This window comes from Triturus cristatus, chromosome 2_2, assembly GCF_964204655.1.
Source record: "Triturus cristatus chromosome 2_2, aTriCri1.1, whole genome shotgun sequence".
Lineage (NCBI taxonomy): Eukaryota > Metazoa > Chordata > Amphibia > Caudata > Salamandridae > Triturus > Triturus cristatus.
The window spans coordinates 107,262,485-107,406,663 of record NC_140582.1 but is presented as its reverse complement, the minus strand read 5'-3'; the positions used below and the strand labels follow the sequence as shown (position 1 = coordinate 107,406,663).

Sequence of the window (144,179 nt, the reverse complement as noted above, 5' to 3'; positions counted from 1 at the left end):
TTCCCAAGGGAACCAAGGGAAAGGTTCTCAGCCACCCCCACCCCCGAAGCAGACCGGGGCCCCGACAGGTAACCCTGTTCAAAGAGGGCCCCTCCGATGTTACAAGTGTAACAACCTGGGGCACATTTCCGTGGATCCCAAGTGCCCCCTGTATGGCAAACCAGCACCCTCTGGTGCTCCACCCCCCAAGCAGGTGAATAGTGTAGCCTTGGGGAGGGAGATAGATGTCCAAGGGGCGGGGGATCCCGTACAGATGACCCTAGTCTCATTAGGAGACAGTGAGATGGTCGCTGAGGCCCAGCTGCCCCCCAATACTCAAAAGTATGGGCAGTGGGTGACCATAAATGGCAAGAGGGTGGGAGCTCTTAGAGATACAGGAGCCAGTGTGACTGCTGTCAAGCAACACCTGGTGTCTCAAGAGCAGGTTGTCCCGCACGCATTCTGCCGTGTTGTCAACGCTGACAACACAGAGAGTCAGTGTCCAATGGCTCAGGTTCCCTTTGAGTGGGGGGGGGTCTCTGGTACTCTGCAAGTGGCTGTGAGAGAGGCCATGCCTGTTGATTGTCTCCTAGGTAACGATTTGGAGAGCTCCCCTTGGGAAAAGGTGGAGAAGACGACTCACCTGCGGATGGTGGGCTTGCCTGATTGGGCGTGTGTGACCACCCGGTCGATGGCAGCCGGTAGGGGTGTTGAAGGAACCCTGGAGCCTGAGGGAGAGGCCCAGGAACCGGCCTTAGAGAGAGGGCAAGGGAGGCACGGGAATCCGGCTCCTGACGTTCCCACGGCCCAGGAGGAAGCAGACCTTGAGGGGGACGCCCTGGAGCCTACCGGGGAACAGATAGCCGAACTGGGGGACCTGCCTGAGCTGACCCATTGGCAGCAAGAAGGAGGCCCCACCAGGGAGGAATTCTGCAGGGAGCAGAAAGAGTGCCCCTCTCTAGAGGGTATGCGGCAGCAGGCTGCAGCCCAGGCCAATGGTGATCAGTCCGGAACTCACTTGATCTACTGGGAGAACGACCTCCTATACTCCGAGCCTAAGGTTGCTGAACCTGGGTCAGCCCGTGCGCTGGTGGTACCCCAGAAGTTCAGAGCCTTCCTACTGGGGCTGGCTCACGACGTACCGTTAGCCGGACATTTGGGGCAGGACAAGACCTTTGAAAGGCTTGTCACCCACTTTTATTGGCCCCAAATGCGCAGGAGTTCTGACACTCACTGCAGGACATGCCAGACTTGCCAGGCCAGTGGCAAGAGTGGAAGGAAGCTGAGAGCTCCACTCCAACCTTTCCCTGTGGTCAGTACCCCATTCCAGCGAGTGGGGATTGACATTGTGGGGCCACTGGACCCCAAGACAGCCATGGGCAACAGGTTTATCCTGGTCTTGGTGGACCATGCCACCCGGTACCCTGAAGCCATCCCTCTGAGGACAGTGACGGCCCCCGTGGTGGGACGGGCACTGATGGGAATTTTCTCCCGAGTAGGATTCCCTCTAGAGGTGGTGTCTGACAGGGGGACCAACTTCATATCGAAATATATGAAGTCCCTTTGGCAAGAGTGTGGTGTAACCTACAAGTTCACCACACCTTACCATCCCCAAGGAAACGGGTTGGTTGAGCGCTTCAACCGAACCCTGAAGGGCATGATTATGGGTCTCGAGGAACCCATGAGGCGTAAGTGGGACATCCTCTTACCATGCCTTCTCTTTGCGTACCGCGAGGTGCCACAAAAGTCTCTAGGGTTCAGTCCCTTTGAGCTTTTGTATGGCCACCCAGTACGAGGACCTCTTAGTCTGGTCAAGGAAGGCTGGGAGCAATCTCCCAGGAAACCTCCCCAGAATGTATACAGTTACATGCTGGCTTTCCGGAACCAGACTAGGCGTTTCAGGCAACTTGCTGAGGCAAACCTGGAAGCCAGCCAGGAGGAAATGAAGCGGTGGTACGACCAGAATGCCACTCTGGTTGAGCTTCAACCTGGCCAAAAAGTGTGGGTCCTGGCCCCTGTGGAGCCTTGTGCACTCCAGGACAAGTGGACAGGACCCTTTGAGATTGTGGAGCGCAAGAGTTCTGTCACCTACTTGGTGGACTTGCGGTCTCCTAGGAACCCCTTAAGGGTCCTACATGTCAATCGACTGAAGCCCCACTTGGAGAGGTCCGAAGTGGGCATGCTCTTGGCCACCGATGATGGGATGGAAGAGGAGTCCGAGCCTCTTCCTGACCTCTTGGTAGCCTCGGAGCGAGACGGGTCAGTGGATGGAGTTAACCTCTCACCCACCCTGACCCCTGAGCAACAGGGGGACTGCCGCCAGCTGCTGGGGCAGTTTCCCGACCTGTTCTCCCTGGTTCCCGGTATCACAAATTGGTGCGTCCATGATGTGGATACGGGAGACAGCTTACCTGTGAAGCACAAGGCCTACCGGGTAACTGACAGGGTCAGGGCCTGCATCAAAGAGGAGGTCTCGAAGATGCTTGCTCTAGGGGTGGTTGAGTCCTCCAGCAGTCCTTGGGCCAGCCCAGTGGTCTTGGTCCCAAAGGCTGCAGCGCCGGGTGCCACGCCCGAACTCCGGTTCTGTGTGGACTACCGAGGACTCAACTCAGTCACGAAGACTGACGCGCACCCCATCCCCAGAGCTGATGAGCTCATCGATCGGTTAGGGGCTGCACGGTACCTCAGCACGTTTGACTTAACGTCTGGGTACTGGCAGATCGCCTTGACTGATGGGGCCAAAGAGAGGTCCGCATTCTCTACGCCAGATGGGCATTACCAGTTCCGGGTGATGCCCTTTGGGATGAAGAATGCCCCTGCCACCTTCCAGAGGTTGGTCAACCAGGTGTTGGCTGGGCTGGCCGAGTTCAGCGCCGCCTACCTGGATGACATCGCAGTGTTCAGCGGCACATGGGAAGGACACCTGCAACATCTCTGGGAAGTGTTGATGGCGCTGCGCAAGGCAGGCCTCACGATCAAGGCAAGCAAGTGTCAGATCGGGCAGGGTTCAGTGGTGTACTTGGGACACCAAGTGGGGAGCGGCCAGGTGGCGCCCCTCCAACCCAAAGTTGAAACCATCCTGGCTTGGGAGCCCCCAAAGACCCAGACGGAGGTGAGGGCCTTCTTAGGACTCACCGGGTACTACAGGAGGTTTGTCAAGGGGTATGGCAGCATCGTTGCCCCCTTGACAGAGCTGACTTCGAAGAAGCAGCCCAGAAAAGTGATATGGACTGACACCTGTCAGAAAGCCTTCGACACCCTGAAAACTGCCATGTGCACGGCGCCCGTGCTCTTGGCTCCTGACTTCTCCAAAGAGTTCCTGGTGCAGACGGATGCATCAGAGCATGGTGTAGGGGCTGTTCTCTCACAGATCACTGAGGAGGGCTTTGACCAACCCGTAGCCTTTATTAGCAGGAGGCTACTTCCCCGGGAACAAAGGTGGAGTGCGATAGAACGAGAAGCATTTGCTGTGGTCTGGGCGCTGAAGAAGCTAAGACCCTACTTGTTTGGGTCTCACTTCCGGGTTCAGACCGACCACAGGCCCCTCAGATGGTTGATGCAAATGAGGGGTGAGAACCCAAAACTGTTGAGGTGGTCCATCTCCCTACAGGGTATGGACTTTACGGTGGAGCATCGCCCTGGCACAGATCACGCCAATGCTGACGGTCTGTCCAGGTTTTTCCGCCTTAGTGATGCAGAACTCCCTGGGGTAGGGTAGTTCTCCCCACTTTTCAGCTGGAGGGGACACGTGTTAGACCTGGCACCATTGGCGTGGGTCACCCTTCCATTTTTGTCTGTGCCTCAATGTGTTTTTGTGTTGGTGTTAGCTGCTCAGGGCACTGTGCCACTGCCATCCAGTGCCACAGTGCAAGTGCTCCCTATGGTAAAATGTATTATGTGAATTGACTTCCACGTTTGGTTTATTTGGTTTACTATCAGCCCCTAGTAGAGTGCACCAGGGGTGCCAAGGGCTTGTATATCCAAATGCTGCGAGTGGGCTTGCAGCACGGGTTGTGCCACCCACCGAAGCAGCGGGGTAAAATGTGTCTAGGGTCTGCCACTGCAGAACCTGCGCGCGGTCTGGTACCGTCGCGCTGACTGAGCAAGTGTCCCCACTTACCAGTCCCTAAACCTTCCCTTAACTACATGTTAGTCACCCCTCTGGTAGGCCTGAGCGCAGGGTGCATTGTAGGTATAAGGTAGGACATGCCCTGATGTGTGTGGCATGTCTTAATAGTGAATTACAGCCATTTTCGTTTTTCACTATTGAAGGCTACCTGCTCTCCAAAGGCCAGAATGGGCTGCTGGGATCGCTACACGCTGTGACCCCAGAGAGCAGGGTAGAAGGTCATGTTTAGTATGCCTGAACTCGGGATAATAAAGTACATCTTTCAGTAAAGGTTATTTTAATATCCTGGGTTTGCAAATGCTACTTTTAGAAAGTTAGCCTTTGCGTGCCTAACCATCTCAGTCCGCCTCTGCTGTGTGTGTGTGTTCTGCCTAGCAACAGTACAGGAGCAGGGCTGGGGGATTCCAGGAGACAGGTTGGCTGCCAGGTGGTGGGTAGAGAGATTACACCAGGATGGGTGGGAGGAGTGCACCCTGACTCTTGAATAGACCTGTGCTCTGCCACCACAAAGCCGGCGCCGCCCCCTGTGGAGCGGCTGATGTCTCTGCCCTGCTGCTGAAAGGAACAAGCCGAGTCACCACCACAGAGTGCTCCAAAACTGGACTGAGCCAGGCCCAGGCCCCCTGGCGCTAAAGAACAAAAGAATCCCTGTATAAAAGTAGGAGCCTGGCTCCTAAGAAATCAGATCCAGATTGAACCACGAAGGAACTCTGCCTGACTAGAAGGACCTGGAAGAAGCTGAAGGAGGAGTAACTTTCCCTGACCTAAGGGACTGGCCTGCAGTAGGTGCCTTGCTAAGGAAGGAGAGGAAAAAGACTGAAAGAGACTTTTGCACTTTGTTCTTCAACTATCTCCAAGGGCTTGGAAGAAGAGCTTGCCCCCTGAACTGAACCCCAGGACCAGTGGGTTCACCGTGTCTCCGCTCGTCTGAGAATTCGAGCCGTGTGCTTTCTCCCGCCGGAGTGCCCTGCGCACCTTCGCATCCCTCCTAGGGCCGTGACACCCAGAAGCCTGGCCGCCTCCACTCGCCGAGAGCCCCGCTCTACCTGAGTCGCTCTGGACCCACGAGTCTGGCCGTCCCGCTTCCCTGTCACCTGCCTGCTACTGGAGCGCGCTTGGTGCCCTTTCGCCCTCCCGCCGGATTTCTAGTGGGGAAGTGAAATCCAGCCTCGGACGGCCACCCGTACGTCGTAACGTATCCGGCCGCCCCGCTTCACCTCCCAGCCTGAGTCTGACCGTGCCGCCCTCCGCAGTGACCTCCCGCACAGTCCGTGTCGGAGGCCCTGGGCCGCACCTGTCTACCGAAAGCCGCCCGCTGAATTCTTGATCCGGAAGACCCACGAGGTGCAGAACCTGCATCTCTCCTGAAGACTCGTCCAAGCACACCGCACGTTCCCAGGTACAGTGAACTCTCTATCGGACTCGGGGTCCGCAACGTTCTGATTTCCCCGTATCACTGTACCCTGGGTGCACTGCGCATCATCGTGACTGGACCGACTCAACCGAGCCCTGTGAAGCGCTCGTGATCGAATAAGTTACCAAAGACAATAACAGTGCCTAATTATCATCTTGTGGCTTCCATTTCGCAACCGTTATTGATGGTCTTGTACATGCCTGCGTAACAAAGAATCTTTTATATAAAGCATCCGTATTTTTGATACAACTTACGCCTGGTGTCCGTTTGTGGGGGATCATTGTGGTTTACTGTGTGTGATCATAAATGCTTAACTGACTAGCGCCCTGAAGTTTAGCCCTGACTGCTCGCGCCACACTACCTATAGGGTGAGCAGGGGTTGTTCTGAGGGGGTAACTCTCTCGCCCTGAATAGAAGAAGGGACCACTGCTTGTCACAAGTACCTACCTGTGCCAACTAGGGGTTCCCCATTCTGTCATTACCGCAAAGTAGTACACAATCAAGTTCAACGCAGGCGCAAACTCAGCAGATCAGTGTGCAGCCGCCGCAAAAAAAACAGCAGCAGCAGCCGCCGCAACAAGAACAGCAGCAGCAGCCGCCGCAACAAGAACAGCAGCAGCAGCCGCCGCAACAAGAACAGCAGCAGCAGCCGCCGCAACAAGAACAGCAGCAGCAGCCGCCGCAACAAGAACAGCAGCAGCAGCCGCCGCAACCAGAACAGCAGCAGCCGCCGCAACCAGAACAGCAGCAGCCGCCGCAACCAGAACAGCAGCAGCCGCCACAACAGCCCACCATAGTAGTTGTTGCTCCTGACGTAGGGGCATTTCAGGAAATCGAGCTTCCTGCAGACAAAGCGGAGCGAAGTCAAACCACTGTTTCAGAACATCTATTGTCTTCCAGACCACCAGCAAGGAAAAGGAGGCTTAGTCCATCATCTTCTTCTTCAAGCCCCGCTTCTGATGATCGTGATGACACTTGGGTCCCACCAGCTCGGTCTGAGAGTGAAGTACGCCACAAGACATTGCTTCTGAAAAGGAAGGTCCCAGAAAAACTTAGAGTTATGGAGGTAGATGTAGAAGAGGGGGGTGATGATGTTGATGAAGACGAGCCAGTCATCACGCACATTACTCCCGCCCCAAAGGGATTGGAGACCGACATTCTAACCCTATCCAGAAAGGCTGCTACTGAGCGGGATGTAGCACGGATCTCACCAACACAGGTTACACCACCACCACCTCCAGCTGCCATATTTTCCAAGGCCCGGCAGGGACCTACATCCAGCTCAACCACCTCAGTAGGAAGTGATAGTAAAAGTCACAGTGTAGGTGGACAGGGTCACATATTTTCAAGCACCCCCTCACGTTCATCTGGTGTTGAAAGTGGCACATCCAGCAGTGCCAGAAAGTTCTCCTCCCCAGTTTGGGACTTCTTTTCTGTTAGCGCCAAGGAGGAGAACGTTGCTATATGCGCAATTTGTCGGCAAGGTGTTCGGCGTGGTAAGCTTGGTACAAACTATGGTACCGGAGGACAAGCAAGTCATCTCAGAATACACCACACTATTGTGTGGGAGGATCACCTACTTAAGTTAAAAGAAAGTAGGAAAACTAAACCCTTTGAAGTTGGTCAGGAATCAGGGAGCGATATTATTGTGGTGGCAGGTGAAGAACAGGGAGGCATTTCTAGCCCTGTCTCCAGTAGTGCAGTCACTGCAGTGGTAACGCCCACATCCTCCTCAGTAACATCAGAGTGGCACCGCAGTAAGAGCCATACTCAGAGTGTGGGTGAGACACCAAGGCGACCGGCGAGTACCTCAATGAGACAATCTGTGTCGTTGAGCCTTAGTGGGTTAATGGCACCACTAAGGAAAGTAAGCCAGCCTACCATTGACAGCATGTTTAGGTTGGAGGGGCAGTTCCAACGCAACCACCCAACGGCACGATTGTACAATGCGAAGCTGGCTAAAATGTTAGCGCTGGACCTTCTTCCTTTTTCACTTGTGGAAGGGGTGGGTTTCCTTGAATTTGTGTCTGCCATCTGCCCGAAATGGAAAGTTCCAAGCCGGTCCTATTTCGCAAGAATTGCTGTTCCGGCACTACATCATGATGTGCTGGAATTGGTTGGACAAGCTTTGCAGAAGAGTGCTGTGCACAATATCCACCTGACAACAGACATGTGGACCAGTTGCCAAGCCACAGATTACATGTGTATCACTGCACACTGGATCTCTTTTGTGGGGGTTAAAGATCAACTATCTGCATGAGGTGTTGTTGACACAGCTGCGATTTTTGAAGGTACTCGGAAATATGCAACTGTAGCCATGTTCGCCATGGAGAAATCTCATACGGCTGAAAACATTTTAGAAGAGTTTCGCACCAAGGTTTTGGAATGGCTGCGGCCCAGAGGGCTTCGTATTGGTTTTGTTGCCACAGACAATGGCAGTAATGTACTTAAGGCCATGGAACTTGGTTCCTATTTCAGGGTTCCGTGTTTGGCACACTGCATAAACATTATAGTGCAAGACTTTCTGAAAAAAGAACCCATAGTAAGCAATTTACTGTCCATCTGCCGAAGAATATGCAGTCATTTCAGCCATTCTTTTAAAGCTCGGAAGCAGCTGAGGATCCTCCAACGTGAGCGTAGGGTGCCAGTCAAGGCACTCATCCAGGAGGTGGCAACACGTTGGAACTCAACGTATTACATGCTTGATCGTCTGTACGAACAGCACAGGTCACTCAATGATTATGTCTGGTACAGAAGCAGTGATGCTAGTGTTAAAGGCATGACCCTTCAGAGGGAGCAATGGACCCTAATTCAATGCCTGACTGAGATGCTGTCTCCTTTTGAGGTCTTCACACATGAAGTCAGCAAGGAGGACTGTACAATGGGCCAAGCTATCCCATTGTTGCAAATGCTAGAGCATGAGCTGAATAATGTGTCTGAATCCTACAAAGGTGTAGAGGACAGAAGGCAAGCCCATGACTTGGTGGAGAGCTTATCCAGGCGCTTATCAGAAAATGTAAGGATACAAAATAAAATTTTGTCACAAGAACATTACATTTGTGCCACAATTCTGGATCCACGTGCAAAATTAGGACTATTCCGTTCTTTTTCCGACACTGATGTTGCCCGCTACAAAAGTTGTATAGCTGAAGCAGCCATCAAGTTTGAAAACGAAGGGCTGCTAATTAAAAGCCCGCCACATCAACCCACAACAAGTACTGATACTGAAGCAGGCCATGCAGAATCAAGTGCAACTTCGTCGGCTGAGGGCAGTGCGGTTGGCTCACAATCGCAACACTCACCATCACCATCGACTACAAAAACAATAACTGGATCATTCGGCCGAGTACAATCATTATCAGATTGGTATGTAAAGATGGGCCTTAAGCACAGTGCTGATGCACAGAAAAAACAGCACAAAAGCTTACCAGCAGCAACCCTGAACATTGAGCGGATGGTCCAGGCCTATCTGGACGACCCAACAGAGGTGTACGTTGATCAAAACCCAGTGCAGTATTGGCATAGGAAAAGGTCTGAATGGCCACAGCTCAGCAGGCTGGCGATAAGCTATCTGGCTTGCCCTGTCGCAAGTGTCTCTTCCGAACGTGTTTTCAGTGCTGCAGGTTCCATTGTAACCTTGAGAAGGACCAGTCTATCTCCCAAAAACGTGGAGAGGTTAACAATGATCAAAATGAATCAGCACTTCATACCACCGAATTACACAATGCATGAATCAACAGAGGAAGATGAGGACAGCGGCTCAGGTGACGGAAGTATTGTGTCAGATGATTACCTACTACTGGAAGATCCCCCAGAGTTTGAGGACGAGCTATACTTCCCTGACAATTAGGCTCGCACTTACTGTCTTCCTCCCTTTTTTCCCCCTATGTTTGTGTCTGTTGTTCCGGTTATAAACTTGTGAATCGCAACCAATGCATTATCACCGTCTTCTAATCTTCTAATTTAAGATACAAGTTTCAGGTGTCTGCCATTTGACACTACAGTCCTCAGAATCCAGCTCCTCCGCTCGATCATACTGCATCTCCTGGTCAATTCCATTTCCCTCATGAATGATGATTGGATGATGGTAACAACAAATTCAAACTTTCCTCGTCCTTCCAAAACAAGTGGACCATGAATCTGATGACTTCTATAGCTATCCTCCTTCAGAGCCGAGAGAGACTGGCCATTAACTGAATATAAGATGCAACAGGTAATGATTGATGCCATGCATTGTCCGCAGAAAAGCAGACTGAGTGATGTAGATTTTGTTGTGTGTGTTGCGCATGAATGAATTGATGTAATTGTGCACTGCCACTAATCAACATTCTACAGAACACACTAATTTTCCTCTTCTGGCAAACAAGAAATGTGTACTTCTCCTGCATCTTGGTGATACATTGCTTTTAATTCAATACAGGAAGGGGACTCACTCAATCTGCGCAATGCAAATGACTGTGACTTAACAGCACCGTCCGTCATGATGATGGCGAAAGAGACGGCCCGTTAACTTAAGATGAGAAGGAACAGGTAATAAATGATGATAATTAATGGCATGCATTGGACACCTGACTCTGAGCTATTGGTCTTTGTGTTTGCGTTGTTTGTTGTGCACAAAGTGATGTCAAAGTGTACTAGTGGTAATCTATCTTTCTGTACACAATAAAGAATGACTCAAGTCAGTAATATTTATATTTCTACTCTTGTTGTGTTATAAAAATTACACTTGTACTGCAGGCCGATCTTCAGTCAGTAGAAGTATCAGAGCTGATGATGAAGTCAGGAGGATGTTTCATGAGTGGCATAAAACGGAAAAGCCTAAAGGTAAACACGTGAACAACAACCACAGCACACCCAAATGTCTGTGTAGAAGTTCAATAGAGTGTAGCGGTGGGATGACTGCAGTGCATTGATTTTACTAACTTTAACTGTAAAATGCTATGTCTGGAATGGATAATGTGCTTTGCGTTTGTCCAACTCTTTGAGAGAAAAAAAAAAGGACTCTAAAGTGTTAACGTAGGATGTGCTAATGGTAAGCACTGTGGGCCTGATCTCTCCTGTTACTGTTGAAGGTCTATGCTGGAAACAGACTACAGTAGAGATGATGCATATGCATACATGCCACCTCGGAAAGTGTTCTTGTTGCACTACACCATCACTTGTGCATTTGTTTTCACTTTCTTTCTGAATATCCCCTTTGGTTTTCAATCTAAAATTACAGGCCGGGCCTTGTCCAAAACTTTGTAAAACATTACAATGCATATTAATTACCTTACCAATCAATCACCTTTTTATTCCAGCCGGGCAGTGGCGAGTGGTGAGGCGACACACCCAAGATTGATGGACGAGAGGAGCAAGAGGAATGCCGAGATGCAAAAAACCAGTCCACATTTTTGACCAGGATAAGACAGTAACAGTATCCACTTTTCACTTCTTTTAAATAATTTGATTAATATCTTGTATACATTCTTTACAACAGTGTGTTCTTGGAGTTGTTATTATCAATCATCATTACGTTTGCTCTGTGTTTACGATTCTTCACTACCAATATTTAAAATTTCTATTTGCTATCTGTTAAAGTATTAAGGCCGGAACAGAACAAGAAATAGAAGTGTATGTAATCCGGGTCTCATCATGCATGCATTTCCTTTTTTATACCTTAACATATGGAATGGATATGGTATGGTACTCTTCAATGATTGTCGTTTTTTTGTCTATGTATGCATACTGTTTTTCTATGTCAAACCTTTCCCAAAATCCCCCTTCCCATCCAATCAACGGACCCTAACCCTCTTCCCCCGGGCTGTGTGACTTATTGTCGAGGTGTAACTAAATTAAATGTACACCAATACTTAATCACACACTTGCTGGGGCGGATGTGGTGAAAGCAACACTACTTCAATTTCAATGCAGAGCGATGATCTTCTTCTGCTTGCCCACCCATGAGTAGGATATTTCACAGGTTATTTTATTTAACAAAGGAACATATACCTCAGCATGAATTGCCGGCATTGATTGGATTTGTTTGTTGTCATTCCTCATATACAGCACTAACTGTTAGACTGTAGGCATAGCCAAGTCGACAAAACTATAGTTTGTAACTCTGTCTAGTAGGCTATCCTCATAATAACCAGCATTCAGTTTTTTTGTCAAATATTTGAGCATATAATTGTTGCTCGGTAAATTCTGTGATGTACTTCATTCAACTACTCCTCTAACAGTCTCTCAAAGGCGATTGACTATCTCCTTTTCTTTTTTTGGAAATGCTGCCACCCTGCCAGTGTATACTACTACTACTATACTACCACCACCACCCCAATCATGGCATGTATGAAAAAGGAAACCATCTTCACCATGCAGCCAGTGCTGTGCCACAGTTGGACATAAACATCAAGCACCGGTAAGAGAGAAGTTTGGGGGAGGCAGAATCAATAATGGACATGTTGTCAATGATGTCAGTTTCAAACACCACTCCAAAGAATGCATAGTAGGACCAGTCAATGAGTGAGGTGTGTCGCATCTATCTGTTTGTGTCTTATACAGTCAGCAAATTATTGAAATCAAACACACGCTATGGGCGGCCATGCACCAGCAAAGAAACAGTGTGATGTAAAACAGTTACCCCACCTACAAAACATTAACAACATTGCATGTAACATAGAAAAATATATTTAATTGACCCTAACAAATAAACTAAACCCACAAAAGCTAACCCACCCACCTCCCTAACCCCAACGACTGTCCATAGAAATAGAGAACGCCCAAACGAGTGAAGAACGAACAGGAATTAAAAAAGGGGCAGTGACAGTGACTAACTGGTGGGGCGGGACTGGAGGAGGACACGAATCTGGTCCTCTAAATGGGCGACGCGGCGTCTAAGGCCGCGGCAGTTGCAGCCACAGTGGGGGGGGCACCGGAGATGGCACGGTGGCGGCGGGCAGCCGCCCGGCGGTGGCGCCGTACCGCTGGAGGGCGGTGGCTGGGGCCCGGGGCAATGGAGGAGCCTTCAGTAGCTGCAGCAGCCTCCTCCTCCTCCTCGGCTAGGACCACCAGCCGCCGGTATTCCTGCTGGATTGCCTCCAGCTTCCGGCGCCGTGCCTTGGCGGCCAACTCCTTACGGTTGACTTTCGGAGTTGCTGTGTATCAAAAAGAAAAAAACAAGACAATTGTAAAATATAGTCTTAATAAAACAGTAGGACAAGGTAATTATTTATACACATAGTGGCATGGTAGAGTAGCACTATAAAATAAAGCACAGTAGTACATAACATTTTAAATGTCGCCCGTCCTTCTTCCTTCCACCTGTCTTACAATTTTTAGTTGAACAGTGCACCAGGTGCTCTTCTCCATAAAACTTTCACAGCGGAGTTGAAATCAGATAGATGAGGACATTGGTTACTCAATACTCCGGCTCCTAGTCCTATACCAATTAAAGGGAATTCTAGTCTTCTAGTTCACTCTTCAAACGTCCCCAAGAACTCATACTTACTTACGACATCGGATAGCGGGTGGACTTTGTCCGCCCGCCATCCGACTGCTAAAAAGGGTGGGGGTCCCGTGGGGACAATTAATTAGGATGATGCGCCCGGCACAGTGGCGGGCGCACCCTGTTATTTTAAATTTAAATTCTGGTTGGCTTTGCTGAAAGCAATGCTAAAATGTTGTGCTGCTTTTCCAAGCACAACATGACGGGCCTCGCACGGAGCCTGTCACATTTTGCTTTGAAAGTCGGGGGGGTACCATAGCATCGGTAGGTACCCTCCATGGGGGCCCCCAAGCATACTCTGCAATGTGTGCATGCCTTTCCGTGGCGGACGGTAATGCCGCCACGCAAAGGCATTCCAAAATGCAGATTATATGGCTGCCGGTGTGGTGAGAGAGACACCACCACCATATTGAACCCTTTTCCGCCTAGACATGTCTGAATATTTTCTACAGGGATGGCGGGAGGTTTGCCCCTGCTGTGACGGCAGTGAATTCCAGCCAGCCCGGCGGGGGCAATACGCCCACCATCCTAATGGGGCCCTAATTCACAACTGTACAGTATACATATACATACAGTACACCTTTGCAGTGAGTGTGCTGTCAAGTTCAACAATAGTTAAAGATTATGAATCTAACTTACCACCGCCTGCCACTGGTGCTGCCACTCCCCCTCCGTTGCTATCTGCAACTGCCGCATCCTCGCCCTCTGCGTCGCCTTCGCTGGCCCCAGCAATGGTGGTCGGTAGTGCGCCTAGAAAACATTACACATTTATTAGGCAACATATACACCTCCCCCCTATTGATCAGTAGCAAGGTTGAAAAATGAGTTAATACTAACATAAATCACTAGTACAAATCAGGTAGTAGTAGAGTAGACACTAAGTTATATGATCATTGTAGCATTTGCTTGATTAGCCCTAGCCATGCACATGTGACGTTACCTTTACCTTGCAGCTTCTTAAGACACCTTTGAGCCCACATGACCTGCCTCACACTGCTACTGTCTAGTCTACGCGCTGCGTACAGGCGGTCAACAAACATTAACAAGCCACTTTTTTAGGAAGAACTGGTGTACTACTGTTACTGTTAGTCCATATTGCTTATCCATAGATGCTACACTTTTTGGCACGGCTGAGAAATGCTTGCAAGTTGCAATATACTAACGCACACCATTTCTTTTTTCGCATTACAGACGCAAGATTCGCTTCTATGAACCAGAGCTTCTGAACGATGCACCAACTACCAGTACTAGGTTCTTCTGAGGTGAGGGGTCCCTTCACTCACATCTTCATTTATAAATGTATATAAACTAAATTGCTATGGGATGGTGGTGCTGCCTTCCACCACTTCAGTTATCATGATTTAATTCCCAACTGTATAAGTGTAACAATGTATATTGTTTTAATGTTATTGATTTGCCGGTTGGTGCTGCTAAGAAAACAGTGTACAGACCTTCTCAAATTGAAATAAAAATTTTAAACTTACATAGACTTTGTGGTATTTGGTGTGGAGTGGACTAACTTACACGAGTGAGCAAATTAAAGTAAGGGTGTGCATGTGAATTGCTTCCACGACAGAGGTTGGGTGTGTTAATGTTCTGGGTTGTCTACTTGTTTGTTATCTTGGGGGGAGGGTTCCGAGACCTAATAGGTATGACAAGACAGTACTATAGTCAAGCAGTGGAATTGTGGTGGGTGCGGAATTTCTGATTGAGGTGTGCAAGGAAGGTCCAACCTACCATCACCAACATCCTATTTTCTGGTGCAAATGTATGTGCAAGATCCCTACAACAGTTGTATGTCCTATAGGGTATCATATCAAAATATTAAGAAATCTGGTAGGGCTGTTGCTGTGAATTTTCAAAGCCTAAACATCAACAAGAGTAAAAAGTAGTACAAGACAACGACCCAACGGGTTGTACGAGCTACTGGTGAATATGAGTTTTATATTACAACCTTTCACAAAGAGTGGCACTGGCCAACTGGGCAAGACTAGCTACTACAGTACAGACAGACAGACTGATAGTATGTAGTAGTACTCAGTCATCATAGCGGAGGCAGGGATAAGCTTTTTGAAACCGTACAGATCGAAGGATAATTGGTGGTAAAAAAATAGCATTTGGAAACACACTATAGTTCGGGAGAAATGGGGCAGTAAAAGTTATGGAATAAGAAATATTATTAAAAACAAGAAGACTTACTGGGGCCAGCAGAGGAGCCCTCAGCGGTGTCCTCCTGGTGGTGTTCCTGTCCCGCCGACTGCCCAGTCCCTGCCCGTCTGCCCCTGGGTGCTGATGAACAGGAAAGATATAAGAAAGAGACAAACATTGATGGATGGTGTCAACTTAAGCAAATACAATATTTTTCAACAACGGTCAAAAAACACTTATGTAAACAATTGCAATAACTACATTGACCGATCTCATCTGGTCAACATGTAATATCGGGGGATTCGCAGTTCGACTACTTAAGTTACTATTTATCAACAGTAATCCATTCTTCCATTCTGATTCCAGAAAACTAAGTTACAAGTAAGCCTAAGTATTAGTACAACGTACCACCCAACCTAGCCCACCTATTCCAGGCATGCCAATTGTACATTAAGTATGCATTTCCACTGTATTCCTCAACAATGTGTATGATCCAATCATGGAGGACACATGAACATGACTACATTTTTTGTATACACCAAATTTTGGTTTGATTGATGCTGATCTGCTACTGCTAAGTAACTGCAAAGCCTACCTCCACTCATTGAACAAACTAGAAAGGTTATAAAGACTGGCGTACTAGCAGCACGTCACGTAACTGAGTGAGGGGGGCATCACGCATACCACTAACCAATTAGAAGCTCATACAAAGTACCTAAACCTATGTATCAATCCGCCCCTATCTATTAGTGACAGGACAAAGTAAGGAGTGGACGTGAGTCACTGTAGCATTACGTAACTTAATTTCTCTAAAATAAACTCGTAAAGAATCACGCTAAGCAAGCGCAAACGCAAAGCTGCAAACAAGTAAGATTAGTAGTAGCGCAGAAGAGCACCTGTGTCATAATCACAGAAGACTTTTAAACGTTATTAACCTGGAATGTATTGCAAGCAGCAACATTCTAGCTGGTTGGAAGGAAAAAAAGATATTCGCAATATATAACATAGAGCAGAAGAACAGACACAAAGTTGTAATAATTAAATAGGTACTCACCAAGCCCCGGGACCTCCACTCCTAGCAGGTCCAGCAGGTCCTGCTCACGGTCCAGGATGTCGGACCACCGGTGCGTCAGCTGTGCCTGGGTGCGCCGGACCCCAGAGATGCGCAACACTGCCCGGCGCACCTTCCCCCACCGCTGCCGACGCTCCCGGAGGCCGTACCCGGACCCAGGCCTGCCACCTGCTGCCAGGGTTGAGGGGAGGTGGCGCTGCACAAAGAAAATTAGTGCAGCCAACTCCGCCTCCCCAAATAAGGCCCGTGCATGTACCCCTTGTGGGCGCCGCCTTCCGCAAGGAAGGCGGTCGCGGCTCTGGCTGCGCCGGCGAACAGCCCTGCCCTTGGACATGGTTCTGGGGACGGGGCGGGAAAGAAAAGGTAAAATAAATAAAGGAGTAAAGGAAATAAATAGCGGGCAATACAAAGAGAAAAAGTAGCTAAAAAACAAAAAAAAAGTACACAAAAACCAAAAAAATAGAGGCAGGAAAATAGTTAGAGAAATAATAAGTAATAAAGATCCAAAAAAAGTGGCTATAAACAAAGGATTGAAAAGATTTAGGGAGGATTGAAAATCAGGCCCCAGAACCATGCAATAGAGTGGAAAACAAGATGGCCGCGCCCGTTGCGACCACGTGCGCAAGTTTGCGCGATATTTTCTCCCTGAGCAAGCAAAAAGCAACGCGATCAAGTAAAAGCGATCGCGAACAGGAAATATCGACCGCGAACATGCATTGCGGAAGTAAACAACGCCAGAGGGCGGGACAAGTGAAAACAAGATGGCCGCGCCCGTGAGCGACCGCATGGGTAAGTTGGCGACCCGCGAACACGCAAAAAATACCGCGAACAGGCGGCAAAAAAACTTCCGCATCTTCGCGATATTTCCGGCGTGTATGCGGAGATTTTCTGCATTCTCGCGATAATTTGCGGAAGTTAATTCCGCAAATTCCGCCCACCCCTAGGAATTTCTGTTTTTGGGTGTGCGTTAAAGAAATACCTTTGTTGTGTGTGCCTGGTGTGTTGGTGTGCACCCTGCAGACCTTGTTTTGCCCAGTGATTTTCGTTTTTGCATTTTATTGCATTAAAAAGGCAAAGCAGTGTGGTTTTGCATGCATGCTTTGCCTGGCTTCTTTTATAGGCCTTTTGTCATTTCATTGTTTCCCAGGCCTCCTGCTTGTTGCTTGTGATTTGTGAGTGTCCATGTGGCTGGTGGCCTTTTCTGGTGGGAGTTATTAGTGTGCTGCTTTTGCCATATAGGCCTTCATGGTGTTCCTATTGGCTTACTGCTTCCATCCATCCCCTTTGCCAGCAGCAGCTCCCTTCGATTACATTTGTATTTTGGTTGTTCTTATTCTTTCCTATCCTTCCTGAGAGTGTAGTGTGTACACAGTACACAGTAAGTAGTATACCATAGCCCTTGTTGCCAAAGTCTCACAAAAGGTTACACTATATCTTTTATTTGTTTGTTTGTACTAGTAGTAATTGAACCACAACAACAAATGCAACATTTCACTGATGTTCTTCTCCTGGCTTATTTGCTTTTAGGTGCATAAAAAGACAGAGGAGGAGGTAACTATCAACATCATCCATTGTACTGCCAGACAGAAGTTCCTGCTGCGCACCACATCACGTCCACGTGTGACCACAGACATCTCTGCAACTTGTGCACCTGCGTCCTGCCTGACATCTGAAGAAGATGGCCCCAAAGAAAGGTACCAGGTTCTCCAGTACCAAGAAAGTTGCTGGTGAGAAAAAGAAGGAACAGAAAAAGGAAGAGGCACTAACCACGACTGGTGTGTCGGCCAATGTGTTTTTTGGGACCGAAAAATTTACACCTGCAGCAGCGTTGTCCGGGAACCAAGCTGGGAGCAGCACCTCACACCAGCGGGCCAACCCCACCAACCTAGGCCCAAGCCCATGAGTGTCGCAGAGGTAGCCAGTCTACTAACGAGCAGCGATGTTGAAATGTCATTATCGCAAAGTAGTACACAATCAACGCATGCGGAAACTCAGCAGATAAGTGTTCAGCAGCAGGCACAGCCGCAAGAGCAGCAGCCACAAGAACAGCAGCAGCCACAAGAACAGCAGCAGCCGCAAGAACAGCAGCCGCCACAAGAACAGCAGCAGCCACAACAACAGCCACAACAACAGCCCACAATAGTAGTTGTTCCTCCTGAAGTAGGGGCATTTCAGGAAATCGAGCTTCCTGCAGACAAAGTGGAGCAAACCACTGTTTCAGAAGATCCATTGTCTTCCAGACCCCGAGCAAGGAAAAGGAGGGTTAGTCCATCATCTTCTTTTTCAAGCCCCGCTTCTGATGATCTTGATGCCACTTGGAAGCCACCAGCTCAGTCTGAGAGTGATGCACGCCACAAGACAAGGCTAGTGAAAAGGAAGGTTCCAGAAAGCCTTAGAGTTATGGAGGTAGATGTACAAGATGGGGATGATGATGACGAGCCAGTCATCACGGACATCACTCCCAGCCCAAAGGAGATGGAGACCAACATTATTACCCTATCCAAAATGGCTGCAAGGGATGTAGCACGGATACCACCAACACAGGTAACACCACCACGACCTCCAGCTTCCATATTTTCATTTGCAAAGGAACGGCAGGGACCTACATCCAGCTCAACCACCACCTCAGTAGGTAATGGTAGAAGTCACAGTGTAGCTGCATAGAGTCACATTCCAAGGACACCCTCCAGTTCATCTGTATTGAAAGTGGCACATCCAGCAGCACCAGAAAGTTCTCCTCCCCAGTTTGGGACTTCTTTTCGGTTAGCAGTAAGGAGGAGAACATTGCTATATGCTCAATTTGTCGACATGCTGTTAGGCGGGGTAGGCTTGGTACAAGCTATGGTACCGGAGGCCAAACAAGTCATCTCAAAATACACCACACTATAGTGTGGGAGGCTCACCTACTTCGCTTTGAACAAAGTAAAACTCAACCCATTGTTGTTGGGCATGAAGAATCAGGGGAAGATATTATCACGGTGGAAGGTGAGCAAGAGGGAGACATTTCTAGCCCTGTCCCCAGTAGTGTAATGGTACCGCCCACATCCTCAGCAACATCTTAGTGGCACCGCAGTAAGAGCCAGAGTCAGGCTGAGACACCAAGGCGACCGAGTAGTACTGCAATGAAACAAAGTGCGTCGTTGAGCCTAACTGGGTTAAAGAAAACAACTGCACCACAAAGGAAAATAATCCAGCCTACCATTGACAGCATGCTTAGGTTGGAGGGGCAGTACCAACCCAACCACCCAACAGCACGGTTGTACAATGCGAAGCTGGCTAAAATGTTAGCGCTGGACCTTCTCCCTTTTTCATTTGTGGAAGGGGTGGGTTTCCTTGAATTTGTGTCGACCATCTGCCCTAAATGGAAGGTTCCCAGCCGGTCCTATTTCGCAAGAGTTGCTGTTCCAGTACTACATCATGATGTGCTGGAATTGGTTGGGCAAGCTTTGCAGCAGAGTGCTGTTCACAATATCCACCTGACAACAGACTTGTGGACCAGTTGCCAAGCCACTGGTTACATGTGCATCACTGCACACTGGGTCTCTTTTGTGGGGGTTAGAGATAAGCTATCTGAAGTAGGTGCTGTTGACACAGCTGAGATTTTTAAAGCTACTCTGAAACATGCAACTGTCTCCATGTTCGCCATAGAGAAATCTCATACTGCTGTAAACATATTGGAAGAGTTTCACAGCAAGGTTTTTGAATGGCTGCGCCCAAGAGGGCTTAAGATTGGTTTTGTTTCCACAGATAATGGCAGTAATGCACTTAAGGCCATGGAGCTTGGTTCCTATTTCAGGGTTCCTTGTTTGGCGCACTGCATTAACATTATAGTTGAAGACTTTCTGAAAAAAGAAGCCATAGTCAGCAACCTACTGACCACCTGCCGAAGAATATGCACTCATTTCAGACATTCTTTTGAAGCTCGGAAGCAGCTGAGGATCATTCAACGTGACTATAGAATGCCAGTAAAAGCACTCATCCAGGAGGTGGCAACACGTTGGAACTCAACTTATTGCATGCTTGACCGTCTGTACAGGCCAATCAATGAATATGCCATGCAAAGAGGGGATGCTACTGTGAAAGGCATGACCCTTCAGATGGACCAATGGTGCCTAGTTAAATGCCTGACCGAGATGCTTCTTCCTTTCGAGGTCTTCACACGTGAAGTCAGCAAGGAGGACTGTACTATGGGCCAAGCTATCCCATTGTTGCAAATGCTAGATCATCAGCTGAAGGAGGTGTCTGAAGCATACAAAGGTGTAGAGGAAAGAAAAGAAGCATACGAGTTGGTGGAGAGCTTAGCCCATCGCCTAGCTGACAATACAAGGGTGCAAAATAAGATTTTGTCACAAAAACTATACATTTGTGCCACAATTCTGGATCCAAAGACAAAATGGGCACTGAAGACATTAATTCCTTTTTCAGAAATGGATGTTGCCCGGTACAAAACTTGGAAAGCTGAGTCAGCGAGTAAGTTGGAAAATGAACGGCTGCTAATTAAAAACCCGCTAGATAAACCCACAACAAGTACTGCAGCAGGGCATCCAGCGTCAAGTTCAACTTCGGAGCCTGAGAGCAGTGCTCAGAACACTCACCAACACTATCGACAACAGCAAGAACTGGATCATTAGGCCCAGTAAAATCATTAAACGATTGGTATTTACAGCAAGGCATTGGTAAGTCCAGTGCTGATGCAACAAGAAAAGAGCCCAAAAAAAGTTTAGCACCCCTGAACATTGAGTGGATGGTCCAGGCCTATCTGGATGACCCAACAGAGGTATACATTGATCAAAACCCATTGTGGTATTGGTATGGGAAAAGGGGCCAATGGCCACCGCTCAGCAGGCTGGCGATAAACTATCTGGCTTGCCCTGTCGAACGTGTTTTCAGTGCTGCTGGTTCCATTGTAACAGTGAGAAGGACCAGTCTCTTGCCCAAAAACGTGGAGAGGTTAACCATGATCAAAATGAATCAGCACTTTATACCTCCGAATTACACAATACATGAATCAAGGGAGGAAGATGAGGACATCGGCTCAGGTGACAGAAGTGGTGTGTTAGATGATGATTACCTACTTCTGGTTGAACCCCCAGAGTTTGAGGACGAGCTATACTTCCCTGACAATTAGGCTTGCACTTCTTACTGTCTTCCTCCCTTATTTTCTTTTATTTGTGTGTCTGTCTTTCGGGTTAGAAACTTCGAATCACAACAAATCCATCACCACCATCTTCTACTCGTTTTATTGATATATACGAGTTTCGGCTGTCTGCATTTCACAGTACACTCCTCCGAATCCTGCTCCTCCATCCTCCTGAATCTCCCTAAATTCATTGCCCTCAAGAAGACAGATGATGATTGGATGATGCAAAATAGAAGAAAAAAGAAAATCTTTCCTAGTCCCTCCAAAAGAAGTGGAACATGATTGATGATGACTACTATAGCTATCCTCCTTTCTGATCCGAGAGAGACTGCCCATTAACTGAAGATGAGAAGGAACAGGTAATGAATGATGCCATGCATTGGACGCCGACTGAGTGATTTTGTTGTTGTTTGTTGTGTATGAAGTTACTTCATTGTGTACTATATTTAACAATCTACACACTAAAAGTAATTCAAGGCAATTTTTCCCTTCTTGAATTTTTAATAACAAATTTGTACTTCTACTGCAGGCCGATACATTGCATTTTGAATATAGGAAGGGGACTCAATCTGTACACTGCACACTGAGTAGCACAAAACCATGATGATGATGGCGAGAGAGACGGCCCCTTCACTTAAGATGAGAAGCAACAGGTAATGACTGGCATGCATTGAACACCGACTCTGAGTGATTGGTGTTTGTGTTTTTGTTGTGCATGAAGTGAAGATCAAAGTGTACTAGTATTTACTCTACACACTAACAGTGACTCTAGTCAATATTTCCACTCTTGTTGTTTAATAACAAAATTGTACTTCTACTGCAGGCCAATCCATTGCATTTTTGAATATGGAATCTGGACTCACTCGGTGCACTGCAGACTGAGTTGGACAACACCATCATGATGACCACAGTGACATAGTATCTTCACAGTCACTCACTACTAGGATCGGAGATGATTGATGGAATAAGTCAGTGCGTTTCATGAGTGGCATTAAAGGTAAACAAGTAAACAACAACCACAGCAGACCTAAATGTCTGTGTAGCGGTGGAGTCGAGTGTAGTGTGGTGGTATGACTGCGGTGCATTGATTTAGTCACTTAAATTGTAAAATGCTATGTTGCTGGATATGTGCTTTGTCCAACTCTTTCAAAAAATGTACGCTAAATGGAGGATGTGCAAAGGGTGCCATCACCGTGGGTCTGCTCTGTCCTGTTGGTGTTGTAGGTTAATGCTGGAAACAGACTAGAGTAGAGATGATGCATCTATGCCGCCTCGGAAAGTGTTCTTGTTGCACTACACCATAACTTGTGCATTTTAATCAACTTGGTTTCTCAATATCCCTTTTGTTTTTCCATCTACAATTACAGGCTGGGCCTTACCCTGTGCTATACTTGGGAAAACACTTACCTTATCAATGAATCTACATCTGCCAGGCAGGCAGTGGCATCACCCAAGATTGATGGACGGTGCATCCATGGAAGGGAGGACCAAGAGGAATGCCGAGATTCAACTCCCCATTTGACCAGGAAAACACAGTAACAGTATCAACTTTCATCATCTTTTAAATAATTCGATTCATTTTTTTGTCTACAATCATTACAACAGTGTGTTCTTGTTGTTATTATTATCATTAGGTTTGCTCTCTATTTATAATTCATTCCTACAGATATTTTAAAATTTCCTTTGCTATCTGTAAAAGTAATCCCGGTAACACTGAACACAAACTGTATGTAATCTGGGTCTCCTTATCATCATCATGCATACATTTCCTTTTTCTCCCTTAACATATTGATATGGATATGGTAGTCTACAAAGATTCTGTTGTTTGTTGTTTGTCCATGCGTACTGTTTTTCTTTCTCAAACCTTTCCCCAAACCCCCTTCCCAACCATTCAACAAACCCTAACCCTCTTCCCCCGAGCTGTGTGACTTATTGAGGTGTGACTAAATTAAATGCACACCAATAATTTATCACACGTTTGCTGGGGCATATGTGGCAAAAGCAACAGTACTTCAATTTCAAGGCAGGGCGGGGATCTTCTTCTGCTTGCCCACCCATGAGCAATATATTTGTGAGGTAATTTTTTTTCCAAAGTAACCTAATACATCAGCATTAATTGCCGGCATCAATTGGATTAATGGATTTGTTGTCATCCTCCTACACAGCACTAACAGTTACGCTTGTGTCCAGTGTACTGTAGGCCTAGTCAAGTGACTCAACAAAACTAGAGTTTATAACTCTGTGTAATAGGGCCGGCTATCCCCACCACCATTATGTTTTGTTGTATTTTTGCATATTATTGTTTGGCAGTAAGTTCTGCACTTTACTTCATTCTACTACTCCTCGAAGAGTTTCTCTCAGGCTCCTGACTATCTCATTTTCTTTTTTTGCAAATGCTACTGCCAGTGTCTACTACTACTACTACCACCACAACCATTGCATGTTAGGAAAGAAAACCATCATCACCATGCAGCCATCGCTGTGCCTAAGTTAAACATCAAGTAAAGATAGGAGAAGTTTGGGGGAGGCATAATTAATAATGGACATGTTTTCATTAATTCAATTTCACACACCCCTTTGAGTCCAGTTTCAGAATGCATAGAATAGAAGAGACTGACAGTACTAGTAGGACAAGTCACTCAGTGAGGGGGTGCCGCATCTAACTGTTTGTGTCTTACAAAGTCAGCCAATTATTTAAATCAAACACTGGCTGTGGGCGGCCCCGCACCAGCAAAGAAACAGTATGATGTAAAACAGTAACCCCACCCAGAAAACATTAACAACATCGTATGTAAAGAAGAAATATATTATTTAATCCCCTAACAAAAATAAACTATGTTAAAAAAATCCCACAACACTTGACCCACACCTCTCCCTAGCCCCAACCATTGCCTGTGAACAAAAAGTCCAACATAATGTTCAATTGTCCAAAGAAAAGAGAAAACCCAACGCCTGATTCCCACCCACCAACAGAATAAATAGAAAAGGAGCAATGAACAGGGTCTTATGTTCCGCGGGCTCGACTCTGGAGGAAACGTACTTGATCCTCTAGGCGGGCAACACGGCACTTCAATGCGTGGCAGTTGCATCCACAGGGGGGGCAGCAGTGATGTTAAAGGAGGGGCGGCGGCGGGCGGCTGCCAGACGGTGGTGCCGTACCACTGGAGAGCGGTGGCTGGGGCCCGGGGCATTGGAGGAGGCTGCAGCTGCTGCCGCCTCCTCGTCCTCCTCTTCAAGAACCACCAGCCGACGGTATTCACGCTGTATGGTCTCCAGCTACCGGCGCCGGGCCTTTGCTGCCAACTCTTTCCTGTCAGGTTTCCCCTTGGAAGGAGTAGCTATATATCAAGAAGAAAAAACAAGACTATTGTAAAATATACTCTTAGCAAAGCAGAAAGACAAATTAATTCTACACATAGTGGCACGTAGCACCAGCAAGCACAGTACATAACATTTGTGGTATGTATCTATCCTCGCACTTTCTTGGACTTTAACATTTGTGGGAGTTTCAGGCATTCAACCAACCATGCATCTGATTCCTATCAGCCACCTATGCATGCATGTATCCCACTTATCCTTCTCTGCCAGTCATAAATATTAAATCTTGCCCGTCCTTCTTCCTTCCACTCTTCTTTCCCATTTCGTTCAACCCATCCATCAAGGTAATCTGATCTGACTTTTAGTCTTCTCCATAAAACTTTCACAGCTGAGTTGAAATTAGATAGAAGAGGCCATTGGTTACTCAACACTGCCACCGCTAATGCTTTTACTAATGCTAAGTAAAGGGTATATTCAACCGATCACAACAGCTTCTTACCTAGTAAGTCTCAACTGTACAGTATACAGTACACCCTTGCAGTGAGTGTAATGTCAATAAGTAAGGATTAGGAATTTAACTTACCACCGCCCGCCACTGCTGCTGGCTCACCCCCTGCAGCTCCTCCTGCAACTGCCGCATCCTCTCCTCCATCAGCAGCCGCCCCGCCTTCGCCGCTGGCCCCGGCACTGGTGGTTGGTAGTGCACCTTGAAAAAACATTACACATTTTTTAGGTGTCATATACACCTTCCCCTATTTTTCACTAGCAAGATTGAAAAATGAGTTAATAGTAATACATACATATACAACATACATCACTAGTACAAATCAGGTAGTAGTAGAGTAGACACTAGTAGTTATATGGTCCCTAGGGTCATTCTAGTCTTTGCTTAGCTAGCCCGAGCCATGCAACCATTTTACCTTTGTGTCTTTTATTTTTGCACACGCGTCGTTACCTTGTAGCTTGTTGTATAAAGACTCATTTGAGCCCACATGAGCTCATACTGCTACTGTCTAAGCGCTGCGTACAAGGTCAAACAAAACAAGCCACTTTGTTATGGAGTTCTGGTGTTAGTCCGTATTGCTTATCTATAAAAATGCTACACTTTTTGGCACAACTGAAAAATGCTTGCAATATACTAACACTCACCATTTTTCTCATAACAGACGGAAGATTCCCTTCTACGAACCAGAGCTTTGCAGAGCTTATGATGTAACCAGTACTAGGTTCTTTTAAGGTGAGGGGTCCACAGAATTCGCTCAGAGATCTTCATTTATAATTTTATATAAACTATGGGGCATATTATCAAGCCAGGCGATACAATTATCGCCGCTTTAGCGGCAGAAAACCGCCGCTAAAACGGCGATAATGGGCTTGATAATATGCTCAATGGATTTTGAATTGAAGCCCATGTTAGATGTCCTTCACATCTAACATGGGCTTCAATTGGAATTCCATCGAGCATATTATCAAGCCCATTATCACCGTTTTAGCGGCAGTTTTCTGCCGCTAAAGCAGCGATAATTTTATCGCCTGTCTTGATAATATGCCCCAATATTCCTACCAAGGGGTTGGTGGTGCTTCCCCCACTGTTCAGTTATCATGATTTCGCATTTTTTTTTCGTTCTATGGACTTGCAGTTGTTGTAAGTGTAACTAAGTGTAAAAATGTTTATAGTTTTAATCTTATGCATTTTGCTGTTGGTGCTGCATTATAGAACAATGTGCAGAGCTTGTCAGTTGCAAATAAAACTTTTGAACTTACATAGACTCGGTGGTATTTGGTGTGGATGGACTTACACGAGTGAGCGAGCAAAAGGAAGGGTGTGCATGTGCATTGCTTCCACGACTGAGAGGTCGGGAGTGTTATGTTCTGGGTTGTCTACTCATTGGGTATCTTGGGGGGGCTCGAAGAGCTAATAATAATATAACACTACTATAACTAGTCGGATAGGGGATTGTGGTGCGTTCTGTTCTGATTGAGGTGTGAGGAAGGTCCAACCTCCCATCACAAACATCCTATTTTCTTGTGCAAAGTTCTGTATGTGCAAAATCCCTACAACAGTAGTAGTATGTCCTATCCAATCAAAATAGTAAAATCTGGTTGGGCATTTTGTTGGTGGGAATTGTTGAAAAACATCAAGAATAATAAAGCCTCAAGATTAAGAAGACTAGAAGGAGTACAAGAGGACAACCCAAAGGACTGGACTCAATGGCTAGAGCTACTGGTGAATCTGAGTTTTATTTAAAACCTTTTAAATAAAGAGTGGCCAACTGGGCAAGCTTAGCTACAGACAGACTAATAGTAGTAGTACAGAGAGTCACAGCAGAGTCAGTTAGAGGCAGGGATAACAAGAATTTAGAAACAGATAGTCTAGATCGAAGGATAATTGTTGGTAAAAAATAACATTAGGAAACTGGAACAATAGTCTGGAAAAAATATGGTGCAGTAAAAGTTAGTGAATAAGAATTATTAATATTAAAAACAGGAAGACTTACTGGGGCCAGCAGAAGAGCCCTCGTTCTGTTCCTCCTGTCCTTGGTGTTGAACTGCTCCCACCGACTCTGACCCCGTCTTCTTGCCCCTGGGTGCTGATCATGAAAGATATAAGAAAGAGACAAACATTGATGATTGGTGTGAAACAAATAAAATATTTTTAAAAGACGGTCAAAAAAACATTTATGCAAACAACAATTGCAATAAAATTAACCTATCTAATCTGGTCGACAAGTAGTATCGGGGGATTCGTGGACCGAATAGTTATTATTTATCAACATTAATCCAGTGTTCCATTCTGATTCCAGAATACTAGCTAAGTCTAAGTAGTACGTACCACCTGACCTAGCCCACCTATTCCAGGCGTGCCAATTGTACATTAAGTAAGCATTTTCGCTTCTTTTAGTCCTCAAAAATGCATAAATGGAGGACACATGCCTACATTTTTGCATACACCAAATTGTTGGTTGGTTGATGCTGATGTTCTGCTAGTGCTAAGTCTATTACCACTCACTGAACATACTACAAAAGGTTCTACTAATGACTGGGGTAAGCACTAGCAGCACTCAGCAGCACGTGACGTAACAGAGGGGGCGTCACGCAGACCACTAAAAGATTACAAACTCATAATAAGTAACGAAACCTAAAAATCAATCCACCCCAATCTCTTAGTGACAGGACAAAGGAAGGACTAGAGTCACTCTAGCATTACCTACCTTAAGTTCTCTTAAATAAACTCTTACATAATCACGCAAAACGAGCGCAAATGAAACGTTGCAAATAACAAGGTTAGTAGCGCAGAGCACCTGTGTCATAACAATCGCAGAAGACTTTTAAGCGTAATTTACCTGTAATGTAAGCAGCAGCATTTTAGCTGGTCAGAAAAAAATATATTCGCAATATATAACACAGAGCAGAAGAACAGACACAAAGTAGTAATAATTAAATAGCTAATTACCAAGACCCGGGACATCCACTCCTAGCAGGTCCAGCAGGTCCTGCTCCTGGTCCAGGATATCGGACCACCGGTGCATGAACTGGTTCTGGCTGCGCCGGACACCAGAGCAGCGAAACACTGTCCGGCGCACCTTTCCCCATCGCTGCCGACGCTCCCGGAGCCCGTACCTGGACCTAGGCCTGCCGCCTGCTGCCAGAGTTAAGGGGAGGTGGCGCTGCACAAAAAAAATCAGTGCGGTCAACTCCACCTCCCCAAATAAGGCCTGTGCCTGCACCCCTTCTGGGTGCCGCTTTCCGCAAGGAAGGCGGTCCCGGCTCTGGCTGCGATGATGAGCCCTGCTGTGGCCCTTTGCCATGGTTCTGGGGTAGGCGGGGGCGAAAAAGAAAAGGTAAAAATTAAAAAAGTAAGTAATAGAAAATGAGTGAAAAAGTAGTTAAAAACACACAAAAAGTAGACAAAAACTAAAAATATAGAATCAGGAAAATAGAGAGAGACATAACTAAAAAAGATCAACATTTTTTTTTCAGAAACAAAGTATTGAAAAGATAGAGGGAGGATTGAAAAGCAGGCCCCAGAACCATAGCAATAGAGTGAAAAACAAGATGGCTGCGCCCATTGCAACCGCATGGGCAAGTTTGCACGATATTTCCCCCCGAGCACGCAGAAAGCGGCGCGAACACGTAATACGCGTTCCCGACCAGGAAATACTTATCGTCAACGGGCCATGAACAATGATACTATGATCCAGCACACCATAGAAATTATGTACAATACGATTTAATAAATTCCAACAAAAGTTAGTCCAATAAGCAGGTTTCGTTCTAAAATCCTTTATTCAATTTTTCTTCTTTAAAATCTGCGTAGCCAACGCGTTTCTTCCTTACGGACTTCTTCAGGGCTACAAATAATCATAAACATACATATAAGTAAGGTGCTCTGTGTTTAAACAGCGTCATATATACAATCTTATTTACAAATTTAAAAGGAACCTTATGTTTCAATATACATTATTATACATGATTTACAAAGAGCATAAACACATTCTTTAGAACCTGCTGAAGACAGAATATATCATTTGAGCTGGATTGGTTCTTACCAAAAAACATGATTTTCAAAAGGTTTGAAAAAATCCTATTTCAAAAAGTATCTTTGAGAACTATATTGTCTAGTTTTAACCTCTTCAGTGCCCATGACGAGCTGGACTCGTCATGGGCCGCGGTAGCGCTGTGCCCATGACGAGTCCAGCTCGTCATAGACCCCGCCCGCTAATGCAACGGCCGGCACAGGGCGGGGAAAGGGGCGGGCACTGAAGGGGTTAAAAGGTTTCTAAATATTGATTCTTATGTCTTATTGACGGAATGGGGAATTTTTCTTACCAAAATTCTTATTTCCCAGAAGTGTTCTTTATATGTTCCCACCGTTCATTGGTCAATTTACGTTCTTTCTTTTATGGACCAAATTGGTTTATGATCTAAAGATACAATAAGTAGCAGCATGACATGACCATATATATGTATTCAACAATGCCTCATTTTTATTCTGTTTATCAAAGCCTCCTCTTTTATGTCTATAAAAAGGAAAAAACAAAAACCCGATCCATTAATCATTTGTCAATTTCGAGATCAAAAACTAAACGTACCGTATTACGTGTCCTTTTGTAGTTTTATCAGTATAGCATATCCCATCTAAGGGCAGATTCAATAACTATCAGGGAGGAGTCAAAACAAAGCGTACCGTATTACGTGTCCTTTTGTGGTATTCTCTGTCTGACATATCCCATGTAAGGGCAGATTCAATATCTATCATAGAGGAGTATGGGAGAAAATCAGTATGCTAAGACCATATCACATATTTGAAAGAATGCTCATAGCGATATAATTTCTAATGGTGCTCAACTATGTACCAAAGTTCTGTTTATATCAATCATGTTCTACTTGTTGGAGTTAATGCCAATTCTGCTTTAAAGTTCATATACTAAACTCTGTGTATTCAAAAACAAACACGGTGTGTCTGTATTAGCTATACCTCATCTCTATTATATTCATAGACATAAGGTATACTCGAATTAAAATTATGACTGTAGGCACACTGTCCAAGGCAACCCATTAGGATTTTGACTTAGAGTATGCTAGTTGATCAATAATGGGCAAGTTGTAAGGGGTTCTATATTAACGTATTTAAGACTTCCAGATTTCAGAATAGATTTTACCAGCGCATAGTCCTTATACGAGTAAGACTAGCGCAAAAATCAAATTTAACTTAAGCTTAGTTACATATTCTATAAAGAACAAAAAGAGTTCCCTATTAAAACTTACTTCACAATTCCCAGTTTCAAAAGCAGTCCTTCTCGGCCATGGTCCATGTGTTAATGTGACTAGCGCGAGGTTCAGCCTTAAATAGTTCCCCCATGTAACACCTGTATTCACTTAAGACCTTAGATGAGGCCGATTGTATGTAAAACCGAGCCGCCATATTGGACGGTGTTAGCTTCCAAATAACTTGGTGTAAACGGAAGAGCGTTTGATATGAACTATTTAGATTTGAAGTATGAAAACGGCAAAAAATGTCATTTCATGCTGATCCTTAATGTAGCGGTACAAAAGGGGGTGGTGATGGACGGAGCATCAGAACCAATCAAACACTCACACCCAGTCAACAGATCCGGGTTTGATCCATCACCGTTCTTTAGCCCACTCTGCCACCCCAGTTCCGACATGGATATATGCAAATCAGTCTGACACTGTGCCTCATGGGAACAGTCCAGCCCGAACGGCCAAGCCATGCCTTCCCTGGACCGGAAACAAGCATCCTAGGACCAGTTTCTGGCATTTCAGCCGTCTTGAGCCAGGTTTGCTTGAATCCAGTGGCAAAGTGAGCAAGGGACTCACGTCTGAACATACCCTGCCAACTTATGGCGAACAAAGCGGTACAAAAGGGGGTGGTGATGGACGGAGCATCAGAACCAATCAAACACTCACACCCAGTCAACAGATCCGGGTTTGATCCATCACCGTTCTTTAGCCCACTCTGCCACCCCAGTTCCGACATGGCCATATGCAAATCAGTCTGACCCTGTGCCTCATGGGAACAGTCCAGCCCGAACTGCCTTAATGTAGTAGCCATGCAAAGCATTTATTGCAAGGTTGCATTAAAAAAAAGTCCGAGTTCTAAGTTCGATTCATATATGTTTTTCTTATATTAGATTTAACGGTGGCGACTTCAAACAATAAACTATTCCACCTTAAAAGTATTTTTTTAAGAAACTAAAGGCAGGGCAAATACTCATGTAGGCCGATTAGATGAGGCCGATTGTATGTAAAACCAAGCCGCCATATTGGACGGTGTTAGCTTCCAAATAACTTGGTGTAAACGGAAGAGCGTTTGATATGAACTATTTAGATTTAAAGTATAAAAACGGCAAAAAAGGTCATTTCATGCTGATCCTTAATGTAGTAGCCACGCAAAGCATTTATTGCAAGGTTGCATTAAAAAAAGTCAGAGTTCTAAGTTCGATTCATATATGTTTTTCTTATATTAGATTTAACAGTGGCGACTTCAAACAATAAACTATTCCACCTTAAAGTATTTTTTTTAAGAAACCAAAGGCAGGGCAAATACTCATGTAGGTCATTCCTAATGTGTGTGTGCATAAGCCGAATCTATATGTAAAACGGAGACGCCATGTTGTAATGTGTTGGGAGCTCTCAAGGGCTAAGTATAAGCAAAGCTCAAAAGGATTCCAACATATATATGCCTAATGTATAAACAAGAGGAAAACGATCTTTAGAGTAATTCATATAAAAGAAAAGAACTTGATACGGTAATCATACGTATCGTTTTTTATATCGCTTTTTTAAGCTCGCTGAGTAAGAACATATTCCAAAAAGTATCAGAGTTTACAGGCGTCATCTTTAAATATAGAGAGATCCCAGGTACGGGACAAGTGAAATCAAAATGGCCGCACCCATTAGCGACCGCATGGGCAAGTTGGCGACACATTTTCAATGCAATCACGCAAAAAACATCGCGAACAGGCGGGAGAAGCACTTCCGCGTCTCCGTGATATTTCTGCGTGTTTGTGGAGATTTTTTACGTTTTCTCGAAGATTTGCATAACGCGATTACGCAAATTCCACACACCTCTAATTTATGGGTGTGTCATTGGGGCTCAAAAAGGAATTCCAGGGTTAATGTTTGGGTTTGGGGTGCAAAGGTTAGTTTGGGTATGCACTCACTGAAGTGGGATTAGTGATATTAATGTCTCCGCTATGCAACCCCTACTCTACAGTTGAAATGTGCCTAGTATTGGTATGCATTGGAATGGAATGCAATGTTATGGCATGCGTTGCAACTACGCATGTGCCTTTGGCACAAGAGTGGTACGCCTGCTGTGCATGGGCGCACAGCGGCTGCCATTGAGAAGTGCTGGAGGGGGGCACCTGGACATTTGTGAGGTAGTAAACACTGGAAAGAACACTGGATGGGGCTTGGACGAAGGAATATGTGTGTGAGCGGGTGTTGTAAGAATTTTTATGAGGGAAGTTTTACCTCGAAGCCAGGTCCTATGTCTTCGTAGCTCCTGCTCTCCTGCGTCTGCTTCCAGGAAAAGGAAGTAGGCAGCCAGGCTCCCTCCTCTGAGTCAATCCGACGCTGAGATGCGGCAGTGGGATTGGTAATTGGCAACGGGACAAGTCATGCAGCCAGGGGACGGAGGGGTGGGCATGTTCTCCATGCAGGTTGTAATGCAGCCTGCATTGCGAACAGGGAAGGGTGCATGACTGCTTTGGGCGGACTGAGTGGGCCGGCCAAACAGTCATTGCGCACGTGAGTGGGTATGCCAATCTGCCCAATTCCCTGCTCCGTGTTTTGAGCAGTCCTACCCACCCTCCCACCCCCTGAGGATACATAAAATGATTACATCAGTCAGTTATGACTTGTTTTTCCCTTTTGAAATTGTTTTTTTGGCTTCTTTGAGCCTGCGCTCCCCACTTCCCACCGCTGCTGCCCCTGCGACCCCACTCTCCTGTCCTCGCCCATTCCCGCCTCCCAGTTGATCACTCCTCCCCCTCCCCTTCTAAATGGCAGCCACTGCATGGCTGCGCGTAGCGGGTGCGGCGCTGGCACACCAAAGGTGTGCCTAAGGTAAGCCCGTCTGTGCCCGTCCGTGACCTGACCGCAACCAGAGCCAGGAACCTTGGATCTCGAGCCACCCACTGCTACAGCCCAGTCACCCTCCATGCACTCATCCCCGGAAAACTCAGAGACTGCCAACAGGCCTTGCCAAACGGGACCCATGGCCAGTTCTCCTGCCTCCATTGCCGCCAGACCTTAAACACCACCCTGGCCTCCAACACAGCCAACGCCAGCACCGGTGACACCCTAAGATGGATCCTCATCAATGTGCGCTCTGTGCACAAACACCCCGTGGCCCTACTCACCGCCAAAGACGAGATCTGGGCCCTCCTAGACCAAGCCCACTCTGCAGGCCTCATCCTGCTCGACCTTTCATCTTCCTTCAACACCGTCTCCCACCGCACACTAGTTGCCAGACTACATGATGCCAGCACACAAGGAACAGCCCTAGACTGGATCCGATCAGTCCTCACCGGAAGAAGCCAAAGGATCAGACTGTCACCCTTCCTCTCCAATCCTACGTAAATCACCTGCGGAGTCCCACAGGGGTCATCTCTGAGCCAGACCCTCTTCAACATCTATATGGCCCCCCTCCCCGCCATCGTCTGACAACACGGCCTCAACATCGTATCCTACGCTGATGACACCCAGCTCATCCTCTCCCTCACCAGAGACCCCACTACCACCAGACTCAACTTCCAGAAGGGTATGCAAGATGTCGAAGTCTGGATGACCGACAGCTGCCTGGAGTTCAACGCCGAATAGACAGAAGTCCTTGTCCTTGGAACCACCCCTTCAGCATGGGACAACACCTGGTGGCCAACCGCCCTTGGAAGCCCACCTACCCCCTTGGACCACGCAAAAAACCTCAGCTTCGTACTTGACTCATCCCTCACCATGAACCTACAGGTCAATGCTGTCACCTCCAGCTGCTTCAACACCCTCCACATCCTCTGCAAGACCTTCAAATGGATCCCCCCAGAGTCAAGGAAGACAGTCACCCATGCACTCATCACCAGCAGACTGGACTATGGAAACACACTCAACTCCGGCATTAACAAGTCCCTACTCTGCAAACTCCAGACATTACAGCACACTGCCGCCAGATTCGTCCTCTGCATCCCCCGGCACAAACACATCAGCCAACACTTACGAAGACTCCACTGGCCCCCCGTGGAGAAAAGAGTCACCTTCTAAGTCCTCACTCACGCCAACAAATGCCTACAGTACAACAGACCCAAATACCTCAACAACAGAATATACTTCCACGTACCCAAAAGAGACCTTCAATCTTCCAACCTCGCACTGGCCGAAAGTAACCCTGGACATCCACAGAACCAGGGCAGGCAGAAGATCCTTCTCCCACATTGCAGCCAAGACCTGGACCAAGCTACTGGCAGACATCAGACGCGCCCCCTCCCTGAACACCTTCAGGAAGACCCTCAAGACATGGCTCTTCGGCTAACAGATCTGCAGACCCCCCCCCGCCGCGCCTTGAGAGCCTCACGGGTGAGTAGCATGCTTACAATTCCCCTAATTGATTGATTGATTGAGTTATCTTCATGTGATGATTGTTCCTCTTCTGCACTGCTTGAGGCAGTGGGGCAACGCTCTTCCTCCATTGCAGAAGTGCCGCCACTGGGGTTCGTCATCTATGTGTGATAGGCCTGAGTGACTTGCCCCCCGGCCCTCCTGCGCTACTTGTTCCACCTTCTCCTTACCTGGACATTGACACCGTGGAGCAATCCACTGCACTCTCTCTAAATCTGTGACTCAGCCAGCAGGAGCCTCAGACAGGTGTGATTTCACTAGACTGGGTACAGCAGTCGCAACCTAGTGTGCTGGTGGACCTCCCGATGCAGTTGATGCAGCAGGGTCCCTTAGGCGTGAAGTTGCAGCGCTCATGCCACACAAGTTCGGCGTAGCACAGGGGCCTCACCCTCCACCCCATATGTCCAGTCCAACATCATGGGGCCTGTGATGCAGGAAGACGGCACACAGTGTTGGTAATCCCCTTCGTGCACCCCGGGGTAGTGGTGGATCATAGTATGGGATGCAGACCTCACTACGTTGGTGCGCAGGAGCGCCTCTACCATTAACAGGTCCAAGGGTCGCAAGGCGGTCTTCTCACACAGGTCAGCAACGTGTCTCCATGCAACATGCCAGACTTCACCACCAGGCACTGGCGATTTTCACCACGGCTCATCGACTCCACAGCTCCTCCACATCCCACTCCAGGCTCCAGATGCTGGTCCAGCAAGGCATCCAGGCTCCAGACGCAGGTCCAGCGAGTCATCCAGGCTCCAGACGTGGGTCCAGCAAGGCATCCAGGCTCCAGACGCAGGTCCAGCGAGGCATCAAGGCTCCAGACGCAGGTTCAGCGAGGCATCAAGGCTCTGGGTGCAAGTCCAGCGAGGCATCCATGCTCCAGGAAGCAGGTTCAGTGAGGCATCCAGGCTCCAGGCGCGGGTCAAGCGAGGCATCCAGGCTCCAGGCGCAGGTCCAACGAGCCATCAAGGCTCTCATCCTGGTCATCCTGGATGTTGGCTGGCTTGCAGGGGTTGTTGATGTGTGCTGCACTTGGCCCGGCTGATCCATTCTGCATTTTATTGATTATTATGCCTATTTTATATTGGAGGTTGACTGATAGGCTATTTTTTGCATTAGAGACAAAAAAAAAACTCAAGTTGGGCTGACTAACGTGAGGTTTTTTGCCGCTAATGGGCCTATCGGTAGTTATCGCCAGCTAACGCCGGATTTCCTATCGCCATCGCGCTGAAGTTAGCGGCAGTTTTCACCGCCATTCCCTGATAATATCTCCATGTAGCGACGGCTTGGTAATACACAGCTAACATGGCGATAGTTTTCGGGTTAGGTGGTGATAAAAAAACTGCAGCTAACTGGCGTTTGCGATAGGTATCACCGGTCCTTGAGAATATCCCCTATAGTGTGGGTACTAATAAATACAGAAACCTGGAAAGAAAATGTAGCAGTCTGATATAGGTGACGATGCTGCATGAAATGTAAGCATCTGAAAAGTTTAACAACAAAATTAACATTTATTTAAGATAGATATTGAAAATATTATACATTCTAAAAGGCTCAGACTAACTGCTTACAACATGATAAAAAAGTCCTCTTTTAAATTCTTTATTCCATGGTCTATAGCTGGATAGAATTTCAGATGTCTAGGGCCAGGTGGAGATTATCTCAGTGCTTGTGAAGTTAGGACATTTTGCCATACTGAAGGTATACAAAGTTTACTAATTTTACCCACCTGGCTCTCCACATCTCTGGATTTCCTGTTGCAGGATGTCACTTGGGTGGAATATCCTGCACAAGGAAATCCTGCAACTCTACAAGGAAATCCTGCAACTCTTGCTGCAATCACTCCCTGAGCAGATCTGAGGTTCACTGAGGTAGGTCTCCCAAGAGTGGAATAGAGTGAGGGGAGGAAGTACACAGCACTCAGCATCAGACAGGGGACAGATCAGGTTGTGGGGCTGCTGCAGAAGGGCATAGGTCTTGAGTTGGTAGCATTTGGCACTTTTGTGCCAGGCACTCACAGAACAGGACACAGGGGACAACTTGAGAAATTTACCCTGGGTTTTAACATGGAATATGGAAAGGAGGATAACCATAATGTAGCTGCAGTCAAACCACTGCCAACTCCAACGGTTTCACTCTGCAAGACGATAGCAAATTAAGCTGCCTTTAAACACATTTTGAAACCACTCATAGTGGGGCATATTCTCAAGAACGTGTGATAACTACCGCAAAATTAGCTTAACGCAACTCGCATTCTATCACGGGAAAATAACACTGTGTTAACGTGGTATTCCCAACACGGCGGTACCATGCGATAGCCTCGCGATAACGCGTCAAATGAACGCGTTAAAATCAACTCGACGCCGCAAAAACACAAAACACAAACGCGAAAATAGTAGCGATGATACCAATCGTGATACAAAAATCAGCGAAAAACAGGCCTACAATTCCCACGCGTCATGCGGGAAAATGCACTATAAAAGTAGAAAAAAAACATACAAACAAAAGGCAAACAACAACGAAGCACAATGGAGGTAGCCGGAGCAAGTTCAGAGGACAACCAGAGCCCCACAAGCCCCCCGGAGGGCCAGCCTGGGACCTCGGGGTCAGGGAAGGGCAAAGACAAGAAGATTAGGAAGAAGCGGTTCAGTCCGCAGGAAAACAGGATCCTGATAACGTAGGTGGTGGAACACAATCAACTACAGTTCGTCATCTCCACTGTGTCGCTGGCAACTAAAAATGGGATATGGCATACCATCGTGGACAAGGTGAATGCAGTCGGAGTGCTGAAGAGGACAATGCAAGAGGTCAAGAGGCGCTGGAATGATGTGAAGCGCAAAAACAAGCAGAAACTCGCAAACAACCGGAAGGCAGCAATGCAGACTGGAGGTGGGAGTTCAGCGCCACAGGAGGAGCTGGGTGAGATGGAGGAAATGGTGTCCACAGTCATCAGTGGAGAGACGGTGGCAGGAGTTGGGGGCCCGGACTGCTCAACATGACCGGACACAACAGCAACAGGGTGAGTAACGACCAGGGACTGGAGGACGGGGGAGATGGGCACAATGTCACACATGCACAATTAAGCATAGCACATCTGTGGACAAACCATGCCTCAGACCCCCAACTTCCACCAAGAGACCAATGCACCCAAGTATACAACATCTCAGCGCTATATAAGCACAGAAGCCAGAGGCACACCGCATGTAAGGGATAAGGGGCAGCTAAATCAGAACTGCAGGGGCAACACCCCCAAAATGCGGCACACACACATTACATGCAGAGCACATCAACATTGACAACGAACCGCAACACGTCCACAACAGAACAGAGGACCCAACTGGTGCCGCATGTGCGTAGAAACTGGCCAATCACATTTGGCATTGTAGGGAAATTTGAGTTGACAATGTACAAGTACAAACACACATCCGTGATGTTGTCGGAATGTCCACTGTCCTGCATCAAATAGGCAGCTCCCCCCAAACAGTCACAATGTACACTGTCATACATTCTTAATGTAAACATGTACAATGCATCAACATACATGTGAACACAATGTTAAACTGCATCTCCACTTCACATTGCAGGGGGAAATCCAACACCTCCTGCAGAGCAGGCTGAACCTCTCTTCTCTGATGACGAAGAGGACCACCACACATTCAACACCGACGCCCTCCAACAGCTCGTGGAGAGCGTCCGCAGCCCACTTCCAGGAGCAGGGCAGCCCAGCTGCTACGAGGAGAACCCACCCCTTGCACAGAACACACAGCAGGCAGCACCTACCACAATGGCTGCCTCCCAGGACCCTCACGACGAACACATGGCCTTCCAATGCTGTGTGTTGGGGTGCCAGGAGATGCTGTCTGAACAGGTTAAGGTGGGGTACGACCGCATGGCAGTCAAACTAGACAACATACGTGGGTGTCTAAGTCCCATCAGGGACCACTCACAGTCCCTAACGGACACCCACAGTCCGCTCCATGCTCTCCAACGAACCATGGCTGACATCGCTAGAGTCCTGACTCTGTGACTAGAACGACTGTCTAGTCAGAGTGCCTCCAGCGATCTCGCACAGGAGTTGGGACACGTGCAGAGGATCATGGAGAACATGGAGCGGACGCAGACGGAAAGAGTGGCTGCCACGGCTGCATACCAGCGAGAGGTAGCTGGGTCCCTAAATACCCTAAAGACCCTCCTCATGGCATTGCTGCCACAAGGCCTGGCGCTGATGCATGCTGCTGCTACCACTCCATCCACAACTCCGCCCCCTGAAGTGTCAGTGCCACAGTGCGGCAGATATTCCACCTCCAGCCCCTGAGGTGTCACTGCCACACAGTGCTGGGGACAGAACACTCCCACCCACATGTGAGGCACATGAAAGAGCAGAGTATGAAGATGTGGATGAATCTGCCTTGGTGGTAAGAAGGAAGCGTTAGCATTCATCTCCGCCATATGGCCTGTTTCTGCTTGGTTCTGCCTTCTGCATCATCACCTCCCACTGTCCCCCGATGCACTCTGCGACACTCACCTTGTACCTCGACATGGACTGCCATTTTCTGTTTGGTCACCTGATCTATTTCTGCCTTCTGCATGCACCATTTGATCATGTGGTTCATGCTTTCCACCATGCTATTCACCCCGGAACAATAAAGGGCTGCTTTCATGTGCTTTGTGAATAAATCCTCTAAAAATTCCTGCATTTGGTGTGAAGTAAATTGTACCCCATTGTCTGTTAACTTATTGGTGTCTCTGGGATTCCATCTTCGAAAAAAAAATCTTTCAAAAATGTTATGAGAGTTTCATTGTGATGTAGTGAACATATTTTGTCACAACAAATCTTATGTGGTAGTCTACTAATACCAATTTGAACCATTCACTGATTGATTTGTAGCCTAACGATCCAATTATATCGACAGCGAATTGAGTTCATGGTTTATTTGGAATCATAACTGGAGAGAGAGGGGATTTACGGCCACTCAATATTTTGTCACTGTGAGCACAATCTCTACAGTTGTTAACTAAATCTTCATCCATAGTGTCCATGTGAGGCCTCCAATAGTAATTAATTATTTTGTTTTTTATTAGACTACATGCCAAGTGCCCCTCGTAGGCACCATTTGCTATTTTTCACTCATTATTCGGGGAAAGCAAACACAAGGAGATGATGGACGGAGCGGGGAAACGTTTTAGACACTCACCCCCAGTCACAGAACCGGGTTGAATCCATCATCATTCTGTAGCTCACCTTGCCACCTCAGTTCAGACCCAGCTATATGTAAATCAGTTTTGACCCTGTGCCCCATGGGAACAGTCCAGCCCGAACTGCCAAGTCAGGTCTTCCCTGAACCAGAAACAAGCATCCTGGGACTGGTTTTGGGGTAACACCGCCCATCAGTCAGGCTAGCTTTAATCCAGTGGCAAAGTGAGCAAGGAACCCACGTCTGGGCATACCCTACCAAATTAGGGAAAACAAGCCAATCACAAGGAGATGATGGACAGAGTGCTGAAACTTTTCTGACACTCACCTCCAGTCACAGATCTGGGTTGAATCCATCATACTCCTTTAGCTCTTTTTGCAACCGCAGTTCAGACCCAGCTATATACAAATCAGTTTTGAATTGCCAAGCCAAGTCTTCCTTGAAGCAGAAACAAGCATCCTGGGACCGGTTTCAGGATAACAGCCCCCATCATCCAGGCTAGCTTTAATACAGTGGCAAGCCTGAGCAAGGGACCCATGTCTGTGCATACCCTGCCAAATTTGAACGAACAAAGCAAACACATGTGAGAGAATGGACGGAGCACTGAAACTTTTCAGACACTCACCCCAAGTCACAGATCTGGGTTAAATCCATCAGCATTCTTTAGCTCACTTTGCCACCTCAGTTCAAACCCAGCTATATGCAAATCATTCTTGACCCTGTGCCTTATGGGAACAGTCCAGCCCGAACTGCCAAGTCAGGTCTTCCCTCTACTGGAAACAAGCATCCTGGGACCGGTTTCGGGGTAACACCCTCCATCAGCCAGGCTAGCTTTAATCCAGTGGCAAAGTGAGCAAGGTACCCACAGTCTGGGCATACCCTGCCAACTTAGGGCTGAAGGAAGTGATCGAACTAAGGTCACCCGGGTCACTCACGACCTCCTCTAGCCTTCCAAGAAATGAAGAGTCGATGACGCAGTAGAGAACACAAACTAACTAGTTTATTAGTAAATACACTGCAATGGAGTCCAGTCTGACTAGCCCTATGGCATGTCTGTCGATGGACTGATTCTAAGAAGCATAAAGGTACATTATGTATGTTGCAGAGCCCACAAAGAACCGCCTATTATGGAAAAATGCAGCTTGGGCAAATACTGAACAAAAGGGAGGCACAGTAGGATGAGCTAAGAGCCTGAGACCGAGCACACACTATCTCTCTGGCAAGGTCATACAGTCTGTGCTTGCAGCTGGAATAGTGGGAGCACCTTCTATCTCAGAGAAAGGTATGCATTAACAAGCAACTTTCTCATGTTTCAGTGAGGCCTAACCTTGGAGATGCAAATGCATCCCAGCAGCTTTCTGCTGAGGCAAGCAACATGAGACAAAAATCTTGATCTTAGTTACAGAACAAGATGGCGCCTTGAAAGATGGCACTATGGATGTTAACTTAACACGGAATAGAGTTTGAGCATAGCAAAGGGAGCACTTAGATTCTGTGCATTACGGAAATAACACTTCAAATCTAACTGACCCTCCTTTTAGCATTCATGCTAAGCTTTATTGGTGCCATCAGGTAAGGGTCCTTACAATTCTAAAAGAAAAGGGGGAAAAGAAATGCTCAAAAATAGGCAACATTTAGTTACTCATTTGGGGGCATATTATCAAGGACGGCGTTAAAAGTTATCGCCGGTTTAGCGGCAGAAAACTGCCGCTAAAGCGGCGATATTGGCTTGACAATATGCCCATGAGAATTCCAATAGAAGTCCATGTTCTGGTGTGAACATGGGCTTCTATTGGAATTCTCCATGGCATATTATCAAGCCCATTATTGCAGCTTTAGCGGCAGTTTTCTGCCGCTAAACCGACGATAATTGTAACGGTGTCCATTGATAATATGCCCCTTGGCTTCTAGCAAAGGCTGAATGTCCATACAGTATATAACAGACACCGTTCAAAGTTAGACAGGCAGGAAGGCAGTGTATGCACAGACTATGGGGCATATTAACAAGGGCCATACCTCTGCTTTTTTGGCTTTAAAAGTCAAAAAAGCGGAGATAAGATCATCGCCCTATCTACAAGGGGATGCTAACATGCATTAGCACATGTTAGCACCCGTTTTCCCGATGCCTCACTTCGCATCTCTAATGAGGTGCAAAGTGGGCGTCACTGGGCGTACTCCTGACGGACTACCTTGTAAATTATCGCTACATACACATCGCGACATTTACAAGGTGGCCCTCAGGATTTTAGCAGACATTAGTTTTGGACGAAAACCGCGGTTTTCGCCAAAAACTAATGTCTGCTAAATTCCTGACTTAGCTATACTTACCATTGGGGGTGGATTATGCTGATACGACCACAGGGCCGTATCAGCAAGGTTATCACCATTTTCCATGGAACATCTGCTGGAAAACCAGCGTTGTTCCATGGAAAACAGTGATATCCCCTCTATCGCTAGAATTTTTATCGCCTCGGTGATACGCATTGTTAATAACGCGCCAACCGGGCGAAAAATTCCAGCGATATACGACGATAAATAAAAAAGCGCTAATCGTGCTCTGCGATATTTATCGGCATCTATTGCTAATATGCCCCTACATGGCAAAATTATGCCAGCTATGGCAACTAGGAAAATGATAATCCTTCAATCGCAAGACGCGAATAGGCCCCAAAACCACCCGTGAGTGACCACGTGCCATTTTCTTGATGTATGTCAGATGCAAGCCTATCCCTTCAATATCTTTCTGAAGCATAGTCCTATATTTTGTATCATATGGATATCCTTGCTTTGGGGTCAGGGTACTTACACAGCAGGCAAACAAATTGGGAGACAGTGGGGTATAATGACAAGAACGCGTGATAACTACCGCATGAGTAGCATAAAGCAACTTTCAATACCGCAGCCCATCGCTGGAAAATAACCCCGTCTCAACAAGGAATTCACAACACGGCGGTACCATGCGATAGACACCAGATAACGTGCAAAATGTCCGCGTCAAAATCAACGCATCGCCGCAAAATTGCGATACACGAACGCAAAAAAAATGCGATGAGGATAATCGCGGTACATAAAACAGCGAAGACCAGCCACAGGCCTGCAAATCCCACGCGTCTGGCAGGAAAATGCACTATAAAAGCAACAGAAAACAATTCAAACTGCGTAGCAACATGGATGCACCCAGAACGAGTGCAGAGGACAAGCAGAACACCACAAGCCCCACGGAGGACCAGCCAGGAACCCTGCCTTCGGGTAAGGGCAAGGACAAGAGGAAGTGGAAGACGGGGTTCAGTCCGCAGGAAGACTGGACCATCGTCACGGAGGTGACCCAACACCATCAACAACTGTTCAGCACCTCCACTGCGGCACTGGCAACCAAAACCGAAATATGGCAGGCCATCATCACCAACATCAATGCAGTCGGAGTGTCGAGGAGGTCACTGGAGGAGGTCAAGAGGCGCTGGCATGATCTGAAAAGGCAGACCAAACATAAGCTTGCCGCCAACAGGGAGGCAGCAACGGTGACTGGAGGTGGGCCTCCAGCGACACAGGAGGAGCTCGATGAGCTGGAGAAAATGGTGGCCACAGTCAGCAGTGAGGAGAGGGTGGCAGGATTGGGGCATGGACACAGCACGATACGACCTGCTCCAATAGCAACAGGGTGAGTAACCACCAGAGATGGAGGGCGGGGGAGATGGGCACAATGGCACTCATGCACAAGTATGCGTAGCACACTGCACATCCACAATGACCACGGAACATGTCCCTGATTGGCTTCACACACTGCTTGCATACATAGAAATGCCAACTAGGCCCCCATCCACAATGTGCACAGAGGGTGCCCCCCCTATCAACAATATCACACCCGACCCATGCAAATGTGCTGAATCCAGTAAAGCAGCGGCTCTGTGACCCACAATGACTATGCAAGTAACACTGCATGTCCGACAGCATGGCAGCTGCCATAACAAATTACATGGCCCACGAATCGACATGGAGGTAGCCCAGTGCTGATCACATCTGTAAAGGAGCAGGTAACACTCTGACATGTCCATGTGCACCCCCAACCCATGCCCTACAAAACACGCAGCAGACGAACAATGCACCAGGCCACAAAATCTGTCCAAGAGCACATATGACCCAAGTCCAAAGCAAATCATGTCCCGAAAAGTACACAATTCAAAGGCACCCCGTCTCAAAGAGAGAAGGCTACACGTAATCAGAGCTGCAGGGGCAACTCCACCACAATGCAGCACACACACATAGCAATCACATAACATCAGCAATGACGCCAATGTGGCACAAAGTGCAACACCAGCACCACAGGACAGAGCTCACAACAGGTTACGTTCGTGTGTAGTGACTGGCCACTCACATTTGGCATTGCCTGACACTGTGTGATGACAATGTACGGGTACTACCACACATCCGTCATGTAGTCGAAAAACACACTGACTGCCATTAAATAGCCAGCTCCCCCAAAACATTCATAATGTACATTGGCATGCAGTCAGAATGTAAACATCTGAAAATCTGCAACATACATGTGAAACTCTGTTAACCTGCATCTCCCCTTTACCTTGCAGAGGGACAAACAACACCTCCTGCAGAGCACACCACACCTCCCATCAGCGATGAGGAGGAGGACAACCTGCACATATTTCAAGAGACCCTCCAACGGATAATGGACAGCCTCAGCACCCCACCCCCAGGAGCAGGGCAGGCCAGCTGCCACGAGGTGACCCCACCACCTGCACAGACCGCACAGCAGGAAACACACACCACCACAGCTGTCTCCCAGGACCCCCCGACCAATACATTGAATTCCAATGGCATGTGTTGGGTTGCCAGGTGGAGTTAACTGATCAGCTGCGGGTGGGTTTCGAGCTTGTGGCAGCCAAACTTGATGCCATCAGCGACCACATACAGTCCCTATTGAACACCCCCTGTACGCACCATGCTCCGCCACAGACCTTGACTGACCTCGCTGGTGCCATGAATCGAATACAAGAACTGTGTGGTCATACATGCATCAGCAATGACAGCACAGAGTTGGCACAGCTGCAGAGGTCAATGGAGACCATGGAACAGATGCATGCTGGAAGGATGTCTGCCACGGCTGGACACCAGAGAGTAGTAGCTGGGAACTTCAATGCCCTGCAGTACTTCATCTTGCCATTGCTGCCACTGAGCCTTTCCCAGATGACTGCAGCGGGAACATCGACACACACAGCTCCGACCCCTGATGTGTCCGTGGCACACAGTGATGCTGCCCCATCACCTTCGCAGTCTGATTTGTCCGTGGTACACAGAGATGCAGCCATCACCCCGCCACACACACCGGACACACTGGACACACCGGACACAGAACCCGTATCAGGGGAGTGAGTAGGGAATGTGAACTACTGTGTGAGGAAGGAGACAGTAGCATCCATCACCGCCATATAGCCTGTCCCTGCCTGGTCATGACCAATGCATCATTCCCTGGGAAATACCTCCTACTGCCCCTCGGAACACTCAGCGACATTTACCCGGACCCCGACACGGACTGCCATTTCGTCCCCACTGAACAATTACACAGCAATCCCTCTGCGGACTGCACACTCCCTTTTCCTAATCACTGTGCAATCCCCAAACGACTCTGGTTGGCCCACCACTGGGCTTCCATGTGATGTGGGGATGGCTGGCCATGTACAGCTCCAGTTCCCGCAATCACCTGAATGTGAATAAAACATTCTGAATCACACAGATGTGTCATTACTATGTTCACTCACGTATTGAGGTATGTCTGGATGTAGGGACAATGATTGCACATGAAGGTGCACCCTGGTAACTGACATCTATGCGCATGTGTATCCCTGAGACACATGGCCAATTGGATGACTGCGAAGATGAGTACTAGCTGTGTCCCCATTGCACATCAACAACAATCTCACAACCCCAAACATAGGCACACGTCCATATATTGAATAGGGCTGTGTGTAGGACTGACCCAAATAAAAGCATGCCTGGAGTGGTGTCCTACACCACATGTGACACCAGAAGTTCACGTCACATACCTACTCACACACATCTGTGTGGACACATTCTGTTGTGATATATGACATTGCTCCACAAGGTCAGAGGTTGGACACCATGCTCACATTGCTGTAGTCACGTAAGTGCACATGTCGTCCAGCACCTATCCAATAACACTGTCTGGCTCACAGAGGTGGAGCTTGCCAAAGGGACACCCCCCATTGCACATGCATCAGTCAGTTCCTAACTGTGTAGGGACGATGCTAATTGTGGCACACGAGTGGAGAATCCAAACAACACACCTCATAGTCAGACACCAGTGGAGTTGCATAGACTTTATTGGCATGTGCGTGTCAGTACGGATGAGGCAATGGCCACAACAGGCAGGGACATGCTTAAGACACTTACACGCAGCATGGGTACATTTCAAGGTTCATGATATGTTGGGGCTAAAATTGGCAACATTCATCACAGATGGCAACGCTCTCAGCCCACCGTGCCTTGCTGGATGAGTCATGTTTTTTTTTGCGTCTGCCCATTGCCCCGTGTGAGGGGGCACGACTCACTGCCCATGGGATCTGCATACTGCTCTGCCTCAGGAGTGCACCGATTGTCTGATCTGCTGATGGTGATCAGGTGTGAGGGTCCGACAGGTTCACATGTTGTGCTACATTGCCATGTGTGTGCTCTCACCCAGCAGTGTGTCCGAATTGGCAACGTTGCCAAACGATGCTGTGCTGCACCGGGCATGGTCCTGCATCACCTCGCACATGTGTGTGTACACAGGCATTGTTTCACACACATGCATCCGAGCCCGGATGAAGGCAGACGTGTCCTCTGTTGTGGTGGAATATGTGGGCATTCCCCACGATGCAACAGGTTGTTGGGACATGTGCTGTGGGTGCCAATCGGATGTGGCTGCAGGAACGTAGTTACTCATCCATGTATGCCCGTGCAGCTTCCGTCGTTGTCGTGTTCAAGGAACACCAGGGTGAGCCAATCAATTAGGTGGTCTGGGCAGGTGTGCTCCGCCCAAGCAGTTTCACCGATCCGCAACACAGCCCAATAGGGGAGCGCCTCGATCAGTGCACAAGAGGAATTATGCAATCTCCCAAGCACAACTACCAATAAATACGCAGTAGGTCAGGGCATCCCATGCACGGCTGTCTCAGTTACACTCCTGATCGTGATCCAACAGGGGGCACAGACACAGGTTATAGTCCAATTCATCAATAGTTGTGTTGGATAGGCAGAAGTCCATGGGACACTCGAATGTGCATGTTCGGCAGTGGAACCAGGGCTGGACGCATGTGACCTAGGCAATGTGGAAGCTGAGCCAGTAACTGATCCGCAGCACTGCCAGTAATGGCAGCATACGTGCACGGTACTGTTCCACATGACGGAGCTCTGCATGTGCCCGGTGTGGTCTGCCATTGCGTTGGTGCGTCTCGTGGAACCGGCACTCTTCTGAACTGCAGCAGTTGTGTGGAGGATATGCCACAGCTCTGAGCAATGATTAGAATGTGTGTGCAATGTTGGGGAGAGTGGCTTTCTGTTTCCGTGTGTGTCAAGGTCATCCCATGCTGGAGTACCACAGGCAGGGGCTTCTGTGTGTGGGGTGTGGATGAGTCAGATAGTTCATTTGCGGAATGTGTGGTGTGGGAGTCATCCCCGTCTGCCATGGCATCTCTCCCAGGGTTTTCCAGGCGCGTTCTGGTCCAAGGTAAGAGGTGCAGGTCTCCTCCTGCCTTCTGCATTGTAACAATGGAGCTTTCATGCCTGATGTTTGTCTGACTACTACTTGCGTTTTTGGAATGTGATGTGGCTTTGGCACTCAGATTGGGACACGGCCTTGGGCTCATGGTGTACGGATGGCGATACACACACACATGTATGTTGACATGTGGAGCCAGGTGGCCGAGAGGCCTTGCGCTGCTTGTGCACTCTCACTCCATCTCTTTCCCTCGCTCTCTCCCTCTCTTTCATTTGGTGGGCTTCAGGAACACCTTCTTCTCTTGGGTTTGGTCTTCCAGGCTGTGTGCTACGGATTGTCCAGTGAGGGGCCGCTAGGACTCATCCTAAGGGTTGGCTCTGCTTTTGTTTGTATGGTGTTTTGTGTTGGTTGATTGCATTGCTGTTTGACTGTGTCTACATTGTCTGGCCACGCAGGTCTGTTCACTTTCCTGCTTGTGCGACATCAGGTAAAATATTTGTATTGGGATTCGCGGTGTTGGTGTGCAGTTTCTTAGTCCGGGGTTGGGGGTGGTCCCAGGTAGGGGGGGATGTTGCGGGCCTGGGTGTGGTGCCGGTGGTTGTTGTGGCCCTCGTGAGTCTCGTCCGACTTAACACCAGGTCGGAGCATGTGTAGATTTCCTGGTGCTAACACGCCTTATCGCCAGATTTGTGTTCTTATCGCAGATCTGTCTGGTCGTTGTGAATGTTGAGGAGTGGTGCTGTCGTGGCTTTTGGCACGGGAACGCCTACTCTGCATCTCATTAGCGATATTTGTGGGGGTCCTCTGTGGCGATGTTTTTTGCGGCTGCTATCGCATGTAAACTGGTGATGATGGCTGTTAGCACCAGCTTGTGAATGGGGTGGTAAATTTATCACGACTACAATTAAGTGCCGTTAATTTGGCGATAGTTCCTTGTGAATATGGCCCAGTGTACGCAGAAGCAGCATGGAAAAATAATATCAGCAAGTACGACTAAATCAAGAAGTATCTTCCAACCCCATGTCACGAACAAAATCCAAACCCACCCTGATAATGTCGATGGGCCATATTATCAAGAACGGTGATAACATTATTGCCGCTTTAGCGGCAGGAAACTGCCGCTAAAGCGGCGATAAGGGGCTTGATAATATGCCCTTGTGAATTCCAATAGAAGCCCAGGTTCTGGTGTGAAGGACATCAAACCTGGGCTTCTATTGGAATTCACAAGGGCCTATTATCAAGCTCCTTATCGCCGCTTTAGCGGTAGTTTCCTGCCGCTAAAGCGGCGATAATTTTATCGCCTTTCTTGATAATATGGCCCCATGTACCTGTTCCTTTGTGCATTTCAGCTGATAGAAAAACAATTTCAAAATAGGACAATCTATGCATGGCCTTATGCTGGGACTATTCACAAAAACATGTTCAGGCAGTGAGGGTGGTCCATCAACATCATTCTAGTCTACCCATCCTTTCATCTCTTTTTCAATTCCATCAGTTGACAGAAGGGAGGGGCAGTAACATAGCTGACTTCAAGGTGACACATCTTTTAATCATGACATTTTTGGCGAACAATGCTAATTTATAGCCGGTTAGATGTGCACTGATAAGGTTCTGTGTCTCTGTTTATTCAAGGGCATGTTCACAGCATGGTGTACCATAACTGTAAGATCAGTGGCTAAAACAAGTCCAATCAATTGTCTTATGGAGACGGCCACCGTCATGACCGCCCCCTATACAGCTCGGGAGGGCTCTTGCGGTAGCATCAAAGACAGAACGCGCACAATGAGCCATCTTGTGTACTTACAACCACAGAAGTCAAAGAAAGCGCAGTTTGTTAGTTGCCCAAAAAACAGTTTCAGGCATTCAGGGTAAAGGCTCATGCACCCATGCACCCCATTTAATGTGTTAGGTCGCCAAGGAGCTAATCTCTTACCCCCATTCAACAGTAGGTGACCTAAGTTAGACCTGACACCATTGGCGTGGATCTCCCTTCCATTTTTTGCTGTTGCCTCATGTGTTTTTGCTGGTTTTAGATGCTTTGGGCTCTGTGCCACTGCTAATCAGTGCCACAGTGCAAGTGATCCCTATTGTAAATTGATGTATGGATTAGTGACTCCATGATTGGATCATTTGATTTACTGGTCAGACCCTAGTACAGTGCACCATGGGTGCCCAGGGCTTGTAAATCAAATGCTGCTAGTGGGCTTGCAGCACTGGTTGTGCTTCCCACAGAAGCAGCCTGTAAAGTGTGTCTCAGGCCTGCCATTGCAGAGCCCATGTGCAGTCTGGTACTGCCATGTTGACTGGCCAAGTGCACCCACTTGCCAGTCCCTAAACCTTCCCTTTTCTTCATATCAGACACCCCTAAGGTAGGCCCAAGGGCAGGGTGCATTGTAAGTAAAAGGTAGGACATGCCCTGATGTGTGTGGAATGTCCTAATAGTGAATTACAGCCATTTTCATTTTTAACTATTGCAAGGCTACCTGTTCCCATAGGCCAGAATTGGCAGTTTGATTATAACACCTTATAATCCTAATTGACCCAGGGAACCTGGTAGAAATTCAAGTTCAGTATGCCTGAACTCAGAATGACAAAATACAAGTGAAGTTGGTTTTAACATTCTGGGCCATATTATCAAGGAACGGCGATAACATTATCGTCGTGTTAGCGGCAGGAAACTGCTGCTAAAGAGGCGATAATGGGCTTGATAATATGCCCTTGTGAATTCCCATAGAAACCCAGGTTCACACCAGAAGAAGAAGACGTTATTTTGTTTCATTGCACAGGATATTCATCACATCATGGCGTTACGGGTCGCATCGCCACGGAAGCGCAGTAAGAAACCAATGCATCACCTCCCCATGCAGAGAAGAACCAACGCATCACCGTCCCCTACGCAGCAGTAGGAAACCGACGCATCACCGTTCTTGCGTGTAAGCAACCGACGCATCACCTTCCCTGCAACACTTTCATTGTATAGCGTTACGCATCCAAAGGTACATTGAACTTAAAGTGTTGCATCTACCATCTAAAGATAACTAAGCTATTTCTACCATCCTAAGGTACAGTATTGTGGATTTTTGTCGTTTGTGGTCTTGTGTTAAGTCTTTATAAAAATACTTCTTTTAATAATACAACCTGTGTGGTGTCCATCTGTAGTGTTGTCACTGGATTACTGTATGTGTTCACAAATGCTTTACACACTGCCTATGAGATAATCCTGTAGGCTCGTGCCAAGCTACCAAGGGGGTGGAGCAGGGGCCATTTTATGAGTGTATCCCCTTACCCTGACTTGACGCAAGGGCCCTATTTTGCCAAAGGTACCTACCTCTGCCAACTAGGGACCCCCAAATCTAACAAGTAGGAAACTTCTTGTTGACAATACTTACCCCTTCAAAAAGCATACTCCTTGGCCATTCAAAGCTACATGCAATAACTGTTTGTTAGAAATGGTGGTATCTAGTTGGCAGAGGTAGGTACCTTTGTCCAAATAGGGACTCTTCTGTTGAGTCAGGGTAAGGGGGATACACGCTTTCGATAACCCCCGCTCACCCCCTTGGTAACTTGGCATGAGCAGACTGGCTTATCACAAAGGCAATGTGTAAAGTATTTGTACCAACACTCACAGTAACACAGTGAAAACACCACAAAAGGACACCACACCAAATGCACATCCTCGGTCTCCGTCACACTCAAACCAGACCGTCAATCCACAAACAGGCAGAGGCACACAAAAATGTTGAACAAGAAAATAGCCTCTTTCTAAAAGTGCTATTTTCAAACAGAGACTTTAAAACCATCCTTACTAAAAGATGTGCTAACAAATTCTGGATTCAGGGATACCAGCCCCCAATTTTCTATTTTATCCCTATTGGAGGATATGCTGGTAAATTGTTTCCCCATTCTGTCCTATGGGCAAGATAGCCTTTCAATAGTAAAAAAACGAAATTGGCAGTATTTCACTATCAGGACATGTTACTCACACCAGTACAAGTCCTACTTTTCACTTACATTGTACCCTGCCCGGGGGGGGGGGGGGGGAGTACTTTGGACCCACCTTAGGGTGTACTATGTACAAACTGCGTGCAGGCACTGCGGCAGCTTCTCCAGGCTACTTATGAGGGTGACAGGGTGACACAATCCATGCTGCAAGCCCACTAATAGCAATTGATTTACCAGCCCTGGCACACTCAGTGCACTTCACTAGGGATCTACTGGTTAAACAAATATGGCAATCAGGGAGAACCAAGCACAATATAAATTTTCACAGGGAGCACTTGCACTGCGACACTGATCAGCAGCAGCAAAGTGCCCAAAGCATTTAAGCCAGCAAAAATGAAATCCAGCACAGCATCAAAAACATTGGAGGTAGAGGCAAAAAGTCAGGGAAAACCACGCCAAGGATGCCAGGTCTAACACTATTTAACTGTACTTTCCCTACAACTTTGCTGAGTGTCTGAAACGATGAGCAAGTAACTACCCTTTTTAAAAATGTTTATGGATGCTGTGTCTTTCTGCATAGTCCTAAGAAGCGCAGCGGAGCCTATGACTCCTACCAGTCGATATGAATCTGGACAAAGACCTAGGGGCATATTCACAAGGAGCTATTGCTAAATTAACAGCACTTTATCGCAGCCAAAGTCGTGATAAATTTACCTCCCCATTCACAAGCTGGTGCTAACAGCCCACAGCACCAGTTTACCCGCGATAGCAGCCGCAAAAATCATCCCCACAGAGGACCCCGCAACTATCGCAAATGAGATGCGTCCTGCGCACATCAAAGGACAGAGAGAGAGAGAGAGTAAGAGAGAAGAAGAGAGGGAGAGAGAGAGAGAGTGAGAGAGAGAGTGAGAGAGAAGAAGAGAGGGAGAGAGAGAGAGAGAAAGAGAGAGAGAGAAGAAGAGATGGAGAGAGAGAGGGAGAAGAAGAGAGGGAGATAGAGAGAGAGCAGCAGAGAGGGAGACAGAGAGAGAGTGCCACCCCTGCGTACCCACGCCACACTGCTCACCTGCTGCCACCGGTGTATCTCCAACCACGTGTCGGTTTGTATCGCAGTTCACCAGGTCACACATCTGTGTCAGAGCCATCAGCTGAAACAGAGTCCAGATACATGACTGGCACAGTACACACACCTGCACAAGACAACATCCCCTGCCCGCCCATGTGCACCCAGACAGAGGCACCCCAACCCCTCCCGCCGCCCATCGGAGCATGCCGGCCCATGCACACGCAGGCCTCACTGCTCACCTTCCACCACCGGCGCGTAGACAAGAGGTCCCAACACATGCCGCTGCAAGCCACAAGCCCGGGGCCTGCGGACATGGCACCCTCAGCACCATGCAGCCACGCTCAGCAGGCCAACAGGTCTCACGTTTGTGCTGGGTCTTGATTACTCCATGGCAGAGGACATACAAGTGCACCTGGCACCATCGCAGGCTGCACACTCACTCAGCCCAATGGGTGCCACTAACTCTGGGATCCCGGAAGTGATGCCACGTGGCAGTAGGCCCGCGCTGCCCGCTGGTTCTAGCCTACACTGCGGTCCAGCAGGGCACACTAAACCTGAGCTGTCCGGACTGCTGGGACGGGGCATCATCGCAGGCTGCACACCCGCTCAGCAGCTTAAGGTGCCACTGACTCAGTGTACCCAAAGTCACCGTCCTATGTCGGGGTGCCTGTGCCATCTGCAAGGCCTCGGATGCCACTAACCCTGTGCAACCCCAGTCTGCGCCACGTGGCGGTAGGCCTGTGCCTTCTGCCAGGCCTCGGATGCCACTAACCCTGTGCAATCCCAGTCTGCACCACGTGGTGGTAGGCCCGTGCCGTCCGCCAGGCCTCAGATGCCACCAACCCTGTGAGCAATAACTCATGGGCCCTTTATGAATGAGAAGCGTGGAGCGGCTGACATCCAGTCACCACCAGAAGAGGAAATGTGACGTCGTCGGCCCCTTATGTTGGCGGAGTCACATAGCCAGTGACGCCAGTGCCGGATGGGTGTGGTGTGTGTGTAAACCTGCCCTCAGGAAGTGGCTGTGACATGCTGACGACTAGACCAGTGACCTGCACACCACCAACGAGTACACCTGCGACAAGTAGCAATGATGGCCCAGCCTCGGTGCATCATCGGTGTAGTCTGGCCTGCCATACGCCGGACCAGCGCAGGGCTTATCACAATGACTCGTGGGCTCGGGGCGCGGTCCAGTCCATGTCCGGACAAGGAAGTGACTGATGCGTGTGTCCCTGTTGTAGCGTTCACGGGACCAGGTACACAAAATGCAATGTCTCTCCCTCTGAGTCGCATTCCACAGGATGAACATCATTGACGCAAGGGAAGGCACTGTCCCCACATTCATCCACACATCCATACCTGTATGATGTTAGACATGACACAGCAGTGCGTCACTAGATGTTTATTTGCACATCCAGTGCAGTCATGCAGCTGGAGTGGTACAGGGCAATGCTGAGCACACTACACAATATGGGCCCGTGGAGGGCCAGCCAGAGTCCATCCGGGGATGACATGTACAGCGGAAGAGGAAGGGTACAGTCCGCAGTCTGTCCGCCGTGTCATTGGTACAGGATGTGGCAGTCCATGTCGCTTTCTAAGGTGAGTGCATCGGAGTGTATCGGGGGTCAGTGGAAGGTCATGAGGCCATGTGTGGCACCAAGCAGAAACAGGCCAGGTGGCGGAAATGAATGCTAGTGCCTCCTGATCACAAACCCATCCATGTCATTGTCCCCGGATGTGTGCTCTGCCCCACCTGTGGGTGTTGCAGTACCGGCTGCGGCACTGTGTGCCACTGACACATCAGGGGCCGGAGGGGGGTTGTCGGCAGCACTGTGTAGATACGCCTGCCGAACTGGGAGACACTGACACACCAGGGAGCAAGGATGTGGATGGTGTGGGGGCAGGAGCATTCATCAGCGCCACACCTTGTGGCGGCAATGCCATGATGGAGGTCTACAGGGCTTGATAGATCCCAGCCACATTTTGATGATGTGCAGAGTGGGTGTTCATGTGCCAAAAGCCACAACATCACACCTCAATATTCTCAACGACCAGCCAGATCTGCGATAAGAACACAAAACAGGCGATAAGGCGTGTAAGCACCAGGTAATCTACACCTGCTCTGAAATGGTGTAAAGTCAGATGGCTGCCTGCATCACAAAAGGGAGCACAGCCCAGAGCCACACCGGAAGAGCAACAGATGCCATGGAGCCACCCATCATGCGGCCCGGACACCCAAGAGGGAACAAAACACCCAACAACACCACTTCCAGGACCACCCCTCCCTGGCACCCCCCTACCAAAGACATGCCACATCAGCTACACCTAAACATGTGCACAAAATTACGTGTGACTTTGCACGATCACAACTGGTGACATGCATGTGTCGACACAGAAATTAGCAGCACACATTCCCTTTCGAAGCAACAAATGAAACTTTATTAAAATTAACACTGAAATGAAATGAGGACACCTGGACGCTCACCTCGGGACAATCCGTAGGTCATAGCCTGCAAGACAAAAAACATGATGAGAAGGTGTGTCCTGTGCACATCAAAGGACAGAGAGAGAGAGAGTAAGAGAGAAGAAGAGAGGGAGAGAGAGAGAGTGAGAGAGAGAATGAGAGAGAAGAAGAGAAGGAGAGAGAGATAGAGAGAGAGAGAGAGAGAGAGAGAGAGAGAGAGAGAGAGAGAGAGAGAGAGAGAAGAATAGAGTGGGAGAGAGAGAGAGAGAAGAAGAGATGGAGAGAGAGAGAGAAGAAGAGAGGGAGAGAGAGAGTGCCACCCCTGTGCACCCAGGCCACACTGGTCACCTGCTGCCACCGGTGTATCTTCAACCACATGCTGGTTTGTATCGCAGTTCACCAGGTCACACATCAGAGTCAGAGCCATCAGCTGAAACAGAGTCCAGATACATGACTCGCACAGTACACACAACTGCACAAGACAACATCACCTGCCCGCCCATGTGCACCCAGACAGAGGCACCCCAACCCCTCCCGCCGCCCATCGGAGCATGCCGGCCCATGCACACCCAGGCCTCACTGCTCACCTTCCACCACCGGCGCGTAGGCAAGAGGTCCCACCACATGCCGCTGCAAGCCACAAGCCCGGGGCCTGCGGACATGGCACCCTCAGCACCATGAAGCCACGCTCAGCAGGCCAACAGGTCTCAAGTTTGTGCTGGGTCTTGATTACTCCATGGCAGAGGACATACCAGTGCACCTGGCACCATCGCAGGCTGCACACCCACTCAGCCCAATGGGTGCCACTAACTCTGGGATCCCGGAAGGGATGTCACGTGGCAGTAGGCCCGCGCTGCCCGCTGGTTCTGGCCTACACTGCGGTCCAGCAGGGCACACTAAACCTGAGCTGTCCAGACTTGCGGGACGGGGCATCATCGCAGGCTGCACACCCGCTCAGCAGCTTAAGGTGCCACTGACTCAGTGTACCCAAAGTCACCGTCCCATGTCGGGGTGCCTGTGCCGTATGCAAGGCCTCGGATGCCACTAACCCTGTGCAACCCCAGTCTGCGCCACGTGGCAGTAGGCCTGTGCCATCTGCCAGGCCTCGGATGCCACTAACCCTGTGCAATCCCAGACCGCACCACGTGGCGGTAGGCCCATGCCGTCCGCCAGGCCTCAGATGCCACCAACCATGTGAGCAACAACTCATGGGCCCTTTATGAATGAGAAGTGTGGAGCGGCTGTCATCCAGTCACCACCAGAAGAGGCAAATGTGACGTCGTCGGCCCCTTATGTTGGCGGAGTCACATAGCCAGTGATGCCAGTGCCGGATGGGTGTGGTGTGTGTGCAAACCTGCCCTCAGGGACTGGCTGTGACATGCTGACGACTAGACCAGTGACCTGCACACCACCAACGAGTATGCCTGCGACAAGTAGCAATGATGGCCCCCCCTCGGTGCGTCATCGGAGTGGTCTGGCCTGCCGTACGCCGGACCAGCGCAGGGATTACCACAATGACTCGTGGGCTCGGGCGTGGTCCAGTCCATGTCCGGACAAGGAAGTGACTGATTAACAACTCGTTATATAATTGTAAACTATTGCCCCGTAAGCTTTTTTCGTTTGTTGAAACTGAAACACCGTACTCTGTGTTTTCTTATTTAGCCGTGAACAAGTCGTGTGTATTAGACTACAGAGACGACGAAACACGTGTTGGCTAAAGAGGCTAAAGAACACTCGGATTAAAAGACAGAAAAACGAAAAGACTTCGCTTGTGTTTTTATACTATGAATAATATGGGAAATTGACCTTAATCATAAAATAACGTGTGCTAGGGTGTTTAATGTATGCATTTTTGTTGCTTTTGCCACAAATCCTTTGGGGGAGGCTGGTGGTTCTCCCTCACCTTTTTAGCACCGTTCGTAATTAGTAAGTGACAGCGAATACTGGAAGTGTGAATACTTGTGGCGCCTATTCCCTATTATATATACCGCCGAATTCTGTTGAAAGTAAGGAAGTGACTGATGCATGTGTCCCTGTTGTAGTGTTCACGGGACCAGGTACACAAAATGCAATGTCTCTCCCTCTGAGTCGCATCCCACAGGATGAACATCATTGACGCAAGGGAAGGCACTGTCCCCACATTCATCCACACATCCATACTTGTATGATGTAAGACATGACACAGCAGTGCGTCACTAGATGTTTATTTGCGCATCCAGTGCAGTCATGCAGCTGGAGTGGTACAGGGCAATGCTGAGTACACTACACAATATGGGCCAGTGGAGGCCCAGCCAGAGTCCATCCGGGGATGACATGTACAGCGGAAGATGAAGGGTACAGTCTGCAGTCTGTCCGCCGTGTCATTGGTCGTCGTACAGGATGTGGCAGTCCATGTCGCTGTCCAAGGTGAGTGCATCGGAGTGTATCGGGGGTCAGTGGAAGGTCATGAGGCCATGTGCGGCACCAAGCAGAAATAGGCCAGGTGGCGGAAATAAATGCTAGTGCCCCCTGATCACAAACCCATCCATGTCATTGTCCCCGGATGTGTGCTCTGCCCCACCTGTGGGTGTTGCAGTACCGGCTGCGGCACTGTGTGCCACTGACACATCAGGGGCCGGAGGGGGATTGTCGGCAGCACTGTGTAGATACGCCTGCCACACTGGGAGGCACTGACACACCAGGGAGCGAGGATGTGGATGGTGTGGGGGCAGCAGCATTCATCAGCGCCACGCCTTGTGGCGGCAATGCCATGATGGAGGTCTGCAGGGCTTGATGGATCCCAGCTACATTTTGATGATGTGCAGTGGTGGCTGCCATCCTTTACACCTCCATCCGCACCATGTCCTCCATGAGCTTTTGCATGTTTGCCAGCTCACAGCTGGCATCACTTGAGCCACTCTGAGCGGACAGCTGTTCTTCTCTCTGCGCCATGCCTGCAGCGATGTCAGTCAGGGCTCGTTGGAGACCATGGGGCGGACATAGACACCCAAGGATGACGTGTAGTTTGGCAGCCATGAGTTCGAACCCCACCTGCACCTGCTCAGCCATCTCCCTCTGGCCCTCCAGCACACGACGTTGGAAGGCCATTTGTTGTTCCTGGAGGACTTGGGTGGGTGCTGGGGCTGTGGGTGCCTCCTGCTGGGTGTATTGGGTGGTGGGTGGGGTCTCATCAATGTAGCTGGGCTGCCTTGATCCTGGAGGTGAGTGGCCGATTAGGAAAATGACTGGCTGGGACTGCTCTGCAGGAGGTGTTGACGGTGTTCCTGCAATGTGAAGGGGAGATGGTGTATTACTATGTGTCCACATGTATGTAGCCGAATGGTACATGTTGACATTCAGACAGCATGGCATTGTACATTTTGACAGTCTGTCGATCAGGGCCATGACCCAGAGTCATTGTAGGTGTGCACTGTGCTCTGCTTGATTGTGCATGTGTGCCATTGTGGCCATCTCCACCCATTCCCCCTGTACCTGGTGGTCACTCACCCTGTTGCGGTTGTGTTGTGTCCTATTGAGTGGTGTCTGGACCCCCGACTCCGGCCACAGTATCCACACTGATGACTGTCGACAATAGCTCCTCTATGTCATCCAGCACGAGCTGTAGCTCTGGGCCCCCACCTCCAGTCTGCGTTGCTGCCATCTGGTTGGCGGAGTGTTTCTCCTTGGTCTTCCGCTTGATATCATTCCATCGCCTCTTGACCTCGTCCATTGTCCGCTTGTGCTCTTACAATTTAACAGTCATCTCCTCACAATCACCTTTCTCAACCAAATCCTGTATCATACACAACAAGGCTCGCTGTCCCGCCCATTGTATCCGACAATAAGGGATACAAGGCAATGTAACATTGCCTATTATATCCAAACCAGAGATATCTATAGCAATCCCACCACTGCATCACCCGTTGCCCACAAAATGAACGGCGCATCTGCAAAACTCAAAGGGTGGGGGGCAAACACTGTGTACTGCTTACATTAAGACCCAGCATCAGACATTCACCTACTGAAAGGCAATAATAGTAAGATACCAAACCCATCATAGTCTCACCACGATTAGACATGAGCGCAAACGGAAAACCCATGGTAAAAAGGACCAATAATCAGAGCAAGAGGGCGCAAAGCATATATTACAACTAATGTGTCTGAAACACCCACCAAAACACTTATGACACTGTGCTATGTTAAATAGGTAACAGAAAGAGGCAATATAGGCCAAATACTTCCAAATGTCTAAAACACAGGGGCAGATCTATATCGGAGATGCGCCACTTTTACGCCGCCGTTGCGTCACTTTTGTGACGCAGCGGCGGTGTAAACCCTGCGCCACGTTGCGCCATATTTACATCGTGACGCATCTATGGAGATGCGTCACGATGTAAAGCCCTGCGCCACGTAAAACCTGCGTCAGGTTTCACGTGGGCGTGTCGACAGAGGGGGGGGCGTTCCGTCGCAGGAACGCCCCTGAAAAGTGACTCAGTCAAATCTATAAGATTTGACTGAGTCACTTTCCCAACGCTGATGCGCCAAAACCCTGCGCCTGCTTGAAGCAGGCGTAAGGCTTGACGCACCATGTTAGGGATAGGGTAGGTTGGAACAGTGCTGGAGTTGCGTCGCGCTTGCGACGCAACTGAAGCACTGCGCCAACCTTACGCCATCGGATGCATCACGCATCTGTTTATTCCTGCGCCATGATGCGCCGCATTGTGTGACGCAAACTTGCGTGACGCATCATTCCTGGCGCATCCTTGCTGATTTGCAGGGATGCGCCAGGCAACATAAATCTGCCCCCAAGTCGCTATTGCAAAAAACACAGTAAAAACGAATCTGCAAACAATCAAATCTCCCTTTTAAGACACAAATCCTGCCCACTAAAATATAGAAACACCTTTACTCTCTCATCTTTCCCCTGGCGGCAGCAACTGAAATAGCTTGTTCCCTCTTTTCTGCATGTCCCACTCAGATCACATACGTTCCTCTATTTGCATCCAGTCTCTATCCTCAAATCCACATACCTGTGTCCCAGTACTCACTGATATTGGGGGGATGAAAAACCACAGTGGAAATAGCAGCAGAAATAACAGACATTATCATCACCACTGGCCATGCCACAAGTATACGTGTTAGCAGTGACGGCCCGTGTAGGGCGTTTTACCGGGGCGGTGATGTGGCGCAGAGGAGGGGCAGGGTTGCAAAATGCGGCATACGGCCGAATTCAGGTAAGTTACGAAAAAAATTAATAAAACGAATTTCGTTGCGCACGCTGCATAGCCAAATGCGATGCAGCGCGTGCAACGAAATTCGTTTTATTAATTTTTTTCGTAACTTACCTGAAATCGGCCGTTTGTCGCATTTTGCAACCCCCCACCCTGCCCCTCCTCTGTGCCACGTCACCGCCCCGGTAAAACGCCCTACACGGGCCGTCACTGCGTGTTAGCAAGGAAAAAAAACGCAGAGGCAATATGCGAGTCAGGGGTACTAACAGTTATAATGGCCACAAATGGCGGGGACAAAGGAAAGCAAAATGTGCCATAGCCTACACAGTCTGGGCAACATGGCAGGAGCAGAAACAGCAGAAATAGAAACAACAGCTCAACCATACTCTCACCAAGCATATTATACACAAGGTACCACATAAAGGAAGAGAAACCTATTTTCTATGGAAAATGAGACATAAAAGACAGTCAGGACTCTGAAAGTGCTTGTGAAATATAATGTAAGGGTGTGTTCAACATACAGCTAGATCTATTTTTAATAATTGCAAATTCTCCCATGAAGAGAAATAAATGTAGAGGACAAATGAAAACTTTACAAAGCCTGTTAGTCAAAAAAAGGGGCAGATTTATGTTCCCTGGCGCATCCCTGCAAATCAGCATGGATGCGCTAGGGAAGATGCGTCACGAAAGTTTACCCTTGCGCCACATTAGATGCGCCGCATTTACAATGCAGGGCATCGTGGCGCAAGGATAAACAGATGCGTGACGCATCTGATGGTGGAAGGTTGGCGCATTGCTGGAGTTGCGTCGCATGCGTGATGCAGCTCCAGCAAGGCTCGGGGGTGCCCTATCGTTACAATGCTGCGCCAATCCTTACGCCTGCTTCAAACAGGCGCAGGGTTTTGACGCAGCATGGCCGGAAAAGTGACTGAGTGAAATCTTGTAGATTTCACTCAGCCACTTTTCGGAGGCGTTCCTGCGCCGGAACGCCCCCCCCCGTGCAGGTACGCCCACATGTGGCGCAAGCTTTACAACATGACGCATCTCCCTAGATGCGTCACGTTGTAAATGGGGCGCAACATGGCGCAGGGTTAACGCCGCCGCTGCGTCACAAAAGTGATGCAACGGCGGCGTAAAAGTGGCGCAAGTCCGTTATAAATCTGCCCCAATATACTTAGGGCCATATTATCAAGAACGGGAGATAACATTATCGCCACTTTAGCAGCAGGAAACTGCCGCTAAAGCGGTGATAAGGGGCTTGATAATATGCCCTATACAATTCCAATAGAAGCCCAGGTTCTGGTGTGAAGGACATCAAACCCGGGCTTTTATTGGAATTCTATAGGGCATATTATGAAGCCCCTTATCGCCGCTTTAGCGGTAGTTTCCTGCCGCTAAAGTGGAATAATGTTATTGCCCGATAATTTATTGATAATATGGCCCCTAGACTTCTAGCAGCTAATTCTGTCCTCATTCCGCACTTCGTATCACAGCAGCCTCTCTGTGCTTGTGCTCAAAAGCTTCACAATTCCACCCACCTCTTTCCCTGTCTGCAGAACTTGAGGGAGAAAAAGGCTGTATACTCTGGAATGAGTCCTAGAAAAATCCCCACAACACATCTAGCAACCTATTCCAACATAAAGGTATTAATCATTTGGAAACAGAGAATACATATTGTTGGACTTGGCCCTTATTGTCCTAAAATTTTTCGCTTTTCCCCCTAGCCTTTTTACTGACATGGTGTGTCTGAACTGAAAATAATAAATGTTGTGCAATGGTGTACGCACCATTATTTCCACCATTGTAGAAATGCACCTTTGTAAAATGTCACTTTTAAAATGGACGCCATTTCTGTCTGCTTGTGCCGCCTGCCTGAGGTGGGTTGGCAGTCTAGTGTTTGAAGTGACAAGGTGCTCTACACTCTCCCCACAGTGACAGTTGAGGCTGGAACTGCCAGAGACCTTCTAGAAGCTTCCAGCCCTTTCTGGTAGGTGGGAGGATGGGTGTATATGTAGAGCAGTAGAGATGCCATGTGCTCAGACTGAGGGTGGACTTGACTGAAGGGGACACTCTGCCAGGAGGTACCGCCGCAAGGGCCTGTGTGCTGGCCCCTGTGCCCATCTGTACCACTCTGCTATCCACAGGGCCACTGAGAGACTCTGCTGGAGTGGAGACTGCTCTGCTAGCAGGATTGCCATCGTAATGGAGGATGACTGTTGCCAGGAACTGCTGCTTAATTTTTGGGTGAGCTGCCCTGCTGCTTGCTGATCTTGCCCTGCATTAACTGTCTCCTGGCCCCTAGCGCCTCGTAAGCGCTACATTTCAAGTGACTGGGCTCCTCCTGCTGTCTAGCGCCTTGTGAGGGCTGCAGCGCTATTCCAGCCCCCAAGGACTTTTCTGCTTCTTAGCGCCTTGTGGGCACTATTGTCTACATTGCCAGAGAAGAGGAGCACTGTCTGTTGTCCCTGGAGCTGTTGGGCCTCTCTAGTGCCTGGTGAGTGCTGCCTCCAGCACCTGCCCAAGAGAAGGAGGTGTGTGGGACCTGCTGCGCATGCTGCCAGGGAGAGCTGGTTATTTTCAATACAGCGCTGTGCTGCTAAAGCACTATGTGGCACATCTCTGCTAATCAGCAGAGATGCGCCAGAGGAGTTGCGATGCATCTGCCCACCCGTGCGTCACCCCTGATGCGTCGCATTTACAATGTGGCGCACCGTGGCACTCGGATGGGAAGATGCGTAGCGCATCCCCCGTCGGAAAGGCAGCGCATTGCTGGAGTTGCGTCGCAAGCGCGACGCAGCTCCAGCAAGGGTCGGGGGTGCCCTATCTCTTACATGCTGCGTCAATCCTTACGCCTGCTTCAAGCAGGCGCAGGGTTTTGACGCAGCATGGCCTTAAAAGTGACTGAGTGAAATCTTGTAGATTTCACTCAGCCACTTTTAGGAGGCGTTCCTGCACCGGAACGCCCCCCCCCTGCGCCGGAACGCCTACATGTGGCGCAGGGCTTTACAACATGACGCATCTCCCAGATGCGTCACATTGTAAATACCCCGCATCATGGCGCGGGCTTTGCACCGCCGCTGCATCACAAAAGTGACGCAACGGCGGCGTAAAAGAGGCGCAAGGGGCTTGTAAATATGCCCCTATATATCCAATTTCTCGCATTTTTGCTGCAGCTTGATTCTGTGGGACCCTGACGGCATTCCTGGGACCTAGCGCCTCGTGGGCACTACTGTCTTGTGTGGGACTTGGGATCCTCACCAGCTCCCTAGCACCTTGAAGGCACTATTTCCTTGTTTGCCAGAGGAGGAGCTGAAGCGTGCACTGCTGAGCTGCCACAGCGCTACTTTATTCTGGGGGACCCTGGACTTGGGAGGACTCTAGCGCCTCGTGAGCGCTACAGCTGTGCCCCAGAAGGAGGTGAGGAGCGTGGGCGCTACTTTCCTGTCTGCTGTATTTCAAACCCCCTCCCCCAAGGAGAAGGCCTGTGGGACTCCCCACGTTATTGCCAGAGAGAGCCCTGCAGCCACCAAAGAAGTGGGAGCAGTGCATGCTCCATTCCGGCTGCCCCCATCGCTTGCCAGCAGGAAGGGGCCTATCGGGGCACAGTGCCGGTGCGCAGAGATTGTGCAAGGACTCCAGAGAGCCCGGTGAGTAGGGCTCAGTCCCAGCTTGGTGGGGGCGGTGTCGGGGCACATTGTCAGTGCTTGCATCCCCCCGGTGCTCCTCAGAGGGCACCGTGGGGCCCGTGCTAACCTTACAGCAGAAACGTCTGACAGCGGGCAGCTGCAACCTTGGGGAGCACTGTGAATTTCAGGGGTCCCGGAGTTGGGCTCCCAGCTGTGCAGTGGTGCCAGTGCTTGTTTCTGGGCCTGACTCCCAGCTGCCCTGCGAGTGAGAAGGCAGCTGCAACGTATTGGGGGGCATTGTACTCCTCAGGAGAAGAGAGAGAGGAGTGAAAGACACTCCTGCCCTGTCCCAGTGCTTTGCGCACTTTGCTTTTGCTGTTTTTGCAGCCAGCCCTGACTTTGCGGGACATAGGGCATTGAGCCCCGGAGGGAGGCCAGTTGGCCTGGGGCCAGTTTCAGAGTGTTGTGCCCCCGATTGGGGTGAACTGTGTGTATGCTGGCGAGGCCTATTGCCCCATATGATTTATTGCATAATATTGTTGCATAATGCATTTGCACCTAGGATGATACCGAATGCTTTTCCCTCCGGTTTGCAGTGCTGATTTGATGCCTGACGTCTTGGTTATGTTCGCAGGCCCACTGGAATTCATGCAATGCTAGTTTCATTCTAAGCCTTATGGGTCCTGATGCATAATGTGAGTTTTCATGCCTGCTGTTATATGCCTAATGGTTCCTGCCTACTTTGTTTATGCCCACAGGTGGATGCCTGATGTTTTCCCCTTACAGCTTTCCTGCCTCAGGGGTTATTCATATCGTTTATGCATATGGTGATGCCATGATGTTTCATTGCAGGTGTTCCGGCCTAATGCCTAATGTTACGCCCTGATGTGTTTTTGTTGCAGGATTTGAGGCTGATGGACTTATCGTTAGGCCTGGGCGGCAAATTCCGTTCCGTTCGCGGAATTTGCGGAATTTGGGTAATTTCGCGTTCCGCGGAGAACGCGAAATTGTCCGAAAATCTGCGTTCCGCGACTTCGCGAAATTTTTTGCTTGTTCGCGTTCTCAATATGCGTGTTCGCGAGATATTTCACCCCGAGCAAGCAAACAGCGATCGCGAACAGGAAAAAAGTATCGCGAACAAGCAATTCCGCGTGTTCCCGGAATTTCTGCGTGTTCGCGGAGATTTTTTACCGTTTCGCGGAGATTTGCGTAACACGATTACGCAAATTCCGCCCACCCCTACTTATCGTCACTTTCTTTGTATGTCGCAATGGTTCTGGCAGGGGCCCGATTGGCCCTGCCATGTATATACTCTCCCCTGTAAATATTGACCTGGCGCGGGTTGGCGCAGTATAGAGATTACTGAAATTACCTTGTGTTTCTACAATACAAAAGTTATTCTTACACAATCTTGTGTAGCGTCTCTTTTTGGAGTGTGCCATGTGTGTCACCTGTGTGTACTGTGTGGATGCTTTGCACATTTCCTCCGGAGTTTGGCCCACCCGCTCTGCACCACGCTACCCGTTTCCAACACATATTATAATAATCAAGAAGAAAAATGTGTGCTTTGCATTTTGCACTCTACGTTATGAAGTGCAGTAAGCTTTGTTTAAGCTAACTGCAAACTGATGAAAGTAAGCCACAAACTTTTCATGAAGACGGGAGGAACAGGGAGAAAATTCCATTTCTTATCTCAAGGCCGAAGGCTGCAGTAAGCCTGCCAAAACCGACTGAATCACGAACTTTGTATTTCAATTTTGAAAAACCCTTTTATTCAGCATAAATACATGCTGCCTGGAATGCTTAAAACACCTTTTCCAAATAAAATACTCGTTACAGTGCGAGTTCAATCCCAAATTAAACACACTCACTCAAATCAATGATTAATTAATTACTTGAGCATTCCTTACACTACCCATCAGACTAAAAGCATCAGCATCTGAGCAGGGCTCAGTAATTAATTTTTACTTGCATGCCACAAAATGCAACTTCATGTCTGTAGCTCAAAACAGCTTTTTGTCATCTTGCAATGTCCATAGCTAAATGCACCATCGGCGCACGCCTGCTTTTCTCTCTTTTTTTTATTTCTTTATTATTACATCATGCTCTTTAACTGTCTTATTTATCCTTCTCCCCATTACACATTCCTTACTCCTTTCTCAAACCACTCATCCTATGCAAAAACAAACATATATATATATTATTACTATATTAATTTTTTTTTACTTTGTTCAAAAATAGGCGCCGTCTGATCTTCTTCCAAAGGGCATTTACAAAGCAACAACGACAACAAGAGAACAAATTAAGCTCATACCAGGCATTTTCAAGAAGGTGCCCAGATTCATTATTTTACCTGGCAAAGGAATTGCAAGTACCTTTTCCCAAAAGACAGTCTTCAGATCGTACCAAAAACAAACTGATGGTGCACCATATTGACAAATGGATTCAAGCTCTTTCCAAAGACGATCCTCAGACCGTGTCAAGCACATGAAACCACAAGTCAGTCCTCAGACTGCACCAAGACAAGACAGTCCACAGACTGCACCAAGACAAGATAGGCTCTAGCGCCAGGCCTTTTCAAGAATAAGCCAAATCAACAAGTGGCCTGGCAGAACACTCAAAAATGCTCCGTATCACAAGGGTCTGCAGACCCACCAAATTAACCAAGATGGCGCCGCACTTACCAAAAATCAAGATGAACTCACCTGGTGTACACAAGTCAAACAAGATAATTTTCCACTGTCGACTCTTCGGACCAAACAGTCAGATGCAAGGGTTTCGCCATTTAAGGACCCCAGCTGAGATGACCACTAGACGAGGAGCCGCTTGATCAGACAGGCGGGGCAACCGCGTGAACCAAGATCTATCATATGGGGATCCCCGATCCACCCAGACGCAACCCCGACCCCACAGCCTGACGACGGGCAGAATGGGTCACCTGGTGGAGTCCCTGGGCCCGATTCACAGAACTAACTTAAGACAAAATCCTAAACTTACTACCATTTTGGTATTCACAGAAGGCACTTACTCATTTTGGTATTCACAGAAGACACTTACTCATTTCGGTATTCACAGAAGTTAGGAGTCCTAAGTTTAGGACTCCTAAATGCCTTCTGTGAATACCGAAAGTCTTAAAATTAGGATTTTTCTCAGTTTAGTAGTAGTATAGTTAGGACTCCTAACTTTAGGATTCCTAAATGCCTTCTGTGAATACCGAAAGTCTTAAAATAAGGATTTTTCTCAATTTAGTAGTCCTAAGTCTACACTTAGGACTACTAAATTGAGAAAAATCCTAATTTTAAGACTTTCGGTATTCACAGAAGGCATTTAGGAGTCCTAAAGTTATGAGTTCTAACTATACTACTACTAAACTGAGAAAAATCCTAATTTTAAGACTTTCGGTATTCACAGAAGGCATTTAGGAGTCCTAAAGTTAGGAGTCCTAAACTTAGGACTACTAAATTGAGAAAAATCCTAATTTTAAGACTTTCGGTATTCACAGAAGGCATTTAGGAGTCCTAAAGTTAGGAGTCCTAACTATACTACTACTAAACTGTGAAAAATCCTAATTTTAAGACTTTCGGTATTCACAGAAGGCATTTAGGAGTCCTAAAGTTAGGACTCCTAACTTCTGTGAATACCGAAATGAGTAAGTGCCTTCTGTGAATATCAAAATGAGTAAGTGCCTTCTGTGAATACCAAAATGATAGTAAGTTTAGGATTTTGTCTTAAGTTAGTTCTGTGAATCGGGCCCGTTGTTCGGGTGCCAACTAAAGGAAGTGACCCAACTAGAGTCAAACGGGTCATCATTCTTTAGCTCACTTTGCCACATCTGTTCAGAACCAGCTATATGCAAATCAGTCTCGACCTAGGGCCTAATGAGAACCATCCAGCCTGAACTGCCAAGCCAAGTCTTCCCTGAAAAAGAAATAAGCATCCTAGACCAGGTTCAGAGTAACAATGGCCATCAACAAGATGAGCTTTACTCCCATGACAAAGTAAGCAAGGGACCCAAGTCTGGGCATACCCTTACAACTTAGGGTGAACAAAGCAAACACAAGGAGATGATGGACGGAGCACTGAAACTTTTCAGACCCTAACACCAGTCACAAATCTGGTTTGAATCCATCATCATTTTTTAGCTCACTTTGCCACCTCAGTTCAGACCCAGCTATATTCAAATCAGTCTAGACTCTGTGCCTTATGGGAACGGAACAGACCAGCCCGAACAGCCAAGCCAGGTCTTGCCTGAACTGGAAACAAGCATCCTGGGTCCAATTTCATGATAACACCCTACATCAGCCAAGCTAGCTTTAATCCAGTGGCAAAGTGAGCAGGGGTCCCACGTCTGGGCATACCCTGCCAACTTAGGGTGAACAAAGCAAGCACAAGGAAATGATAGACTGAACACTGAAACTTTTCAGACACTCACCCAAAATCACAGATCTGGGTTGAATAAAGCATAATTCTTTAGCTCACTATGCCACCTCAGCTCAGACCCAGCTATATGCAAATCAGCCTTGACCCTGTGCCTCATGGGAACAGTCCAACCCGAACTGCTAAGTCAGGTCATCCAAGAACCAGAAACAAACATCCTGGGAGAAATTTAGGTATAACATCTCCCATCAACCAGGCTAGCATTATTTCAACAGCAAAATGAGCAAGGAAACCACATCCGGGCATACCTTGCCAACTTAGGGCGAACAAAGCAAACACAAGGAGATGATTTACAGATCGCTGAAACTTTTCAGACACTCAGCCAATGTCAGAGATCTGGGTTAAATCCATCATTATTCATTTAGCTCACTTCACCACCTCATTTCAGACCCAACAATATGCAAATCGGTCTTTACTCTGTGCCTCATGGGAACAGTCCAGCCAGAGCTGCCAAGCCAGGTCTTCCCTGAACTGGAAACGAGCATCCTGGGACCGATTTTACGGTAACACCACACATCAGCCAGGTTAGGATTAATCCAGTGACAAATTGAGCAAGGACTCATGTCTGGGCACACCCTGCCAACTTAGGGCGAACAAAACAAACACAAGGAGATGATGGACTCAGAGCTGAAACTTTTCAGACACTCACCCCCAGTCACAGATCTGGGTGAATCCTTCATCCTTCTTTAGCACTCTTCGCCATCTCAGCTCAGACCCAACTATATGCAAATCAGTCTTGACCCTGTGTCTCATGGGAACAGTCCAACACAAACTGCCAAGCCAAATCTATCCTGAACCGGAAACAAGCATCCAGAAACTGATTGCAAGGTAGTATCCTCCATCAGCCAGGCTAGCTTTAATCCAGAGGCAAACTGAGGAAGGGACACATGTCTGGGCATACCCTGCCAACTTAGGGAGAACAAAGCAAACACAAGGAGATGATAGACAGAACACTGAAACTTTTCAGACACTAACCCCCAGTCAAAGATCTGGGTTGAATCCATCATCAATCTATAGCTCACTTTGCCACCTCAGATCAGGCCCAGCTATGTGCAAATTAGTTTTGACCCTGTGCCTCATGGGAACAGTCCAGCCCGAACTGCCAAGCAAAGCCTTTCATGAACAGAAAACAAGCATCCTGGGACCTGTTTGGGGGTAACGCCCCCCCCCCCCTCAGTCAGGCTATCTTTAATATAGTGGCAAAGTGAGCAAGGGACTTATGTCTGGGCTTACCCTGCCAACTTAGGGCAAACAAAGCAAACACAAGGAGATGTTGGATGGAGTGCTGAAACTTTTCAGATGCTCACCCCTAGTCACAGATCTGGGCTGAATCCATCATCAGACTTGGCTAACTTTGCCAGCTCAGTTCAGACCCAACTATATGTAAATCAGCCTTGACTCTGTGTCTCAAGAGAACAGTCCAGCCAAAACTGCAAAGCCAGGTCTTCCCACATCCGAAACACGCATCCTGGGACCGATTCTGGGATAACAACCCCCCCTTAGCCAAGCTAGAACTAATCCAGTAGCAAACTGAGCAAGGGACCCACATCTGGGCATGCCCTACTGACTTAGAGCGAACAAAGCAAACACAGGAGAAGAAGAGCAGAGCAGTGAATCTTTTCAGACACTCACCTCCAGTCACAGATCTAGGTTGAATCCACCATCCTTCTTTTGCTCTCTTTACCACCTCATTTCAGACCCAGCTATATGCAAATTAGTCTTGACTATGTGCCTTGTGGGAACATTCCAGCCCATACTACCAAGCCTGGTCTTCTCTGAACAGAAAACAAACATCTTGGGATTGATTTTGGGGTAACACCCAACATCAGCCAGGTTAGACTTAATCCAAAGCCAAATTCAGCAAGGGACTCAAGTCTGGGCATACCCTGCCAACTTAGGGCAAACAAAACAAACACAAGGAGATGATGGACGGAGCACTGAAACTTTTCAGACCCTAGCACCAGTCACAAATCTGGTTTGAATCCATCATCATTCTTTAGCTCACTTGCCACCTCAGTTCAGACCCAGCTATATTCAAATCAGTCTAGACTCTGTGCCTTATGGGAACGGAACAGACCAGCCCGAACAGCCAAGCCAGGTCTTGCCTGAACTGGAAACAAGCATCCTGGGTCCAATTTCATGATAACACCCTACATCAGCCAAGCTAGCTTTAATCCAGTGGCAAAGTGAGCAGGGGTCCCACGTCTGGGCATACCCTGCCAACTTAGGGTGAACAAAGCAAGCACAAGGAAATGATAGACTGAACACTGAAACTTTTCAGACACTCACCCAAAATCACAGATCTGGGTTGAATAAAGCATAATTCTTTAGCTCACTATGCCACCTCAGCTCAGACCCAGCTATATGCAAATCAGCCTTGACCCTGTGCCTCATGGGAACAGTCCAACCCGAACTGCTAAGTCAGGTCATCCAAGAACCAGAAACAAACATCCTGGGAGAAATTTAGGTATAACATCTCCCATCAACCAGGCTAGCATTATTTCAACAGCAAAATGAGCAAGGAAACCACACCCGGGCATACCTTGCCAACTTAGGGCGAACAAAGCAAACACAAGGAGATGATGTACAGATCGCTGAAACTTTTCAGACACTCAGCCAATGTCAGAGATCTGGGTTAAATCCATCATTATTCATTTAGCTCACTTCACCACCTCATTTCAGACCCAACAATATGCAAATCGGTCTTTACTCTGTGCCTCATGGGAACAGTCCAGCCAGAGCTGCCAAGCCAGGTCTTCCCTGAACTGGAAACGAGCATCCTGGGACCGATTTTAGGGTAACACCACACATCAGCCAGGTTAGGATTAATCCAGTGACAAATTGAGCAAGGGACTCATGTCTGGGCACACCCTGCCAACTTAGGGCGAACAAAACAAACACAAGGAGATGATGGACTCAGAGCTGAAACTTTTCAGACACTCACCCCCAGACACAGATCTGGGTGAATCCTTCATCCTTCTTTAGCACTCTTCGCCATCTCAGCTCAGACCCAACTATATGCAAATCAGTCTTGACCCTGTGTCTCATGGGAACAGTCCAACACAAACTGCCAAGCCAAATCTATCCTGAACCGGAAACAAGCATCCAGAAACTGATTGCAAGGTAGTATCTTCCATCAGCCAGGCTAGCTTTAATCCAGAGGCAAACTGAGGAAGGGACACATGTCTGGGCATACCCTGCCAACTTAGGGAGAACAAAGCAAACACAAGGAGATGATAGACAGAACACTGAAACTTTTCAGACACTAACCCCCAGTCAAAGATCTGGGTTGAATCCATCATCAATCTATAGCTCACTTTGCCACCTCAGATCAGGCCCAGCTATATGCAAATTAGTTTTGACCCTGTGCCTCATGGGAACAGTCCAGCCCGAACTGCCAAGCAAAGCCTTTCATGAACAGAAAACAAGCATCCTGGGACCTGTTTGGGGGTAACGCCCCCCCCCCCCTCAGTCAGGCTATCTTTAATATAGTGGCAAAGTGAGCAAGGGACTTATGTCTGGGCTTACCCTGCCAACTTAGGGCAAACAAAGCAAACACAAGGAGATGTTGGATGGAGTGCTGAAACTTTTCAGATGCTCACCCCTAGTCACAGATCTGGGCTGAATCCATCATCAGACTTGGCTAACTTTGCCAGCTCAGTTCAGACCCAACTATATGTAAATCAGCCTTGACTCTGTGTCTCAAGAGAACAGTCCAGCCAAAACTGCAAAGCCAGGTCTTCCCACATCCGAAACACGCATCCTGGGACCGATTCTGGGATAACAACCCCCCCTTAGCCAAGCTAGAACTAATCCAGTAGCAAACTGAGCAAGGGACCCACATCTGGGCATGCCCTACTGACTTAGAGCGAACAAAGCAAACACAGGAGAAGAAGAGCAGAGCAGTGAATCTTTTCAGACACTCACCTCCAGTCACAGATCTAGGTTGAATCCACCATCCTTCTTTTGCTCTCTTTACCACCTCATTTCAGACCCAGCTATATGCAAATTAGTCTTGACTATGTGCCTTGTGGGAACATTCCAGCCCATACTACCAAGCCTGGTCTTCTCTGAACAGAAAACAAGCATCTTGGGATTGATTTTGGGGTAACACCCAACATCAGCCAGGTTAGACTTAATCCAAAGCCAAATTCAGCAAGGGACTCAAGTCTGGGCATACCCTGCCAACTTAGGGCGAACAAAACAAACACAAGGAGATGATGGACACAGAGCTGAAACTTTTCAGACAGTCACCCCCAGTCACAGATCTGGGTTGAATCCATTATCCTTCTTTAGCTCTCTTGGCCACCTCAGTTCAGACCCAACTATAGGCAAATTAGTCTTGACCCTGTGCCTCATGGGGACAGTCCAGCCTGAACTGCCAAGCCAGGTCTTCCCTGAACCGAAAACAAGCATCCTGGGACCTGTTTGGGGGTAACGCGCCCCCATCAGACAGGCTTGCTTTAATCCACCGACAAACTGAGCAAGGGACCATTGTCTGGGCATACCCTGCCAACTTAGAGCAAACAAAGCAAACACATGGGAGATAATGGACGGAGCCCTAAACGTTTCAGACACTCTTCCCCAGTCATAGATATGGGTTGAATCCATCATCATTCTTTAACTCACTTTGCCATCTCAGTTCAGACCCAGCTATATGCAAATCAGTCTTGAGTCTGTGTCTCATGGGAGCAGTCCAGCCCAAACTGCCAAGCCAGATCTTTCCTGAACCGGAAACAAGCATTCTGCAACTAATTGTAGTGTAACATCCTCCATCAGCCGGTTTAACTTTAGTCTAGAGGCAAACTGAGGAAGGGACCCATGCCTGGGCATACCCTGCCACCTTAGGGCGAACAAAGAAACACAAGGAGATGATGGACAGAACACTGAAACTTTTCAGACACTCCCCACCAGTCACAGATCAGGGTTGACTCCATCATCATTCTTGAGCTCACTTTGCCACCTCAGTTCAGACCCAACTATATACAAATTAGATTAGTCTTGACTCTGGGCCCCATGGGAGTTGTCCAGCACAAACTGCCAAGCCAGGTCTTCCCTGTACCTGAAACAAGCATGCTGGGTTCGGTTTCAAGGTAACACCCCCCCATCAGCAAGCCTAGCTTTTATCCAGTGGCAAAGTGAGCAAGGGACCCACGTCTGGGCATACCCTGTCAACTTAGGGTGAACAAAGAAAATACAAGGAAATGATGAACACTGAAACTTTTCAGACACTCACCGCAGTCACAGATCAATTTACATTAAATGGAGGTGCACTGAACATAGAAAAGAAGTCCAAAAGTGTTTTCTATTTTTCTTTGTTTAATATTTATTTCAGATAGATAGATACAAAACTAACCTCAGGAATTGAATTTAAGGAACAGCACAGATTCTCATTATGAATCTTTGTCAATCACCATTCAAATGGATCTTAATACTTTAAACTTCAACTACTGGCTTTTAGTTTTAGTTAGACTCTCTACGACCAATCTGAATATCTTCTGATCTCTGGATAGTTCCATTATCAAGTGGGATACACTACTCATTCGTCATTCTTCAATTTTCGAAATCCAAAGCCTGCATTTAATTTGCTGTCACTTTGAGCCCTGAAGAAGTTCCGTTAAGAAATTGTATCTTTAAGGAACGAAACGCGTTGGCTGTGGTTTTGTATCTATCTATCTGAAATAAATATTAAACAAAGAAAAATAGAAAACACTTTTGGACTTCTTTTCTATGTTCAGTGCACCTCCATTTAATGTAAATTGTTTGTCAGAAATTCCCCTCTGAGGTATCACTAGGTGAATGGTGCTGGAGATTTTGTGCACTAACAGCCAGATAAGGCAGCAGCATATTGGAAGTGAAGTGCTACCATTTTAAGTCCGTCACCTTTGTTAGTTTTGATATTCGCAGTCACAGATCTGGTTTGATTTCATCATCATTCTTTAGCTCAATGTACCATCTTAGTTCAGACCCAGCTATATGCAAATTAGTCTTGACCCTGTGCCTCATGGGAACAGTCCCGACCGAACAGCCAAGCCAGGTCTGCCCTGAACTGGAAACATGCATCCTAGGACAGGTTTTGGTGTAACACCCCCCCCATCAGCCTGGTTAGCTTTAATCCAGTGGCAAATTTAGTAAGGGACCTACGTCCGGCCATAACCTGCCAACTTAGCGCGAACAAAGCAAACACAAGGAGATGATGGACGAAGAGATGAAAGTTTTCAGACACTGACCCCCAGTCACAGATCTGGGTGGAATCCGTCAACGTACTTTAGCTCACTTCACCACCTCGGTTCAGACCAAGCAATATGCAAATCAATCTTGACTCTGTGCCTCATGAGAACAGTCCAGCTTGAATTGCCAAGTCAGGTCTTCCCTGAACCAGAAACAAGCATCCTGGGACCGGTTGAATTGTAACACCTACCCATCAGCCAGACTAGCTTTAATCCCGTGGCAAACTTTGCTTTGGGTCCATATCTGGGCATACCCTACCAACTTAGGGACAACAAAGCAAACACAAGGAGATGGTGGACAGAGCTCTGAAAATTTTCAGACACTCACCCCCAGTCACAGATCTGGGGTTGAATCCGTCATCTCTCTGTACCTCACTTTGCCACCTCTGTGCAGACCCCACTATATGCTAATCAGTTTTGATGCTGTGTCTCATTAATCAATCAATCAGGGAATTGTAAGCGCGCTACTCACCCTTGAGGGTCTCAAGGCGCTAAGGGGGGGGGTCCGGGGATATGTTTAGCTGAGGAGCCAGGTCTTGAGGGTCTTCCTGAAGGTGTTCAGGGAGGGGGTGCAACTGATGTCTGTCGGTAGCTCGATCCAGGTCTTGGCTGCAATGTGAGAGAAGGTTCTTCTGCCTGCTCTGGCTGCGCAGGGTTTGAGCCAGTGAGACGTTGGAAGATTGGAGTTTTTTTTGGGGTACATGGAAGTTGATTTTGTTCGTTGAGGTATTTGGGTCCGTTGTTGTGTAGGCGTTTGTAGGCGTGAGTGAGGATTTTGAAAGTGACTCTTTTCTCCACGGGGATCCGGTGGAGACTTCATAGGTGTTGGCTGATGTGTTCATGTCGGGGGATGCCGAGGACGAGTCTGGCGGCAGTGTTCTGTATTGTCTGGAGTTTGAGGAGAAGGGACTTGTTGATCGCAGCGTAGAGTGCGTTTTCATAGTCCAGTCTGCTAGTGATGAGCGCGTGGCTGACTGTCTTGCTTGACTCAGGGGGGATTCACTTGAAGGTCTTGTGGAGGATGCAGCGGGTGTTGAAGCAGCTGGAGGGGATGGCGTTGACCTGTTGGTTTATGGTGAGTGAAGAGTTGAGTACGATGCTGAGGTTCTTGGCATGGTCTGAGGGGGTAGGTGGGCTTCCGAGGGCAGTCCGCTACCAGGTGCTGTCCCATGCAGAAGGGGTAGTACCGAGGACATGGGCTTCTGTCTTCTCTGCATTGAGCTTCAGGCAGCTGTTGGTCATCCAGACTGCGACGCCCTGCATTCCTTTCTGGAAGTTGAGTTTGGCAGTGGTGGGGTCTTTGGTGAGGAAGAGGATGAGCTGGGTGTCGTCGGTGTAGGATACGATGTTGAGGCTGTGTTGTCGGACAATGGCTGCGAGGGGGCCATGTAGATGTTGAAGAAGGTGGGGCTCAGTGATGAACCCTGTGGGACTCTGCAGGTGATTTTCGTGGGGTCGGAGAGGAAGGGTGGGAGTTTGATCCTTTGGCTTCTTCAGGTGAGGAAGGATCGGATCTAGTCCAGGGCTGTTCCTTGTATGCCTGTGTCGCGTAGTCTGGTGACTAGAGTTGCGGTGGGACACGGTGTCGAAGGCCACTGATAGGTCGAGTAGGATGAGGGTTGCGGAGTGGCCTTGGTCCAGGAGGGTGCGGATGTCGTCTGTGGCGGCGAGTAGGGCGTTCTCTGTGCTGTGGTTGCTTTGGAATATGGATTGGGACAGGTCGTGGACGGCGTTCTCTTCAATGAATCGTGTCAGTTTCCTGTTGACTGTTTTCTCTGCAACTTTGGCTGTGAAGGGGAGGAGCGAGATGGGCTGATAGTTCTTGAGGTCGGTGGGGTCAGCTGTGGGCTTCTTGAGCAGGGGTCTTACTTCTGCGTGCTTCCAGTCATCTGGGAAGGTGCCTATTTTGAAGGTGGTGTTGATAGGGCATTGTAGTTCGTGTGCAATGGCGGCCGTGGATCAGTGGTAGATGTGAGGGGGGCAGGGGTCGGTGGGGGTCCCTGAGTGGATGCTTTTCATGGTCGAGGCGGTGTCTTTGGCCGTGATCGGTGTCCAGTTAGAGATGGAGGGCTGGATGGTCGATGAAGTTGTCATAGAGGTTTTTGATCTTGAGGTGGAAATAGGTTCCAAGCTTGTCGCAGAGGTCTTGGGATGGCATGATGTCTGTGGCTTCGCTGCGTGGGTTGGTGAATTCTTGAATGACACTGAAATGTTCCTTAGAGTTGGTGGAGTTGGATAGGATTCATCCTATGGCTCTGATCTGGCTGTGGTAGTCCGTCATGGTGTTCTTGTAGGTGGTGTGGTTTTGGGTTGACTTGGTGTTTCTTCAGTTCTTCTCCAGGTGTCTGCAGGTGCGTCTGGCTTCTTGGAGAGCAGTGGTGAACAAGGCAGCTTTCCAGGGGCGTTGTCTGTCGGGGTTGCGTAGCGGGCGAGCTCGTCTGCGCAGTTGGAGATCCAGGTGTGGAGTTCTCTGGCTGCGTCGTTTGCGTTGGGTGCCCAGGTGAGGTTGTCTCGGGTGAGGGTGCTGTTAAGTTGCTCATCGGTAACCTTGCTCCAGTTCCTTCTTGGTGGGCGTGGGGCTGGTTTGTGTGCCTTGGGTTTGTTAATAGCGAAGTGTACGCAGTGGTGATCGGTCCATGGCGGCTGCATTGTGTGGCTGAATTGGAGTCTGTTTCCTGCCACGAAGATGGGGTCGAGGGTGTGTCCTGCTTTGTGGGTCGGTGTATTGACGAGTTATTTAACTGCAATGCTGGCGAGGTTGTCACTAGGGGTGGGCGGAATTTGCGAAATTAACTGTCGCAAGCTGTCGCGAAAATGCTGAAAATCTCCGCAAACACGCCAAAAAATATCGCGAAGACGCAGAAATTTTTTTCCCGCTTGTTTGCGGTAATTTTTGCGTGATCGCGGGTCGCCAACTTACCCATGCGGTTGCTCACGGGCGCGGCCATCTTGTTTTCACTTGTCCCGTCCTCTCGCGATGCTTACTTCCTGTTCCGGGTCACGCAATGCATGCTCGCGCCCGTTCGCGGTCGATATTTCCTGTTCGCGACTGCTTTTACTTGATCGCGTTGCTTTTTGCTTGCTCGGGAGAAAATATCGCGCGAACTTGTGCACATGGTCGTAATGGGCGCGGCCATCTTGTTTTTCCCTCTATTGCATGGTTCTGGGGCCTGATTTTGAATCCATCCAAAATCTTTTCAATCCTTTGTTTATAGCCACTTTTTTGGGATCTTTATTACTTATTATTTCTCTAACTATTTTCCTGCCTCTATATTTTTGGTTTTTGTCTACTTTTTTTGTTGTTTTTTAGCTACTTTTTCTCTTTCTATTGCCTGCTATTTATTTCCTTTACTCCTTTATTGATTTTACCTTTTCTTTCCCGCCCCGTCCCCAGAACCATGTCCAAGGGTAGGGCTGTTCACCGGCGCAGCCAGAGCCGCGACCGCCTTCCTTGCGGAAGGCGGCGCCCACAAGGGGTGCAGGCACGGGCCTTATTTGGGGAGGTGGAGTTGGCTGCACTAATTTTCTTTGTGCAGCACCACCTCCCCTCAACCCTGGCAGCAGGTGGCAGGCCTGGGTCCGGGTACGGCCTCCGGGAGCGTCGGCAGCGGTGGGGGAAGGTGTGCCGGGCAGTGTCACGCTTCTCTGGTGTTCGGCGCACCCAGGCGCAGCTGTCGCACCGGTAGTCCGACATCTTGGACCGTGAGCAGGACCTGCTGGGAGTGGAGGTCCCGGGGCTTGGTGAGTACCTATTTAATTATTACTACTTTGTGTCTGTTCTTCTGCTCTGTGTTATATATTGCGAATATCTTTTTTTTCTTCCAACCAGTTAGAATGTTGCTGCTTACATTCCAGGTTAATTACGTTTAAAAGTCTGTGATTTTTTTGACACAGGTGCTCTTCTGCGCTAATCTTACTTGTTTGCAGCTTTGCGTTTGCGCTTGCTTAGCGTGATTCTTTACGAGTTTATTTTAGAGAAATTAAGTTACGTAATGCTACAGTGACTCTAGTCCACTCCTTACTTTGTCCTGTCACTAATAGATAGGGGCGGATTGATACTTCGGTTTAGGTACTTTGTATGAGCTTCTAATTTGTTAGTGGTATGCGTGATGCCCCCTCACTCAGTTACGTGATGTGCTGGTTGTACGGCTGTCTTTATTAGAACCTTTTCTAGTTTGTTCAATGAGTGGTGGTAGGCTTAGCAGTTACTTAGCACTAGCAGATCAGCATCAATCAATCAAACCCAAATTTGGTGTATACAAAACATGTAGTCATGTTCATGTGTTCTCCATGATTTGACCATATGCATTGTTGAGGAATACAGTGGAAATGCATACTTAATGTACAATTGGCATGCCTGGAATAGGTGGGCTAGGTTGGGTGGTACGTTGTACTTAGGCTTAGTTGTAACTTGGTATTCTGGAAGCAGAATGGAAGACTGGATTACTGTTTATAAATAGTAACTTAAGTAGTCGAACTGTGAATCCCCCGATATTACTTGTTGACCAGATGAGATCGGTCAATTTAGTTATTGCAATTGTTGTTTACATAAGTGTTTTTTGAGCGTTGTTGAAAAATATTGTATTTGTTTGATACCATCCATCAATGTTTGTCTCTTTCTTATATCTTTCCTGTTCATCAGCACCCAGGGGCAGACCAACAGGGATTAGGCAGTCGGCGGGACACACAGAAGAACACCACCAGGAGGACACCACTGAGGGCTCCTCTGCTGGCCCCAGTAAGTCTTCTTGTTTTTAATAATATTTCTTATTCCATAACTTGTACTGCCCCATATTTTTCCCGAACTATTGTTTGTTTCCAAATGCTATTTTTTTACCACCATTTATCCTTCGATCTGTACAGTTTCAAAAATCTTATCCCTGCCTCCGCTATGATGACTCTGAGTACTACTACATACTATCAGTCTGTCTGTACTGTAGTAGCTAGTCTTGCACAGTTGGCCAGTGCCACTCTTTGTGAAAGGTTGTAATATAAAACTCATATTCACCAGTAGCTCGAGCCATTGAGTCCAATCCGTTGGGTCATTGTCTTGTACTACTTTTACTCTTATAGATCTTGAGGCTTTGAAAACTCACAGCAACAGCCCTACCAGATTTATTCCTATTTTGATATGATACCCTATAGGACATACTACTGTTGTAGGGATCTTGCACATACACAGACATTTGCACCAGAAAATAGGATGTTGGTGATGGTAGGTTGGACCTTCCTTGCACACCTCAATCAGAAATTCTGCACCCACCACAATTCCACTGCTTGACTATAGTACTGTCTTATCATAACTATTAGGTCTCGGAACCCTCCCCCCAAGATACCCAACAAGTAGACAACCCAGAACATAACACACCCAACCTCTCAGTCGTGGAAGCAATTCACATGCACACCCTTACTTTAATTTGCTCACTCGTGTAAGTTAGTCCACACCAAATACCACCAAGTCTATGTAAGTTCAAAATGTTTATTTCAATTTGAGAAGGTCTGTACACTGTTTTCTTATAAATGCAGCACCAACCGGAAAATCAATAACATTAAAACAATATACATTGTTACACTTATACAGTTGGGAATTAAATCATGATAACTGAACAGTGGTGGAAGGCAGCACCACCATCCCATAGCAATTTAGTTTATATAAATTCATAAATGAAGATGTGAGTGAAGGGACCCCTCACCTTAGAAGAACCTAGTACTGGTAGTTGTTGCATCATTCAGAAGCTCTGGTTCGTAGAAGGGAATCTCGCGTCTGTAATGCGAAAAATGAAATGGTGTGCGTTAGTATATTGCAACCTGCAAGCATTTCTCAGCCGTGCCAAAAAGTGTAGCATTTATGGATAAGCAATATGGACTAACAGTAACAGTAGTACACCAGTACTTCCTAAAAAAGTGGCTTGTTAATGTTTGTTGACCGCTTGTACGCAGCGCGTAGACTAGACAGTAGCAGTGTGAGGCAGGTCATGTGGGCTCAAAGGTGTCTTATACAAGAAGCTGCAAGGTAACGTCACATGTACAAAAATAAAAGACACAAAGGTAAAATGGTAGCATGGCTAGGGCTAATTAAGCAAAGGCTACAATGATCATATATAACTATTAGTGTCTACTCTACTACTACCTGATTTGTACTAGTGATGTATGTTAGTATTAACTAATTTTTCAACCTTGCTACTGATCAATAGGGGGGAGGTGTATAAGACGCCTAATAAATGTGTAATGTTTTCTAGGCGCACTACCGACCACCATTGCCGGGGCCAGCGAAGGCGACGCGGAGGGCGAGGATGCGGCAGTTGCTGCAGATAGCAACGGAGCGGTAGGGGGAGTGGCAGCACCAGTGGCAGGCGGTGGTAAGTTAGATTCATAATCCTTAACTATTGTTGAACTTGACAGTCCACTCACTGCAAGGGTGTACTGTATGTATATGTATACTGTACAGTTGTGACTTAGGGCCCCATTAGGATGGTGGGCGTATTGCCCCTGCCGGGCCGGCTGGAATTCACTGCCGACACCGCAGGGGCAAACCTCCCGCCATCCCTGTAGAAAATATTCAGACCCCCCATATGTCGACCAGGCGGAAAAGGGTTCAATATGGCGGTGGTGTCTCTCTGAACACACCGCCAGCCATATAATCTGCATTTTAGAATGCCTTTGCGTGACGGCATTGCCGTCCGCCACGGAAAGACATGCAGACATTGCAGAGTATGCTTGGGGCCCCCATGGAGGGTACCTACCTATGCTATGGTACCCCCCGCCTTTCAAAGCAAAACGTGACAGGCTCCGTGCGGGGCCCGTCATGTTGTGCTTGGAAAAGCAGCACAACATTTTAGCATTGCTTTCGGCAAAGCCAACCAGAATGTAAAAAAAAAAAAACAGGATGCGCCCGCCACTGTGCCGGGCGCATCATCCTAATTAATTGTCCCCACGGGACCCCCACCCTTTTTAGCATGAGGATGGCGGGCGGACTATCCGATGTTGTAAGTAAGTATGAGTTGTTGGGGACGTTTGAAGAGTGAACTAGAAGACTAGAATTCCCTTTAATTGGCATAGGACTAGGAGCCGGAGGGCCCGATTCACAGAACAAACTTAAGACAAAATCCTAAACTTAGTACCATTTTGCTATTCACAGAATGCACTTACTACTTCTGGTATTCACAGAATGAACTTACTACTTTTGCGATTCACAGAATAAACGTACTACTTTTGCTATTCACAGAATGGATTTAAATCCATTCTGTGAATAGCAAAAGTTTAGGATTTTGTATTAAGTTTGTTCTGTGAATCGGGCCCGGAGTATTGAGTAACCAATGGCCTCATCTATCTGATTTCAACTCCGCTTTGAAAGTTTTATGGAGAAGAGCACCTGGTGCACTGTTCAACTAAAAAGTGAAAGACGGGTGGAAGGAAGAAGGACGGGCGACATTTAAAATGTTATGTACTACTGTGCTTTATTTTATAGTGCTACTCTACCATGCCACTATGTGTATAAATAATTACCTTGTCCTACTGTTTTTCTAAGAGTATATTTTACAATTGTCTTTTTTTTTTCTTTTTGATACACAGCTACTCTGAAACTCAACCGGAAGGAGTTGGCCGCCAAGGCACGGCGCCGGAAGCTGGAGGCAATCCAGCGGGAATACCGGCGGCTGGTGGTCCTAGCCGAGGAGGAGGAGGAGACTGCGGCAGCAATTGTTCAAGCCTCCTCCAGTGCCCCGGGCCCCAGCCACCGCCCTCCAGCGGTACGGCGCCACCGTCTGGCGGCTGCCCGCCGCCACCGTGCCATCTCCGGTGCCCCCCCCCACTGTGGCTGCAACTGCTGCGGCCTTAGACGCCGCGTCGCCCGTTTAGAGGACGAGATGCGCCAGATGCGTGTCCTCCTTCAGTCCCGCCCCACCACTTAGTCCCTGTCATCCTGTTCTGCCCCTTTTTTAATTCTTGTTTGGGTGGGTGTTTGTTTTAACTTGTTAGGGTGTTACGGACTTCTATGGACATTGGTTGGGGTTAGGGAGGGGGGTGGGTCAGCTTTTGTGGGTTTAGTTTATTTTTGTTAGGGTAAATTAAATATATTTTTCTAAGTTACATGCAATGTTGTTAATGTTTTGTAGGTGGGGTAACTGTTTTACATCACACTGTTTCCTTGCTGGTGCATGGCCGCCCATAGCCTGTGTTTGATTTCAATAATTGTCTGACTGTATAAGACACAAACAGATAGATCCGACACACCTCACTCATTGACTGGTCCTTCTAGTACTTTCAGTCTGTCCTGTAGTCTATGCATTCTTTGGAGTGGTGTGTGACAATGAAATCATTGACAACATGTCCATTATTAATTCTGCCTCCCCCAAACTTCTCTCTTACCGGTGCTTGATGTTTATGTCCAACTGTGGCACAGCACTGGCTGCATGGTGAAGATGGTTTCCTTTTTCATACATGCCATGATTGGGGTGGTGGTGGTGGTGGTAGCAGCATAGTAGTAGTAGTAGACACTGGCAGGGCGGCAGCATTTGCAAAAAAAGAGAAGGAGAAAGTCAATCGCCTTAGAGACTGTTAGGAGTAGTTGAATGAAGTACAGTACAGAACTTACCGAGCAACAATAATATGCTCAAATATTTGACAAAAAAACAGAATGGTGGTGAGGAGGATAGCCTACTAGACAGAGTTACAAACTATAGTTGTGTCGAGTCACTTGACTAGGCCTACAGCCTAACAGTTAGTGCTGTATATGAGAAATGACAAGAAACAAATCCAATCAATGGCGGCAATTCATGCTGAGGTATATGTTCCTTTGTTAAAAAAAAATAACCTCTGAAATATCCTACTCATGGGTGGCCAAGCGGAAGAAGATCATCGCTCTGCCTTGAAATTGAAGTAGTGTTGCTTTCACTACATCCGCCCCAGCAAGTGTGTGATTAAGTATTGGTGTACATTTAATTTAGGTACACCTCGACAATAAGTCACACAGCCCGGGGGATGAGGGTTAGGGTTTGTTGAATGGATGGGAAGGAGGTTTTTGGGAAAGGTTTGACATAGAAAAACAGTATGCATACATAGACAAACAAACAACAATCATTGAAGACTACCATATCCATATGTTAAGGGAGAAAAAGGCAATGCATGCATGATGATGAGAGACCCGTATTACATACACTTCTAGTTCTTGTTCTGTTGTGCCGGCCTTAATACTTTAACAGATAGCAAATAGAAATTTTAAATATTGGTAGGGAAGAATCGTAATTACACAGAGCAAACCTAATGATGATTGATAATAACAACTCCAAGAACACACTGTTGTAAAGATTGTATACAAGATATTAATCAAATTATTTAAAAGAAGATAAAAGTGGATACTGTTACTGTCTTATCCTGGTCAAAAATGTGGACTGGATTTTTGCATCTCGGCATTCCTCTTGCTCCTCTCGTCCATCAATCTTGGGTGTGTCGCCTCGCCACTCGCCACTGCCCGGCTGAAAAAAAAAAGGTGATTGATTGGTAAGGTAATTAATATGCATTGTAATGTTTTACAAAGTTTCGGGCAAGGCCTGGCCTGTAATTGTAGATTGAAAACCAAAGGGGATATTGAGAAAGAAAGTTAAAACAAATGCACAAGTGATGGTGTAGTGCGACAAGAACACTTTCCGAGGTGGCATCTATGCATCATCTCTACTCTAGTCTGTTTCCAGCATTGACCTTCAACAGTAACAGGAGAGAGCAGGCCCACAGTGCTTAGCATTTAGCACATCCTACGTTAACACTTAAAATTCTTTTTTTTTCTCTCAAAGAGTTGGACAAACGCAAAGCACATTATCCATTACAAACATAGCATTTTACAGTTTAAGTTAGTAAAATCAATGCACTGCAGTCATCCCACCGCTACACTCTATTCAACTTCTACACAGACATTTGGGTCTGCTGTGGTTGTTGTTGTTGACGTGTTTACCTTTTGGCTTTTCCATTTATGCCACTCATGAAACGTCCTCCTGAGTCCTGACTTAATCATCATCATCTCTGATACTTTTACTGACTGACTGTGAAGATCGGCCTGCAGTATAAGTAAAATTTTTATGACACAACAAGAGTAGAAATATAAATATTACTGACTAGAGTCATTCTTTATTGTGTACAGAAAGATAGATTACTAGTACACTTTGACATCACTTTGTGCACAACAAACAAACAACGCAAACACAAAGACCAATAGCTTAGAGTCAGGTGTCCAATGCATGCCATTAATTGTCATCATTACCTGTTCCTTCTCATCTTAAGTTAACGGGCCGTCTATTTCGGCATCATCATGATGGACGGTGCTGTTGTGTCAATCATACTCATTGCGCAGATTGAGTGAGTCCCCTTCCTGTATTGAATTAAAAGCAATGGGTCACCAAGCTGCAGGAGAAGTACCAATTTCTTATTTGCAAGAAGGGGGAAATTAGTGTGTTCTGTAGAAAGTTGATTAGTGGCAGTGCACAATTACATAAATTCATGCACAACAAACACAACAAAATCTAAATCATTCAGTCTGCGACTCTGCGTCCAATGCATGGCATCAATCATTACCTGTTCCATCTTATTTTCAGTTAATGGCCAGTCTCTCTCGGCTCTGAAAGGAGGATAGCTATAGTAGTCATCTGATTCATGGTCCACTTCTTTTGGAAGGACTAGGAAAGTTTGAATTTGTTGTTACCATCATCCAATCATCATTCATGAGGGAAATGGAATTGAGCAGGAGATTCAGTATGATGGAGCAGAGGAGCTGGATTCGGAGGACTGTACTGTCAAATAGCAGACACCTGAAACTTGTATATTAAATTAGAAGAGTAGAAGACGGTGGTAATGGATTGGTTGTGATTCACAAGTTTATAACCGGAACAACAGACACAAACAAAGGGGGAAAAAAGGGAGGAAGACAGTAAGTGCGAGCCTAATTGTCAGGGAAGTATAGCTCGTCCTCAAACTCTGGGGGTTCAGCCAGTAGTAGGTAATCATCTGACACAATACTTCCATCACCTGAGCCGCTGTCCTCATCTTCCTCCGTTGATTCATGTATTGTGTAATTCGGTGGTATGAAGTGCTGATTCATTTTGATCATTGTTAACCTCTCCACGTTTTTTGGAGATAGACTGGTCCTTCTCAATGTTACAATGGAACCAGCAGCACTGAAAACACGTTCGGAAAAGACACTTGCGACAGGGCAAGCCAGATAGCTTATCGCCAGCCTGCTGAGCTGTGGCCATTCAGACCTTTTCCTATACCAATACTGCAATGGGTTTTGATCAGCGTACACCTCTGTTGGGTCGTCCAGATAGGCCTGGACCATCCGCTCAATGTTCAGGGTTGCTGCTGGTAAGCTTTTGTGCTGTTTTTTCTGTGCATCAGCACTGTGCTTACAAAGGCCCATCTTTACATACCAATCCTGTAATGATAATGATTGTACTCGGCCTAATGATCCAGTTATTGTTTCTGTAGTCGATAGTGATGGTGAGTGTTGTGATTGTGAGCCAACCGCACTGCCCTCAGCCGACGAAGTTGTACTTGATTCGGCATGGCCTGCTTCAGTATCAGTACTTCTTGTGGGTTGATCTTGTGGGCTTTTAATTAGCAGCCATTCGTTTTCCAACTTACTGGCTGCTTCAGCTATACAACTTTTGTAGCGGGCAACATCATTGTCGGAAAAAGCAAGGAATGTCTTCAGTAGTCCCAATTTTGCACGTGGATCCAGAATTGTGGCACAAATGTAATGTTCTTGTGACAAAATTTTATTTTGTAACCTTAAATTTTCAGTTAAGCGCCGGGATAAGCTCTCCACCAAGTCATGGGCTTGCCTTCTGTCCTCTACACCTTTGTATGATTCAGACACATTATTCAGCTCATACTCTAGCATTTGCAATAATGGGATAGCTTGGCCCATTGTACAGTCCTCCTTGCTGACTTCACGTGTGAAGACCTCAAAAGGAGAAAGCATCTCAGTCAGGCATTTAATTAGGCTCCATTGCTCCATGTCAAGGATCATGCCTTTAACAGTAGCACTAGCATCCCCTCTTCTTTTCCAGACATAATCATGGAGTGACATGTGCTGTTCGTACAGACGATCAAGCATGTAATACGTTGAGTTCCAACGTGTTGCCACCTCCTGGATGAGTGCCTTGACTGGCATCCTAAGTTCACGTTGGATGATCCTCAGCTGCTTCCAAGCCTTAAAAGAATGGCTGAAATGAGTGCATATTCTTCGGCAGATGGCCAGTAAATTGCTGACTATGGGTTCTTTTTTCAGAAAGTCTTGAACTATAATGTTTATGCAGTGCGCCAAACACGGAACCCTGAAATAGGAACCAAGTTCCATGGCCTTAAGTACATTACTGCCATTGTCTGTGGCAACAAAACCAATACGAAGCCCTCTGGGCCGCAGCCATTCCAAAACCTTGGTGCGAAACTAGTGTAAAATGTTTTGAGCCGTATGAGATTTCTCCATGGCGAACATGGCTACAGTTGCATGTTTCCGAGTACCTTCAAAAATCGCAGCTGTGTCAACAACACCTCGTGCAGATAGTTTATCTTTAACCCCCTACAAAAGAGATCCAGTGTGCAGTGATGCACATGTAATCTGTGGCTTGGCAACTGCTCCACATGTCTGTTGTCAGGTGGATATTGTGCTTAGCACTCTTCTGCAAAGCGTGTCCAACCAATTCCAGCACATCATGATGTAGTGCCGGAACAGCAATTCTTGCGAAATAGGACCGGCTGGGAACTTTCCATTTCGGGCAGATGGCAGACACAAATTCAAGGAAACCCACCCCTTCCACAAATGAAAAAGGAAGAAGGTCCAGCACTAACATTTTAGCCAGCTTCGCATTGTACAATTGTGCCGTTGGGTGGTTGCGTTGGAACTGCCCCTCCAACCTAAACATGCTCTCAATGGTAGGCTGGCTTACTTTCCTTAGTGGTGCTGTTTTCATTAACCCACTACGGCTCAACGACACAGATTGTCTCATTGAGGTACTCGCCGGTCGCCTTGGTGTCTCACCCAGCATCTGAGTATGGCTCTTACTGCGGTGCCACTCTGATGTTACTGAGCAGGATGTGGGCGTTACTGCACTACTGGGGACAGGGCTAGAAATGCCTCCCTCTTCTTCACCTGCCACCACAATAATATCGCTCTCTGATTCATCCCGACCAACTTCAATGGGTTGAGTTTTTCTACTTTCTTTTAACTTAAGTAGGTGATCCTCCCACACGATAGTGTGGTGTATTTTTAGATGACTTGCTTGTCCTCCGGTACCATAGTTTGTACCAAGCTTACCACGCCGAACACCTTGCCGACAAATTGAGCATATAGCAACGTTCTCCTCCTTGGCGCTAACAGAAAAGAAGTCCCAAACTGGGGAGGAGAACTTTCTGGCACTGCTGGATGTGCCACTTTCAACACCAGATGAACTAGAGGGGGTGTTTGAAAATGTGTGCCCCTGTGCACTTACACTGTGACTTTTACTACCACTACCTACTGAGATGGTTGAGCTGGATGTAGGTCCCTGCCGGGCCTTGGAAAATAAGGCAGCTGGAGGTAGTGGTGGTGTAACCTGTGTTGGTGAGATCCGTGCTACATCCCGCTCAGTAGCAGCCTTTCTGGATAGGGTGAGAATGTTGGTCTCCAATCCCTTTGGGGCGGGAGTAATGTGCGTGATGACTGGCTCGTCTTCATCAACATCATCACCCCCCTCTTCTACATCTATCTCCATAACTCCAAGTTTTTCTGGGACCTTCCTTTTCAGAAGCATTGTCTTGTGGTGTATATCACTCTCAGACCGAGCTGGTGGGACCCAAGTGTCATCACGATCATCAGAAGCGGGGCTTGAAGAAGAAGATGATGGGCTAAGCCTCCTTTTCCTTGCTGGTGGTCTGGAAGACAATAGATCTTCTGAAAGAGTGGTTTGACTTTGCTCCACTTTGTCTGCAGGAAGCTCGATTTCCTGAAATGCCCCTACGTCAGGAGCAACAACTACTATGGTGGGCTGTTGCGGCAGCTGCTGCTGTTCTTGTTGCGGCGGGTGCTGCTGTTCTTGTTGCGGCGGGTGCTGCTGTTCTTGTTGCGGCGGGTGCTGCTGTTCTTGTTGCGTCGGCTGCTGCTGTTCTTGTTGCGGCGGCTGCACACTGATCTGCTGAGTTTGCGCCTGCGTTGAACTTGATTGTGTACTACTTGGCGGTAATGACATTTCTTCAACATCGCTGCTCGTTAGTAGACTGGCTAGCTCTGCGACACTAAAGCCCTTGGGCCTAGGTTGGTGGGGTTGGACCGCTGTGCTGCTCCCAGCTTGGTTCCCGGACAACGCTTTGGTGCCAAAAAAAACATTGGCCGGCACACCACCAGTCGTGATTAATGGCACTTCCTTTTTCTGTTCCTTCTTCTCACCGGCAACTTTCTTGGTACTGGACCTGGTACCTTTCTTTGGGGCCATCTTCTTCAGATGTCAGGCAGGATGCAGATGCACAACAAGTTCTGGTCACACGTGGACGTGATGCACAGCAGGACTTCTGTCTGGCTGGCAGTACAACGGGTAGCCGGGTGATGCTGATGACACCTCCTACTCTGTCTTTTGTGCACCTAAAAGCAAATAAGACAGGAGAAGAACATCAGTGAAATGTTGCATTTGTTGTTGTGGTTCAGTTACTTAGTACTGTACTAGTGCAAACAAAAGATAGTCTAGCTAGAGCTATGTTATACTACTGTGTACAGCCACACATTACACACTCAGGAAGGATAGGAAAGATCATAATAACCACCAAAATAAAAATGTAATGAAAGTGGGGTGGACCATTAAATTATTTGAGCATCTCAGCATCCATGGAGCTGCTGCTGGCAAAGGGGGTGGATGGATGGAAGCAGTAAGCCAAATAGCCTATAGGAAAACTATGCAGGCCTATGGCAAAAGCAGGACACTAATAACTCACAGTCAAAAAAACACCAAAAAAGGCCACCACCCACATGGACACTCACAAATCACAAACAAGCCGGGGGCCTGGGAAACACCAGGAGCTGACAAAAGGCCTATAAAAGCCAGGTAAAGGATGCATGCTAAAGCACACTGCTCTGCCTTTTCAATGCAACAAAATAGAAATACGAACATTCACAGGCCCCAAAAAGGTCTGCAGGGTGCATGCATTGCACACCAACACACCAGACACATACAACAAAAGCATGTCTTTAAGACAACCAACATCAGAAAGGCCACCCCAAAAAACACACTTCCCCAACTCAATCCAATGCCATCCATGCCCTAAATGATGTCTAAATTCAACAGACCACACAGAAAACACTTGATTAATAAAGCTGTGGCTACCTGCTCTGATCCTAGTGGATGAAAAAGCAGGCCTGTTGGCAGACAAGGCCAGGCAAGCTTGCAGGCCTAGGCTTCAAAATGGCCACCAGCCACATGGCCAGGCCCAACAACATCACAAAGGCCACCCCAAAAAACACACTTCCCCAACTCAATCCAATGCCATCCATGCCCTAAATGATGTCTAAATTCAACAGACCACACAGAAAACACTTGCTTAATAAAGCTGTGGCTACCTGCTCTGATCCTAGTGGATGAAAAAGCAGGCCTGTTGGCAGACAAAGCCAGGGAAGCTTGCAGGCCTAGGCTTCAAAATGGCCACCAGCCACATGGCCAGGCCCAACAACATCACAAAGGCCACCCCAAAAAACACACTTCCCCAACTCAATCCAATGCCATCCATGCCCTAAATGATGTCTAAATTCAACAGATCACACAGAAAACACTTGATTAATAAAGCTGTGGCTACCTGCTCTGATCCTAGTGGATGAAAAAGCAGGCCTGTTGGCAGACAAGGCCAGGCAAGCTTGCAGGCCTAGGCTTCAAAGTGGCCACCAGCCACATGGCCAGGCCCAACAACATCACAAAGGCCACCCCAACAAACACACTTCCCCAACTCAATCCAATGCCATCCATGCCCTAAATGATGTCTAAATTCAACAGACCACACAGAAAACACTTGATTAATAAAGCTGTGGCTACCTGCTCTGATCCTAGTGGATGAAAAAGCAGGCCTGTTGGCAGACAAGGCCAGGCAAGCTTGCAGGCCTAGGCTTCAAAATGGCCACCAGCCACATGGCCAGGCCCAACAACATCACAAAGGCCACCCCAAAAACTACACTTCCCCAACTCAATCCAATGCCATCCATGCCCTAAGTGATGTCTAAATTCAACAGACAACACAGAAAACACTTGATTAATAAAGCTGTGGCTACCTGCTCTGATCCTAGTGGATGAAAAAGCAGGCCTGTTGGCAGACAAGGCCAGGCAAGCTTGCAGGCCTAGGCTTCAAAATGGCCACCAGCCATATGGCCAGGCCCAACAACATCACAAAGGCCACCCCAAAAAACACACTTCCCCAACTCAATCCAATGCCATCCATGCCCTAAATGATGTCTAAATTCAACAGATCACACAGAAAACACTTGATTAATAAAGCTGTGGCTACCTGCTCTGATCCTAGTGGATGAAAAAGCAGGCCTGTTGGCAGACAAGGCCAGGCAAGCTTGCAGGCCTAGGCTTCAAAATGGCCACCAGCCACATGGCCAGGCCCAACAACATCACAAAGGCCACCCCAAAAAACACACTTCCCCAACTCAATCCAATGCCATCCATGCCCTAAATGATGTCTAAATTCAACAGACCACACAGAAAACACTTGATTAATAAAGCTGTGGCTACCTGCTCTGATCCTAGTGGATGAAAAAGCAGGCCTGTTGGCAGACAAGGCCAGGCAAGCTTGCAGGCCTAGGCTTCAAAATGGCCACCAGCCACATGGCCAGGCCCAACAACATCACAAAGGCCACCCCAAAAAACAAACTTCCCCAACTCAATCCAATGCCATCCATGCCCTAAATTATGTCTAACTTCAACAGACCACACAGAAAACACTTGATTAATAAAGCTGTGGCTACCTGCTCTGATGCTAGTGGATGAAAAAGCAGGCCTGTTGGCAGACAAGGCCAGGCAAGCTTGCAGGCCTAGGCTTCAAAATGGCCACCAGCCACATGGCCAGGCCCAACAACATCACAAAGGCCACCCCAAAAAACACACTTCCCCAACTCAATCCAATGCCATCCATGCCCTAAATGATGTCTAAATTCAACAGACCACACAGAAAACACTTGATTAATAAAGCTGTGGCTACCTGCTCTGATCCTAGTGGATGAAAAAGCAGGCCTGTTGGCAGACAAGGCCAGGCAAGCTTGCAGGCCTAGGCTTCAAAATGGCCACCAGCCACATGGCCAGGCCCAACAACATCACAAAGGCCACCCCAAAAAACACACTTCCCCAACTCAATCCAATGCCATCCATGCACTAAATGATGTCTAAATTCAACAGATCACACAGAAAACACTTGATTAATAAAGCTGTGGCTACCTGCTCTGATCCTAGTGGATGAAAAAGCAGGCCTGTTGGCAGACAAGGCCAGGCAAGCTTGCAGGCCTAGGCTTCAAAATGGCCACCAGCCACATGGCCATGCCCAACAACATCACAAAGGCCACCCCCAAAAATCACACTTCCCCAACTCAATCCAATGCTATCCATGCCCTAAATGATGTCTAAATTCAACAGACCACACAGAAAACACTTGATTAATAAAGCTGTGGCTACCTGCTCTGATCCTAGTGGATGAAAAAGCAGGCCTGTTGGTAGACAAGGCCAGGCAAGCTTGCAGGCCTAGGCTTCAAAATGGCCACCAGCCACATGGCCAGGCCCAACAACATCACAAAGTTCACCCCCAAAAAACACACTTCCCCATTTCAATCCAATGCCATCCATGCCCTAAATGATGTCTAAATTCAACAGACCACACAGAAAACACAATATTAATAAAGCTGTGGCTACCTGCTCTGATCCTAGTGGATGAAAAAGCAGGCCTGTTGGCAGACAAGGCCAGGCAAGCTTGCAGCCCTAGGCTTCAAAATGGCCACCAGCCACATGGCCAGGCCCAACAACATCACAAAGGCCACCCCAAAAAACACACTTCCCCAACTCAATCCAATGCCATCCATGCCCTAAATGATGTCTAAATTCAACAGATCACTCAGAAAACACTTGATTAATAAAGCTGTGGCTACCTGCTCTGATCCTAGTGGATGAAAAAGCAGGCCTGTTGGCAGACAAGGCCAGGCAAGCTTGCAGGCCTAGGCTTCAAAATGGCCACCAGCCACATGGCCAGGCCCAACAACATCACAAAGGCCACCCCCAAAAAGCACACTTCCCCAACTCAATCCAATGCCATCCATGCCCTAAATGTGCTTGAAAATGAAATACATTAAAAAAACAACAAAAGGAACAGTTGCTTCATCATGCACACACACACCCATGAGGCCATGCCCAGCTCGGGCCTACTACTACTACCCACAAAATTAAAAAAAAAAAGGAATGATGATAATTAATTATCAAAAATAAATTGTAGTTACAACAACTGCAATGCCCACAATCAAACAAACACAACAACCACTTACTTGTAAAATATCCTATTCCAAAAATCCTCAAATCCAATTGCAATGATGCAGCAGACAAAAAGAGTGATCTTTGCAACTCCAAATCCAAAGGCAGAATGAGAAGGAGATGGACAAAGCACTGGGAGGAGCCTGCTGGACAGGAACAGGAAGTTGGAGATTCTGTGTCACTTCCTCCCTCTCTCCACCTTTTAAAACAAGCATTTGCAATGCAATCGGTCTCGCATTTTTGAGAGTTCGTGCTATTGGTATTGTAAACGACAATGCCTTTATTTATGGGTTGTTTTTAAAACAGATTAATAAAAGACATTGTCATTTACAATGCCAATAGCTTAAACTCTCTCAAATGTGAGAACTATGGCATTACAAATGAGTTCTAATGAATTTATAAAATGCATTAGAATAGAGCGTGTATAGTGCCCGGAGCCTGTTATTAAAGCCAACGGAGCAACAACACACGTAATGAAGGGTTATCGCCATGGGAGGTCAGATAATGAGACTAAGCTATTGACCAATGAACAGCCACAGTTTACAGCGGACAATGACACAAGCCAATGAAAAAGGTCGGCAGAGTGTGGGCATTTTAATTTATAACCAGAACTTATTTTAACTGTGGTTTCTCCAGAAAATTTAGATTTTTTTTAAACATATGTTAATTTGTTATAACTAAAGTTAACCATAACTTCAATTTGACCGTTTTTTAGTAAACAAATGTGTGCAGATAAATAAATTTCACTGAAAAATCAAAAAGGTTAACGTGATGTTTCAGTTAGGTGTTCAAATAACACAAAAAGTAATGTTTAAAAACAAAAAACAATTCTGAAATTGAACAGCTATAATTTACTGAGCTAACTATAATATGCACCCTCTCCATGCCGTGTTTCATATTTCACATATTACATCACTCATGACGTTAAATTACATTGTTGATTACATCACTGAAGACATCATTGATGTCAAACATATCCATCTCCGATAACATGAAGTCATTCAAAGGCCTCACATTTTGCATCTCAGAGGTGTGGCGCAGTTGCCAGGGTGGCTGACTCTGGAACACGGGGACTCGCAGTTTGGGGATTCGGCGCTGGTGGCAGGTTAGCCCAGCACCATGTGACCCTGGACAGTAGTTCGCTTAATCTTCCCGACGACCCCCAGCGACGGGACACCCTCGGGTAATTGTTCGCGCTTACAAGTACTGGTATTATTAACATCAAAGATGTGTAATGCTATATAACATTAAGTCATTTAAAAACTTCATATATTACATCACTTACATCACAGATGTGCATCGCCGATCACATGAAGTCTTTAAGGATCCTTTACATGGGGTTAGAGCATAACCATGGAAATTTAAGATTGCAACAGAGGCCACTCTGGGCAGGAACAATGTTTTAAACCCACAAACAGAAATGATTCATTCTTAGCGCTCACACCGCAGGACATCTCAAGCAAACAGTTTTCTTTACCCGATGGCCCATAGCTGTGATCTTTTTATTGATTAAAAGGGAGTTACCTGGCTCTAAACTTTCGATAAAAGCGCATTGCCATGTAGCATGACATCATGGGGCAGATTTATGTTGCACTTGCGCCACTTTTGCGCCGCCGTTGCGTCACTTTTGTGACGCAGCAGCGGCGCAAATCCTGCGCCATGGTGCGGGGTATTTACAACGTGACGCATCTGGGAGATGCGTCACGTTGTAAAGCCCTGCGCCACATGTAGGCGTTCCAGGGCAGGTGGGGGCGTTCCGGCGCAGGAACGCCTCCTAAAAGTGGCTGAGTGAAATCTACAAGATTTCACTCAGTCACTTTTGAGCCCATGCTGCGTCAAAACCCTGCGCCTGCTTGAAGCAGGCGTAAGGATTGACGCAGCATTGTGCAGATAGGGCCCCCCAGAGCATTGCTGGAGCTGCGTCGCGCTTGCGACGCAACTCCAGCAATGCGCCACTTTTACGGCACAGATGCGTGACGCATCTGTGCCGTTTTTGCCCCATGGTGCGCCGCATTATAAATGCGGCGCATTCATGATGGCGGAGCTGGGGCGCAAAATAACTGGCGCATCCCTGCTGATATGCAGGGATGCGCCAGTTATTATAAATCTGCCCCCATGTCTCTAGAACTGACCTAGTCACGCTGTCCAAGAGCGAGCTGCATTATGGAGTGTTTGAGCTTTTGTTTACTGCATAAACTACCAGCTCTAAATTTAGCGTGGCTCGAGAGACAGGACTGCCTGAGAGTGTCACACATGTGCCTGCCTGACTTGAAGACATGCTTCAGAGGATGACCACAGGAAATGGCTTGTCGGGACTGTGGTATCCTGCTGCTCAGCCGCTATGAAGCGAGAGTCACGTGACAAGTAGAATGAACAGATGAGAAACTACAACGGAGGAAACTGCAGGAAATCTAAGATATGTGAGCGAAAGCAGGGACTGAGATAGTTCAAAGCAGCTCTTGAAATGTCCTGGGAAATGTTTGTTAACATTTATATTACGTTAAATAAAGACAGTGAAGTAAAAGTGGCATTTTTGATGCAGATATGAAATACATGATTCTTTCGCCGATGGATTGGACGCCGTACCTGCACAGGATGTTTCCATTAAATGGCTCTGCCCTTCGCCTGCAGCGTTTCCAGGCCGCCGGCTCCTCCCAGGGCCCCCTACTTTGAGCTGCCTTCCTGAAACACTAGTAGCCTGCCTCAAAGTGCTGGTCAGGAGCAGAAGCTGGGCACGGACTCTCAGCCCTCCCGGGATGTGGAGCTCCCAGAATGCAGCTGGGCTCGGCCAGGCCATGCCTATAATGACCCCCGATCGAAACCCTGCAATACAGGGTGACGGTTTGTAAAGTGTGTGAGCAAGGAATAATAAGGCGTGGGGTTTTTAGGTGCACACGATAACACTGCATCTTTTTTTATTCCGAAAAAAAACCCTCGTACTGCAACATAGAGGGAGGCACATAGTGCTGTTTTCAGGTCTGGCTCGAAAAAGCTTTATTAATCGCTGGAAAACTTGCGAGGGCAGTAAAATATTAGACTCTACCTTTCTGTCTGCTTGCACCCGTGGTCCCTGCGCGCACTCACCTTGTCCTCGAGGGTTCCATGGTGCAAGGGGTGTGAGATTGGGATTTTCCCGGAGTCCTGCGGTGGCTGGGACTGCTTGAATAATCCGCTTGCACTTCCGCCAGCTGTCTCCGGTTTCAACTCTGGCAACGCTGTTGTTTCAATAATGAAAGCGGGCGTGGCTGCTGAATGTAAGGGAAACACCTCGTCCGCTAATGGAGAAACATATTAAACGAAATAGCACAAGCCATGTGTAACAAGCAAGTAAAGGGGGGCCAAGAAGTCCGGGCTGCGGGAGGGAGGGAAGGGGAGGGTATGGGAAGAAAGTAGTCTGTGCAGTAAAGGGGCTGATAGCCATGGAAGGACACAAATGACGACATGACCGTCAATGGGAGGGGCTAAGAAGCCGAAAACCAATCAGAATGCAGCATTTAGGATGTGAGCCAATCTAAAAGATGGGCGGAGAGTGGGTGGAGCTTAAACAAAGCTTCCCCACTATAGTATATACTGCATGTCTCAACGAGACAGTGCAAGCACTGCCTAGGCGAGACCTAAAAAGGACTCCTTGCACAAAAAAGGACAGCCAAATGTCAATGTAAGGAGTTGTTTTCATCCAAAATCAGCATTTGCAGAAGGTTTCATGCTGCTAGAGCTGATATTCCTCTCCAAATTGAAAATTTTACATGTTGAGTTCTCGAGCTTCACATTACTTCCGCCGGCGTGTCGAAAATAACATGATCGCGTTCTCTTTGTCCCTGTCGCGTTGGATATGACGTGTTCAGGGTCTCTTTCTCCTGTTCGCGTTCGATTGGACGTGCCCGCGTCCTCATCCTCTGGCTCCCGATGTAGAATGACATGTTCGAGATCTCAATCTTCTCATACTCGCGCGGTGCATGATCGCGAGAAGAAAGACGTGATCGCGGGCCAAATGACGTGATCGCGCGACAAATGACGTTAATGCGGCCGCGAACTGTCGCGAGACAGCGCAAAATGGCTACCAACAATCCAACATCTCGTGGAGAACGCGACCGGGTCGGGAAAACTTGTCGGCGAACGCGGGGATTCAGGTAAGGCGATCGCGCGAACGCGAGAATGTATTTTTTTACAGCGCGAGCAAGAAACAAATTATCGCTAAGCTGCGGAATGCGGAAATTTTGACATTTTTGCGCTATCCGCGGAACGCGAAAATGCCAAAATATCACAATTTCCGCGAACGGTACGGAATTTTGGCCCAGGCCTAGTTGTCACACAGGATAGTGGAGTTGGCGTCGCTGGGGTTGTCGAGTTGGAAGTTCAGGTCTCCAATGAGTATGTAGTTTGTTTAGGCGAAGGCGTGTGGTGCGATGAAGTCAGTGATGGTGGTGGTGAAAGGTGTTCGGGGGCTGGGGGGTCTGTAGACAAGGGTTCCTCGGAGTGTGGCTTTGTAGGTGGTCTGGATCTGGAAGTGCAGGTGTACGGCAGAGGGGAAGGTTTCGCTGGAGGTGGTGAGGCGGAGGGTGCTCTTGTGGGCGATGGCGAGGCCCCCACCTGGGTGGTTGGGGCGGTCTTTCCTCTGGATCTTGTATCCGTCTGGGATGGCGGTGCTGATTTCGGGGCTGGAGGATGCATTGGTCCAGGTCTCTGTGAAGAAGGCAATGTCGGGTGAGAGGGAGTCGAGTAGGTTCCAGATTTCCATGGCATGTTTGTGTACAGAGCGTACGTTGAGGAGGATGCATTTTAGGGTGTCGCCGGTGCAGGCGTCGGCGATGTTTGAGGCCGGGGTGGCGGTGAGGGTCTGGCGGCAGTGGAGGCAGGAGAACTGGCCATAGGTCGTGTTCGGCGAGGCCTGTTGGCATTCTCTGAGTCTTCCAGGGTTGAGTGTGAGGAGGGTGGTGGTGTTGTAGCAATGGGTCGAGGGTTCCTGGTGATGGCCGCAGTTGGGTCCCGGGCGGGCGCAGACGGACTTACCTTTGGCAAGCCTTTGGCGCTCCGGCGGCGCACCATCTGCACGCGTCCTCTGCGTGACCAGGCAGCGACCGCCATTAAGTAGGTGAGGTAGGAGAGAGGAGAGGCTAGGAGGCGGGAGCGGAGGAATTCTGAGGGGGAATGTAGGAAGGTGGAATCTGATTGCATGGCTACCCCCACTTTTGTCTTGGTGTTTTGCTGGTTTTTGACTAGTCTGACTGGGATCCTGCTATCCAGGACCCCAGTCTATCTGCTTTCTCCCTTACATTGATTGCATGTACTTTAGGTACACTCCAGATTGGATACTGGGGTACACTTATCAGTCCCTAGTATATGGTACACGCGCGGAGGTGGTGCTAAAGGAACGGTGGGATTCCCTCGCCCGCGCTGCAGCTCTCAAAGACGTAACGGGGTTTTGGAGAGAGGTGAAAGCATTCAGATCCACAGGATCAAATATCACTCCCATAGGTTGCAACATACCAAGCAACGTATGGGAGGAGCACTTCTCAAAAATTTATCTAGCTAATTCAACAAGCTCTGACAATCTCCCCTCACCTTCAAACTTAACTATACTACTGTCTGAAGTTGAAGATGCTATACACGAAAGTGCAGGGAATAAAGCCCCAGGTCCAGATTGTTTGTCAATCGACCTCATTAAATCCGAACCCGATCTCTGGTCCCCTCTTTTATGTAACATTTTTAATAATCTGATTAATTCCCCCATCCCAGAAACGTGGACCACAAGCATAATAGTACCCATCTTTAAGAAAGGGGACAGATCCAACCCTTGTTGCTATCGCCCAATATCCCTGATCGATAATACCCTGAAGATCTTGGGCCGAGTCGTTTTTAATAAAATCAGGAACTGGGCAGAAGAGGAACAAATTTTAAACTGTTGCCAACTGGGCTTTAGGAGCCACGTTGGCACAGTCGAACAGTGTCTAAATCTAAATCTTATATTGGGGAAATATACAGTAGCAAAAAAAAGTACCCTTATATTTGGGTTTCATGGACCTAACTTCAGCGTTCGATTTTGTCAACCGTTCACGCCTATGGGAGATCCTTTTAAATTATGGGTTGGACAATGCACTCGTACACTTTCTGGCATATTTGCACAGAGACCTGAAAGCACGGGTGAGGATTAACAATGAAGGAGAGGTCTCTAGGGATATTTTAATTGGCAGAGGGGTCAGACAAGGGTGTGTCCTGGCCCCTCTGCTTTTTATCCTTTATATTAATGAATTGAACAATTCTCTGATCGAACTATCTAGTGATGTACCAAAAATTAACGGCCAATTGTACCCTGCACTTTTATACGCAGACGATGCGGTCCCTATGGGCCGCACACCTAAAGTTTTACGTATTTTAATCTCTGGTTTTGTATCTTTTATGGGAGAGTTGGGATTATGCACCAATTTTAACAAATCGTTTATAATGTCATGTGGACCCAAAAAATACTGTACAAAGAATATAAGGATCGGAACAGATCTCTTAAAAAGCACAAGCACTTTTCCCTATCTTGGTTTAGTCTTCTCTGACACGGGCTCATGGAAATCGCATGTAGCCAGAGGTAGAAATAAACTAGGTATGGCAATTAACTCCATAATCAGCCTGCGACAACCTAAAAAGGCAGATGTAGTGACCCCACTACTGCAGATCTACAGAACTCAATGCCTGCCTACTGCGACTTATGGCTCTGAAGTCTGGGGGTTCGCGGACTGCAGCGGGATACAATCAGAAGAAAACAGATTCTGTACAAGGTTACTTGGGGCACAAATTTCATCACCCACCTTCCTATGTCACAAAGAATTGAATCTACACTATGTAGAAGACTTTATTAAATCTCGCCCTGCCTTATTCTGGCTGAAGATATGGCGCAATCCTGCTGCCATTTTAACCCAACGAATCATAACAGATTGCTTGAGATGTGATAGGGGCAAATATATACCCTGGCTTAATGCTGTCTACAAAAGTTTAGCCAGTATACACCTAGAACATAGTTTTTCCTCCCCCCCTGCTGCCGAAAATATAATTTTAAAATCAGCAAGGGATGCACTATATGACCTATATCGTACTGACAGAGCAAAGGCTGAGTTTAGTAAGCCCTCTATTATTAGATACATGTCCATCCCGAGAACAGTTGATACCAACTACTCAAAATCACAGGAATATTTAAGAAAAAATATTGGGAGATGGAACAGGTGTTTGCTCTTCCGCCTCAGGGACAATAGCGTAAAATATCTGCTATGCTTCCCTACTGGCTTTAATAAAAATCTGGAGGAGACAGTTTGCCCATGTGGCAACGGCTGTAAACAAACCCTACCACATTTTTTGTTCTCCTGCAGATTTTATGTAAGGTACACTAAACAATACCTTATTCCCTATTTTAAAGCAAATGAGACGATTAATTATATCTCTGCATATGAAGAAATATTACAATTGGGCAGTGAGGATATGATCTATCGTGTTAGCTCCTTTTTATCAGCAGCTGTTAAATCTCGAGTTTCTATGCTTACTTGTTGAAAAACGTTACTAACTTCTAAAAATTGCTGATTATGGCTAGCTAAGATATGCTTATTCTGTTCAAAACAGGTTGTTGTAAATTGTCCATCTGCACTATAACTATGCTTCCGCGCTTGCTATTTTGCATAGTAACGTTGAGGTTACCTTTACAACTCATCCAAAATATACTATTGCCTATCTGCAATCTATTAACATCATCATATACAGGGTTTTCAATGTACCCAATGACTAATTTGTCACTTACACAGTCGGATGTTTACAAATTGCCTATTTGCACAGCGCTCTAAAGTTTCATATTTTGCGTCTTTGCACAGCTAGATTGTTGGTCATTGTATGAACTACTGGTCAAACCCACTCTCATTTTTAAATTGTATTTTTTTAGCTATGTACCTGTTTTATGATATTTACTTGATAAACTTATTATATGTTTTATTTTTATCTCGAGAGAAGACTGTACGTTATATGTCTATAATGATGTTGTACTTTTATGGATCTTCACTGTATCCGAATAAAGTTAAATTGAATTGAATTGAATATGGTACACCATGTACCCATGGCATAGGTACCCCAGAGGCCTCCCAGGGGCTGCAGCATGTATAGTACCACCTCTGAGAGACCATTCAAAATGACACCACAGGTCTGCTACTGCAGCCTGTGTAAGGTGGTGCAAGCACCCCATACTTAGATATAGGTTACCTATATCTATTCTAAATCACTGCACATATAAATCTATCCGTCACCTCTATGGCAGGCCTTATCAATCCTGAAGGCAGGGTGCTGGGTTTTGTGTGAGAGGGTGCCCCTGCATGATCAGAGCCCCTCTGCAGCCTTCGGAACCTATTCTCCAGGGTTGTCTGTGATGCAGCCAAACCATATATACGTAAGTGCATTTTAACCTCGCGGTAAATGCTAACTTTAAAACGGCTGCTTAGAAACATGTTGTGTTTGGTGTCAAACACCTTGAAATCATGCCTCCACGCCAGTAACTGGTGTGGGAGGTATGATTCCACCCCTCTAGAACCACTACTGTGGGTCACCGGTCTACCGGGTACAAGCTTTCTCGACCAGGGCAGCACAAAATGGATGCTGCCAGCCACAGACACAAGTCTGCCCTCCTTCTGCTGAGCTGAGCTCAAGCAGGGTGAGGGCCTGACAATAGGTTTCCTGTCACAGGGAGGTGTGACCACCTCCCAGACAGGCTTAAGTGTTTTGGGGCTGGGTGGGTGCACTCTGAGAGTGCCAGAGAGTCTGTGCATAGTCCAGATCAAACCGGTTGCAGGATCCATTTGCTCCTGCTCTGGTGCGAAACTGGACAAAGGATATGGGTGTAGCCACCCCTCTGTCCTGTCCCTCGCCTAGGAGGGTCCCCAGAGTTTGTCCAACCCCTTCCTGGGTATAAAGTAGGAAACCTGACTACAGGACTTTAGCTTTTTACCTGGACTAAACTCTGCAAGCAGAAACGAAGTACTTTGATGGTTCACACTTCGCTGGACAACAGAAGAATCTCCCTTAAAGTAAAGGAGTTACTCCCCTGCAGCAGCAGGCACCTTAACGCATCTGACCGGTTTGCATTTCCCGAGCTCCTGAGGACTCCGAAGATTTCTGCAACACAAGAGGTGGGTTCCCTAGCATCTCTGAGGTAGATCTGCTCTCTCAGCAATCCTGAGACCAGTATCCCTCGTGGGGACCATGCAACCTGAACCCCTGTGCACTATGTACTTTTTTAGCAGCATAGCCCACTCTACACGTAAAATAGGGGCTTCCATGGCATTTTTAGGGAACATTCCCTTAGATATCTGCAAGGCAGCTACATGGTCTACACCGCACACTTTCACTAAACACTATTGTGTAGATGTGCAAACTAAGCAACAAGCTAGTGTGGGCCAGGCTGTACTCAAAACATTGTTTCAAACCACTGCAACAGATACTGGTGGTCGCGGCTAGGAGTGAGTACTGCTATATAATCTATGCACAGTGTGTAATCTGCAGCTCATATGCCTCGAACGGCAAATGCTACTTACCAGTATGCATCTAGTCTTGGCATGTAGAGCTGCAGATCTACACACGCCAACCCGCCTCCCTGGCTATCTTTATCTGTTCCAGTTTATCTTATTTAGATACAACACACATGGGCATCTTCACTACTTACTACTACGCTCCATCATTTCCCTGCTGGCGAAAAACAATCTGAGGATGGAGCAGAAGCCCATGCGCAGTATCATCCAAAGGAGGAGTCACATACCTCGTGACTTCCAAAGACTTTCCAAGAAGAAAAACAACTGCAAACATCCGGGCCCAACACCAGATGGCGATCTATGCACAGTGTGTAGATCTGCAGCTCTACATGCCAAGAACAGATGCATACTGGTAAGTAGCATTTGCCCTCCCAGACAAGCACAAAGCCAAAACTCATGATTTAGTCCAGGAAGGAAAAACTAATCTCCAACTCTTCGATAAGGTGTGCTCTAGATGCTGCTGACACCGCAGCTAGGGAAATAAATACTAGAGTATTACTAAGAAGGCATTCCTGGTTACGGATTTCCGGATTTAAACCTGAAGTCCAACAATTCATTTTAAATACACCTTTTGATAACATCTTTTTGGCCCCGAAGTTGATCAAGTGCTAAAAAAGATGAAAAAGGTCACTGAAGTCGCGAAGTCTATGGGAGCACTTCAGTCTCCTACAAACAGAGGTTCCTTTTGGCACTCCTTTTACCGTTGAGGGTCCAAGTCCTCAACCTCAGATCAAAATACTTCCTCTTACCAAGGTAACAACCAATCCTTTTCTACAAGAGTATTTTTCAGAGGAGGTTATAGGGGAAACCTTTCCAGGGATAGGGGTAAAAACACCACACCCCATAACTTCCCATTGCCCTAATAAGCAGCGACTTCCCCACGCTTCTCTCCGATTATTCCACACCTGTTGGAGGAAGAATTCAATGCTTTCTCCCTATTTGAAATCTATAACTGACAAATGGGTGCTTGGAATGATCGAACAAGGTTTGCCTGGAGCTTACCACCAATACTCCAAATATTCCACCTCATTTTCACAAATTGTCACCAGACCATCTGCTATTGCTCGAAGAAGAGGTGCAATCTCTTACTGAAGGGTGCCATATAAACAGTTCCACTTCAGTACCAAGGGTCAGGGATCTATTATCTTTACTTTCTGATCCCCAAAAAGGATGGCTCACTAAGACCTATTCTAGATCTGGGGGAGTTGAACTGATGCATACTGTCAGAGCACTTTCACATGGTGACCCTTCAACAGGTACTTCCTCTTCTACAGCAAAGCAACTTAAGACGCATATTTTCATATTCCAATTCATCCATTTCATCGCAAATACCTCAGATTTGTGATAGCAGGCAAGCATTACCAGTTCAAAGTACTTCCGTTTGGAGTCACCACTGCTCCTAGACTATTTACCTAATGTCTAGCAGTAGTAGCCGCTCATCTCAGAAGACAATGGGGCAGATTTACAAGCCCCTTGCGAGACATTTACGCCGCCGTTGCGTCAGCGTAAACCATGCGCCATGTTGCGCCCTATTTACAACGTGACGCATCTAGCGAGATGCGTCACGTTGTAAAGCCCTGCTACATTAAACCTGCGTCAGGTTTAATGTATGCAGGGTAGGCGTTCCATTGGAAAAAGCCTCGGAAAAGTGATGCAGTGAAATCTATCAGATTTCACTGAGTCACTTTTCTGACGCTGCTGCGTCAAAACCCTGTGCCTGCTTGAAGCAGGCGTAAGGCATGATGCAGCATGTGCGGTATGGGCAGCCCCTGAGCATTGCTGGAGTTGCGTCGTGCTTGCGACACAACTCCAGCAATGCGCCGCCCTTATGCCATCAGATGCGTCACGCATCTGTTTATCCTTGCGCCATGATAAATGCGGCGCATCTGTGGTGGCGCAAGGGTAAACTTGCGTGATGCATCTTTCCTGGCGCATCCCTGCTGATTTGCAGGGATGCGCCAGGAAACATAAATCTGCCCCAATGTATTCATGTCTTTCTCTCCTAGATGACTGGCTCATCATAGCCAGCTCTTACCAAACCTTTCTGCAACACACTCCGACAATACACCTACTTTATCAATTGGCCTTCACCATCAATGCACAAAAGTCTTACCTGTGTCCAGCACAGATGCAGTCTTATCTAGAAGCTACTATCAACACTTTTTTTTTTCTTCTTCCGCTCTTGTTGTCTCATTTGATCCCCTCCTATGTTGCTATGTATCAGCTACTAGCCCATTCTTTGCTGACCCCAGGATTTGTAACCGGCCTTGTTATGTGAGCCCTATTTGATTCATTGTCTGTTTATGTTCCCATTTGACTCATGTAGTGAACTGTTACCTTCCATCAAATTGTAAAGCACTCTGATATCCCTCGGGATCAAGTTCGCGCTATATAAAACTTTATAAATAAATATGGTTTTTGGCGATCCCTAAGGCTGTGCTTTGGGCTACTTATAGTCCTGACCCGAGCAGTATTTCCACGGAAGATTTCCGGCCTCCATTCCACAATTGCTCCGTGGGCTGGTATTTTGTGATTCAGCTCGAGGTCCGTTCGTGATCCCTGGTCCGTTGGCCTGTGGGTCCCTGTGAAGGTAATTTTGATTTCCCGTGGGCTTCCCTAGTTGCTCCAGAGGTGCCCTGACTCCCCATAGCTTGGAGAGTCTCCTGAACCTTGCTGGTCCTCACCGTAACTTTGTTCCTCTGCCAACGTGGGTTGCATTTGCCAAGGCTTGTTGGTGTTCAATCCAGACACTGACCCCTCAGCACTCGACATCCTTCATGGGACAGCTCACCTCCAGACTTTGATGCAGAGTCAAGCATTCTATCTTCAGACCTGAAGCACCCGACATCGGTGGGCATTTGTCTACTGAGCCCCTGGTCACCCTGACTCTGTCCCCTCTGCTTCCAGGTTCTTCTCACCTCAGATCCAGGCTTGGAATCCACCGGACACTTTTCATCTTCCCGGCAGCAGCACTTCTTCGCCACACACCATTGAAAACAACGAGGGTTTCTGACACCACCGTGACCCCTATGCACCCGGCTCCTCTGGGATAGGTAACACGGGTACCTCAGTACTCACGAAGGTGCTGGCCTTAGAACCTTCTATATTCCAAAGGGTTTGCTTGAAGTCCTCTCCGAAGTCTCCTTAAACTGTAATTTTCCAACCGCGACATTCCCATAGAGCTGTACAGAGCTCGCGTCTGTGTTCCTACACTGCACCCGTCCTCCGTGGGTTCCCTGTGTCACTCCTTTGGGTGGTTCCTTGAGGTCCCAGAAATTCTACGTGCTCTAGGCACTGTGTCTAGTGAAGTCATTGTTGTTATACCATTTTTTTAGTATATGGTTCGGTCTCCCCCTGGAGCCAGATGTGTATTGTGCTATTTACTGTCATTCTATTGATTAAGTATTGTGTGCCTTGTGCTCTAATCTCCAAAAGAGGTTAGTAGAGAGTGTTTAGTAATCAATACATATATTTTATATAACACTTGTGTGGTTCTCCTTTCATTTGGTTACTCAGGAGGTTCTGATCTGGTAAAACAAGCTGCTTTATATTCCTTCAAGACTTAGCCTGAAGGCTGCTCTCCATAGCTACCTCTAGGATAGCTTTCATAAAGGTTATCTTTAATCTAATCACCATAAGGGTTGTTTGGACTGGTACAGGGTGCCCACATTAATTAGTGGACAGCATATACCAGGCCAACTTCTCACAGGGAATTCTGGGGGGGGAGGGGCTGCAGGGGCAGCAGCGGCAAAAGGCGAAAGGAACAGGCATGCATGAGAAAATAAAAATAGTGGTGGAATTAGAGCAAGACACAGATGAGCACAATAACAGTGATACAACAGGGAAAAAATTAAGAAATAAACGGCTGAGAAAGGTTACGATGGTTGCAGGCAGTCTGGTCCCAGTTGGAGCGGACAGCAGGCGCAGGAAGCAGCCTCAAACCTCCCAAGGAGGAGGTCGGGGTCTGGAGGCAAGAGACGGCGCAGCAGAGCTGCAGGGAGAGAGTGGACCTAGACCGAGGGTCGGAGGTCCAGCCCAAACTGCCAATCCAGGTCTTCCATGAACTGGAAACAAGCATCCTGGGAACGGTTTCGGGGTAACACCCCCCATTATCCAGGCTAGAATGACTTCAGTAGCAAAAAAGAACAAGGGACCCATGTCTGGGCATACCCTGCCAACTTAGTGCGAACAAAGTAAACAGAAGGAGATGATGGACAGAGCGCTAAAACTTTTCACACTCACCACATTCACAGATCTGGGTTGAGTCCATCATCCTTCTTAAGCTTTCTTCGTTATCTCAGTTCAGATCCAGCTATATGCAAATCAGTCTTGAACTTGTGCATCATGTGAACAGTCCAGCCTGAACTTCTAAGCTATGTCTTCCTTGAACCGGGAACAAGCATCCTGGGACAGGTTTCGGGATAACAACCTCCAGTAGGCAGGCTAGCTTTGATCCAGTGGAAAACTGAGCAAGGTACCCATGTCTGGGTGCACGCTGCCAACTCAGGGCGAACAAAGCAAACAGAAGGTGATGATGGACAGAGAGCTGAAACTTTTCAGACAGTCACCCCATTCACAGATCCAGGTTGACTCCATCATCCTTCTCGGATCTCTTCACCACCTCAGTTCAGATCCAGCTATATGCAGATAAGTCTTAACTCTGTGCCTCATGGGAACAGTCCAGCCTGAATTGCGAAGCCAAGTCTTTCCTGAACATGAAACAAGCATCCTGGGACCGGTTTCGGGGTAAGAGCCACCATCATCCAAGCTAGCTTTAATCCAGTGGCAAACTGAGCAAGGGACCCTTGTCTGGGAATACCCTGCCAACCTAGAGTGAACAAAGCGAACACAGGAGAGATAATGGGGGGAGCGCTGAAACTTTTCAGACACTCACCCCCAGTCACAGATCTGGGTTGAATTCATCATCATTCTTTAGCTCAATTTACCACCTCAGTTAAGACCCAGCTATATACAAACCGGTCTTGACCCTGTGCCTCATGGGAACAGTCCAGCCTGAACTGCCAAGCCAGGTCTTCCCTGAACCGGAAATAAGCATCCAGGGACTGGTTTTGGGTAACACCCTAAAACAGCCAAGCTAGCTTTAATCAAGTGGCAAACTGAACAAGGGACCCATGTCTGGGCATACCCTGCCAACTTAGGGCGAACAAAGTAAACAGAAGGAGATGATGGACAGAGCGCTAAAACTTTTCACACTCACCCCATTCACAGATCTGGGTTGAGTCCATCATCCTTCTTTAGCTTTCTTCGTTATCTCAGTTCAGATCCAGCTATATGCAAATCAGTCTTGAACTTGTGCCTCATGTGAACAGTCCAGCCTGAACTTCTAAGCTATGTCTTCCCTGAACCGGGAACAAGCATCCTGGGACAGGTTTCGGGATAACAACCTCCAGTAGGCAGGCTAGCTTTGATCCAGTGGAAAACTGAGCAAGGTACCCATGTCTGGGTGCACGCTGCCAACTTAGGGCGAACAAAGCAAACAGAAGGAGATGATGGACAGAGAGCTGAAACTTTTCAGACACTCGCCCCATTCACAGATCCAGGTTGACTCCATCATCCTTCTCGGATCTCTTCGTCACCTCAGTTCAGATCCAGCTATATGCAGATAAGTCTTAACTCTGTGCCTCATGGGAACAGTCCAGCCTGAATTGCGAAGCCAAGTCTTTCCTGAACATGAAACAAGCATCCTGGGACCGGTTTCGGGGGTAAGAGCCACCATCATCCAAGCTAGCTTTAATCCAGTGGCAAACTGAGCAAGGGACCCTTGTCTGGGATTACCCTGCCAACCTAGAGTGAACAAAGCGAACACAGGAGAGATAATGGGGGAGCGCTGAAACTTTTCAGACACTCACCCCCAGTCACAGATCTGGGTTGAATTCATCATCATTCTTTAGCTCAATTTGCCACATCAGTTGAGACCCAGCTATATACAAACCGGTCTTGACCCTGTGCCTCATGGGAACAGTCCAGCCTGAACTGCCAAGCCAGGTTTTCCCTGAACCGGAAATAAGCATCCTGGGACTGGTTTTGGGTAACACCCTAAAACAGCCAAGCTAGCTTTAATCAAGTGGCAAACTGAACAAGGTACCCACGTATGGGCATACCCTGCCAATTTAGGGCAAACAAAGCAAACACAAGGAGATGGTGGACGGAGCGCTGAAACGTTTCAGACACTCACCCCCAGACATAGATCTGGGTTGAATCCATCATCGTTCTTTAGCTCACTTTGCCACCTCAGTCTTGACTGTGTGCCTCATGGGAACAGTCAAGCCTGAATTGACAAGCCAGTTCTTCCCTGACCCGTAAACAAGCATCCTGGGACCAGTTTTGGGGTAACACCCCCCATCAGCCAGGCTAGCTTTAACTCAGTGACAAACTGAGCTTGGGACCCACTCTGCCAACTTAGGGTTAACAAAGCAAACACAAAGAGACGGTGGACGGAGAACTGAAACTTTTCAGACACTCAACCAGTCACAGATCTGGGTTCAATCCATCATCTTTCTTTAGCTCACTTTGCTCTCTCAGTTCAGATACAGCTATCTGCAAATTAGTCTTGATCCTGTTCCTCATGGGAACAATCCAGACCGAACTGCCAAGTCAGGTCTTCCCTGAACTGGAAACTAGCATCCTAGCACCGGTTTCAGAGTAACACCACTCATCAGCAAGGCTAAATTTAATCCAGTGGCAAAGTGAGCAAGGGACCCACGTCTCTGGCATACCCTGCCAAATTAGGGCAAACAATGCAAACACAAATAGATGATGGACAGAGCGCTGAAACGTTTCAGACTCCCACCCCCAGTCACAGATCAGGGTTGAATCCATCATCCTTCTTTAGCTCTCTTAGCCATATCAGACACAGCTATATGCATATCAGTCTTGACCCTGTGCTTCATGGGAACATTCCAGACTGAATTGCCAAGCCAGGTCTTCCCTGAACTGGAAACAAGCATCCTGGGACCGGTTTTGGGGTTACAGCACCAGCAGCCAGGCTAGCTTTAATCCAGTGGCAAACTGAGCAAGGGACCCTTGTCTGGGTATACGCTGCCAACTTAGGGGCATATTCTCAAGGAACTATCGCCGAGTTATCGGCACATTAGAGCAACCAAAGTCACGATAAATCTATCACCCCATTCACAAGCCGGTGCAAACAGCTGATATCACAAGGTTTCCGACGATAGCATCCTCAAAAAACATCGCCACCAAGGACCCCGGCAACTATCGCTAATGCGATGTAGAGTAGGAGTTTCCGAGCATAAAGCCGCGACAACACCACTCCACAACATTCTCAACGACCAGCCAGATCGGCGATAAGATCCCAAAACAGGCGATAAGTCACGTTAGCAGCAGGAAACTAACACCTGCTCTGACCTCGTGTAAAGTCGGACAACAACCGGCAGCAGCCAAGGGAGCACAGCCCATAACTAAACATGAAGAACAACAGATGCCCCCGAGCAACTGAACATGCAGCCCGGAGCCCCAATAGGGCAACAACACCCACCGCCACCACCCCCAGGACCCCACCACCCCCCCCTCCCTTTGAACAAAGAGAATGCACATTAACACCACAACATCATAAACCGAACCAATCACCAGAAGTTGTTCAATCACAACACCTAACTTTCAGGTGCGGCCAGAAAAATGGAAATCATACATTCAAACCATATAATCCAAACAAAAACTTTATTACAGATTAAACAAAAAACAACAATCTTGAAGAGGCATGGCGGGTTTTCTCTGAGCATTCTGTAAGTCACAGCCTGCGATACAGAAATACAGATAAGAAGGTGTGTCATGCGCCCATCAAAGTCCAGAGAGAGAGAGTGAAAGAGAGAGGGAGAGAGAGGGGGAGAGGGGGAGAGAGAAAGAGAGGGAGAAAGAGAGAGAGATAGAGAGAAAGAGTGGGAGAGCGAGACAGAAAGAGAGGGAGAGAGAGAGGGATAGAGAAAGAGAGAGAGAGAGGGAGAGAAAGAGAGAGAAAGAGAGGGAGAGAGAAAGAGAGAGATAGAGAGAGAAAGAGAGGGAGAGAGAAAGAGAGAGAGAGAAAGAGAGGGAGAGAGAAAGAGAGGGATAGAGAGTGCCGAAACTGCAGACCCAGTCCTTACTGCTCACCTGCAGCCACTGGTGTGTCTCTAACCACGTGCCGGTACACACTGCAGTCCCCAGGGCACTCATCTGAAACAGTTGCTAGAGACATGGATGGCAGTGTCCATACAGTAGCATATGCCATCAGCGCTTGTCCGCCCCTGCGCACACAGTCGGCTGCACCCCAGCCCCTCCCGCCGCCCAGCCGAGATTGCCCGCCTCTGCACAACTAGGCCTCCCTGCTCACCTTCCGCAACTGGCGTTGTTGGAAGGCGGACCCCGAAGAGTCGGTGAGACCACCAAGGGGGGGGGCCCTCTCACTGCACGAAGTAGCCGAGCGCTGCCGAGAAGTCTCCTGAGAGATCCTTCTCCTATCACGTACTAGCACAGTAACACCACCACACAGGACTCAAGGAGGTTGTCTGGTGACAAGCAATTCTTTATCAGCAATAAAAAGGTTACGAGGTCAATATTTACATGAAGGGATCGAGGGATCCACCAAAAGTCTCAGTGTCTCTTTGGAAGGGTAGGGGTAGCGGGACAGTCTTTGGCAGGAGTGCGGTATGAGGGTACCTGGGGCCCAGTTCTTATCCTCAAGCTGGAGGACCTCCGGATCTCGGATGGGTCGAGCCGCGACGGCGTCAGCAGGGCTCTGGCGTACAGTTCGTGGAGAGCCGCGATTCAATCAGCAGGGCTCTCAAGATGGTTTCTGCTCAGCTCGAGCCGCGACGTCGTCAGCAGGGCTCCGAGGAAGGTTTCAGCGAGGTTGGGCCGCAACAGCGTCAGCAGGGCTCCGATGTTCCAGGTGGTTTCAGAAAGGGTTCACAAGAAGGAGCCGCGACGCAGTCAGCAGGGCTCGTGATGGTTCCGACAAGAGTTCTTCTCCGTAGGGTCAGCCGCGATTCAATCAGCAGGGCTCTCGACTCCGGGATACAACTGCCGAGCTGTGGTGGGGTCGCCCCAGATATAGGTCTGGAGCCCTTTGATGTCCGGACCTATGCGCCCGAGGGGGCGGAGTGGCCGGGTGGAGGTGGCCAGACGCCCAGCAGGAGAGGCGCCAGGCCCATGGGAGTTGCAGGGCGATCACACCTCGAGAGGGGAGGACAGTTGGGGGTCCCATCGATACTGTCCTCCGCCGGGGGCGATGAATGGTTCCTGCGGCACCCCCTGGCTAGTTCGTGGTGCCTCGATGTCGGGGCTTCGCTGGGGTCGAGGCCGGGTTGAGCGGGGTCGCGCCGGCTGGTGCACGGTGTGACGTGGATGCCAACAAGATGGCGGAGCCACGAGGAGTATGCGACCACGTGCAGCTCCGGGTGAAGGGCCTTGGTGCAGTTCAGACGGGTGGCCCGTGACGGCCGGGGCGGGGAACGGGCACAATCCAGGGGGTTAAGGACCACGCCACGAGGCCGGGTCCAACAGGCGTCCCCCCCAGCCGAAGGCATGGAGAGTCACCCATCTCCTTGGGGATTCTCCTCGTCAAGGCGGAAGAAGCGGGACAGGCCGTCGGCGTTGGCGTGGTCATTGCCGGGCCGGTGTTCGACGTCAAAGTCCATCCCTTGTAGCGAGATGGACCATCGCAGCAGCTTGGGGTTCTCGCCCCGCATTCGCATTAACCATTGCAAGGGCCGGTGGTCGGTCTGGACCCGGAAGTGGGCGCCAAAGAGGTAGGGCCGGAGCTTCTTGAGGGCCCACACCACAGCGAAGGCCTCGCGCTCAATAGTGCTCCAGCGTTGCTCTCGGGGCAGTAGTCGTCGGCTGATGAAGGCCACTGGTCGGTCGAGCCCCTTTTCGTCGGCTTGGGATAGGACGGCCCCGATCCCATACTCGGAGGCGTCCGTCTGTACCACGAACTCCTTCTGGTAGTCCGGGGCCTGCAGCACCGGAGCAGTACACATGGCTGTTTTTAGGGTGTCGAAGGCTGTTTGGCAGCGGGGTGTCCAGTGTACCTTCTTGGGCTGCTTTTTGGACGTTAACTCTGTGAGGGGGCCAACAAGGCTCCCATAGTCCCGGATAAACCGCCGGTAGTATCCGGTGAGGCCCAGGAAGGCCCGGACAGCGGTCTGGGTAGTGGGGGGTTCCCAGGTCTGGATGGCATCTATCTTCGCTTGGAGGGGGGCCACCTGCCCGCTCCCCACTTGATGGCCCAGGTAGGTCACGGATCCGTGGCCGATTTGACATTTGCTGGCCTTGATTGTGAGCCCGGCCTGCTGGAGGGCGGCCAGGACGGCCTTCAGGTGGAGGAGGTGCTCGGCCCAGTGGTTGCTGTACACGGCAATGTCATCTAAGTAGGCCGCGCTGAAGGCCTCCAGCCCGGCCAAAACCTTGTTCACCAGTCTTTGGAAGGTGGCCGGGGCGTTCTTCATTCCGAAGGGCATCACCCGAAAGTGGTAATGCCCATCCGGAGTCGAAAAGGCGGATCTTTCTTGGGCGCCGGGGGTGAGCTGGATTTGCCAGTACCCGGCGGTGAGGTCCAGCGTGCTCAAGTAGCGAGCGGCCCCTAGGCGGTCGATGAGTTCGTCGGCCCGGGGTATCGGGTGTGCGTCTGTCTTGGTTACTGCATTCAGGGCTCGGTAGTCCACGCAGAATCGCAACTCCGGGGGGTGACCGGGAGCTGCGGCCTTGGGCACCAGGACGACAGGGCTGGCCCACGGGCTGTCGGAAGGCTCGATGACCCCCAGGGCCAGCATCTTCGCTACTTCTGCCTGGATGCAGGCCCGCACTCGGTCAGGCACCCAGTAGGCTCTGTGTCGTATGGGGGGGCTCCCCCCGGTGTCGACGTCGTGGACGCACCAGTGGGTCACCCCCGGGGTGAGAGAGAAGAGGGCTGCGTAGTCCCGCAGTAATTGCTGGCAGTCGTTGCGCTGTTCCGGGGTCAGGGACGAGGCGAGTTGGACCCCTTCGAGCGATCCATCGTGAATGTCGGATTGCAAGAGGTCGGGCAAGGGCTCGGAGTCGTCCTCGCCCCCCTCGTCGGTCGCCAGCAGCAGGCTCAGTTCGGTCCGGGCGAAGTGGGGTTTTAGCCTGTTAGCATGTAGGACCCGGAGGGGGTTCCGGGGGGACTCCAGATCGACCAGGTAGGTGACGGGACTTTTCTTCTCCACCACCTTGAAGGGCCCGGTCCACCTGTCCTGGAGGGCGCCGGGTTCGACCGGGGCCATGACCCATACTTTCTGACCTGGCTCGAATTCTACAGTAGAGGTGTTGCGATCGTACCACCGCTTCATGTCCTCCTGGCTGGCCTCGAGGTTGGCTTCGGCCATGGCTCGGAACTTGCGGGTCTGGTTTCGGAGGGTCAGGAGGTATCGGTAGACATCAGGAGGGGCGCCTCGGGGCTTCATCTCCCAGCCCTCCTTGACCAGGCTGAGCGGTCCGCGGACCGGGTGTCCATACAATAGTTCAAACGGACTGAACCCCAGGGACTTCTGCGGGACCTCCCGATAGGCAAACAGGAGGCAGGGCAGCAGGACATCCCATTTCCGCCTGAGGGGTTCTTCCAGGCCCTGGATCATCCCTTTTAATGTTCGGTTGAACCGCTCAACCAGTCCGTTCCCCTGAGGGTGATAGGGGGTCGTGAACTTGTATGTGACCCCGCACTGTTGCCACAGGGACCGCATGTACCTGGAGATAAAGTTCGTGCCGCGGTCGCTCACCACTTCGCTGGGGAATCCCACTCGGGAGAAGATCCCCATCAAGGCCCGGCCTACCACAGGGGCCATTATAGTTCTTAGCGGGACCGCCTCCGGGTACCTGGTGGCGTGGTCCACGAGGACCAGGATGAAGCGGTGGCCCATGGCGGTTTGGGGGTCCAGGGGTCCCACAATATCGATTCCGACCCGTTCGAACGGGGTGCTGACGGCGGGAAAGGGCTGGAGGGGGGCCTTGACCCGACCCCCCGTTTTTCCGCTGGCTTGGCAGGCCTGGCAGGACCGGCAGTGATTGTCCACATCTCTCCACATCCGGGGCCAGTAGAAGTGGGTCACCAGACGACTGTACGTTTTGTCTTGCCCCAAGTGTCCGGCGAGGGGCACATCATGGGCCAGGTTGAGAAGGAACTCCCGGAAGCGGAGGGGGACCACCAACACGCGGCTGGCCCCGAGTTCTGCTACTTTCTGTTCACTGTACAACAGGCCCTCGGCCCAGTAGATCCAGTGGGTGCCGGTCTGGTCACCGTTGGCTTGCGCGGTCGCCTGTTGTCGGACCCCTTCGAGAGAGGGACAGGACTGTTGCTCTTGCTGGAACTGCTCTCGGGTGGGGCCCCCTTCGTGTTGCCATTGCGTCAGCTCTGGTAGGGCGTTCGGAGAAGCCATCTCTTCGGGGGAGGATTCGCTGGGCCCAGGGTCGGTGTCCGCCTCCTCCTCGCTGCTGGTGGGAGGGGGTGTGAGCCCCTCGGGTTGGGCGGTCCCGGAGGTCGAGGATGAGCGGGGGGCCTGGGCGGTCATGGACCGGGTGATGGCGCAGGCCCAATCAGCCAGTCCCAACATTCGGAGGTGCTCTCGTCGCTCTACTTGAGCCCAGGGGGAACTTTCCAAGTCGTTCCCCAGGAGGCAGTCGACCGGGGCTTCGTCGCGCACTGTCACCTTCAGCAGGCCCGTCACCCCTCCCCACTCGAAGGGGACCAGGGCCATCTGGCATAGGCTTTCACTGTTGTCGGCCGTCCGTACGGGGCACAGCACATTCGGTAGAATCTGTTCAGGGGTCACCAGGTGGCAGCGGACAGCGGTGATACTGGCGCCTGTGTCGCGAAGGGCTTCGGCCCGTTGTCCGTTGACCGTGACCTGCTGCCGGTACTTCTGGGTGTTGGTTAGGATGGGGGTGCAGGGTACCATCTCTCGGCTACCCAGGCAGACCAGGGACATGGCTGCCGGCTCCCACTCAGTGTTCTCTCGGTCGAGGGCCTCCTCTTCCTCTTCTCCTCCCCCCAAGGCGGCGGCCGTCAGCTGCCGGGGCGGGGGCCCGCCGGCCCCGTTTCTTCGGTTCAGAGGGCAGGCCGGATCGCTGGCAAAGTGTCCGGTTTGTTGGCAGCCATAGCAGGTCACTGGTGGCTGTGGTCCGGGTCGGGCCGGGCCCACCCTTCGAGCTAGGCTCGGGGAGAGATGTGGCTGCGGTGGCCCTCGAGGGGGGCTCCTGGGGGCCCCGGCGGGAGGGTCTCGGTTCCTGTTCGGCCCTCCCCCCCCACCGCGCTGGCGTGGGGGTCCGTTGGGGTTCCTCTGGTACTCCCCCATTGAGCTCCGGGGGACCCGGGAGTTGACCCATCGATCGGCCTCGACGGCAAGTTTTCGCGGGTCGGTCATTTTGCTGTCGAGGAGGTGCTGTCTCAGTTCCACGAAGCAATTGTTGGAAAGATGTTCCCACACGATGAGGTCGACCAGCTGCCCGTAGGTGGTTACTTTGCTTCCTTTGATCCACCCTTCTAGGGCCCGACTGAAAAAGTCCACATATTCCACCCATGTGGTACCCGGGATTTTCTTGCAGTCTCTGAACCGCTGGCGGTACATTTCCGCTGTTAGCCCGTAGCGGGTGAGCAGGGCCTCCTTCATGTGATCGTAGGAGGTCATCACCTCCTCCGGTAGCTGGAGCAGCGTGTCCCGCCCTTCACTCAGGAATCGCCCCCACAGGCCTGCGCCCCAGTCTTTTCGGGGCACCCGATGGGAGGTCATGGCCACCTCGTAGGCCTTAAACCATTGTTGGATGTCGTCATTCTTGTAATACTCCTTGACGACCTCTTTCGGGATATGTACCTTGGCCTCGGAAGGCGGTAGAGTGTCTCTAGTACTGGGGGTGTCGGTCCCTCCGTTCTTGGCCTTGATCTCGAGCTCCTTGAGACTGCGCTCGTGCTCAAGAGTTAGTTTCTTTTCCTCCAACTCCCGGTGTCGTCTCTTCTCTTCTATCTCTTCTTGAAGGCGTAGCTGCTCGAGGGCCAGTTTCTTTTCTGCCAGCTGGAGTTCGCCGTCCAGCCGCAGTCGGGCGAGCTCTAGCTCGTGGCTCCGGACCTTTTCCCGCTCTCGTATTTCTTCTTCGGAGAGGCCGGTTTCTAGGCTCTTTCTTCCTCCGGTTGCCGGAGTCAGTGCGGTTGCTGTGGTCTCCGTCAGGGGCAAGGGCCCTTCTTCCTGGGAGGGGCCTGCCCCGGCCTCCAACCATGCCCTCAGAGCTTTCTGCATCTCTTCTTTGGTACCTAGGCTGGTGGTTGCAATGCCTTTGTCCTTGCAGAACTGTTTTAACTCTTTGTGCGTATATTCCTCCAGCCGTTCGGGCTGGAACTCCATTGTCGCGTTGTTTTCCTGGCTGCTCATGATGCTGTTCGTTTGGATGGGTAGCTAGTGGGTACTGGCTGGTACGTACTGCGTTCGGCTCGGATCCCGTCGCTGGCCACCAAATGTTGGAAGGCGGACCCCGAAGAGTCGGTGAGACCACCAAGGGGGGGGGCCCTCTCACTGCACGAAGTAGCCGAGCGCTGCCGAGAAGTCTCCTGAGAGATCCTTCTCCTATCACGTACTAGCACAGTAACACCACCACACAGGACTCAAGGAGGTTGTCTGGTGACAAGCAATTCTTTATCAGCAATAAAAAGGTTACGAGGTCAATATTTACACGAAGGGATCGAGGGATCCACCAAAAGTCTCAGTGTCTCTTTGGAAGGGTAGGGGTAGCGGGACAGTCTTTGGCAGGAGTGCGGTACGAGGGTACCTGGGGCCCAGTTCTTATCCTCAAGCTGGAGGACCTCCGGATCTCGAATGGGTCGAGCCGCGACGGCGTCAGCAGGGCTCTGGCGTACAGTTCGTGGAGAGCCGCGATTCAATCAGCAGGGCTCTCAAGATGGTTTCTGCTCAGCTCGAGCCGCGACGTCGTCAGCAGGGCTCCGAGGAAGGTTTCAGCGAGGTTGGGCCGCGACAGCGTCAGCAGGGCTCCGATGTTCCAGGTGGTTTCAGAAAGGGTTCACAAGAAGGAGCCGCGACGCAGTCAGCAGGGCTCGTGATGGTTCCGACAAGAGTTCTTCTCCGTAGGGTCAGCCGCGATTCAATCAGCAGGGCTCTCGACTCCGGGATACAACTGCCGAGCTGTGGTGGGGTCGCCCCAGATATAGGTCTGGAGCCCTTTGATGTCCGGACCTATGCGCCCGAGGGGGCGGAGTGGCCGGGTGGAGGTGGCCAGACGCCCAGCAGGAGAGGCGCCAGGCCCATGGGAGTTGCAGGGCGACCACACCTCGAGAGGGGAGGACAGTTGGGGGTCCCATCGATACTGTCCCCCGCCGGGGGCGATGAATGGTTCCTGCGGCACCCCCTGGCTAGTTCGTGGTGCCTCGATGTCGGGGCTTCGCTGGGGTCGAGGCCGGGTTGAGCGGGGTCGCGCCGGCTGGTGCACGGTGTGACGTGGATGCCAACAAGATGGCAGAGCCACGAGGAGTATGCGACCACGTGCAGCTCCGGGTGAAGGGCCTTGGTGCAGTTCAGACGGGTGGCCCGTGACGGCCGGGGCGGGGAACGGGCACAATCCAGGGGGTTAAGGACCACGCCACGAGGCCGGGTCCAACAGGCGTGTCTCCAGGAGGGCCCACCACATGCCGGTGGGAGCCCCAAGCCCGGGGTCCGCGACCATGGCACCCTCCACATCATGCAGCCCCGCATTGCGGGCCACCAGGTCACACACTTGATGCTGGGTCTTGATTTCACTATGGCAGAGAGCATATCAGTGCACCCGGCCTCATCGCAGGCTGCACACCCGCTCAGCCCTATAGGTGCCACTAACTCTCTGAACGACGAGGGGACGCCACATGGCAGTAGGCCCGCACTGCCCGCTGACTCAGGCCTACACTGTGGTCCAGCAGGGCTCACACAAATGCCACCATTCCGGGCTGCCTGGACGGCGCATCATCGCGGGCTGCATACCTGCTCAGCACTTAAGTTGCCCCAACCTCAGTGCACCCAAAGACACTGTCCCGTGGCGGTGTGCTTGTGCCTGCCGCAGTGTATCCAGTGCCACCAAGTCTGTGCACCACAAGCCATGGACCCTTTATGATTGAGTCCCGTGGTGCAGATGCCATCATGTCACCCCCGGCACTGGGCAATGTGCTGTGCCTGGACCCTAGGCCCTCAGGCAGAAATGATAACCACACGGAGACACCCAGTTACAGAGTGGAATTGGTGTCCAGCACGTGCGCCAGGCCCTTTTTATCGGCAGGGTCACATGTCCTGTGACGCCAGTGGCGGATGGGTGTGGTATGGGTGTAAACCAGCCGTGAGGGAGTGGCTGTGGCATGCTGACAACTAGATTTATGAGCAGCAGATCCCTACAGAGAAGAAGACCTGGGACATGTAGCGTTGTCCCCCCCCCTCTGTGAGCGTAAGCGGAGTGGGCTGGCCTGGCGTATGCCAGTCCAGCGTAAGGGTGTGAACAATGACCCCGGGGCTCTGGGCGTAGTTCCGTCCATGGAAGTGACTAGTGCATGTGTCTCCGTTCTAGTGTCCGCACCACCGGGCACGCAATCGGCAATGTGTCACCCACAACATGAGCAACTTGGACGTAAGGTGAAATCATTCACCCTACATGCATCCATGCCTCCACACTTGCAAGATCATAGACATGACACATCGGTGTGAAAATGAATGTTTACTGCACATTCTGTGGAGTCTTGCAGCTGGAGCACTACAGGACCATGAAAACCCCACTTTACATTGTCAGCCCATGGAAGGCCAGCCAGAGTCTTTCAGGGAATGACAAGTACATCAGTAGAGGAGGAGTTAAGTCCGCAGTCTTATAGCTGTGTCATTGTGGACCAAACAGAATATGGCAGTCCATGTCGAGGTCCAAGGTGAGTGTCGCAGAATGCATTGGAGGCAGTGGAAGGTGGTGATGTAGAGGGCAGAACCAAGCAGAAACAGGCCATATGGCGGAGATGAATGCTACCGCTTCCTTCTGACCATGAGGGCAGATTCACCTGCATCTTCGTCCTCTTCTGTTTAATGTGCCTCACATGTGGGTGGTGGTGTTCTGTCTCCAGCACTGCGTGGCAGTGACACCTCAGGGGTCGGAGGTGGAATCTCCGCTGTGCAGTGTGGCACTGACACATCAGGGGCAGGAGATGTGGATGGAGTGGAAGCAGCAGCATGCATCAGTGCAAGGCCTTGTGGCAGCAATGCCATGAGGAGGGTCTTTATGGCATTGAGGGACCCAGCCACCTCTCGCTGGTGTGCAGCCGTGGAAGCCGCTCTTTCCACACGCGTCCGCTCTATGTTCTCCATGAGCCTCCACATGAGTCCCAACTCCCGGGCGAGCTCGCTGGAGCCACTCAGACTAGACAGTCATTCTTGCAGCAGAGTCAGGACTCAGGCGATGTCAGCTATGGTTCGTTGGAGGGCATGGAGCAGACTGTCGGTGTCCGTTAGGGACTGTGAGTGGTCCCTGATGAGACTTAGACACCCACATATGGCGTCTAGTTTTTCTGCCATGCGGTCGAACCCCACCTGCACCTGTTCAGTAAGCTTCTCCTGGCACCCCAAAACATGGCGTTAGAAGGCCATGAGTTCGTCATGGGGGTCCTGGAAGTCAGCGGTTGTGGTGGGTGCTGCCTGCTGTGTGTTCTGTGTAGGGGGTGGGTTCACCTTGTAGTAGCTGGGCTGCCCTGCTCCTGGAAGTGGGCTGAGGAGGCTGTCCATGAGCTGTTGGAGGGTGTCGGAGTCGAAGGTGTGGTGGTCCTCTTCGTCATCAGAGAAGAGAGGTTGAGACTGTCCTGCAGGAGGTGTTGAATTTCCCTCTGCAATGTGAAGGGGGATGCAGTTTAACATTATGTTCACATGTATATCGATGCATTGTACGGGCCCGATTCACAGAACTAACTTAAGACAAAATCCTAAACTTACTACCATTTTGGTATTCACAGAAGGCACTTACTCATTGTGGTATTCACAGAAGGCACTTACTCATTTCGGTATTCACAGAAGTTAGGAGTCCTAACTTTAGGACTCCTAAATGCCTTCTGTGAATACCGAAAGTCTTAAAATTAGGATTTTTCGCAGTTTAGTAGTAGTATAGTTAGGACTCCTAACTTTAGGACTCCTAAATGCCTTCTGTGAATACCGAAAGTCTTAAAATTAGGATTTTTCTCAATTTAGTAGTCCTAAGTTTAGGACTCCTAACTTTAGGACTCCTAAATGCCTTCTGTGACTACCGAAAGCCTTAAAATTAGGATTTTTCTCAGTTTAGTAGTAGTATAGTTAGGACTCCTAACTTTAGGACTCCTAAATGCCTTCTGTGAATACCGAAAGTCTTAAAATTAGGATTTTTCTCAATTTAGTAGTCCTAAATTTAGGACTCCTAACTTTAGGACTCCTAAATGCCTTCTGTGACTACCGAAAGCCTTAAAATTAGGATTTTTCTCAGTTTAGTAGTAGTATAGTTAGGACTCCTAACTTTAGGACTCATAAATGCCTTCTGTGAATACCGAAAGTCTTAAAATTAGGATTATTCTCAATTTAGTAGTCCTAAATTTAGGACTCCTAACTTTAGGACTCCTAAATGCCTTCTGTGACTACCGAAAGCCTTAAAATTAGGATTTTTCTCAGTTTAGTAGTAGTATAGTTAGGACTCCTAACTTTAGGACTCCTAAATGCCTTCTGTGAATACCGAAAGTCTTAAAATTAGGATTTTTCTCAATTTAGTAGTCCTAAATCTAAAGTTAGGACTACTAAATTGAGAAAAACCCTAATTTTAAGACTTTCGGTATTCACAGAAGGCATTTAGGAGTCCTAAAGTTAGGAGTCCTAACTATACTACTACTAAACTGCGAAAAATCCTAATTTTAAGACTTTCGGTATTCACAGAAGGCATTTAGGAGTCCTAAAGTTAGGACTCTTAACTTCTGTGAATACCGAAATGAGTAAGTGCCTTCTGTGAATACCAAAATGAGTAAGTGCCTTCTGTGAATACCAAAATGGTAGTAAGTTTAGGATTTTGTCTTAAGTTAGTTCTGTGAATCGGGCCCTACATGTTTACAATCTGCCTGAATGCCAGTGTACATTGTGACTGCTTGTGGGGAGCTGCCTATATGATGCGGGAAAGTGGACATTTCGACAACATCACAGATGTGTGTTTGTACTTGTACATTGTCAACTCACATTTCCCTGCGATGCCATATGTGATTGGCCAGTTTCTGCACACCAGTTGTGTCGTCTGATCTGTTGTGGACATGTTATGGATTGTGCCACATCGTTGCCAATGTTGATGTGCTCTGCATGTGATGTGTGTGTACCATAGTTTGGGGGAGTCACCCCTACAACTCTGATTTGGCTGCCCCTTATCCCTTGCATGTGGTGTGCCTCTGACATCTGTGCTTATACCCTGCTGAGATGTTGCATACTTGGGTGCATTGGTCTCTTGGTGGGAGTTGGGGTCTGGGGCATGGTTTGTCCGCAGATGTGCTATGCTTACTTGTGCATGTGTGTCAATGTGCCCATCTCCCCCGTCCCTGGTCGTTACTCACCCTGTTGCTGTTGTGTCCGGTCATGTTGAACAGTGTCCGGGCCCCAAACTCCTGCCACCGTCTCCCCACTGATGACTGTGAACACCATTTCCTCCATCTCGTCCAGCTCCTCCTGTGGCGCTGGGCTCCCACCTACAGTCTGCATTGCTGCCTTCCGGTTGTTTGCGAGTTTCTTCTTGGTTTTGCTCTTCACATCATTCCAGCGCCTCTTGACCTCTTCCATTGTCCTCTTCAGCACTCCGACTGCATTCATCTTGTCAACGATGGTCTGCCATATTCCATTTTTAGTTGCCAGTGACACAGTGGAGGTGACGAACAGTAGTTGATGGTGTTCTATCACCTCCATTATCAGGATCCTGTTTTCCTGCCGTCTAAACCGCTTCTTCCTACTCTTCTTGTCCTTGCCCTTCCTTGACCCAGAGGTCCCAGGCTGGTCCTCTGGGGAACTTGAGAGGTTCTGGTTGTCCTCTGCACTTGCTCCGGCTGACTACATTGTGCTTCGCTGTTGTTTGGCTTTTGTATGTGTTTTTTTCCCTACTTTTATAGTGCTTTGTCCCGCATGTGGCATGGGGATTGCAGGCCTGTGGCTAGTTTTCGCTGATTTTTGTATCGCGATTTGGGTCAATGCCGTTTTTTTCGCGTTCGTGTTTCGCACTCTTGCGGCACCGCGTTGATTTTAAAGCGTTCATTTGATGAGTTGTGGTGGGTCTATTGCATGGTGCCGCCCTGTTGAGAATACCATGTTGACACGGAGTTATTTTCCCGTGATAGACAGCAATGTGAAGAGTTGCGTTAAACTACTTTTGCGGTAGTTATCACATGTTTTTGATAATATCTCCCTTAGAGCGAACAAAGCAAACACAAGCGAGATAATGGACGGAGCGCTGAAACTTTTCAGACTCTCATCCCCAGTCACAGATCTGAGTTAAATCCATCATCATTCTTTATCTCACATTGCACCTCAGGTAAGACCCAGTTATATGCAAATCAGTCTTGACCCTGTGCTTCATGGGAACAGTACAGCCCAAACTGCCAAGCCAGGTTTTCCCTGAACCAGAAACAAGCATCCTGGGACCGGTTTCAGGGTAACACACCCCCATCCGCGAGTCTAGATTTAATCCAGTGGCAAAGTGAGCAAGGGACCCACTTCTGAAAATAACCTGCCAACTTACGGCACTTAAAGCAAACACAAGGAGATGATGGACAGAGAGCTGAAACTTTTTAGACACTCACCCAAAGTCACAGATCTGGGTTGAATCCATCATCATTTTTTAGCTCACTTTGCCACCTCAGTTCAGACCCAACTATATGCAAATCCGTCTTGACTCTGTGCCTTATGGGAAGCATCCTGGGACCGATTTTTGGGGTAACACCCGGCATCAGCCAGGCTAGCTTTAAAACAGAGGCAAAGTGAGCAAGGGACCCACTGTCAGGATAGGCCACACTGATTCAGGTATTAGACAAACAGCCCCTACCTTCAAGATTAGGCAGGGTTACACCTCTTGGTACGCACCCCTTTGTTGGAGTCACCGGTGGCTGGAGGGTTTGCGGCTAATGCTCAGGCTTGAGCTCGTCTTCCCCTACCAGAAAGACACATTCCACATGGCGGTCGCTGATTCAGGTCAGCGTTCTAGTGTTTCACTCTGGGTTCTGTAGTGTTGTGTTCTGGAGTTCGCGCGCGCGCACTCTGTGCTCCGCGCACTTCAACTGCTGTTTTTTGAAGGAACAGTCGAGTTTTCTCCTTAGCGCTTCAAGCAATTCCAGAAATTCTGTTTGCGAGTATTTCCGCGCTCGCAATCTCCAGGTTTACTTAGCGTGAGAAGTATACTCGCCTTGCTGCCATTCAGGTATTTTCGTTGCTAATATTCAGTTCCAGTTTGTTACTGCTGCCGAGAGACAGTATCTTTTCTCACATTGCCGCTTTGGGTAAAGACTTACTCCTTATGATATTGCAGTTGAATTTTGAGATAAATATATTTTCTTGAAGTGAATATTTCTGTGAACTCCAGTTTTAGAAGCGCTTGACCAAATTCCTACCTGCAGCACAAAGACTTTGAACTTTGACTTTAGAAGCACAAGATTTGGAACTTTAATTTAAACGCTTCTATTCTATTCAGCGTGTTCCATCGTATCTACATTACAAGTCCTCTCGAGGATCTCCAGCTCATTTACCTGGCCAGTTTCAACCTCCCATTCATCCATCAAGTAAATACAAATATATATATATATATTTTTACTTACCATCTTTACCAGCCTCGCCCTCTATTCAGCTCGGGGTGTCAGTGCCACGTCTGAGCTCTTCTCCTCAGTTGAGTTCCATCCACCTTAAAGAAAGGAATATAAGATATAATTACCCAGAATAACCAACCTACCGGGTCAGCTAGAGAGAAGCAAATTCCACACACACATGAAGGTAATAAGGGTGGTTTGGGGAGAGTTTAAGTAGTCTAGAAAGTTCAGAACTGTTATAACCCTTTGCTTAATGTTACAGGTGCAGGCCTTCCAGTGACATCACCAGTGTGGCAGTCTCTCTATATTCCCTGTCCCCTTTCCCCCGTGGTTCTGGAATTGGAGAGTCTTCCGGTTCTAGGAGTGCAGGGGAGTTGGGAAATTTTCAGCAAGAGTAGTTCTTCAGCCATTCAGCTCCTGTGGAGGCACAAGTTCAGGTACCTTGTTGACAGATTGAAGTGCCCACAAGAAAAGACTTCTACCTGAGCAGAATGGCTGAGGGTTTTGACGCCAAGGCTTTGGCGCTAATCCTAGAGGGGCTACAGAAGCAATTAAGTGAAACTAGGAATGAAGTAAGGAAATCTACTCAGGAAGCCAGTTATCTACGACAAAGAATAGATGAGCTTACCATTAGTCCAAGTCCCAGTTTTAGAGAACAGAAGTCTCAAGCGTTTTCCCCATCCCCTTCCTCTTCAGAATTAACTACTCAAGTAGTCCATGCCTTGTCACCAACTATTCCACTAGCCCCACCAGAAAGATTTCAAGGTGATCCTAACAAGGCGCAGATTTTCCTGACACAGTGTTCACTACACTTTTTATGTAAACCAATCATATTTAAGGAAGATCAGTCCAAGGTGGCTTTCGTACTGTCTTACCTGAGTGGAGATGCCGCAGCTTGGTCCATGCCTCTTGTGTTTACCAACAATCCAGTCCTTTATAATTTTGAAGAGTTTAAATCTGAATATTTACAAATTTTTGATCGAAGAACTATTTCACAGACCACAGACAATGAGTTGTTGGATCTAAGACAAGGGAATCGAGAGCTAGTGGCTTATCTGGTGCAATTTAATAAACTAATCGTGGAGACAGATTTGCCAGAGGCCAAAAGAGCAGCCATATTCTACAGGGGCTTACGAGACGAATTGAAGGAAGGTCTGGCCCAGATTCCGAAAAGACCCACAGAGGTGTCTGAGTTAATCGACTTAGTGTTGCAAATTGATCAGCGTCAATTTGAAAGAAGAAGTGAACGTCGAAAGGATTCCCGGCCAATTCCTCCTCGCTTTGATAGGATCAGAACAGAAGTATCCAGGTCAAGTGAAGTGGGAACTAGTGAAGAGCCCATGCAAATTGGTACAGTGCGAGGTCCCCTTAGTAAGGAGGAACGAGACAAGAGACGACAAGGCAAGTTGTGCATGTATTGTGGCGCATCCGGCCACTTTGTCAAAGAATGTCCTAAGAAACCAAAGAATTCACCGTGGGTAAAAGACCGGCTCCACCAGTAGAAGGAGTTGCTCTGGTGGGAGCTGCCGAAGAGACAACTCCAAATCCTCAGTTCTTGTTGAATACTTTGCAGTCATCTGCGCCTCACTTAATAATTTCCAGTCAGATTTCATTTCGGGAAGTGAAGGTGAGAGAGGTTGCAGTGATGATTGACTCAGGAGCTACTGGAAATTTTTGTGACATCCAATTCGCTAAACGATTGGGAATCAATTTTATCAAGAAGGAAAAGCCAGAGCCCGTTAGAGCCGTGGATGGTACAAATCTCTCGTCCGGCCCCATTACGTATGATACTGAAGAGATCATGTTGAAGGGTCCTGAAGAGCATCGAAGTTTCATACATTTCAATCTCATTGATGCACCTCAATTTCAGTTGATCCTAGGTTTACCTTGGCTCACTAAACACAATCCGCAGATTGATTGGGCAAAACGGACTATAAAGATGAACTCAGAGTTCTGTATTGAACATTGTTTTCACTCAGATAAGAACGAACCTGGGTTTTCCCCATCCACCTGTTTGGCAGAGCAAGCTCGAATGATTTGTGCTGTGGAAATTCAGGGCATTCCAGAAGAGTATCAAGATTTGGAGTCTGTATTCAATGAAAAGGAAGCTTCGAAGCTGCCCCCTCATCGGGAATACGATTGCAAGATAGAGTTAGAACCAGGAGCTTCGTTGCCTTGTGGTCGTATTTATGCCCTATCTGAATCTGAAAATCAGCATTTAAAGGAATATTTGGAAAAATACGTGGCCAATGGGTTCATTCCCCCATCTCAATCTCCGGTTTCCTCCACTCTTTTTTTTATTCCCAAGAAGGATGGGAGTTTGAGAATGTTTATAGATTATCGCGCCTTGAAACAAGGCATCAAAAAGAATCGATATCCACTGCCTTTAATTTCGGAATTACTAGATCAAGTTAGAGAGGCCCAGTTCTACACAAAATTGGATTTAAGAGGAGCCTATCATCTGGTTCGCATGGCTGAAGGAGAAGAATGGAAGACGGCATTGCGGACACGATTTGGTTTGTTCGAATACCAAGTTATGCCTTTTGGCTTGTGTAATGCCCCAGCCGCATTTCAGCACTTCTTAAATTATATTTTGCGAGAATTTCTGGATCGTTATGCTGTTGTATATATTGACGACATCGTCATATTTTCTAAGAATATGGAAGAACATGTCCAGCATGTGCGATCAATTTTGAAACGGTTATTGGAAAACCAACTGTTTGTTAAGCTGGAGAAGTGTGTGTTCCATGCACAGCGAGTGGAATTTTTGGGTTTTATATTGTCGCCTGAAGGAGTGTCAATGGATGATTCCAAGGTAAGGGCAATCAAGGAATGGCCTGCTCCACAATCAGTCAAGGAAATACAAAGTTTCTTGGGCTTTGCCAATTTTTATAGGCGATTCATTCAAGATTTTTCCGAGAAGGTTAGTCCAATAACACGACTACTAAGGAAGAAAGAAAAATTTGTGTGGAGTAAAGAGTCTAAAAATGCATTCCAGTTGTTGAAAGAAACCTTTATCACGGCCCCAGTTCTACAGCATCCTGATTTGAGTGAGCCCTTTTATGTTGAAGCTGATGCCTCAAACTTGGCCATCGGAGGCTTTTTATCTCAACGGAATAAGGATACTGGACAGCTGCATCCGGTTGCTTTCCGATCTCGAAAATTATCTGCTGCGGAAGTAAATTATTCAATCGCTGACAAGGAGCTATTGGCAGTTAAGGATGCATTTCAGGAATGGAGGTATTATTTATTTGGGGCGAAACATGAAATTACAGTTTTTACTGATCATCGCAATTTGCAATTCTTGAAGTCTGCCAGGACTCTTTCCCCACGCCAACTTAGATGGTCTCTCTTTTTTGCGGACTACAATTTTGTTCTGACCTATAAGCCCGGTTCAATTAATGGAAAGGCAGACACCTTGTCAAGCTTAAACATAGGTGATGAGAAGGAACCGTTGAAAGAAGGTCATATAATTCTAGTTGAGAAGATTGTGGGAATAACAGTATACGAAGAATTGGAAAGCAAGATAAGAGCTAGTTTCGCCACAGAAGGAATTAGAGAGTTGGGAGATGGAAGGTACTGAAAGGGAAATCAAGTATGGGAAACCTTTCTTTCAAGGGAAACCATTTGTGCCCAATGAAGATTTGAGAAAAGAAGACTCTGGAACTCTTAAGGCGATCATTTTGTTGGCCTGGCATGGAAACTCAGGTGAGGCAGTATGTAGCTACCTGTGAGCAGTGTATTAAAGGAAAGACAGTTCGACAGTCACCACAAGGATACTTAATGCCTTTACCTGTGGCACCTTATCCTTGGCACACTGTTTCGATGGATTTCATTGTTGACTTACCTTCCAGTCAGGGTTCTTCTGTAATTTGGGTGGTTGTAGATCATTTTTCCATTTCATCCCTTTAATTTCTCTTCCTACTGCTCCTCAATTGGCTACTCTGTTCATTCAGAACATACTGAAACTACATGGAATTCCCAAAATTGTGATTTCCGACCGGGGACCGCAATTTACCTCTCGATTTTGGAAGTCCTTTCTAAAAGGTTTGGGTATAGATCCTCGTTTGTCCACTAGTTCCATCCCAAGACTGATGGGCAAACGGAGCGGGTTAACCAAGATCTGGAGCAATATTTGCGATTGTACTTATTTGACCAAGAGGGAGAGTGGCTCACCTTGCTTAGTACAGCCGAATTTGCTTACAATAATTCTGTCCATTCCTCTACAGGCTTCTCCCCCTTCTATCTGAATTCAGGCAGACATCCTAATATGTTAATTGGGAAAACTGAGATAGAAGTTCCGGCTGCTGGAGAGGTTCTTCAGAAATTGCAGGAAGCTTACCAGACAGCGACTGAGAATCTAATCCGGTCCAAAGAGTCCTACAAGAAACAGGCAGACAAGCATCGAAAAGAAAGTCCAAATTTTGAACCTGGGGATCTGGTTTGGATTTCTACTCGAAACATGAAGTTGAAGGGGAATCGGAAGTTTCAGCCAAGATTTTTGGGTCCTTATCCTGTGGTTAGGATGGTGAATCCAGTAAGTGTAAAGGTTAGACTTGCGGAAAAGATTAAGGTGCATCCCACTTTCCATGTCTCTTTGATTAAACGTAGTCCCCCGAATCTAAGACAGGTTCTACCACCAGCTCCAATTCAAGTACACTCAGAAAAAGAATTCGAGGTTAAAAGAATTATAGACTCTAAGCTCAAGAGAGGGGGGTCTGTATTATTTGATCGATTGGAAAGATTTTGGTCCTGAGGAAAGATCCTGGGAACCCAGTACTAATGTTCATGCACCAAAACTAGTGAAGGAATTTCACAAAACTTACCCACAGAAACCTAGAGAGGGGTTTTAGTGGGGGGTACTGTCAGGATAGGCCACACTGATTCAGGTATTAGGCACACAGCCCCTACCTTCAAGATTAGGCAGGGTTACACCTCTTGGTACGCATCCCTTTGTTGGAGTCACCGGGTGGCTAGAGGGTTTGCGGCTAATGCTCAGGCTTGAGCTAGTCTTCCCCTACCAGAAAGACACATTCCACATGGCGGTCGCTGATTCAGGTCAGCGTTCTAGTGTTTCACTCTGGGTTCTGAAGTGTTGTGTTATGGAGTTCGCGCGCGCGCACTCTGTGCTCCGCGCACTTTAACTGCCGTTTTTTGAAGGAACAGTCGAGTTTTCTCCTCAGCGCTTCAAGCAATTCCAGAAATTCTGTTTGCGAGTATTTCCGCGCTCGCAATCTCCAGGTTTACTTAGAGTGAGAAATATACTCGCCTTGCTGCAATTCAGGTATTTTCGTTGCTAATATTCAGTTCCAGTTTGTTCCTGCTGCCGAGAGATAGTATCTTTTCTCACATTGCCGCTTTGGGTAAAGACTTACTCCTTATGATATTGCAGTTGAATTTTGAGATAATTATATTTTCTTGAAGTGAATATTTCTGTGAACTCCAGTTTTAGAAGCACTTGACCAAATTCCTGCCTGCAGCGCAAAGACTTTGAACTTTGACTTTAGAAGCACAAGATTTGGAACTTTAATTTAAACGCTTCTATTCTATTCAGCGTGTTCCATCGTATCTACATTACAAGTCCTCTCGAGGATCTCCAGCTCATTTACCTGGCCAGTTTCAACCTCCCATTCATCCATCAAGTAAATACAAATATATATATATATTTTTACTTACCATCTTTACCAGCCTCGCCCTCTATTCAGCTGGGGGTGTCAGTGCCACGTCTGAGCTCTTCTCCTCAGTTGAGTTCCATCCACCTTAAAGAAAGGAATATAAGATATAATTACCCAGAATAACCAACCTACCGGGTCAGCTAGAGAGAAGCAAATTCCACACACACATGAAGGTAATAAGGGTGGTTTGGGGAGAGTTTAAGTAGTCTAGAAAGTTCAGAACTGTTATAACCCTTTGCTTAATGTTACTGGTGCAGGCCTTCCAGTGACATCACCAGTGTGGCAGTCTCTCTATATTCCCATTTCCCTGTGGTTCTGGAATTGGAGAGTCTTCCGGTTCTAGGAGTGCAGGGGAGTTGGGAAATTTTCAGCAAGAGTAGTTCTTCAGCCATTCAGCTCCTGTGGAGGCGCAAGTTCAGGTACCTTGTTAACACCCACGTACGGGCATACCCTGCCAACATAGAGCAAACATAGCAACCACAAGAAGATAATAGACTGGAGCTGAAACGATTCAAACACTCACCCCCATCACAGACCGGGGTTAAATCCATCCTCATTCTTTAGCTCACTTTGCCACCTCAGTTCAGACCCAGCTATATGCAAACCAGTCTTGAACTTGAGGCTCATGGGAACTGTTCAGTCCTAACTGCCAAGCCAGGTCTTCCTTGAACGAGAACCAAGCATGTTGGGAATGGCTTTGCAGTAACAATCCCCCATCAGCCAGGCTAGCATTAATCCAGTAGCAAAGTGAGCAAGGGACCCATGTATGTGCATACCCTGTCAACTTAGAGTACACAAAGCAACCACAAAAAGATCATGGACGGAAGCTGAAACTTTTCAGACACTCACCCCTCGTCACCGATCTGGGTTGAATCTGCATCATTCTTTAGCTCACTTTGCCACCTCAGTTCAGCCCCAACTTTATGCCAATCAGTCTTGACCTTGTGCCTCTGGGAACTGTCCAGTCCGAACTGCCAAGCCAGGTCTTCCTTAAACGAGAACCAAGCATGCTAGGAAAGGTTTTGCAGTAACACCCGGCATCAGCCTGGCAAGAATTAATCCAGTGGCAAATTGAGCAAGGGACCCACGTCTGGACGTACCATGCCAACTTAGGCTGTACATAGCAAACACAAGGAGATGATGGACAGAGCGCTGAAACTTTTCAGACACTCACCCCCGTCACAGATCTGGGTTGAATCCATCATCATTTTTAGCTCACTTAGCCATCTTAGTTCAGACTCAGCTATATGCAAATCAGTCTTGACCTTGTGCCTCATGGGAACTGTCCTTTTCAAACTGCCAAGCCAGGTTTTCCTTGAACCAGAAACAAACATTCTGGGACCGGTTTCGGAGTAACAACCCCCTTCAGCCAGGCTAACATTAATCCTGAGGCAAATTGAGCAAGGGACCAACGTCTGGGCATACCCTGCAAACTTAGGGCGAATAAAGCAAACACAAGGAGATGATGGACGGAGCACTAAAACTTTTCAGACACTCATTCCCAGTCACAGATTAGAGTTTAATCCATCATCTTTCTTTAATTCTTTTTGCCACCTCAGTTCGGATCCAGCTATTTCCAAATAAGGCTTGACCCTGTGCCTCATGGGAACAGTCCAGCCCAAACTGCCAAGCCAGGTCTTCCCTGAATGGGAAACAAGCATCCTGGGACTGGGACTGGGACTGGGTTCTGGGTTCTGGGTTCTGGGTTCTGGGTTCTGGGTTATGGGTTATGGGTTATGGGTTATGGGTTATGGGTTATGGGTTCTGGGTTCTGGGTTCTGGGTTCTGGGTTCTGGGTTCTGGGTTCTGGGTTCTTGACCGGAAACAAGCTTCCTAGGACTGGTTTCTGGCATTTCAGCCGTCTTCAGCCAGGCTTGCTTGAATCTAGTGGCACAGTGAGCAAGGTACTCACGTCTGAGCATACCCTGCCAACTTATTGCGAACAAAGCGGTACAAAAGGGGGTGGTGATGGACGGAGCATCAGAACCAATCCAACACTCACACCCAGTCAACAGATCTGGGTTTGATTCATCACCGTTCTTTAGCCCACTCTGCCACCCCAGTTCAGACATGGCCATATGCAAATCAGTCTGACCCTGTGCCTCATGGGAACAGTCCAGCCCGATCTGCCAAGCCATGCCTTCCCTGGACCGGAAACAAGCTTCCTAGGACCGGTTTCTGGCATTTCAGCAGTCTTCAACCAGGCTTGCTTGAATCCAGTGGCAAAGTGAGCAAGGGACTTACGTCGGAGCATACCCTGCCTACTTATGGCGAACAAAGCGGTACAAAAAGCGGTGGTGATGGACGGAGCATCAGAACCAATCAAACACTCACACCCAGTCAACAGATCTGGGTTTGATCCATCCCCGTTCTTTAACCCACTCTGCCACCCGAATTCAGACATCGCCATATGCAATTCAGTCTGACCCTGAGCCTCATAGGAACAGTCCAAGACGAACTGCCAAGCCATGCCTTCCCTGGTCCAGAAACAAGCTTCCTCGGACAGGTTTCTGGCATTTCAGCTGTCTTCAGCCAGGCTTGCTTGAATCCAGTGGCAAACTGAGCAAGGGACTCACGTCTGAGCATACCCTGCTAACTTATGGAGAACAAAGCGGTACAAATAGGGGTGGGGATGGACGGAGCATCAGAACCAATCAAACACTCACACCCACTCAACAGATCTGGGTTTGATCCATCACCGTTCTTTAGCCCACTCTGCCACCCCAGTTCAGACATGGCCATATGCAAATCAGTCTGACCCTGTGCCTCATGGGAACAGTCCAGCCCGAACTACCAAGCCATGCCTTCCCTGGACCGAAAACAAGCTTCCCAGGACTGGTTTCTGGCATTTCAGCCGTCTTCAGCCAGGCTTGCTTGAATCCAGTGGCAAACTGAGCAAGGGACTCACGTCTGAGCATACCCTGCCTACTTATGGCGAACAAAGCGGTACAAAAGGGGGTGGTGATGGACGGAGCATCAGAACCAATTAAACACTCACACCCAGTCAACAGATCTGGGTTTGTTCCATCACCGTTCTTTAGCCCACTCTGCCACCCCAGTTCAGACATGGCCATATGTAAATCAGTCTGACCCTGTGCCTCATGGGACCAGTCCAGCCCAAACTACCAATCCATGCCTTCCCTGGACCGGAAACAAGCTTCCTAGCACTGGTTTCTGGCATTTCAGCTGTCTTCAGCCAGTCTCGCTTGAATCCAGTGGCAAAGTGAGCAAGGGACTCACGTCTGAGCATACCCTGCCTACTTATGGCGAACAAAGCGGTACAAAAGGGGGTGGTGATGGACGGAGCATCAGAACCAATTAAACACTCACACCCAGTCAACAGATATGGGTTTGTTCCATCACCGTTCTTTAGCCCACTCTGCCACCCCAGTTCAGACATGGCCATATGCAAATCAGTCTGAGCCTGTGCATCATGGGAACAGTCCAGCTCGAACTGCCAAGCCATGCCTTCCCTGGACCGGAAACAAACTTCCTATGACTGGTTTCTGGCATTTCAGCCATCTTCGGACAGGCTTGCTTGAATCCAGTGGCAAAGTGAGCAAGGGACTCACGTCTGAGCATACGCTGCCAACTAATGGCGAACAAAGCGGTACAAAATGGGGTGGTGATGGACGGAGCATCAGAACCAATCAGACACTCACACCCAGTCAACAGATCTGGGTTTGATCCATCACCGTTCTTTAGCCCACTCTGCCACCCCAGTTCAGACATGGCCGTATGCAAATCAGTCTGACCCTGTGCCTCATGGGAACAGTCCAGCCTAAACTGCCAAGCCATGCCTTCCATGGACTGGAAACAAGCTTCCTAGGACCGGTTTCTGGCATTTCAGCCATCTTCAACCAGGCTTGCTTGAATCCAGTGGCAAAGTGAGCAAGGGACTCACGTCTGAGCACACCCTGCCAACTTATGGCGAACAAAGCCGTACAAAAGGGGGTGGTGATGGACGGAGCATCAGAACCAATCAAACACTCACACCCAGTCAACAGATCTGGGTTTGATCCATCACCGTTCTTTAGCCCACTCTGCCACCCCAGTTCAGACATGGCCATATGCAAATCAGTCTGACCCTGTGTCTCATGGGTCAGTCCAGCCCGATCTGCCAAGCCATGCCTTCTCTGGACCGGAAACTAGCTTCCTAGAACAGGTTTCTTGCATTTCAGCTGTCTTCAGCCAGGCTTGCTTGAATCCAGTGGCAAAGTGAGCAAGGGACCCACGTCTGAGCATACCCTGCCAACTTATGGAGAACAAAGCGGTACAAAAGGGAGTGGCGATGGACGGAGCATCAGAACCAATCAAACACTCACACCCAGTCAACATTTCTGGGTTTGATCCATCACGGTTCTTTAGCCCACTCTGCCACCCCAGTTCAGACATGGCCATATGCAAATCAGTCTGACCCTGTGCCTCATGGGAACAGTCCAGCCCGAACTACCAAGCCATGCCTTCCCTGGACCGGAAACAAGCTTCCTAGGACTGGTTTCTGGAATTTCAGCCGTCTTCAGCCAGGCTTGCTTGAATCCAGTGGCAAAGTGAGCAAGGGACTCACGTCTGAGCATACCCTGCCAACTTATGGCGAACAAAGCGGTACAAAAATGGGTGGTGTTGGACGGAGCATCAGAACCAAGCAAACACTCACACCCAGTCAACAGATCTGGGTTTGATCCATCCCCGTTCTTTAGCCCACTCTGCCACCCCAGTTCAGACATCACCATATGCAAATCAGTCTGACCCTGTGCCTCATGGGGACAAAAAAGGATGAACTGCCAAGCCATGCCTTCCCTGGACCAGAAACAAGCTTCCTAGGAGAGGTTTCTGGCATTTCAGCTGTCTTCAGCCAGGCTTGCTTGAATCCAGTGGCAAAGTGAGCAAGGGACTCACGTCTGAGCATACCCTGCCAACTTATGGAGAACAAAGCGGTACAAAAGGGGGTGGTGATGGACGGAGCATCAGAACCAATCAAACACTCACACCCAGTCAACAGATCTGGGATTGTTCCATCACCGTTCTTTAGCCCACTCTGCCACCCCAGTTCAGACATGGCCATATGCAAATCAGTCTGACCCTGTGTCTCATGGGAACAGTCCAGCCCGATCTGCCAAGCCATGCCTTCTCTGGACCGGAAACAAGCTTCCTAAGACCGGTTTCTGGCATTTCAGCCATCTTCAACCAGGGTTGCTTGAATCCAGTGGCAAAGTGAGCAAGGGACTCACGTCTGAGCATACCCTGCCAACTTATGGCAAACAAAGCGGTACAAAAGGGGGTGGTGATGGACAGAGCATCAGAACTAATCAAACACTCACACTCAGTCAACAGATCTGGGTTTGATCCATCCCCGTTCTTTAGCCCACTCTGCCACCCCAGTTCAGACATCACCATATGCAAATCAGTCTGACCGTGTGCCTCATGGGAACAGTCCAGGACGAACTGCCAAGCCATGCCTTTCCTGGACCAGAATCAAGCTTCCTAGGACAGGTTTCTGGCATTTCAGCTGTCTTCAGCCATGCTTGCTTGAATCCAGTGGCAAAGTGAGCAAGGGACTCACGTCTGAGCATACCCTGCCAACTTATGGAGAACAAAGCGGTACAAAAGGGGGTGGCGATGGACGGAGCATCAGAACCAATCAAACACTCACACCCAGTCAACAGATCTAGGTTTGATCTATCACCGTTCTTTAGCCCACTCTGCCACCCCAGTTCAGACATGGCCATATGCAAATCAGTCTGACCCTGTGCCTCATGGGAACAGTCCAGCCCGAACTACCAAGCCATGCCTTCCCTGGACCGGAAACAAGCTTCCTAGGACTGGTTTCTGGCATTTCAGCCGTCTTCAGCCAGGCTTGCTTGAATCCAGTGGCAAAGTGAGCAAGGGACTCACGTCTGAGTATACCCTGCCAACTTATGACGAACAAAGCGGTACAAAAAGGGGTGGTGTTGAACGGAGCATCAGAACCAATCAAACACTCACACCCAGTCAACAGATCTGGGTTTGATCCATCCCCGTTCTTTAGCCCACTCTGCCACCCCAGTTCAGACATCACCATATGCAAATCAGTCTGACCCTGTGCCTCATGGGAACAGTCCAGGACGAACTGCCAAGCCATGCCTTCCCTGGACCAGAAACAAGCTTCCTAGGACAGGTTTCTGGCATTTCAGCTGTCTTCAGCCAGGCTTGCTTGAATCCAGTGGCAAAGTGAGCAAGGGACTCACGTCTGAGCATACCCTGCCAACTTATGGAGAACAAAGCGGTACAAAAGGGGGTGGTGATGGACGGAGCATCAGAACCAATCAGACACTCACACCCAGTCAACAGATCTGGGATTGTTCCATCACCGTTCTTTAGCCCACTCTGCCACCCCAGTTCAGACATGGCCATATGCAAATCAGTCTGACCCTGTGCCTCATGGGAACAGTCCAGCCCGAACTGCCAAGCCATGCCTTCCCTGGACCGGAAACAAGCTTCCTAGGACCGGTTTCTGGCATTTCAGCCGTCTTCAACCAGGCTTGCTTGAATCCAGTGGCAAAGTGAGCAAGGGACTCACGTTTGAGCATACCCTGTCAACTTATCGCGAACAAAGCGGTAGAAAAGGGGGTGGTGATGGACGGAGTATGAGACCCAATCAAACACTAACACCCAGTCAACAGATTTGGGTTTGATCCATCACCATTCTTTAGCCAACTCTGCCACCCCAGTTCAGACATGGCCATATGCAAATCAGTCTGACCCTGTGACTCATGGAAAGAGTCCAGTCCGAACTGCCAAGCCATGCCTTCCCTGGACCGGAAACAAGCTTCCTAGGACTGGTTTCTGGCATTTCAGCCGTTTTCAGCCAGGCTTGCTTGAATCCAGTGGCAAAGTGAGCAAGGGACTCACGTCTGAGCATATCCTGCCGACTTATGGCGAACAAAGCGGTACAAAAAGGGGTGATGATGGACGGAGCATCAGAACCAATCGAACACTCACACCCAGTCAACAGATCTGGGTCTGATCCATCCTCGTTCTTTAGCCCACTCTGCCACCCCAGTTCAGACATGGCCATTTGCAAATCAGTCTGACCCTGTGCCTCATGGGAACAGTCCAGCCCGAACTGCCAAGCCATGCCTTCCCTGGACCGGAAACAAACTTCCTCGGACCTGTTTCTGGCATTTCAGCCATCTTCGGACAGGCTTGCTTGAATCCAGTTGCAAAGTGAGCAAGGGACTCATGTCTGAGCATACCCTGCCTACTTATGGCGAACAAAGCAGTACAAAAGAGGGTGGTGATGGACGGAGCAGCAGAACCAATCAAACACTCACACCCAGTCAACAGATCTGGGTTTGATCCATCCCCGTTCTTTAGCCCACTCTGCCACCCCAGTTCAGACATGGCCATTTGCAAATCAGTCTGACCCTGTGCCTCATGAGAACAGTCCAGCCCGAACTGCCAAGCCATGCCTTCCCTGGACCAGAAACAAACTTCCTAAGACCGGTTTCTGGCACTTCAGCCATTTTCAGCCAGGCTTGCTTGAATCCAGTGGCAAAGTGAGCAAGGGACTCACGTCTGAGTATACCCTGCCAACTTATGGCGAACAAAGCGGTACAAAAAGGGGTGGTGATGGACGGAGCAGCAGAACCAATCAAACACTCACACCCAGTCAACAGATCTGGGTTTTATCCATTCCCGTTCTTTAGCCCACTTTGCCACCACAGTTCAGACATGGCCATATGCAAATCAGTCTGACCCTGTGTCTCATGGGAACAGACCAGCCTGAACTGCCAAGCCATACTTTCCCTGGACCGGAAACAAGCTTCCTAAGACCGGTTTCTGGCATTTCAGCCGTCTTCAACCAGGCTTGCTTGAATCCAGTGGCAAAGTGAGCAAGGGACTCACGTCTGAGCATACCCTGCCTACTTATGGCGAACAAAGCGGTAAAAAAAGGGGTCGTGATGGACGGAGCATCAGAACCAATCAAACACTCACACCCAGTCAACAGATCTGGGTTTGATTCATCACCGTCCTTTAGCCCACTCTGCCACCCCAGTTCAGACATGGCCATATGCAAATCAGTCTGACCCTTTGCCTCATGGGAACAGTCCAGCCTGAACTGCCAAGCCATGCCTTCCCTGGACCGGAAACAAGCTTCCTAGGACTGGTTTCTGGCATTTCAGCCATCTTCAGCCAGGCTTGCTTGAATCCATTGGCAAAGTGAGCAAGGGACTCACGTCTGAGCATACCCTGCCTACTTATGGCGAACAAAGTGGTAAAAAAAGGGGTCGTGATGGACGGAGCATCAGAACCAATCAAACACTCACACCCAGTCAACAGAACTGGGTTTGATCCATCCCCGTTCTTTAACCCACTCTGCCACCCAAGTTCAGACATCGCCATATGCAATTCAGTCTGACCCTGAGCCTCATGGGAACAGTCCAGGACAAACTGCCAAGCAATGCCTTCCCTGGACCAGATACAAGCTTCTTAGGACAGGGTTCTGACATTTCAGCTGTCTTCAGCCAGGCTTGCTTGAATCCAGTGGCAAAGTGAGCAAGGGACTCACGTCTGAGCATACCCTGCTAACCTATGGAGAATAAAGCGGTACAAAAGGGGGTGGTGATGGACGGAGCATCAGAACCAATCAAACACTCACACCCAGTCAACAGATCTGGGTTTGATCCATCACCGTTCTTTAGCCCACTCTGCCACCCCAGTTCAGACATGGCCATATGCAAATCAGTCTGACCCTGTGCCTCATGGGAACAGTCCAGCCCGAACTACCAAGCCATGCCTTCCCTGGACCGGAAACAAGCTTCCTAGGACTGGTTTCTGGCATTTCAGCCGTCTTCAGCCAGGCTTGCTTGAATCCAGTGGCAAAGTGAGCAAGGGACTCACGTCTGAGCATACCCTGCCAACTTATGGCGAACAAAGCGGTACAAAAGGGGGTGGTGATGGACGGAGCATCAGAACCAATTAAACACTCTCACCCAGTCAACAGATCTGGGTTTGAACCATCACCGTTCTTTAGCCCACTCTGCCACACCAGTTCAGACATGGCCCAATGCAAATCAGTCTGAACCTGTGCATCATGGGAACAGTCCAGCTCGAACTGCCAAGCCATGCCTTCCCTGGACCGAAAACAAGCTTCCTAGGACCGGTTTCTGGCATTTCAGCCGCCTTCAACCAGGCTTGCTTGAATCCAGTAGCAAAGTGAGCAAGGGACTCACCTCTGATCATACCCTGCCAAACTATGGCAAACAAAGCTGTACAAAAGGGGGTGGTGATGGACGGAGCATCAGAACCAATCAAACACTCACACCCAGTCAACAGATCTGGGTTTGATCCATCACCGTTCTTTAGCCCAGTCTGCCACCCCAGTTCAGACATGGCCATATGCAAATCAGTCTGACCCTGTGCCTCATGGGAACAGTCCAGCCTAAACTGCCAAGCCATGCCTTCCATGGACTGGAAACAAGCTTCCTAGGACCGGTTTCTGGCATTTCAGCCATCTTCAACCAGGCTTGCTTGAATCCAGTGGCAAAGTGAGCAAGGGACTCACGTCTGAGCACACCCTGCCAACTTATGGCGAACAAAGCCGTACAAAAGGGGGTGGTGATGGACGGAGCATCAGAACCAATCAAACACTCACACCCAGTCAACAGATCTGGGTTTGATCCATCACCGTTCTTTAGCCCACTCTGCCACCCCAGTTCAGACATGGCCATATGCAAATCAGTCTGACCCTGTGTCTCATGGGTCAGTCCAGCCCGATCTGCCAAGCCATGCCTTCTCTGGACCGGAAACTAGCTTCCTAGGACAGGTTTCTGGCATTTCAGCTGTCTTCAGCCAGGCTTGCTTGAATCCAGTGGCAAAGTGAGCAAGGGACCCACGTCTGAGCATACCCTGCCAACTTATGGAGAACAAAGCGGTACAAAAGGGAGTGGCGATGGACGGAGCATCAGAACCAATCAAACACTCACACCCAGTCAACATTTCTGGGTTTGATCCATCACGGTTCTTTAGCCCACTCTGCCACCCCAGTTCAGACATGGCCATATGCAAATCAGTCTGACCCTGTGCCTCATGGGAACAGTCCAGCCCGAACTACCAAGCCATGCCTTCCCTGGACCGGAAACAAGCTTCCTAGGACTGGTTTCTGGAATTTCAGCCGTCTTCAGCCAGGCTTGCTTGAATCCAGTGGCAAAGTGAGCAAGGGACTCACGTCTGAGCATACCCTGCCAACTTATGGCGAACAAAGCGGTACAAAAAGGGGTGGTGTTGGACGGAGCATCAGAACCAAGCAAACACTCACACCCAGTCAACAGATCTGGGTTTGATCCTTCCCCGTTCTTTAGCCCACTCTGCCACCCCAGTTCAGACATCACCATATGCAAATCAGTCTGACCCTGTGCCTCATGGGGACAAAAAAGGACGAACTGCCAAGCCATGCCTTCCCTGGACCAGAAACAAGCTTCCTAGGAGAGGTTTCTGGCATTTCAGCTGTCTTCAGCCAGGCTTGCTTGAATCCAGTGGCAAAGTGAGCAAGGGACTCACGTCTGAGCATACCCTGCCAACTTATGGAGAACAAAGCGGTACAAAAGGGGGTGGTGATGGACGGAGCATCAGAACCAATCAAACACTCACACCCAGTCAACAGATCTGGGTTTGATCCATCACCGTTCTTTAACCCACTCTGCCACCCCAGTTCAGACATGGCCATATGCAAATCAGTCTGACCCTGGCCTCACGGGAACAGTCCAGCCCGAACTACCAAGCCATGCCTTCCCTGGACCGGAAACAAGCTTCCTAGGATTGGTTTCTGGCATTTCAGCCGTCTTCAGCCAAGCTTGCTTGAATCCAGTGGCAAAGTGAGCAAGGGACTCACGTCTGAGCATACCCTGCCAACTTATGGCAAACAAAGCGGTACAAAAAGGGGTGGTGATAGACGGAGCATCAGAACCAATCAAACACTCACACCCAGTCAACAGATCTGGGATTGTTCCATCACCGTTCTTTAGCCCACTCTGCCACCCCAGTTCAGACATGGCCATATGCAAATCAGTCTGACCCTGGTCTCACGGGAACAGTCCAGCCCGATCTGCCAAGCCATGCCTTCTCTGGACCGGAAACAAGCTTCCTAAGACCGTTTTCTGGCATTTCAGCCATCTTCAACCAGGGTTGCTTGAATCCAGTGGCAAAGTGAGCAAGGGACTCACGTCTGAGCATACCCTGCCAACTTATGGCAAACAAAGCGGTACAAAAGGGGGTGGTGATGGACAGAGCATCAGAACTAATCAAACACTCACACCCAGTCAACAGATCTGGGTTTGATCCGTCCCCGTTCTTTAGCCCACTCTGCCACCCCAGTTCAGACATCACCATATGCAAATCAGTCTGACCCTGTGCCTCATGGGAACAGTCCAGGACGAACTGCCAAGCCATGCCTTTCCTGGACCAGAATCAAGCTTCCTAGGACAGGTTTCTGGCATTTCAGCTGTCTTCAGCCATGCTTGCTTGAATCCAGTGGCAAAGTGAGCAAGGGACTCACGTCTGAGCATACCCTGCCAACTTATGGAGAACAAAGCGGTACAAAAGGGGGTGGCGATGGACGGAGCATCAGAACCAATCAAACACTCACACCCAGTCAACAGATCTGGGTTTGATCTATCACCGTTCTTCAGCCCACTCTGCCACCCCAGTTCAGACATGGCCATATGCAAATCAGTCTGACCCTGTGCCTCATGGGAACAGTCCAGCCCGAACTACCAAGCCATGCCTTCCCTGGACCGGAAACAAGCTTCCTAGGACTGGTTTCTGGCATTTCAGCCGTCTTCAGCCAGGCTTGCTTGAATCCAGTGGCAAAGTGAGCAAGGGACTCACGTCTGAGTATACCCTGCCAACTTATGGCGAACAAAGCGGTACAAAAAGGGGTGGTGTTGAACGGAGCATCAGAACCAATCAAACACTCACACCCAGTCAACAGATCTGGGTTTGATCCATCCCCGTTCTTTAGCCCACTCTGCCACCCCAGTTCAGACATCACCATATGCAAATCAGTCTGACCCTGTGCCTCATGGGAACAGTCCAGGACTGTTGTGTTCAAATAATTATTCCAAGGGCCACACTTACCATTGACCCGCAATATCCATTAAATAAGGATCAGTTGGCAACCTGGAAGGTTCAAACGTTTATTGTCATCATAGATCTCTATATAGAGGAGCCTCGTCGATCCTCACCCATCAGGTGCGCCGAGGAAGACTGCTGGCTCCTTAACAGTAACACACTTTTATACATTTATCAGCACAGCATACAAAACCTTATATGTGGAAAAGTACCAGCTAGTCCTGGCGCCCCTAATGAGCTCATGCCTATTTCTAGTTTCGGTTACACATACAAAGGGTTACTATCTTTACAGAGAAGGTCGGAAGGGTGACTCCCTTCTCGTCCCAGGTCCGGAGGAATTTGCTTGATACTCCCTTTTAGCAGATGTGACCTTGCTTCTCAACAACTCTGTCTGTCTCCTAATTATTACCGTGAAAAGGGAAGGCAGATGGTGTGTAAGAGGCCACGTGACTCCCAAGAGCAGGAGCCGCAATCTAAGATGGAGGCAGTTTGGTTCTCGGCCCTTTTGTCATGCTAAACGTAACGGGGATTTCGATCCTTCCAATGCACTATGGCTAAGCATACCGTCATTAGATATACTGCGCTAATCATACCATAATTACCTGAATACCTCAGAACGGCCCTTTTAGTGCAGTATAACTAATAACCAAGTCAGTCTTCGAAAATACCCTCATCAATCTGCATTAAATCATGCGTCTCCTTCTGAGTTCGCTGGGCATCGATCCTGGTTGGGTTGGACGTGGGCTTAGGGATGGATCGGCGAACCTGAGTAGCACAATATGCACAACAGGCCGGCCCGCATTGTAGACAAATGCAACAGGTGAAAAGGAATCCTACCACCCCCAAGAGAATCATAAATAACTTCCATCCCCAGGCGGTCACCAAATCCCAGAACCACCCGGACAAGGACCAAGTACCAGTGTCAGTGTGAATTTCAGAGGCTAGTCGATGTAGTTTCTGGATAGCTAGATGGACGGAAGGGGCGGAGTCAGGTATATATACACAACAAGAACTGCCGATGACCCTACAGGCTCCACCACGATCTGCTAGGATAACGTCTAAAACAAGACGATTTTGTAGGGTCACGAGCTGGGTCGCTTGGAGCTCTACTGTGATATTAGTTAATATCCCTGCAGTAGTATTAATCACCCCTTCCACCACTCTGGATAACCTCCTAACTTCCTTACTATTGAGGATGGGTCCCCATATTGGCAATGCTCCTTTTATAATATCAACAAAATGTTGCGCTGGAGTGTCAGTTTGATCAGTGGCATCATTACGGGCGACTTCAGCTGTCAGGCTCCGCCGATTTAGGGAATGAGACTTATGATAATCAGAAGGAGCTATGTACACCGGTGGGTAAAGGAAAGACAAATAACACTTACCCATCCACCCTCTGGGTAACCAGGTGTAGGCGTTTTCACCGCACACGAAATAAACATTGGGAGGGGTGAGTGTAGGGGGGCTACTGTATGTCTGCAACCTATAAGTGTAATTACATCTGCTATATCCTACGAACAGATGCCCCATCCCCTGCACACAGAAAGAAGAGGATGTATTCAATACCGGGACCGGAATGATTTTTTCATTTGAGACATTTCGCTCTTGGAAGTATCTGAAATATTCAGTAAAGTTAAAGGTCAGGAAATCCAGTACTTCATCCCTCAGCCAGGTATCATTTTCATGATCGGTATATACGTTCATGCAAGCGGTGGGGTCAAGGGTACCATCCGTTCCCTCAGCATTAGGGGTGAAACCTTGGTGTGTCTCTATATATGCTAAAATCAGGGCATAATCCTTCTCTGAGAATCGACG

The 144,179-nt window shown here is 48.5% G+C and overlaps 1 long non-coding RNA gene across 1 annotated transcript; it reads right to left on the bottom strand.

Annotated features, from left to right (window-relative positions):
* Positions 1 to 24,191: 24,191 nt before the first annotated feature.
* Positions 24,192 to 96,558, bottom strand: LOC146861959 (uncharacterized). Its single transcript, XR_014978351.1, has 4 exons — positions 96,316 to 96,558; positions 27,185 to 27,277; positions 25,270 to 25,392; positions 24,192 to 24,706 (listed from the first exon to the last, which is right to left on the bottom strand). It is a non-coding gene; the product is annotated as an uncharacterized LOC146861959 (long non-coding RNA).
* Positions 96,559 to 144,179: the final 47,621 nt, after the last annotated feature.